The 144,179-nt window shown below is 43.6% G+C and overlaps 1 protein-coding gene across 1 annotated transcript; it reads left to right on the top strand.

The window, feature by feature from the left end:
• The first annotated feature begins 54,092 nt into the window (after positions 1–54,092).
• fgfr3 (fibroblast growth factor receptor 3) lies at positions 54,093–118,012 on the top strand. The gene is made up of 17 exons (XM_073483367.1): positions 54,093–54,240; positions 76,973–77,236; positions 81,169–81,222; positions 90,584–90,753; positions 100,387–100,510; positions 100,688–100,878; positions 106,978–107,122; positions 107,698–107,873; positions 111,010–111,158; positions 111,492–111,613; positions 112,342–112,452; positions 112,541–112,731; positions 113,060–113,182; positions 114,567–114,637; positions 116,783–116,920; positions 117,306–117,411; positions 117,848–118,012. The coding sequence occupies exons 1-17, from the start codon at positions 54,093–54,095 to the stop codon at positions 118,010–118,012; spliced, it is 2,448 nt and encodes an 815-aa protein (XP_073339468.1).
• The last annotated feature ends 26,167 nt before the right edge of the window (positions 118,013–144,179 follow it).

Raw genomic sequence — 144,179 nt, 5'->3', positions numbered from 1 at the left:
TTTTTACTCTTCAGTTCCTTCCCCAGGCCGGGACGCTGACAGGAGGCAGAAAACCGTTATCTTTCTGATGTGGAAGCCGTGGCATTCAGGGCACCACATTAATCACTGCTCGGGGAAAAAAAAGCTCTCCGCTTAACATAAACACCATCCTCCAGAAACAGAGCACAGACGCAGACACACACTTCAAGGCTGAGTGTACCAACACTCAGCCTTTGCTGTGTCAATCAGCAGCCTCGCTCCTTTTTTATTTTCATTTTAAACGTGGATTTTCAGGTATTTCTCTTATTTTCTTATGTTAGCACCTGGTTCAAGATCAACATGAGTGTAAACAAAAGAGACAAGTCAAGTATTTTAACCACAGTTTCTCCAGACGGACTATAAATGACTCAGGTATTTACTGTTTCCCGCTCACAATTTTGTCCTTGTCAAACCCAATTAATGTTTGGATCATCATGCAACGCTAAAACTCTCCACTATAACTCAGACTTGTGACATTTATTTGCACCTCCTGAATGCGAAGTGAGCATTTCTGCCTTTTGAGCTTTTTGGATACAGTATACTGCATAAGACTCATTGCTTTTTTTTGGTTCAGTTTCATTAAAAAAACAGCAGATTTGTCGAGATTATGGCCTAAATTTTTGTTTAAAACATTATCAGAGTGTAAAGAAATACAGTGCTGATGTTATGTCTTATGTATGTACTGCGTTGAAGAGATCTCTACTAAAGTTAGCATGCAAACCAGCTAGTCTTGGCCTGTCCTGTCTTATAATACCACTTCGGACTGCTACACAGTGTAGCAGCCTGATAGCCCCTCTAGTCTCAGCTATAAGATAGATGTATGCAAGCTGCAAGTTAGCTGAAGTCATGCAAGTTCTCGTAGCTTACAGTTTAATAAATAAACTAAATATACTCACAAAATGTCAAAGGAAATAAAACAAACAGACAAACCAGTACTGTTTTGGTAAATCACCTCTGTCTTGGTCAGAGTCGCTGTAAATCGCCTCCATACTCTATCCTGTGATCTGATTAACCTCCGACTGTGCTGGAGGCTGTTTTTTCATTCCCAGTCTGGTGTCCAGCATGTTCACTGGGGTGGGGGTGGGGGGCAGATGAGCCTGGTTGAGCTGAGCTTGCCTGGACCAAAACCTCAGATCCCGGGGCAGTCATAGGCAGGGTCCAATCAGCTAATGGTGCCACTGGCTTCACGTTGAATAGCTAGCAAAGTGCAGCAGTCATCAATTACTCTGGTTACCCCTATGGTTTTGGAGCTACCGCTGAATTCTGGCTACATTTTACAAATTACAACTTTCTAAATCCCACAATCTGCTCTTCAACATGTCTCACAAGATATGCACACTTATACAGTATACATGCATATGAGCTCAAGATACCGGCTCTAACATCCCAGCTGTGGATTACACAACTGATATTTTCTAATAAATCCTACAAGCGTTCAGCCAAATATTCCATTTCCCTGAAAAGAGCAGACATGATAGCAGAAGGTCAGAAGTGAATAATTTGTGAAAAGAAGCAACTGAAGGCAGAAAAGGTTGAAGGGTTTTGATATATTAGAGCACATAAAACAGGAAAACTGTTGGTGGGGAGGGCACAGACCCTGTGATTCAGGAAGACAGAGGTGACTTTCAGAATAAAAAGAAATCCTGTGTTATTAGTGAAGCAAGGCTACACAAGGAGCATTTACAGGCACTTTGAAAAGAGCCTCAGAGACCCTGCGACGAAAGGAAAACTAGCTGGAGACATGGAGGGATAAATATAACTTAGTGTGTGTGGCCTGTGGTGGATACTCTGCTGCAGCCTATAGGCCTCCTTCACTCATACAGAATAGACAGCTTTGACCTCACAAGGAGTCGCAGCGAGCAAAACGAGTCATAACGTTATCATCGCTCAGTTTTTTTACAAGAGGTAGGACAAGGTCTCAGTGCCACATTTGAAACGTATTAAACTGGATAAATAAACTGCTGAATAAATACCTGTGTTTGTCGCCTGTGTGACTCACCTTGAATGGTCCGTATTCAGCCGGTACACTGACAGAGCTCTCTTGTGCTCTCTTTAACCTCGACTCCCCCCACGTACACTCACCCTGTTGTGACCTTCACTGGTCGTAAACAGACGTGGAAAGTACCCAGATACAATCACGCCACGAGGAAAGTTTGGGTACATTTCTCTTCTGTTATTCATCCCCCAAGGATGTACATTAATGTGTGAATGAGTTGTTGGTTTTTGGCCTCTTTTAGCTCATAGTTTGGGTTTTACAGTGTATTTAAAGTACATTTCAAATAGCACCACTCATCAAACTGTGGTAAGCGACTGTGTCATGCAAGCAGTCTTTACTATACCCACTGAACACTGCCCAACATCTGACATACAAAGTTAGCAGCTAGCTGGTTAAGCTCGCAGCTAAATTTAGCAGCTAAGAAGACAGATATTTTTCTCAGGAGCTGACGGAGACCAAACCAGAATTAAAAGGAGAGCGTACTTTTGCGGGATTTGTAAGTAAGCAGCTAACCATAGCTAACACGTTAACCCAAACAAATTCATTACCCTGAAATGTTGATAGCTGTGCCACTATAAATATCTAATCTGAGCAGAGATTAGCACAGTATGCAGGTTTCTTAAACATGCAACCCCACTAAAAAAAGGGCGATCGGCTCCTTCTCAGTGCCAGTAAACAATTTTGCCTTTTTTTTTCTTTTTTTTTTTTTTTGCCCATTCCTCCGTCCAAGTCACGAACATGCCAGAAAGTAGGGAACAGTAGAAAGCAGCATGGAGGACAGGGACAATGTTATAGTTGTTACTTTCTTGGGCCTTCTTCAGTCTCTTTTAAATTCTTCTAAACCTGACTGATCGATGTTAAATCGTTGCTTGAATGGAGACGATACTTGCGTGCCAATGTCCGTCACATCAATGTGCATCGTGGCATTGCACCTGAAAAGAGACCAAAATTAGCATTTCTGCCCAGGTGTCATGTTTTTATCGCTTCCGATCGGAGCTGGAGCCCATAAACACAGATAAACCTGGGAGTGAATGCTGATTGTATCCTTCCCCATTGAAGACAAAAGCCAGGCGTCACAGGATATAATACTGATACTTAGAAAAGGACAAATAAGGTGTGCTTAATCCTTCTTTAAATTTGACATTTTCTTTATCACACAGACACGAGCAACTACCTAAATACGTAGACGATACTTCACTGTTTGCATCCAGATCAAGGTCATGACTTCTGCCGTGATGCATTCCTCTTCTCTTTCCCTCTCATAGAGCTTTCATCTTTTCAAATATCGGAGTTGTCAGTCATCCTCGCTGCCTGACAACTCTTTATACACTGATTTAAACAACTGTGACATAAAACAGTTTACCCAGCAAAGCTAAATTAGAGTCAGACGGAGATACGGAGATACATTTTTCATGACTTTGAGCGGACTCAGCTCGGAGTAATTTAGGTCATCCTGCATTAGAGTCTTTGTCAGCAGCTTTTCTCGGAGTAGCTGAGGTTTAGAAAGACGAGCGGCAGCTTTGATGCCTGATTGGCTTAAGGGTTCTTGAAGTGTGCGTCCAAGAAGAGAAAGTGTTTGACGTCAAGAGACTTATAATGCTGTAAAAACGACTATGTAATGGTTTCTTTCCACATCAGAGTGAGACACGGTGATGTGATTAGTGAGAAATGTTGATTATTCAAACTCTCACTCTGCATCTTCCTCTCACATAAGATTCATAGTCATTTGATTGCACTAATTATAAAGTGCAATCACATAGTAACAATAGCCACAGCTCAAATAGTGATCCGACAGATACTTCTATCTGTAACGCCATCACTTTACTCCAGCTGATTTGAGACATCGTGTTCGTTTACACTTCAATACTTTTTTGACACGATACTATCAGTCAGCTAATGTGCAAATGATTGTTATGCAAATGTAGGAAACAGTGTGCGCAGGGATGATATTTACCTTGACACACCGCTATCTAAAACAATAATCGTAAAAGGTAATCAGAGTCATAACTAAACTCAACAAATTGCCGTTATTATTAGGCTAGTACCAGTTCTGGTGTACCACTGCTCACAGTGTGGTTTGATACGTCCTCGTACCTAAACGACTAAACAGGCTGCAAAACTTGCAAAAAAACTTTATAGCAACATTCCTAAAACAACATGACCGCTGCAGCATATGAGCGAAAGGCTTCCTGGACCTTGTTTTTGTAACTCTAACCAACGTAGCAAAACTGCGACCATTGGGCATGTTGGTGTCGGTTAATTTGTTACAAAGTACACAACTTTAAGCTCCTAATTCCCAACTTGTCAAGTAATTTTGTTCCTATGTACGTAACTTAAGTTGTGTTATGTACATGACGTAAATTAAGTTAAAATAACTCACCGTTGCCTGGACACAAAAAGCGGTCTCTTGGGTGAAAGTGGGGTAACCTACTACTTCACCTGACTTCCTCCTTCGCTGCTGTCATAATTACTACGGCCACTAGAGGTCACATGCCTAATAATAAACATAAACATGGGTTGTAGTAAGCTGCTTGCACAGTCAACCTATGTGGTCGTTTTTCTTTCCATTTCATTGCTTTCAAATGTATTTAAACATGGAAACCGAGGCTGTATCGAGAGTTTCCACCAATGTCACACCACAACTTTAACTTTTCCACAGAGCTTCTCTCTATCGGCACACCAGGCTCTTATAAATTAGTCTGCGTGGCGTTCAGGGATGCTGCACTTTTTTGGGGGCAGATGTAATCAGCTCTCTCATGCCAGAGGAGATTGATGAATCCGGGGTAAAGGGAATGGATCAATTTCAAATGGTTAAAAAAAAGTGGCTCGACCTACATTTGCCCAAACCACGGTGCTAATCTCAATCTCATCCCTTCAGGGCGATACCTGCTGGGGTTGGTAGGTAGTTTGGAGAGAAATTAATGAGATAAGGGGAAACAGGTAAGCTTTACAACACAACATGTTCATTTATATACCTGTGGGAGTTGAAATGGGTGTGAATCCATACCAGTGACTCAAAGATTGCTTCAGCATGTTGAAACTTCTGGCTTTCAAAATGTGTTTTGGAAGAAACAGTCCCCCGCCCTTACAAAGTTTTGGACACGTAATCCGACAGCAATGCCACTCATGCGTCTGACTGGTGGTGATTTTTACCGGACCAATTATTGGCTTTAAAACGCAGATTAAAATATTAGTCAGGCAATGTTCTACTCAATTTGAACTGGATGAATTGGTTAAGAGGAAACAGGTGCTCCTCCTGTGCTGGATTTCAGTCGGGTGCCGTGCTTTAAAAAAGGCACGATAATGTGCTTGTTTCACATAGAAACTCAGGAAGAAGGTAATAATCACCACGTATCTTTAAAATTTGATATACAACAAATTAATTAACACATTTTTTAAATAATTTGGAAGAAATAGGCAAAAATATCAACTTTCTAACGTCAATCTACAACAATTCACCTCGAGTTAGATTCCTTTTCATGCCAGATCGTGCTGTTAAAGGCAGTATATGGTTATCATGTGGGTCGCCAGGGATCTTTAAATAAAATGTTCTGAAAGGGAATTAACTGGGTCCTCCTCTAATGTGTTCTTTCCTCTTCTTTGAGTACGTACAGATGCTGCTGCTACGGCGGCTTTGAACAGACTCTAGTTACTGTTCCTCTTTCTTTCTTTTCGCTCTCTCTCTCTCTAAGTTTTACTCTCTGGAAGCGCACTATATAATTTTCTCTAAGCCAGCCGAGTCTCTATTTTTTTCCAACCACTAATTAATTATAATTCAGCACAGTTTGATGCAGTCAGGCCAAAGGAATGCCGGAGCCTGCGAGTCGAGTTTGGAGGAGGAGGAGGCTGACGGAGAGAGGGATGGATGGATGGAGAAAGAGGGAAGGAGGGTGGGAGTCTGTGGTTTCTATCTCGCTCGCAGGCCCGGCCCATTGAAGGGATTTAATTACTTGTATGACCAAAGTCTCAGAGGCAGAGACACAACACACTGCTGACTGCAGAGGTGTGACCGATCACACCGCAGACAATTACTGAGGCTTGTCTAACCTCGAGCAGTTAATCGCTCCGGTCCTGCGTTGGTGTTTGGATAAATGAGAAGCGCAGAGGGACGAAAATGTCAAACGCAACAGGTCTGAGCACTGATAAAGCTGTGTGTCCTTCAAATATACTGGGGGGGGGGGGTGTTTTTGAAGCAGTACTGAGCTTTTTTGGGTGTCAAAAGGTGCCAATTTTGCATGCACATTGTAAAATATATCATCCAAAAACCATGTCCTATGAAATATCTGTACAGGGTAACCATTGTATGGGTGAGGTTATGGAGAGGTCGTGGAAATGGCAACTAAAACACTTGGTTACTTCGCCCCCTAGCTGTTCCAAGTGGTATTACTGTTGTTGTTCGTGACCGAGCGAAACGGCGACAACACAAGTTTCTTTAAATCAGTCATCATCCTCTTCCTGGGTGACTGTCCGCCCGGTGGCAGACAAAACTGTAAAGTGATAGCGAGGTTTAAAGGGCACCACTGTAAACGATGATGGTTTCATTATTCTATATACATTAAGTTGTGCAATCAACATTTACTTGATAATACACCGAAGCAGAAAACTTTGAACTGAGTATATGTCCCAGCTTATCTGAGATCGGGGTTAAAAACCATGAGGTGTCAAACCGTCCAATGTGAACATCATGTAACCGTCTCGGAGCAGATTGGAGCAAAGACTTGCCATGTAGACTTGAGCCTGACTCAAACACGACTTATGCCAGTTCCATCTGTGAATTAAAACGTGCACTCTAGGCCTTCATGCACAAGCTTTTTCTGCATGTGTGCATGTTTTTAGTGACCTTCTGATATATATCTTCATGGATTAGCAAGATTTCTAACTGCTCCTCCTGGATATGTGGTGAAAAAGGACATCTAATGATACTGGCCCATTTGAGGTTTTCTCTCCGTCAGAAATTAAAGAAATTATGGTAAACCTCATGATATTTTTACTGCCTTATGACATAGAAAGAAGCCTCAATGTCAGTGACAAACTCTGTTGACACCTCCTCGACTGCCCCGGGGGATCACAGCCTGATAAAACATCTCACCATGTTTCACTCGTGCAAACGTGAGCAATCTGTATCTAAAATGAGCCTTAGGTACTCTGATTGGAAAACTGTGACTGACTTCATTTACATAAGTGGTCTTAATGAGGTACTAAACTGAGGAAAGCTGTCGAGTTTTTTGCACATGGTGGTAATTAGCACGGTAGATTCAGCTTTAAATCCCCGTGAATGCTCTGGATGAAGGTGTCAGCCAATGGTTAAAACTTAAAAGATTTCATTTCATGCAAAAAAATTCCACCTTGTTCTGAAAACCATCGAGGATGCCAAAGAGTGCAATTTGCAGCCTTTGGGAGTTGCAGATGAAAAATAAAAAAAAAAGGCTTTTCAACAGCAAAGTTTTGTTGTGCTCCAGTGTTTACCACAAAACAAATGTCAACAGAAAGTTTTGAAATTACAAAGCAGTTTGATTTAAAGATGCATTAAACTCCACTCTGTCATTTCTGCTTTGAATCCTTCGCCGAAAAAAATACCACCCATTTCCCATGTTCGACATTTTTGCGGCGATTGCTACTTTCTTTGTTGGTGCAGTTAAAACAGCCTCAATAAAAATATCCTCATTGATTCAGCAGACGGGTTTCAGTCTCCAGTATCAGAGCTTACGTAGGTTCTGTGTGTGGGTGGTCCGGCTGCTTGTTCTGCAGGGGCGACGATGTCATCACGGCATCGAGTCCACAGACACACACATCACACACACACTAAGGGGCGGAAAGGTTAGGATGAGGGCGGGGGGGCTGATTTATGAGCACTTTCAATATGTTCCAGAGAAGTTTTCTGTCTAAGTTCGTCACAGTCCCACCACCGTCGCTGACTGTCGTGCATTCAAGCTTGACATTATTCATCTCCCTCTCGCTCTGTGTTCATGAGAAAAGAGGGAGCACCAAACCAGAGCTTAACCACGGGGCGCTTCGGTCGAAACGCCGCAGACTTTAAATTGAGCAGAAGATTCTGTTATGCAAATATTTTGTGATGCTGAAGCGAAGCTTTAATGAGAAGCTTGCAAGGTTTTTTTTTTTGCTTCGCCCGTCTGTGTGTGTCGTCCCCGAGGCCAAAAACAGAGTCGGGGAGGGACGGAGGAATCAGGGCGACTGCAGATGTGGCCGAGCATCCCCTTGTTGCATAGAGCTTGACTGGATAGATCAGGCAGTCACGCTTAAAATCAATATTTTCAAGCCGTCATTGGGATTTCTTACTGCCAAATACTTGATTATGCTGTGAGTCGGTGAGAGGAAGCTCCTGGAAAGAAAATCTCACAGATGTTGAACTTTTGAACTGTGCGCATCATGAAAATGGAACAGCCTGGTCTCATGACATTTGGTGAAATAAGTACAGTGTTTTTAAGATGCAAACAACAAAATCCCTGCAAGAGCAGAAAAGTTGGAGGAGGTGAAGGTGTGCAGATAACAAGACATTTACCTCTGAGTGACTCGGTGCATGAAAAGTTCATGGCAAGTTTTCCATTGGGGAGGAAAAGTTATACGATCGGGATTTACTGGATCAAATTAAAATAAGTTTCTAAAAGACGATGAATAAAAAGTTGTCACTTCTATGTAAAAATGGAAACAAAGAAACAAGTCCCATCACCGTAATGCTATTTCTCAGGCGATTGTGTCTTATAAGTGTAAACTAATTATTCAACTAAATAAGACGAATATACTTTTTAAAAAGATTTTGAGTTCTTGCAGCTTTTCCACAGATCCACTGAAGGCTGCACATTCTGTCTTCAACATGTTTTCATGCCACAACATATTGGTTAATCTTAAAACCGCAAATTAAATAAATCTGAATCAAATCAAGACAGACTGAAGAAATCCTGATGTCTCAGACATTTATGAGTGTTGTGTCATTTCTAATGAACTGGAAAAAAAAACAGATTCAGCTTGTTCTTGGTTAAATTACAAAAAAGCATTTGTGTTGCACTATTATGTCATTGTTTTCCATCCAAACAGATGTCTCTGGACACTAAATCACCAGATTTTTGTTTTTCATATCTTGTTCCATCTACAACTCTAATCTATTTTGTGAGCTGCTCCAGGGATGAATAAATAAAGTTTCACGACCGGCCAAGACCGTCTCAGGTGATAATTCACCTTCAGTCAGTCTGTGTGTGTCATCATTGCAAAATGAGGTCATGGAGACACCTTTTGTAGCGGAAACGGCTCCAGAACTCATTTTGAGTACTTTGTCAGATGTTTACACGTGTCTGTCTGTCTGTGGACAGAATTATGTCAGTGCGATAGTGTCGCAACAAGATATTGATTGATTGATGAACACACTTGTTGAGATCAGAATTAAGGTCAAAAATTTTTTCTTGATTATCGTGCAATAATTTATCTTCTTTCCTTTTTCAAGGTACAGACAATATATATTTTTTCTTATTTGAAATGGCTTTAAAATAAACAACTTGACAGCAGCCGTGTTCGTTGCACTCAGTCTGGTCTCCATCGTTCAGTGACCAGTCTGGCTCTTTTAATTCTACAGCAGGGCGGCTGTAACAGTGGGGTGACTCCAGTAAAGTGCAGCCAGTGTTTTGGTCGGAGGTTACGGTAAGAAGCTGTCCAGTTATAGCTCAACAAACCAGAATAACATGCTGCCCAAATACCCCCTCACACACACACACACACACACACACACATAGAAAACACATGGTTAGCATCCTGAATAACAGCTATATACTTTCACGCAAGAACCAAATGCAGCTTTTTTACTCGCCCATTTTGGGGAAACGGCAGCTGTGCCGTGGGCATCGTCACCGCAGGGCGGTTGTTTGCAGAGACCGGTTTTAGGTCTTGTTTGTGTCCCAGTCATCCCCTCTGAGGCCCCCGAGTGGAACAACTTGAGCTTCATCCTATTAGTGTTCAATCCCACAAAGCCTGGTCAGAGGAGCTCGACGCTGCATCGCTTCAAAATAAAAAACTGAGAGGGAGAAATCGACTTTGAAGTGATGGGTGGAGGCTCGTCTCAGTTTTTGGAGGTGAAGAAGAAGAATGTGGGTTCATTTTTAGCTTATTTGTCCTCAACTCAGAGACTTTAACTGTTACTCAGTGTTGACTGTCAGACAAAGAATCTGCACAGGATTATTTTAAGATTAAATTCACCAGCAAACTTCCGTTGCCCGACTGTAAAACAGGCAATAATACTGAGCTCTGTCGAGCGGGGCATTGAAGGGTAGACATTTGTTTCAGTCCGCACAGAGGACTTTATTTAAACATCTCTATTCACACACATGCACATTTCTGTGAATCACAAAACACACACAGGCCTCTGAGTCCTCCCTCTGTTTTTTTATTATTTTTATAGATATAAATACACACCCAGTTAGTCTGCAGTAAACCAGCTTTTATTGGGATATAAAACTTTTTTCCATCAACACCACGCAACTGCTGCTGCTGCTGCTGCACACAGGGGCATTTAGGAGGTTTATACTAAAATACCTCTCTGGCTCCAGAGGAATTTGTTCATCACAAATTCGCTGGAATCACAATCTTCTCATTGTTTTCCCCGACTCGCTCCCTCTGTGCTTAAACTCTCCTGGAGCTCTCACCTCACTTTACCTGCACAGATTACGTATTTAACCCCTCCGAGAAGCGTGTCCTTGAGGGAAAGAACTGGAAAACAGAAGCTTGGCAAAGGATCGAGGCGTATCAAATGCGCAGTGGCATCGCTGAAGGCAAAGGTGCGGCGACACAAGTGGTGGATTAGGACGTGCTATAAATAGATCCAATTATAACTCTGATTGCGAGAAGTGGATCACGTGGGAACATGCCCACTCCTCCCAACAGACGGCTGTACGGAGGTTTTCATTTTCCGAGAAACTGATCTACTGTAAGTCGTGACCTTCTTAACTGTCAAGGGTTGTGTTGACTGGCGTTAGATCAGAGCGGGTTAGATACTGAGCCAGTACAAACAGCTGGATCATGTCTTCAGTGGCTCTTTTATATGGTAGAAGAAAACCCTGATGATGTCTTTAGCACTTTTCACACAAAGACTCCGCATAATCGGCGCAAAGAAGCCTTGCCTTTTACGCCGCCTTTGTTTGTTCACACTGAACCAAGCAGCGCCGGCGTAAAGTCGCTCCAGTGTGCCATTTCATACAGCATGCCAGCCTTGCCGAACCAAAAGAGGCGTGGCGGTCCACGTCATGACGTTGAGATCTGTGGGGTCCGCCGACCATATCAATCATGTGATGCTTATAATGTGTTGTGATTGAGATCCTGACCCACAATGCACTGTGGAAAGTGACAAAGTTACGTTTTTTGCTCTAAATAATATAATAACATCATCACCATGAGTAAACAGAGGACCCCTGTCTCAGTCACGAGGAGGGATGCTGTTTTCCGGGACAAAGTTTACTGACGTCTCGGGCTGACCGTCGGCGCATGATTCCCGCCTTGAAAGGGCAGCGTGAATGGGGCTATTGTGACGTCCTCTGGCTTATCGTCGGGCTCGGAAACAAAAAAATGTATAATCCTGCTTTACAAAGAGAAACAGTTGAACCCTTTTTCCACGCACGTGCTGGCTTGGCTTGTACCTTACCTGCTTGACGGTGTGTCTTTAACTGATGACGCCCTTGTCTTAAGTCGATGACGTTTAAAAGGCAGCTACTTGCTTGAAAACTGGAGATGGGATGACATTATGGGTCAAGGAGAAGAGGACGCTTCCATTCACGCTTCCCTGAATGACGACAATGTAACTACAAGGTGGTCAGATGCACTTTGACGGAGATGGTCCATCCCGTGCGTGATGGAAAGTCAAATCAACGCAGCCTGGTTTGACTTGGTGCCAGTGGAAAAGTCCTAGTAGAGCCTTAAGCAATTACCAGTAAGGGAGGATCCAATGAAAAGATGCTATTGAGTTGGATTATAGGATTTAGTGTCATTTGATGACCCATACCAGGAACTACAAGTCAAGATAACTCAGCCTCTGCTGCAAGAATTTGAATCACCCTTTATAAATCTAAGGCTGATTTCCCACGTAGCTTGTTTGGTTTGGTTCAAATGAACTCCGATGTGTTTACACCAAACTTACATCCAATCATTTTAATTTATTTGTGCAAAACCAAACAGGTTTGTCATGCAGTTGGGTTCATTTTGCACTCGTTTTTTTTTGTATTTTACCAATGAACCAAGAGGAGTAAGGTTTTCCAAAACGCTGAGGAGTATATGAAAAGTTAAATCCCTTAATTCTAAACCAGGATGATCCCATTTGCATTATATTCGTAGCTGTAATGCCTGGCGTGTAAGTGGAGTAGGTGCCACCTCTCTCACACGGTGGATTAAAACACTTCAGCGGCTACTTAATGTAATGTAATGACCTGCAGTCGGTTGGTCATCACGAGCGCGTAATAACCAAAGAGATCAGGAGGTCGCTGCAGAGATGTGTCTAAAAACACACTGCCAACTGTTCATTATTCAGCAAAGTGGGTGTTTGTCCATTTTCCATCACACATCTTTCCAAAAAAATAAACTTCCATTCTTACGGTAGAAGTCGGCATCGCTAAAAAGGGTCAGAGTCCACGACAACAGCAACCCTCTGATCTCACAGGATAACAGCTAACACTCATGTTTCTACATTAATAGTGGACGATATTTTCTTGTACAAGTCTGAAGAGCTGTTTGTAGTCGACAGTACTATAGTGTTACCGCTGAATTGTACATTTGGCACCATTAGTGAGGATCTGCAACATGAGTCACACAGTGGGTGAATCATGTTTTGCCATTTCGAGGGATTATCTAAGACTGGTACATGAAAATGTTGTTTCTCGCTTCTTTTCTCCCTTTGTTTTGTTCCTTCGTTTGCTCCCCCTCCCCTTTTCTAGATTGTTTCTTTGTTCCCTCCCTTTCTGTACTCCATATCATCTCTTTCCCCTCTTCCTCACCTCCTCCTCCCTCCTTTCCCTCTCCTTCACCTCTCCCAAGTCCTCCTCCCCCCCTCTGGATGGGCTCGGCAGATATATTTTTTTGCGGTGCCAGACAGACATAATAAAAAATAAAACCGGAGGGGTGGAAAAGGAAAATCTATTAAAGGGACTTATTCACATCTAATGTTGCAAATATTGCTTCTGGGATCCCTGAATAACATCGTTAGAATCCCGGGAACAAAACATCAGCCAAAGACACAAAGTTTGGCAGGCGGGGAAAAAACAAGAGGAGGCATTTTTACTGCCGAGGCTCATCCACAGTTTGAATAAAGTCTGCTGTGTGTAATAAAAGGATGCAAACAGCTGATTCCTGAGTGGCAAAGTGGACTAATTATGTGTCTGGTGGCAGTTTTTTTTGTACTGCCGCTGAAAAAGAAAGCAGTTTAAATTGTGAAAATAGAAATAAGAACTATACGTCGGACGACACCCATCTCCAATCTCGGCCTTCATTTTTTCCTCACCTACACACCTGTAAAGTTTTGTGCCTGCAGCTACACAATGTGGGTTAGAGGCACAAAATAGTGGGGGAGGTGGTGGGGGAGCAATGGCCTCTTCCTTACCTTCCTTTCATCGCCTTAGCTCAGACCACACCCATCTTCAAACTCTGCCTTTATTTTGATCTCGACTACACTACGCTGAACTTTTGCGACTCCACCTCGCATCGCTGTGACGCTGAAGCGGTGACAGAATCTGTCGACAGGGAGACTGACACATGGCGTGTTTCCAGCAAGACTGTGAGGTTAAAATCAGACTGCAGGCAAATTACATTTGTTTCTCAAATCAGATCTTCAGACCGTCCGCAACGTTATTTGCAGGTGAGCCGGTCGGAGTCTCGTGTCCACACGTCGCCTACCTATCTGCATGAGTTACTGTGGTAACAACCTGGGCGTCAGCCACTACGTACACCAGTGACGCGGCAGTAACAGCATGCATTCTGCTCAGCTGCAGTGATGCACTTATGTGACTCTGGATATGACGTCATTGTTGCTGCATCGTGAGCGACACAACTTGCGCGGCCGAAGCCATCAGACTGAGATGCACTAGTAAAAAAAAAAAAAAAACTGATTTATGTATTTGCATTTCAAACCACCTTCTAATGTCTCGTGGATCTGAATCTGGATACACAGTGGAACAAGGCTGACGTGTACAGCCACGCTAGCAGCTCCGTCATACTGTATATCCTATAATTTATCCTGAGGGGGACATGAGAGTGTGTACAAATCTGTCCAACGGTTGTTGAGACATTTTACCCAGACTCCCCCTCACTTCCCCAGAGCCACACCGTGAGCACGGTTAAAAATAGACAACACATTATGATCACGGTGCCATCTTTTATCTATTGTATTCCCTTTGTCACTTTGTGTCTTGTTTTTGTCATTTAGATTTTCTTATTATTAATACAGCAGCTGTTTGTGAGCTCGCCATCTGCACGCCTTTTGTTGTTGTTATTGTTGTCATTTTATGATTTATTGAGTGGTGACATTTCATCATCATCCCCTGGGGGGTTTTCAGTACCGGTTACTCATTGAATATCTTTTTATGGTGCAGAGAATGGTTGTCACATATGGATCCACACCGTGTGTCTTCATGTTTGATTTCACCGTACAGTACGGCGTGTGAAGCCTGCACGCTCTTTGTATTCTCCCGGCTGTGTGAAGGCGGTGACGGTGCACACGGTGGCCAGCCGAGGTGACTGGATTTTAATTTGTCTCGCTCAGCCTGCTGTCTGGCAGCGTGTGTTAATCGCCTCGACGCCACTCTAATGGTTTAACAATAATAACGGACATGTTTAATAGAAATGAATTACCGTCATTATACAGCGAGGGCCCTGCCAATCCCAGAGACTCCGGGCACCGACTCAGCCGGAGGGGGGGTGAAGCAGCACAAAGCCGGAGAAGCTCACTTCTCACTTCTCGCCTCTGCAGTAAGGTGATAAGTGAAGGCTGTCAGAAGACTGGAGACAGGCAGCTGTCAGGTCGAAAACATGTAACTGTACGTCGCCGTAATCACCACTGCACTTTTTTACTCAACAGGCAACGAAAAGAAGAGTCGAAGAGTAAACAAAACACTTAAAGTCTGATTTGAAACATGCATTTAAAGATCTGCATACTTATACGAGCACTAGAGATTCATTTAAAAGTTCTGACACAGAAAGTCGCTTTTATTGCATGAACTGAGGTTGGGAAAACACCCTGGTAACTTATAAAAGGTTGCTTACGTAGGGAGACGAGGAGCGTTCAGTAAATTCAAACTATAGATGTACAAAGAAATAAATATTCAAAGAGATATAAGCAGAAATGTGGATTTCAGCAACAACACGGATGTCAAAAATAATTTAAAAAAACACAATTCTTTAGACTTTTTGCAGGTAAATGAGTCGGACAGCAGCGTGCTGCCTTCTTACGGATGGTTAACAATGACTGGAAACTCTCCAGCTCTTTTCCTCCAACAATCAGCGAGCAGACTCGTATGCTTGGTTGTTTATAGCGTGCCACCCCGCCAAGGAGGCATTGTTTTATTGTTGCTTTACACAATGTGAGTTGTTAAGCCTGAAAATGAACTCACATTGTATCAACAGCATCTGGTCTTGGTTCACTTTCTTGAAAATTGCCTCTAATGGGGAAGAATGTGTCTACCATTCGCAACCGACTGACTATCGCCGAAGAGCTTAAAATGTGTCTGCAGACAAGCGTCTTTTTAAAAAAGATGTATATACGTAATAAATGGAGACGAACGCGTCCTTTAGATTCCAGTTTCAACTTATCATTTTTAAATAAAAGCCTGTTTTATTGTCAGTTTGTGCTCGTGGTTGTTCTGTTTTCATTTGTTGACGTCTCACTTTGTAATAAAACTCTTCACGTCCGACACCCTACAGTGGCCAAAAACACGTCTGATATCTGAAAAACAAAAGGATCAACTTTCATATCTTTCCTACATTTATCATCTGAGATAAACTAAGATGATCTCAGCTGTGACGTGTTGTCAAACTCCCACCACATCTCAAAAATACAGCCTGATTCAGTCCCGTCACTCTCTGCTGCAGAGTCTGAGCCTCGTCTGATCTCATCAGGTTATATATGTGAGCAGGAGCCTATGCAGCCTCTTTAGGTAACAGGGCTGACTGACTTTATTTTTGTCATCTCTCAGGTATGTATCTAGGTTGTCGGAACAGGTTTGTGCTCTGCTGCTCCTCTCTGCTCAGCTCCTGGAGATTAATGAGCTGTCAGCGGCGAGGGAGGCATTAAAGACAGCCTTCCCCTGGTCAGAAAAGATAATTACTGTTGATCACTAGTGCTGTAAGAGTAATAAGTGTCAGCCTGTGTCTCTGCTCATCCATCTCTGCCTACCTGACTGCCAGCCTGCCAGTGTTTCTCTCTACTTGTTAAGCTGTCTACCATGTCGGGATGCATGCGGGGACGTTACTGGATCTGCCTCATTAAAATACATCATTTATGATTTCCCGTCATTTATGATTATGTGAAAACACAGGACACTGGAGTACGTGTACAAAAACCTTTCCACTGTTCGAGGAAACATGATCTTACAGTGTTAATTGTAAATATAGACACTTTGGTGTTTTGGGTGCAGACTTAGGCCTGGATCCGGGTGCAGACTCTGGCTTGGATTCGGGTTCAGGCTAAGCTTAGTTCAGGCTCATACAAAGACAGGTTCAGGTCCAGACAGAATCAGAATAACAGGTGAGACTCAAATGAAGACAAAGATTCAGGCTGAGACTCTGGTAAGATTATATTCAGGCAGGTTAAGGCTCAAGTTCAAATGGAGAGAGAGGATCAGGATCAGGCTTGTGAACAGATGAAGAGGCAATGTTTTTAAAAAAAAAAAAAAAAAAAAGTGGGTTTAGAGGCTGCCATAGGCATTGTTAGAAATCAAAACAGGCAAACACATCCAAAGGAATGATAGGAAATGAGTTTACAATGCACAATAACATCTCCAGTCTTCGACAGCTCTTGTATTTGGTAACTGGGTTATATAATAAGTTTGTCTATGGAGCGCTGCAGCTCTGCCGTTTATCAAAGCGGAGTTTGCACGAAAGCTTCAGAGAATCTGTCTCTGCTGAAGAGCTTAAACCTTCAGGAAGCCTTCAGTCACTCACACTTTGTTCACCATCTGAAGCTTCTCAGGAGAAAAACATGTTCTGCAACACGCCTGCTGCATTTTATCTGATGTAGAATAAGAGCTGTGTTCATTGCTGATCCATACTGTAAACTGCACAGCGACACCAGCTGCAGACAAACTGGTTGCTTACTGAACGTCATCTTTAGGACTGAAACATCATCTGTTCCCGTTCCCGAAGTGTTCAGGTTTGTTTAACGGTCAATGAAATACGGGCTGTTTCATTACAGGCAGTTCTTCACCGTCCTAGTTTGAGCTGCGGCTTTAAAACACTTTTTCCTCTCAGTCTTTTCATGTCTTTCCTCTCAGGTAACGTAAGCGTGTTTCCCGTTCGGCTCAGAAATATGAATGTAACAAGCACAAGAGAAAAAACACAGTGAAAGAGCTCATGTGGGAGCTGTCATGTATTCATTTTCTGAACAATTGAAATGTCAAGCCCGCACGTCAAAATGTGAAGTGATAAAAACTGCGTTTGAAAACACGAGTTTAGAGTTTTTTCTTGAGTCTTTCAGTACGTAATGCAAAAAACCTCTTTCATCTGTATGAATCTCTCTAATCTTCACACGTGCCTCAGCTTCAGTCTCCTCCAGCCTCCCCACACACATACAGGATCTTTACATTCAGCTCTGCTACATAAGAGCTGCTACTTTCCATATATTAGTCCCTATGAATCATAGCATTGACAGCGAAAAGGCTTCAGAGTAATGACGTCTCTTCATGTGGCTTCTTCAGAGCCGGCCCCTGCTGCACATACAGATGCAATTACTTCCAGGATGACACACTTTTTCATGTGGCGCGAGCCCCCACCCCCGGATTGATTTACTTCACCGCTCTTATTGGACTATTTGGGTGTTTGGGAAAAGGACAAGTTTTGTACATGCTCATGCAGACAAATGAAACCTTCATCATTCAGGGTCTCTGTGCACTTTGAGTGGAAACTGACTCTTCTAAAACTTTTCTAGCACCTCAGAAATGTAGTTTTTGTGCCAGAAAGCGCTGAAGGAAAGAAAATCCTCAAGGTGAGACTCTATCAAAAAAAAAAAGAAGAAATGTTTCGCTTCCTTCTGGGGGTTAAAATGTGAATCACAGTCACACAAAGCAGGCAGGGATGAAAATAATCCTGAATCAACACAATCTCACAGGATGCCGCTTTTACAAACATTTTACATGTCTATGCACTTTAAGCCTTTTGCATGTCATTTAACATTTTCCACATTTTATGATCTTTTCAACTGCGGGAAAGGATGAAGTCAGGTGACCTCATTGCCATGGTAACAATTATAAACACCTGGCTATGTAATTAAATGATCACAGTTTAGGTAAAGATCATGGGGTGGGTTGAAATAACTTCTTGTAAGTTACTACATGACGTTACGTACAAAATATTTAAGTTAAATACGTTAACTTACATATGTACGTTTAAACTGGTCAGTGTCTTTTGGTTTCACATTGGACAGGCTGGTCTCCTCCGTGAAAGTCCGTTGTTGGTTGTGATCCATCCACTCCAACCTCCTCAAAATGTGGACTGGATGAAAAACTTAATGCAGACACAATAAATGACACGCAAAAGGCAAAAAAAATGCCTTGATAACAGTTATTAATACATCATTTGGTGTGACATGAACAGGTACCTGACAGCTGAGAAAACAAAATAATACAGATGAGGTCCGCAGTGTGTCGAGTCCAGAACCAGACTGACCTGGGTGCCACTCCTCACCTCTCTTAACCCTTCACCAAAGGGGCATCTTCACACCCTGATTGGCTGTGAGGAGAACCCACCGAGCTGCCTTCACTCATTAATTAGGATCCAGTCTCCACAATCTGCAACAGGTGATCTGAATCCACTGCAATCAGTCCAGAGGGACCCTGAAACTCAGCTAAAACAAAAACAGATAGCAGGTACAACCAGGAGACTGGTGGCCGTGTTTGTCGCATACCTTACGTAACTTAAAGTCAGACACACACACACACACCTTCTTCATGTTCATATTTCCGGACAATCTTCCCAGTCTGCCACCTATCACCGAAAATGAATCGCATCAAACCTCCTCTGTGCAGCTGTAACAAGGTGGGAAGCGTTCTTGTTTACACTGAAGCATCCCATCAAATATCCTGTCAGGGTCTTAAGTGGACAACAGTTGAAATGACAGAGATCCAGAGTCGTCTACACGTTTTAATATAAGATCCAGGGACACTCACTTTTTCATTTCACTCTCTCCGTGACCTCACAGCATTTCTCTTGAACAGCAGGTCATCAGTTCAACACATGCCTCTGAAATTGGCTGCCGCCACCGTCCTGCATTATTAACTTTGCGGTTGGAAGCAATATGCCTCCTCGCCAGGAGAAGCCACGGCTGTGTGGGAGATCCTCAGCTGCTGGAGTCGTATACAAACATTAGTTAATTAAGGATGGCAGAGAAAGTGCAGTGTAATTAGTGACTGTGAGGGTGTGAGAGAGGCATACATGCAGCTACACCTCCAGGCCGACGAGGATGGGGGAAGATCTGAAGCTGCAGAGCTCCAGGAAGACACGGTTCCTCCAGAGCAATATTTGCTCCATATCGTTTGTCTTCCATAAATGCCAATATATGCTCTATGAATTAAACATTTTCCCCTCCCCTCACTTCTTTGTTTTGGCAATTAAATTAGTTTGAGCCCTGAAAATGAGGACTAATTACCGACACTTAATAATCTGAGCGCAGAATCAAAGAGTGCCGTGTTTATGAGCGTTGTTTGCCTGTCAACGGATAAGAAACAGAGGTTCGATTGATTTCCGATGACCTCGAGGCTCTTGAGCAACCTCAAATCTTTGAAGTCGATAAGAGTTCACCGGTGGAACCAGATATTTGAAGAGCCGATGCTGCTGCAGTGCCAGCCCACATGCATGTGCAGGCAACATATTTGGCCTCTTGAAATACTCCCAGAGAAATTAGTTGTCGCGGGGCGTTGCAGCCAAGAGACATGAGTATGCGTGGCTCACAGGGTGTAGTCTGGGTGTGTATATTAGTGGCGTAGACGTGCAGTTTCACTCTGCTTCAGTAAGGGTATATTGTTCGGGGGTTAAAAAAAGAACCAGCCGCTGCCGAAGGACATGGCGCCCCATCGTTTTCAAGTGCAACAAGCACAGACATGTGAAATATGTAATTACTAATGTCAATTCTCTTAACAGCAAGCGCTTTTATTTAAGTGTTTTCTGTCTAATGTGGGTCTGATGGGTGCTCAAAGTGGATGTAAAGGGGGTTTGGGGGATACCAGGATTTATAGCTGCAATTAAAAATATATGATCAGTGATGGGATTTGCTCACCTGAAAGGCCCCAACGCACCTAAACTGTGAGCCAACACCCTCGTCCTCGTTCGTCTTCACATTCAGACCTGTTTAATAAAACAATACTGTTAAATCTGATGCAATGTACTTGGGAATTAATCCACATCCACCCACTCACATCCAATATGACTGACTGCACACACGAACCTGTTAATGTAGTTCTGTACGAAAGGCTTTTATTTTTAAATCCTGGATTGATTACATAAGAATTGATCCATTCAAATCTGGATGAGGATTCTTTTATATACCGAAATCCTTCGCAAAGAAGAAAAATGCAGTTTTTGTGCCAAATATGCAAATAAATACATCATTTGCATACAGATACCGGCTCTTAATGTGCTCTGTGTGTGTCTGTCATTTGTAATAACAGAAAAATCAGATCTGCTTAATGTAACAGAAAGAAGACAAAGACTAGTTTGTCAAATTGCAACCTGTGAGCCAATGACGGCCATCTGTACCATCCAGCTACTGAACTTTAACTAAGTTTGGTGTTTGCTGGTCAAGGAATTTAACGTTAAACACCATTATGAGATGAATCACAAAACTAAGGTCAAGTTCATGGAGCGTGAAGGTCAAAGTGGGTGGTACCAGCCGTCCTACATCTTGGCAGGTACCTGACTCTGCCTAACTCAGGGCTGATCGCGAATGGACAAAGAGGTGGAGCTGAGGCAAGCCCAATCAAATCTGGTTCCCGAAACATGTCCACCTAGAGGGAAGCTAACAAGCTCACTGTCTTCACTAAGAAAAAGAGGCCAATTACACCTGGATAATTGGTGTTTATTCAACTTGTGCGAGTTTAACTCTGGATTGAACTGGATGTATTCACCCTAGAGTACCTTACTGTATATTAGCCATAAGCTAGCAAGCACCAGCAGACACCGAGGGTGCTTGTGTCTGTGTTTGTGTTCAGTTGAGACTCTGAGTGAAGTCAGCACTCACCAGAGTCCTTACCTTTCTGTTGCCCTCCACTGTCTTTCCTTCTTCCCATCTCTTCTTTGTACATCTGTGAGTGTTTTCTCAGTTTTAATGGCGGTAGTGTAGTTCCCATCAGGTGACCTCAGTAGGAGATAGAAGTTGGTCATATAAGGAACCATGTGCAAGAAATACAAACAGTAGCTGTGTTCATACATGTGAGGGTTTTGCTTTAAAGAGGATTTAGTCAGTGAATACTTCAAGGTCAAGACTGCTGCCTTTCAAAACAAAAATATTTTTACCTGATGTAGAAGGCCAGCAAACATCAGAGATCAGTCGGTGCTTATTTAGGAAATTCCTAAACTAAACTGAACTGAAGTCAGCATAACTAAACTCGGGGTGTGCAGAGAGTCTTGAAAACACCGGCGCTCCGTGTGCAGAAAGCCCATCAGAGGTTACCTCGCTCCACTGCTCCGTTAATTATTTCTCACCGCTGGTATTTCACACTTGCCGGGGGATGTCGGCGCAGGCCCGGCAGCCAGCAGCTGAGCCGGGGGATGATTGATATCTGTGGTTATTTCACTCTGTCCCCTCGCCCGAAGGCGTGGCTACACAATGAGCTTCTTCTTCTTCTTCTTCTTCTGCTGTCTCCCACGTGTGTTGCTGCAATTCTTCTCTGCTGAGCGCTCTGGCACACCTTGAATGCTGGGAGGGAAGGTGGATTGATGTGTGTTTGAGTGTGTGCTTGCATTATTCAGAGCCACACACACACACACACTGCAGGTGACCCAGCTGACACATACTCACAGTGTTATTGATTTTGCCTCTTAAGTCCACTTCAGTCATGAATAGAGGTGAAGAAGAGGAGGCTGGTTAAACAACAATTATTAACGCTTCAGCCAAAATGTGGTTCGGCACACTGGCTCCAACCCAACACGTGGCTCTCAGCCAACATTCGGATCATGTTCTTAATGTTTTGTCTCGCACAAAGCTGACAAGCGGCAGCCATGAAGGGAGAGTGAACTTACTCGTGTGCAAAGGAAACAGAAATTGTGATAAAAACCTGTGTGAGATTTGTTGTTGTAGCAGTTGTTGATGAATTCTGCGGTCTGAATACTGACAATAGAAGAAAGCTCTTGAGCCCTCCGTCAGCTGTTTCTGGCTAACAATCATGCCCTGCGCTGCAAGTATTGTCATGAAATGGTGGGAAAGGATCGGTAGAATCCAAGCAGATGATCTAATCTGAGAGAACAATCTGATAAGCAAAGCCAGATCATAAATCCTAAAGGGTGTGAAAGTGCAGAACAAAAGGGAGAAAAGTGGAGGGCTGGCATGTGTTAATGAAGTTCAAAAGATCGTGCAAAAACACAATAAAGCTGATGTTTGATAAAATGTGAGGAAAAAGCATATATTGTACCGTAAACTCTATATTTCAGGCCTCTTGCTCTCATAGTGTGCTACATCTTTGTTTTCATGCTAAGTGGCAAAAGCAGAGATTCAGCAGATATCAACATTTATCTACACTTAATTGAATCAAAAAGCTTTTAGAGGCTGCCAAAGGATCAAGAGACGATAAGAAATGTGGAGCAATGTGTTGTCGCTTTGTAACATCATCTAAACACTGAAACGTGATAAAAATCAAGAGATATTTTCATAAAAACTGTTTTCAGACAGTGTTGTTTTCATCACTTCTCTGCCAGGTCTGGTGCAGACCAATATAAAAAGCTATAGAGGGTTTGTTCCACCGCAGCGGCTTTAAGGAGGGTTACGTCACCACATAACCTCTATTGTATGTTGTGGCCTTGTAACGTATAAATTTAACTTTCCTGCAGACGCACCCTGCCTTTGTGATCGCTGCTCTACTAACCTGAGCCCTCGTCTGCAGAGTAAACCACAGCGCAGTGATCTGTGTTGTGAAGTGCTCGGGGCACGCAGATCCTGAGCAGGTTAGACAGGCAACGATTGTGACCACAAGGAGAACATCTGAGGGAGAAACACATCTTCTAAAACACAGCATAACATTCATACAAGACTTTTTGACTCAGTTGTCAGGGATACAGCAGGACACAGCCAACCTTAGCTAACATACAGTCACTGGTTTTAAGGTAAAACATGTATTTAAGACTCGGGGAATCGACTGAGGGAGGCCGGTGCATTTTAATGCTCATAAATTCAACATTTATGTGAGAATGAATGTCCCCTCTCTTCATTCAGATGTTACATTGACTTGCTTTAGTTTTTCTATCCTGGTCCTGACCCCAACAAAACCCGATTCAAACAAATGGGTCGTTATCAGGCTTAAGTAGAGCTACAGATGTCGAGCTGAGTATTTGAATCAGGTGTGTTGGTGCAAACACGAATCTCCACAAGAACCAAGCAGTGTACATACTGGCATCTGGCATCAAATATAGACTACTTCATTTTTCTCTGTTATGTTTGGGCATTGGTTTTCACCTGGGGCCCTTGAACATTGTAATGAGCATTTTAAAACTAAAATATGAATTGATTAATTAAAAAATGACCATAAAATTAGTTGCAGGCTTCTCAAAACCTTGTTAGAGTTCGTAGCTTACTGTATAAGTGTAGTATTTGTATTTAAAACCCGGATGTTTCTGAAAAGCAGCGTGCCCGCTCAGCACCCCCGCCTGGATGAATGGTGGGTAAACAAAGGTGGAGGAGAGGAAAGACAGGTTAAAGATGGAGTCCAGCTTCTGAACTAGCCGGGTCAGATCTCTGAACAGCAGTAGTCAATCGCTTCAGTAAATCCAGCAGGATTGAAACATAATACTTGAGGGCTTTAAAGGGGGGATGGACTGACTGACATTAACACCCCTTCCTCAAAGATCCTTTTTGTCTCGAGCGTTCAGCGGTGGACACAGCGGAGCTAACAGGCTGCTCCGAGCGCTTAGCCAAGCAGTTGTGAAAACACACGGGCCCCGGCGCCAGGGATCTCGCCGCGCTTTTTTGACCACAACCGAAGATCTCTGGCTGAGACCGAGGGGGCTCGGCGGGGGCAGCGGGGAGGCGAGAGAGTGAAGATGAGGGGGTGGAAATTGAGGAAGATTATTGTCCGAGGGCTTTAATCGGGTTTCTGAGGCGAGGCTCAACGCATTTAATGGGGGAGGTCTGCAGTCAAGTAATACTCGGACCGTCTGGAGCGGTGAACTCCTGTCAAAACAAGCTATCGTGAGAATGCAAGGCCCGGCTACTGGAGGGCAAAGGGGAGGAAACCACAATATCTCACTGAAGATTGACTTTAAAATGGTCAGTTTGAACCAGATAAATCATGCAGAGTAATTCTCAGCATAGTAATATGATCAATAGTACATAATATGCAAGTAAATAGGTGCAAAATAATGCATTACCTGTTGATTTTTAGTCCATTTGCAGCATCAAATTGCAGAAACAAAACAGGATTTGCTGCATTTCTTAAAATCATGGCAGATTTTAATGAGCTTTGGTTGGAAAAATAATATTTTTGATTAAAAAAATCACTTTTCTCATGAACTCACATGCATGCACATGTATCCCACGATTCTCCAGGATCCCTTTGTGTATCTTGATGCAGATCCACACCCAGACACTGATTTAAGAAAACTTTTCCCTCCTGTTATTAAAAAAAAGAAAGATTACAGGATGATGCTGCTCCGGTGGAGGTATGCACCTTTTTATTTTTCCCTCCTGATCGACCATGTACAGGCTTGTTAGCGTTGCCAGCTGCGTATATGAAATATTAGTTTACAGAATTAAATAAAGCCAAACTAACAGAGAGAAAGTGGCTTTTATATCAGAATTTGTTCTGTATCTAAAGCACTCTGCAGCCAGCGGTGTTCATGCTGAAGTGCTCTCAAAGCTCTTTCTATTACTGTGGGTTATTTGCGGTCTTCTATTTTGGATGCGACCTATTTAAGAGTGATGTGTGTGTTTATGCCGCCCTTTTCGCCCCCACAGAAACACTCAGGTTACTATGCTGCAGTAATTACGCTCCCCGCTTTTAGCTGTCATAACACAAAAATGTTTGGGCTCGGAGGAAAACGGCCGACGTTGTCACACCGAACAAAAAACCGCTAACCAGACATAGTAACCCGTGTTTAACTGCAGCGGCCCGGCTGGAGCTGCGATATAGCGGCGCTGACAGCAGGAGGGGAGCATGAAAGTGGGCAAACGTCCACTTGTGCCAGACAATAAAAGGAGGAGAAGATATATATTTATATATATATGGAGAGGGAGAAGATGGAGAGAGAGAGGAGGAGGGGTGGACTGACTGACTTTGAACTCGCTCTCAGAGATCTCTTTTGAACGTTGTTTATCACATTTTAGATTTTGAGAGGCAGACAAAGGCAGAGGAAGAGAGAGGCAGTCACACACAAGAGCAGATAAAGACGAGCAGACACCCAGACTGAAGGAGACAGATCCAGAGACAGAAGACAGAACCGCCAGGAGCAGCAGTTCTGATAAGTGCGAGAGCTCCCCGTCCAGCTGGATCCTCCTTCATCCAGCTTCATGAAGCCAGGTCCGCTGAGGTGTTATTACTCTGTCGGCGCAGACTGGGCTGTTTGCAGATGATGGATGATCCTCGGGACGTGTTGGTTCTGACCCAGAATCAGTGTTAGTCTCCCTCCTGTGCACAGTTACATCTTTAAATAAACCACGAATATGTAAATGCGGTGTTTGAGAAGCAGGTTTGGACAGAGAGAGATTGTTGTCTGTAATTATGACCTCCAACAACACATTTTCCTGGCACACCACCTCTTGTGGTTGTGTGTGTGCTACTGTGTGTCTCACCTGCCAACACTGAGCAGCTCTCTGAAGACACTGTTTCAACTGATTTCACTACTTACACCAGAAAGAACAACATTTTATTGAACAGTAAATGGCAACCATTGTAGGCAACTTCTTTGTTTGTCCGTGAAGAAACTCCCCAGACTCCCTTAAAAACTCACTTAATTTTGTGAGCTGTTGAGTCAGAACACACTTTATAAAGTTTGTGAAGCATCTTCTTTAGCAAGTCATAATATATTGGGCTTTCTTGATAATTCGGTGGTGGTGTGCGTGCGCTACAGGCCCTACAATGCAGAGACAAGTCAGCGATGATAGAGATTAATGAAAGTACATTAATATTGTTTGTACACCGTGATTTTTGTGCAAATAAACATGAGAAGTTAGTGAATTATTGAGCTTTAAAGGTGATTGTAGACACATTTTCCCCTCTCTTCCAGTTTTTATGCTAAGCTAAGCTAACCGTCAGCTGGCTCCAGCCTCATCTTGGACGGACAGACACGAGCGTGGCATCAACCTTCTCATGTAGCTGTTGTCAAGACCAACTGAATAAGCATTTTTCCCAAAATATCAAACTGTTGAGACTTTGTTTCAAATTTTAGGATCTCAGACACTCGGTATTTAATTTCCTGTGATTATGTGATTGTTTCTTTCTGCTTGACTTGAGTTAACAAATCTTATCAGATGGTTTTGAGTCGTCTCAACTCAAATACTTAACATGCAGGTGAAAGTGCGGTGAAAGAAAGAACAATCAGCAGAATACAGACACTACAAGTTTTAAGTACTCTATCTCAGTGAACTCAACACTCATTGTCTTAATGTTTCCTCCCTCTGTTCGAAACGCATTAAAGCCCAATTTCCCCCCTGTTAAAGGACCACCCTCTGCTGTTTCCAAGGTAACCGCCGACTGCCACCCCAGCGAACCTCATCCGCGATGCAACACAAACAGCCTTACGTGTTTTTTCTATGTTTATTTCCAATTAAGGTTACCCGCCATTGTTAATCACACCATTACCCCTCGGGACCGCTGAGAGTCGGAGATATTGATTTTGAGTATTATCATCATGATTGCTTTAATGAGACAGTTTTTATAATCAACTAATGAAGCTCACTCGTTTTGTTGAACTGAAATCAGCGCTCTAATAATTGGACTGCTTTGTTTCGTGGGCTGCTTTGTTCAAACAGTCAATCCAATAATGCCTTTATTTATCTGAAGCTATCTGATTTCCCAGATGTTTGCACTCGTCAAACGAAATCAGGTCATTTTGTGCACGAGTTGGGAAGTTTTTTCTCTGACATGATGCACAAACTTGTCTGTTTGTTTGTGTGGTGACTCAAGTGCATGCTGAGTGGGTGTTTTTGAAGGCAGCAGCTCGTCCTCCCGGGGGCACAAACACAGGTATTCAACACAAGAAGAATCTTAAGACTGTCACATATCCGGTCCGAGCGCCGAGCTGTTATCCAGCTCGGTTAAACACTGCATGTCTTAGATTCTTCACTTGCTGCCTCTGAGGTCTCTGATACAACCTGAAAACAAGTGAGTAGGAATGAGGCTGATTCTGTAAAGTGAGGCACTGTTACACAGACACTTGAGTAGAAAGGTTGTTTGTATATTTACAGTAACCTGACACTGTCTCATTACCACCAGAGAGGTTTTGTGTCATGTAAACAAGAGATTCATGGGTTCATGGTTTGGTTACTAAAAGCTGGCTCCATTTCACATCCACCTCAGTGTCAGTAAGTTAAAAAAAAAGTGGCTTATTCCATTTTTACACCAAAATTAACACCTAAATGCATTTTCCTTTCCCGTAGTCGAGGAGTTTGCTTTTGTTTAGTTGATTTTCCCCCTAGTGTTTCACGCTTGACGTCACAATACGTGGCGGAAAATGCAAACATGGAAACCAGAGACGGTTTAACAGTCGTTACTCTCCACTCAGCACCAACTGAGAAGTGTTGATCAGAGACGGATGGAAAAGTATTCATGCAACAACGTACAAAGTAGGAAACTTACTGTGTCCACCTGGTGAGTTTACATCGCAGCGGATCGGATCCGGAGCTGATCAACACCCATGACTACTGCAAGGTCATTTGATTCAGGAATGATTGTACTCTTTCCCACTGAGAAGCCAGGTGTTAGTGGGTGTCAGTGGGTTTTGTGTCCAGTGTGAAAAGGGGTATTATCACACTTAACATGGGAGTCGCCTCAATAAGCATTAACTTTATGCGAATGTGGGAAAAGTTTGCCTGAAGTTACAAAGTGATGAAAACTGAAAACAAAAAACTATTGCAGTAATAGGTCAGCAGGATATTTAAGCATGAATATCAGTGGGAGACAAGGTTATTATTTTGGACAATCAGATAGAAACTACAAAGGTTATTATTTTGGCAGAAAGTCATGCGTCATTTGTGTCAAAATGTTTGTTTCATACGTGTCATATCAACATTTCTACAGTCTGTGTCATCATGTTGCATGTGGCATTTCAACACTTGTAACATTGAAACCACTGGATATTTGTAACGAGACGTTGGGACAACTTCTAGCCTAACCAGAGCGTCAGCACCGCGTTGTGACAACATGAAGCATGAAACATGAAAAAAGTTGCAACATAAAGAAACATTTCAACATATCTGCAGAATGTACAAACATACATTGCCAACATTTATTCATATTCCTGTAACAAACAGTCAGATGTATTCCAGAGGTCCAAACCCTGGAGGCTTTTCACACAATCACTGATATCGAGGTTCAGGCCAACAACAAACCGTCCGAACGTATCACGACTGTATCAGCGCTGCTTTTTTATCTTCATCTGCAACATGCATTATGTATCACATTGATTCCCAGGCTTTGATGGTTGAACATAAAAGGTTATGTGTTACATAAATGCAGCACTAAAGCTGCTTTACAGGGGAAGTTGTCTTCTTATTGCTCCCTGCTGCTACGATCATTACACTGTACCATCACTACTGGGGTGAATCTTCACATGTGGTCCTTGGTTAACAAAAGAACAAAAACACCTTGCATCTTGCAGTGTACAGAAAGATCCGTCCCTTTATCCTGATAGGGTGTATTCTGGGTCGTCCAACAGTCAGTTCTGTAGTTTTTGTGTAATCCTGCTGACACACAGACACGTGAATCATAGTGTCCTTGGCAGAGGTAACAAGTTTGTTTCACTTATCTCTGCAGTACAAATCAACTTGGAGACGTCTGCCTGGAAGCTGTTGTTCTTGCTGTTGATTTGGTCTGACGGTGTTTCATTAACTACAAAAACACATAAGAACACAAAGAAGCTAAAATCTGTTATGGAAGCGCAGGTTTCAGTATCATCCACGATGTGATTCAGCGACATTAGTGAGCTCCTCGTGTCTGTACTTACCTGAGAAAAACTTTATCGATAGAGGAACTGAGGTGAAGTGTACGGTACCTCCCTCTGTGTGTGATTGACAGGTGAATAAAGGGCAGAAAGAGCACAGAGATTAGCTCGTAGCAACAAAGATGGAGACCAAACAAAACAAGAATAAAACACTGTGCCATGAACAGTTACCATGCACTTTGTGGTTGTGGCATCATTAATACATCAATAACATTACATATGCATGTATTCACAGGCCTTTAGATGTTTATTCATATGTTTTTTCATGTGTTGGGTGTCACTGTTTCTGTAATTTCCCAGCTCGTAGATATTTTATTCACATTTCTGAAGACAGGTTTGAGGAAAAAAGCTGCAGCCGACTCTGATCCGAGGTGGATCTTCTCCAAGTAATACTGGTAGTCCGGCGCTGCACACACTTTCCCACAAGTTAGCCCCATAAAGTGGAGAATGTGCCTAATCCCGTGCAGAGTTATGACATATGGTCAGTGGCTTAAGTGATCTGGGGCCATCTTAAGATGTAAGTGGAATGCTGCTCCCAAAGGGGAAGAGGGAAGGTAAATAAAGGAGACAATGCTGAGCAGATATGGGAAAATATTGACACGGCTGACCTCGCTGCTTAACTGATTAAGGGCGGTAACATCTCACAGCTGTTTACCTAACAGCTACCAGGGCGATGCCTGAAAATGTGAGCTCTGTTTCAACGTTATCTGCACATGTTTTATCTGAAGTTCATCATGCAATCACATAAATAAAGATGATCCAGGCAGAAGAAGGGTCATTGTCTTTGTGTAACCAGGGGTTTAATTTTAATTTGCTCCAAGTAGTTTGTTTTGTGTCTTCAGTTTTATTACGAGAAATACTTATTCAAGATGCTGCAGGCAGTTTGTTATTCCTCAGACAAAATGGCTCTACTCAACTCGTGACTTTGTTTTAAACTGCCCTGTCAGCGCTGATCTTAGGTGATCGTCACTGCGACACGACCAAAACACAGGAACAATGGAGGATATTGAAGGACTTGCTGTTTGTCGCAAAGCAAGGAGACAAACTTTAAATGCAATTCATTAAAAAGTTTATAAAACCCAATAAACATAATGTTAAAGCTATAGGATATGCTTCTCTTTGTAGAAACACAATGCACAATTCTTCTGTAGTTAACGTTTTAATTTTCAAGCATGCAAACATACAAACGACAAATAGGACAAACAGAGAAAAAAAACACCACAAACACTCAATATTTAACCACAAAATCCTAAAATAAGTGTGAAGAAACGGTTTTAAATCATGTTGTTATTCTCTGTTCTTTGTCCTTCTTCTATCCTTTGGTTTATTAAAGCATGACATTATCACATGATTCAAATCTTGAGCTCCTGCTGCCACGTCCCTCTGCAAATGTGCAGAGATAAAAACAGTATTTTTGCTTCAAAACTCGTTCAAAGCAGACGTGAAGACTCTGACAGACCACGGGGCGACTGCTTGTACTTTCCTGGCTGCTTGTTCTTCTGCACAGGCAATTCCAACAACTCAGAACATCTCGAGATAAAAAGCACTTTCAGGGCAATTCTCCTCAGATGGAGTCCACTCGTATGGTAATCGATATCATTCTCTCTTCTCTAGTCCTGAGACAAACTGATGAATGTTCAAACAGTGGGAGCATCTTCACATCTAATACGCTCCATCCTTTATGTGGAAAACAACCAGTGTTACGTATTTCATGTGTTTGTCTTCTGACCCCACAGCCCACATGATTACTGAGCTGATCGATACCGATCGATACTCAATAACTCCTCTGCTTGTTTTGTGGCTCGAGGAGAGGACTCTGAAGGACAAAGTACACTCCCAGAGGAAAACATGGGATAAGGAATATGGATTTTTACTAAACTATACAAAAAGAAATATGGATTAACGGCACGCACAAAAGGGCATTCAAGTGTTTTGAAAGAAGTTGGAGATTTTTTTCATTTCAGTGAAACAGCTGAATGTGAAAATACAAAGTAAAGGCAGAGAAACTGACTGTTCTTAGACCATCTCTCACAGTTTGAAGGCTACATGATATTATTTTTGAGGATTTTTGAAACTTTCAAAATAAGATTCTTTGATTTGAGAAACTTTAATACAAAAAAATCACCCAAAAAATATATTTAATTTCCCTTACAGCTCTTTTGAGTCACTATACTATGAATTTAATGTTATGTATGTTACAACCGATGGGGAAGTAACTTATAACAGCTACTGAAATTACTGTAATTAAGTCTTTTATTTTGGTGCTTGTACTTTTTTTTTTTCAAGTCTGTCTTTACTCGTACATGTATTACACCATGTAATCTACTTAGTTACTTTTAACATCATAATTGAGTTTGCATCTGCATTTTTGTAACCAATAAGGCTCTCCGATCAGAAGCAGGCCACCGAAAACAGACAAAAATGCCAAAAAGTAGTATTCTGAGTTGCGTCTGAGGTTTATTTGAGCATTTGAGTACTGCTTTATCTTTATATTGATCTTTTGTATGTACTTTATATTGTTGTGACATCGTAATTTCATCCTGTCACTGTCTTGAACAGCAGCACACTGACACTAAAGCTTCTTGACTAGTCAATAAAGAAATAATATCTTGCTCATTAACAATAATGAGCCTAATTAATTATTTATTCACATAATGTGATCCTTTGCACAGACATGACATAGATGTAGTGTTTACATAGATTATTTTCGTCTCTGTTCGTCCATTTGTAGTTTTGTGTCTCTTCTTTCATCCCTCGCCAGCCAACTGCACCTTAACTGTAAGCGAGCGCAGTAATGAGCCTGAACTGCACCTCAGCAGAGTTTAACCGGAGATGTGTCATCATCTGAATGAAGACAAATGATAAACAGTGACTCAAACAGCCCCGCAGCGTCGCCACCTTCCTCCTTGTTTCGTCTTCCTCCGGAGCTTCATCATGTGTGCTTGCTGCAGATGTGACTGCACAAAGATTATAAAAGAAGCAGCAGAGGGAAAGATTGAGGGGTTTGAACTCAGAAACTCAGCTGCACTGCGGTTTTAAAAGAGACGTCTCTTAATTGACAAGTTGCTCCTCCTCAGTGTCTCAGACTGTTTTCTCTGCTGGTCTGGGACTGATAACAAAACCCACTATTTAAAACACTCCACACACACACTTGGTTTCACTTGTCTGCACACAACATGTCACACAAGCATCAAGACATGCGATGCCCGTGCATGCGTACATGCATCTTATTAAGCAAGAAGCACACACACACTCATTCCACTCACTCACTTGCAGGGAGGGAGGAGTCAGCGCTAAAAGACTTGTAATTTGTGTTTTGCCAACAAAGGCTGGCTAATCCTGCAGAGGGCTTTGTTGCAGCTGCTATTGTGTGTTTGTGTGGTGTGTGTAAGTGAGAGAGAGAGGGGGAGAGAGGGTGAGGAAAGAAAATGCGAAGGAGAGCGAGAAAGAAAACACAAGGGAGAGAGTGTGAGGAAGAAAGAGAAAACTGAGCTTGATTGCTGTTGAGTCCTTTTTTTTTTAATCTGTGTGTGAGTCTGTGTGTGTGTGTCGCTCTTTGTCCCAGCTGTGTGTGCATATCTGTGGGGGGTGGGAGTGTGTATTCGTCGCCTCCCCCTCCTGCAGTTTTCTGCATGGCAGAGCTCATTTCAGCCCATCTCCCTCTCTCCTTCTTCCCGTGGCCACTCCTCCTCGGCCCGGCTCAGACCTCTGCCCCTCAGGCGGCCCGTGGTGCCGAAGGGGTCGCTGGGTCACGGGGGGACGGGAGGGGGAGGGCCGCCACGCTTGTTGGAGTCGTTTAGCTTAAGACGGAGATGATCTCTCTGATATCTGCCAGGGGGCCTCGGCCGAGTCGAAATAAAGTCACCAATGTGTGACAGGTGGAAAGAGAGCAAGCTAATAGCTTTGGAGCGGCGAGGGGGCTTTTCTCCTCCACCCCCCCCACCCATCCTGCCCCATTCACACACTTAAAGAAACCACTGAATCAGACTTACCTTCCAGTGACAAACAGAGAGGCAAACCAACGGGAGGCTAATCAGAATTAGGCAAATTCAGCTGTCACAAAGTGTCTCCTGAGGCGGGGGGGGGCACAGGTATCATGAGGCCGATCTGCCTTTTATGCTCTGTTTTCCACAAAACTTCATTTTGTCAGATCTTTCAGTAAGAATCCGCTGAGGGGCCTCGGCGTTCGATCCGGCGGCCTCGGGGAAGCAGCGTGCACATTTTGCTCTTTTCAGCGTAGAGGTGCTGAGCTGCTCTTGGCAAATTCCCTCCGTCTGGGAGCAGAGATCACAATCTGCATGTGGAGTTCAGTGTTTGTGCGCTGATGCCATGTGACAGAGCACGCAGGTGCAGCTGTGGACATGTGCGAGCACACAAACAGATGTGCAAAATGCGATTTCAACACTGTAGCACATTCACTACTGGGGGGCAGATCACAGTTGTGTTTATCACTTAGCTGTGATGTAGCAATAAACGGACATGTGGGTAGACTATGACCAATCAATGAACAGTGTTGCTCTGCTTGTCACTGTTTTAAACAGATGGTTTTTGTTTCTCGGTTGGACTCGGACCATATTTTTTTTTCTTTGACAAGAGACAGATACTTAAAATTTTGAACCCACAACCTTCAAACTAACTTCCTTCCCCAGCGATCTATCAGAGCCTCCTGAGGTGCATCAGTTGTAGCCCAACAAACAACTATAAGAGCCACAAAAACTCTTCAAAAACCAAAAATTTGAACTTTTGGGCTTTTATTGTGAAATGCCTGATTTCACAGCAGCTTTTCCAAAAAAAATCAGGCAAGCATGCCTCTATCACTTACTCACATATTTTTCTAACCCACCTTGATTTTTTCAGCACTTGTAAAAGATCTGGATGCATCTGGATTTTCTTGTCTGTTGTCCATTTCTCTGGCTGTGCTCTGCCACACCAATGTACAAAACAGTTTACCCCTGTTTTCGTGCAGAACATCCTGACTTGCCTTGCATAGTCCTCTAATTGTAATGTTTGTTGGTAAATGTGAGATGTGTTGCACGACAACAACCAGATGCAAGGAAGTGAGTTTGGCACATGCATGGCTCTTTTTTTTGCAGGGGGCTGTTCGCGGGAACTGGCAGGAAACTGCGTGCAAATTTGTAGGAAAGTTGCGATAATTGGCCAAAATTGCAAGGTCGTGCATAAATCACAGGGATTGGTTGAAGTTGTGGTCATTGCTGTGATTGTGACATCGCAACTTCCTGGAGGGACTGACAGATAATTAAATTCTGAATCATATACACAAGTAAATGATTAAATCATAAAAACATATGTAGGCATTAAAAACGAAATGATTGGATTCTCGATTGGACTTTAATGCAGACAAATGTTCTTGTACAAGAGACAAAGACAAAGATATGTAGTGCAAACAAGCACATCATGCTATGGAGGTCTGAATTAAGACTAACCAACCACAAAAAAGTGAAACAAAGAATAAAAAAAACCTCCAACATTTAAAAAAACGACTCACACGGAGCACTTGCCAAACAGTGTGATGGGAAACGTTTACGATCAGTTGTGTAACATCTCAGCACAGCCAGCTTCCATCAGGTATTTCTCTGCCTTCATGTGACAGGTTGGGGCCAGCTGACGTGAGGCGATGATTGATAAACGCTGTGACATACCTGCTGTCTGCCAACAACACTCCCTCAGAGGCCTGCTGAGAGCAGGAACGCAGGTGAAACCACCTCTCAGCGCTCCTCTTCTATACACATCCATACACCAGGCTGTTCGTGCATACGCAGAAGATTTACGGTCTTTATGCACACAAGAGGCTCTGATTTCATGTGTGCCTTCCTTTGTTTACACATCAGTGACAGAAGACGATCTGTAACACCCAGCATCTGCTGAACAAATTACCTCAACCGAGTCCCTCAGGTGGTGAACGAGACTTCGAGACAGTCTCATAAAGTCTTGTTACGTTTTAAAAACCGGTTCACATATCGGCACAGAAAAGAAATAAAGTTTTACTCTCACAACAATCGTTGCCAGATTGTAAAGTTTAAAACATATTGACATTTTTAAAATGTCAGTTCAGTTTCACTATAGCAACCCTAATCACCAGAATAAGAGCTGACAATGTGCATTTCTTCAAGTTTCTTTGTTTTAATCTTCAACTTCATGTTAGGACACAAAAAACACTTGGTTAGGTTTAGGAAAAGATCATATCTTGGCTCACGATACCTGGTTCTGTCACCACAAGCACAGCTGGAAATTGTCCCAACGTCGTGTGAAGAATATCCAGAGGTTTTATCAAACAGTGGCCTCTGTCTTGGCAGCTGTCTTGCCGCTATCATCCCCTCGTCCTCCAAAAGTGAAAGTCAGTTCATACACATGTAATCTGAACGTGACAGTGGACGAGGAGGATGTGCAGGCAGCACTGAAAAGAGGAAACTTCTGCTCATATATTGTGATTCAAAGACGAATGACACGACGTATATGTATTCTGAAGCTCATTCCTGGCTCCCTGACCCGTCTGCGACTAAACCAGATATTTAGCCTGCTAGATATCTTCGCCGACGTCTGCAACATGTCCGTGAGTTCCTGGATGGCGTCTTTGAACAATTCGCATTGATCTGCTTCTGATCTGGGGCTCGGACAAATGACCACGCTGTTGGTTTCTGAGAAGGACTTAAGTTACACAAAAGAGTTTCGAAACTAGAAACCTGAAGATCTTTTCTCTTACTTCTTTATTGTTAATTCTCCTGTGATAAATCCCATTACAATGATGGTGCCAGGGGATTAACAGAGCCACCGCAGACTCGTCCCTTTCTATTATTGTGAAGAACCTTTCCTGGCAACAGCTACGTTTGCTAGAAAAACCTTTTCTGTTGTGCAGGAGTTGCTGGAGTTACCAGGTGGAGGCACGAGCTGTTTGCACGTGCACAACACTGAATGCTGTATTTTTTTAGTATGTGTTGAAATTCCACGTAGTTTTCTGCTTCAAGTTCCCAGTTTGTCCCTTGAAAACAGGAACCTTTGTAAGCAATATTCTCAGGTTGTGTCCTACTTTTCTTTTGTATTTTCACCTGGATTGTTTGCTTTGGGTTCAGTGAACGGTGATGAAGAAGGTCAAGTGAGAAGAGAACAACAAACAGTAGCAGGAAAACAAGTGGTACAACATTTATTCAGTCACAGTTTGTGTGTCTGTGTGTGTTTCAGTTTAAACAGCGATTAAGGAATTAGCCCAGAACAAAACACTTGTCATGCACGCCTGCCTGACGGCGCTCAATCAACGAGGCCTTGTGTCACTTTGCTGCGGACGAGATAACATCCAGCTTGATTGGCAGATTGTAAATCACCTCGCCGTGAAGTCACTCATCGAGGCGCTCTGTGTGCTGCTTTCACCCGGGCTTCACAAAAACAGGTCGGACTGGCCGCGTGAGTCTCTCCTCCAGCTCTCCTCCCACGCCCGCTCGCAATCCAGCGGACGAGCCCGGCAGATCTGTGCTGCGGAAAAATGAGGAACCCGGGGCAGAGATCCGCCTCTCCGCCCTCCCACACACTCATTAAAAACAGCCACATGCAGCAGAGAGACAAAGAGAGGAAAAATATCTCGCTCTTGTCAGATGAAGGTACATGTAATGTGTTCATGTGATAACAACTGGCAGCAGTTGAAAGGGCACCACTGCATTCAGCCAGTAACCAGGATCATTTCCTTTTTTAACCCCTCTTACATCACCGCACACGAGCCCCGCCCATCCCCCCACCTGTTTGATCACCTCTGCGCTACACTGCCGAAGCTGTGTTGGCGCTGACCTGCACACACACACTCATACAGATGCATATTCTCTCTGAAACTCATCTCCTCTCTTGACTCCATCTTTTCTTTCAAGCCCCTCGGTTGTAGCGGCGGCTTTTTGATGTTGGTAAGACACTGAAGGAGTGGTGATGAAAAAAATAAGAGGCTAAAAATAGCCTTTGGATGAGAAAGCGGGCAGAAAATAGCCTTTCATCTGCCTTTGCAGCACGCCCTCCTCCTCGCTGCCTTCTTCCCTGACGGAGAAGGAAATCCTGAGCTGAAAACACGCATGATAATTGATTAATCAGCGCAGGATGAAGCAGGGAACAGGTCAGGTGTTGCTACTTCTACTTCTGCTCTTTTTTTATCAATGACATCAATCTGAAAGTAGTAAAGTCTGTATGGTACATTGCACTTCTATGCCTTTTATCTGCTAGACGTCCTTCTATTGGATCGTTCTGAGGCTAGAAAGCAAATCTATCACATTTACTGCAAAAATGTTACTTATAGCTAACATTTAAGTGGTTTGAAATGAAGTCAACCAGGTGTGAAAGTGAATTAAGTCAAGTTTCGGTCACTTTGCATGCAGTGGCAGTTGTTTAAACGGTTGCTTTTTGGCTTTGTTAGCCACCAAATCTCAGCCTGACTCACTGCCCACACCTTAGATGTAATCAGCTATTCAAACAGCTCTGGTGGTTTTGTTGGTTTTTTTTTTACCACATCTGTTTCGAGCAGTTGGAGTTCAAACAAAGCGTGGATGAGATTGAAGCAGGTGTAGAGGTCTTGTAAGTCGAGTTACAGAAACTCAAACCCTTGCTAAATAGCATTAGCATATACAATATAGTTATCAATGTGGAAAAACATTACCTGCTCCTGACAGTGACGCCTGAAATCGGTGAGGCAGATTCGTTAACTTCTGACTGATCAGGGCAGAGCATAACATGACAAGAAGTGACAGTAGCATCTGTTATATCGGGACTATAAAGTATATTTCATTTAAAAGGACGGTTCTGAAGGCTTTTCTCGTTGGAAAAGATGTTTCGCTCTTCTCTCGACTTCTTCTCTCGAGTTTGATTTATCAGTCGGCTCCGTTGGTGGTCGTGCTCTCCTACTGTTGATCTGATTGGCTGAATTTAGCCTGTGATAGACAGATGGTTCATCCAATCACCTGCCAAGTATTTTATGAAAGCGCCTGCCCTTTTCCAAACAGTTTCTCGGGGAAGCGTGTCCAACATCGATTATATATCATCGTCTGTGTGAGTTAGATTTTTTCTTTCCCCTTCATGAATGTGTATTTCCCAAGGATCAGCATGTTCTCTGCTGGGTTGTCACAGCACAGAACAGCAGACTCGAGCTGTGTTTGCGTTGGATTCTGGTCTTATTTTGGAAAACATTTTCCACCCTGTCGGTGTGGAAATGGACCGTGTGCTTCTTCCACTGCGGATTCCTCCCGTCTATTATTTGCTAATCGTTGGTGCGAAATTGCAAAAAAAGAAACCCTCACTCTTCGACTGTGAGGGACTGACACCAAACCTGACGATTACCATTTTACTCCGCTAAAATATGTCACCATGACACAGACTCACTCAGAGTTGGAGTAAAAATACATTTCCAAGCTGCTGATGATTTCCCGACTCCACATAATACTTCTTCTTCTCTTTAATGCCACTTCCTCGCAGCTTATCTTCCTCACCGCGGGGCCTCCACCTATCTGCTCCAATCCTCTGTCACTGTATCAGCGGTAGCCCCAGGTGAACGCACCACCCAGCTGCCTGCGTGTCATTACCAATGTAGCCTTTATGTAGTGCGATCGGAGATAAGCCGTTAGATAAACCTCAGACGCTCTGATAATGTGAGACTGTGCGAGCAGCAGCTGACCCAGTGAAGAGGCGGAGGGACAGCTGAGTTTGTGTAACCTCATCAGAGAACAGCATGTATACTGTTTTGGCTCTGCGTCGGCTCACCGCTGTGCTCAATGTATGTTTGTGTAGTGAAATGTATAGTCTGCTGTCTGCTGTGTGTCCTGGACCGTCCTCTGGAACCGAACACCAAGTCCTGCTGTCACAGATCGGTGATGGAAGAAAAGATGAAATGAGTCGCTTTGGTTAAAGTAACATTAACGCAAAAAATACTACAAAATGTGCTCATGCAGGCTGTTCAAAGTAGTATATCTACACAAAACTTACACAAATCAGTTAAAGAAGGAAAGGAAGATGAACAGATGAAAGAAAGGTAAAGAAAAGTATGGAGGAGTGTCGTGGTTTGGGTGTTTTGTTTTGTTGATTTCCTGTTTTATTTTGTAGCTGTGTCACCAACTTCCTGCTCACCTGTGCTTCCATTGTTCTGTTTCCCTCGTGTGATCCTGGTTTCTTCTGGCTCGTCCTCAGACTTTGTAAAACTTTTGTATTCTCCTTTGCCTGCCCTTTTTTCATTGTTTGCACTTTTGGATTTTGGACAATCGGCTCATTAAAGCTCGCTTTTTGTTACACTACCTGCCTTTCTGTGACAGGTAGTGTAACAGAGAGAAGAAATATAAAGGACAGAAGCAGAGAAGGAAGTAAAGAAGAAAGAATATCAGGAAGGAAGAAAGGAAGGAAGGAAGGAAGAAAAGAGATGGACAGACGAAAGAAAGGTAAAGGAGGAAAGAAATAAGGAATGAGGGAAGGATAAAAGAAAACGGAGAGGAAAGAAGAGACGTTGGTAGGACAGGAGGCAGGAAATAAGGAAAAGGAGAATAGAAGAAACAAAGAGGAGAGAGGAGGAAAGAAATGAGGAAGGATGAGAGGAGATGCTTAAGGAAGCAAATAAAATGGGAACAAGCAGAGCAGGAAGAAAACGAGGAATTAAAAAAGGGAAGAAGGATGGATATAAGGAAGGAAGGAAGGAAGGATGGAGGTAAAGGAAAGAAGGAAGGAAATAACAAATGATGGACATGATGAAGTAAATTAAATTAAATAAGAAAAAAAGAAAGAAAGATGGTAGAAAAGAGAGATAAAGAAAGAAAGTTATGAGTTTATAAACTCACATGCCGTGATCTATTGTAGACAGACTGTGAGTGGTGAGCGAGAAAGAAAGAAAAAACTACATTTCGCTGTAATCCCGGCCCGGATCAGTGTCTCCAACATCTCCACCTTGATTCAATAAAGTTCAATAAAGCCTTTTTTTTCTTCTTTTCACACTGTCTGGCTGGCAGCGAGGCAGTCGGCCAACTCCTCCAGCCTCCCTACAGCTGATACGCAGCAGGCTGAGCTTCACATTTTTTTACTTGTATTTTTTTTCTTCTTACCCCGTGCTTCTTGCCAAACACTCGCAGCTGCCTATTTAACCAAGATATCACTTGACGTTCAGGTCGAACGATTAGATAACGCTGCTCTGTTTGATCAGTCTGGAGTGTTTAAGTCTGCGCTGGAATAAAAGAAAAGTTGCATGAGAAGAGAAAACTAGCAAAAAATGTTGCCTCTTTTATCTGATTCTGCTGTTTTTCTACAGATCTTTCTTTTTTTTGGCTGCCGTGCAAACACAGTCAGACACTCTCAAAGCCAGACGTTTTGTTTGACTTTGTCTGAGAGTTTAGTTTAAATATAAATGCATATGTGTGGCGTAGTGCTTCTGTTGTTTATCCCCTGTAAACAGCAGATTTTCTCCGAGGGGGAAGGCACATCGGCTGGAAAATAAGAGAGCAGCTTTTTGACTCCTCGAATCTTTTTGGGTGAGTGCGAACGCAAACACAGCTGAGGGCTTGTTTTGTTTGCTCTGTTGACTCTCAGTTTTACACCTCAGCTCATAATCAGAGCAGAAGGGAGGTAAAGCCGAAAGCTGGAGACGGAGGCAGGACGGAGCGTGCCAAGGCCCCCGGACGTAGAACAACCGGCCTCTGTGTGCTGGGACAACACAGACAAGATTTAGCATCGCAGCGCCCTTTGTGCCAAACTGGCTTTGAATAGCGGCAAATAATCTTTAACGAACTTCTTTTAATTTACTTGGAGGAGCACATCGATGGGTTTTTACCACGGGGACGATTCAAAGCCTCAAATGCAAAGTTTTTAGAAAGGGAACATTCACAACGGGCTTCTTTGTCATATAACGTAAAAAGTCACAGGACTCCCTTTGGAAATCTTGTTTAGGTTTGCCTTCATGGGACAAACATTATATAGCTTGTGAAACACTTTGCACAGCCTACACTTGATTGTATGCATCTTTTGATGAATTCTGCATTAAAATATACACCTGAAAAATCATCATCTTGCCATAAAGAAGCTAAATGTTGACTGATTTTACTATGGACATGAGTTATTGTTCAACTTTGTCTCCGAGGACGCATGTCTTTTGCTTTTGGGCCAAACTAGTTTTGAATAGCGGCAAAAAAATCTTTAATTAACTTCTTTTAATTTATGTGGAGGACCACATTAGTGGGTTTTCGCTGCATCAGGACGATTTAAATCCTCAAGTTAGACGGAAAAAAACAACAACCAAACCCCCTTTAGAAATCTTGCCATTTAATTTTGCCTTAATAGGGAGAAACTTTGCATGACTTGTGTAACTCTTTCTACAGCCTATTCTTAGCTGTAAGCCACTTTTCATCTATTCTGCATTAAAATAAACAAAGTTTCGCTCCTAACTTTCCTCTCAGCCACTGTTCCTCGCCCTCCTTCCTTGCATTTTGCAGTTTGTCCTGATATGTTATCACCTCTTGTGATTACTGTGTTTATTATTTAATATTTAATATGAAAAAATCTGTTGCAAAGTGTATCTCGAGTCAAGCACCTGCATACTCCACTTCAAATGTACGCAAACAGCCTCTAATTTGGTAGATAATAGCCACTGAATTACCCAGAATGCAATGAGACATTACTATAAACACATTAAACTATGACTTAATTATCTGTCGTTTTACTGACGTGGCTTCCTGTTTCTATCATATATGATGATACATTTTGAGATTCTGGTTAGTTTAAAGGTCAAATACAGAAAAGTATAAAAACTTTTGTTGTACACAGGCTGAATGTTCACTTTTCTCACTGATCAATAGCTCTCTGAGAGTGATATTGATTTTCTAATCTAACGCTCAGCGAGAAAGTGAAGAAGCATATTTTCCAAGATGTTGAACTTTTTTCTTTTATGATACAAAAAGTTTGTGTTATAGACATCAGTTTGTGGTACGCTACACCCTGATGCTGCCTTTTCTGTGGAGACTTTCAGGGACACTTACCAGTGCTGTTGAAAATTCAGAACAAAAAAAACCATCAGGCCCAGTCCAAACAGGGTCCTTTTGAAAGGCCACTGCACTGGTTATTACAAATGATTCAACATGGATGGTTTCATGTCCATTAAAGTGTCACCTAAACACCATCCATGCAGAAAATTAACGTTGACTTTTGCTTCCAGAAGCCCCGGCGCTCGAAATGACTCCTGAAATGTTGCAGTTCTGTTGATAAATGCCGTGCTGGCATTGCGGATGGAGGCCCAGTAGGTCCAAACTTCACCCTGAGGAGGTAATGAGTAATGAAAATCAAGTCTCTTAATGAATCCCCAGTTATTATGAATTTGGATCTGGATTTCCAATATCCAACCCAATCTCCAGGTATCATGAGTCCTATGTGAATACCAGCTCACATTAATTACATACAGTCAGTTTGTTCTGACCCACAGTCCCCTCACAGGAGCCCAGTCTTACTCTGAGAGTTGTAGCACAGTGATCCAGTTGTGCCTGAGTGATTTACTCTCTCCGTCTTCAGATGTATTTCTCTGAGCAAACACCCAGGAGCTCGGAGTCAAGCTGTCAAACTGTTTTGCGCCTTCACCAACAAGCCCTCCTCTCTCACAGCGAGGAAACCGTCAGGACCGCAGCGCGAAAATGACTCGCAGCTCGGTGGTCTTCGGCACAAGTGTAATGGGAGCGACTGTGCCGAGCGAGGCAGACTGGGGCTCACTTATCTCAACCTCTCCTCCAAAAGGCTCCCATTACTGAGGCCATTACACCCAGCAGAGTCGGAGAGAGACAACACAAACAGTGTGCTGGAACCCCGCGGAGGCTCACCTCACATGGCAGCTTCAAAGCTGCAGATCTCACATCGTTTTGAGGTGTGGGTGCTCATCGCAATCTGTGGTTACACGGGAGTCGCTGCACGCGCTCTCTGATCGACTGCATCTCGGCAATGCACGCATCAAATGCTGGTGGAGATGCTTATGTGAATAAATACACTGGAAAAAAACGTCCCTACCACAAACAAACAAAATATTCTTTAATGTGGAAAAGATGTGCAGGTATCAGGCTGAAATATCTGCTGCTGAGGTAAACAAAAAAATCAGTTTAACAGCTGTTGTTGTTTGGTGTATTCCTTCATGCTTGCCAGACAAATCAATAAAGTCAAAGTAAATGGCTATTCACTAGAAAACACATATTTTCTGTCTTGTTTATCATCTGATTACAGTTTATAATGAAACGACAGCACTGAATTTTACGGTTATTTCCTTCTGTAAATTAATTGTTATGGTCTTGTTAGTCTTTTTATTTATCGTCCTCGGGGTCTGAACAGTGCATCATTCATGACAGCAAAGTTTCAGACAAATCTAATAAGTTTAATTGAATCACAGAGCTTTTGTGGCAAATTTGTGCCTTTAAAAACCATCTTGACAGCGCTCACCTCGGAGGGCTAAAGAGTCCACGAGGAACAAATGATGGCACCAAGCATTCAGTAGCACCTTCCAACCAAGCGGCGACCTCCAAGCCAACATCGAAAGTGCAGAATGGCAATGTGGCTCCTCAACATAAAGACCTGTCCACTCGCGGCCCGTCATCCCTGGCTACGCATGTCTTTCAGTCCTGGGCAGCTCTGCTAAAGATGGATTGTCCCTCGAAGCCTTCTTGTTTCAACCAGTAAAGATACAGCTCCAATGTATCGTATCGTTAAGGAACTAATTGTGAATCCCAAGTTAAACCATATTTGTCTCATTTGTTTGCCGAGCAGGACGATGATTTACTTCACCTGAGGGGGCACAAAAAGGTTCAGTGACGATGTAAGACGATTAGAAATGAACGAGCAGTTCACACATCGGTGCAGCTCAGCAGCGACTCATTAAGAAGTGCTCAGCTTATCAATTCACACACATTTATGAACTAATTATTAATAATATCAGTGGTGTAGTTCACTTTACTCCACTATCTTACATTTATTTGACGACTTTAGCTACTAATTACTTTGCAGATTGAGTTTAATAATACTAAAAGTGATCAACGACTAAATAATGATGTCATGTTAAAGATTTAGATAAACTTCAGGGGAAATTCACAAGCTACCGTGCAGATAAACTAGCAAAGTAGTTAGACCACCTTTACCAGCTGCGATATCAAAGCGATGAACACATTAATCCAAGTATTTTTTTATGCAAATACTTTTGAACTCTTTCTTAAGTACAAGCTCTGAGTACTTGAGGATGAGGATTATATTACAGAAAGTCCTCAGAGGTATTCAGGAGGTATTTTCTGGCTGTTCATCAACCCTTTAGTGTTCTGTTCACCCTGTTGACCTCAAGTGTTCCCAGCTCTCCAGTACTTCACACAAAAAAGCAAAGATTAATGAAGTCCGAATGAATGAATACAAATGTTGTTTTTTTCCTTCTTATCTCTCCCATTAATCATCTCTCAACCCCTCCGATTCATCCCCGTGACCCATCAGAGGAGGACCCGCCTCCCCGTGATGGGAACCACTGTCCTACAGTATGTTTGTGTGTGTGACAGCAGCGAGAGACGAGCTGCGACAGTTGTTGTGTATCTGGGTCAGCGGCACGGAGCATCCAGTCGAGTGTGAAGTGAACCCGGTGATCAGCTCCCTCCCTTTTGTGCTGCATCTTTGTCCGGCCACAGTCACTCGTGTTAATGATTAGTCCTGCTGCCTTTGTCCACCTCTCACAACTCACAAAGCCAGTGCGAGTCAATTGGCCGCTGCCCACACGGGCGATGTGCAACACGCCACCCGGCCCGCAGAGAAAAACAGTCGACGCTGCCAGCTTCGACTTCGAGGGGGGTTATCAGTGAAAATATGCGACCCTGATAACGACGGTCCAAATACACAGGAGAGCGTTTTGTTCTAATAAATCTGGATGTTTCTGCCTTTGGATCATCGCAGACTGAACTCTGAGGCTTTTCTCCTCGTTGTTGTTTAATCTTTAACTCCATTTTAAATGAAAAGGGCCTCACCTTTCATCTCCTGCTGATCTGGTCCTCAGGGGATGAGGAATGTGTGTGTGAGAGAGCGAGAGAGAGGGAGTGTGTGTGTGTGTGTGTTCATTAGAAGTTGTTGCGGGGGTTGCAGGGAGGAGTTTTGTTTTTCCTACTAACACGTGTTTGTGTGTGTGTGTGTGTGTGTGTGTGTGTGTGTGTGTGTGTGTGTGTGTGTGTGTGTGTGTGAGGAGGTCATCTGGTCAGTGTGCCCATCAGTACTCGAGCTGTCTGACTGAGCATTCTCACCATCTGTATGACCTCTCCTCCTGACCGGCTGGCTTTTGTTCCCGAGCTCTCCCTCCCTCCCACCGACCCGTTCTCACAGAGCGCTGCAGTCCAAAAGAGGTCGCCGAGCCCCGGCCTTCGTCATCACTCTGCTCCTTCTTCTTCTTCTTCTCTCACTTTAATGAGAGCGGCTCGGTTGTTTATTCGTTTGACTTTCCCACGAGCTCTGAAGCAGCGTCACCTGTTGGGAGTCGGATACTTTTGAAGGGATTTCTGATAAGAGCTGAGCTTTGAAGAAATCTCTTTTGTCTGGTGTCAAAGTATTTAAAAAGCACAGTGTGCCATGTCAAAATAAAAGACGTAGTTTAACGATGTCGCAAAGAAGCGTGGGATCATGGGAGTTGTTGTCTTCATTGTAAAGTTACAAATCTATCTGCCGTGACTGAGGCAGAAATCAGGTTCAAAGACGAGGTGACGTATTCAAGTTTTATGTTTAGTCACGTCTCTTGACGTCCTTCTTCACTCTACGAAGTATCATCTAATGTTTCTCCAGATGTTTTACCAGATGAAACGCAACGATACCTCGGGGAATATCACCAATTTCTCTGGGTTTGAACTTTGTCGGAATAATTTCGGATAATGTAAGCTCAATAAAATGTCTGACAAAAGACATTTTAATGCAGAAATGTTGCATATTATATCTTTAATTTACTTCACGTCAATACTGCAAAACATGAAAACTTCCAAGGGGAGCTAAATACTGTTTTATAGGTATTGTAAATCAAGTTTATTGTCATTATCATTCAGTTTTTAGCCATTTAGTTGATTAAATACAATAGAGAACTTGTTTTTTTATTCTAATTAGACTGAAGCCGGGCGTAAAGGGAGTCCGAGGCAAGAGAGGAGGAAGAAAACAGTCACGTGCTGGTCTGGAGCTAAACTCTCACTTGACACGACTTCCAACATGTGAACTACTTTACTGAAAACTGACAGATGATTAACTGATTAATCAAAAAGTTCAGGTGGTTCCCAAGAAGCTGAGACTCCCCACAAGGTTCGCAAGGTGAGCCTAAGGAGTTGCATGATGACTACCCGGGAAGGAAATAAGAAAATCTAAATTCTGCAGCACAAAGTCAGGTTTTGCCTGTGAAATAATGAATATGTTTATCCCACCGCTCAGTCTAAGAAGAGCTCTTAAACATAGACAAGGGGTCTCAAGTGAAAGTGGCTGCATGTTAAGGGGTCATGAACAGATTGAAGTTGAAAAAGCACTGGTTTGGTTTATAAAAGGCCAAGCTGATGTACTTGTTTGTCAGACTAACCGTCCAAAATCCCCAAAAAACTCAATTTACAACGACATTAAACAAATAAATCTCACTGATTGTCCTCCTTTGTCTGTTATTTACGAGGTGTTGACGCAGATCGTCACAGATCCTGGTGAAGAGCTCACCTCCGCTGGACAAACACAGATGGACGACGGGGACGGCGGCACACTCCGTCCAGTCACTTAGCAGAGGGCCGCTCCGCTTTATGGCGCCATAAAGCCGCCCTTCTGAAAACACAGTTTAAGAGATGACAGTAATTGGCGTGCTGTTTAGAGTGCTATCACCTCCGTCCTGACAGCAGTAATTAGCCCAGAGGCTGCACTATATGGAGGATTAAATGGGTGGTTAATGGTAATTTACTGTTCACTCAGCACACTTTAGGGGCCGACTGGTCAAACATTGGTGTGAGCCGGTTGCAGACGTCTAATGACTGAGAGGTAATTCGGCTTGAAATATGACAATTTTACACTTTAACAGGGTTTAATGTGTGATGGTTAGCAAAAAGAGATGGTTACAGTGAAATGGCAATAAAATAAAAGATGTTTGGTCCAATTCTCAAGAGTCACAAGTCATTTTTTCCAAACTTTATTAACTGGATCCATTATCTTTTTATTCTATTCTGAAATGTCACACGCAGAGTTTTTATTAGATTTTCCAATTTTCCTTCTTGTCAGCCACCAAAAACCAAAGTAATTATTTCACAGACAGAGATTTTACAGATACAGAGAGGCGCGTCAGTGTGCAACAAACAGATTTATTAGAAAATACTGGTAACTTATTTTAATTATGTGAGGACAGAAGCAGGAGCGCCACATGAAAATACTTCAAAAACCAGCTCAGACACACAAACACACATATTATCTCTAATCCCTGACATGTTCCAGGGCCCCTGAGCAGCTCCGGCCCCCCGATACTGCAGGATTTTATCCCCTCCTGGCGCTCCTGGAGATAACTTCTCCAGACAGTCTGTCCACCAAGAACCTCCTCCAGGTCCCCTTGTGGTCCTCAAACCACCTCATTGGCCACCACTGGTCTGTCGAGTATTCAGAAATCACTTCTAGACTCATACAGCTGCTCTGGGATCTGTGATATCGCCTGATTGAGTTTTATCTGAACGAAAGTTGGAGGAGAGGTGGGAGGCGCTTTGGTCGGAGCCTCCCTCGCCGCCTCCAGCGGGTCCCGGAGGGGCGGCGCGCCGAAATCTGATCTCCCTCCCCCCGCTGCTGCTGTTTGTCCCGGCGGCGCGCAGCCCGGCGGAGGCAAAGCAGCCAGGAGGCATCCCGGACCGAGGTGGTACTGGAGAGAGAGGAGAGGAGCGTCAAGTCTGCAACACACACGCACACACACAGAGTGAAACACGTGTGACTGCTCAGCCTTCAAAATAAAAGCATTTTTGGGTCGCTGCGTGGCAGATTGATGGCTTCATTAAGATCCAGCTGAATTACTTGTAGCACAACCGACCCTTTTTTTTAACATACTCATGTCATTACTGTCATGTTTCTTATGTGGCTTTTAAAATCATTATTTCTGAGCAGATTTTAAAACAAGAATTGCACATTTTTAATAAAATACCTTCTGACAAGCTACGAAAACATGGAAGAAAATGAAATAGAGGTTTTAGAATAAATGCAATCATGCAAAATAAAGAATATATTACTACAAATGTGTTTTATTTAACTTAATAACATGCTAAATACAAATGTTCATTCTTTATTATTTAAAAACAGCAAAACCTCTTGAAATTTTAGAATAAGACTTTTACAAGATGTAAGAAATCGTTTTAAGTTTCTGTAAAATGTTATTTATATTTACTGCACATTCCACTTTAAGTGTATTTAGCATTATTTAAACACTTTATTGAAAAATAGAACAGTTTACAAACACACAAAACAAATGTAAGCGAAAATAAAGCTACATGAAGAACATCGAACAACGATTATACAAATAAATATATGTGCAAAACATGAAATAAGATAAAACTTAAATACATGAGGGGGCATATGTAGCATTTGATTCAAGCCTTCTGTGAAAGCATTGCGTCACTGCTCCGTCCCTTGACATTTTATTCTGAAGGTCCAAACAGGAAGTGCTCCTGCCCCCGCAGCCTCTCCGTCTTGACTCCAGCAGCGTGCAGCTCGTACTTCACAGGCAGCCGGCGGAGGAGAGCCACCAGTCCGAGTTGGTTGATCCGAGGCGACGAAACGCACCGACTGGCATCCAGAGGAGCGGACCGAGGAGTCACCAGCGTCCAGTCCAGCCTCCTCCTCATCCTCCTCCACACCGCGACAGGATGAACGGATTCTGGAGGTTTGGACACTTTGGACCGCAGCAGCGCGCAGCGGAGAACAGGATTTAGTGGAAGTGAAGTTGGGTTTTCGCAGCGGCGGTGCTGCCCGAGCTCGAGGACTCTCGCTGTCAAGTCGTGAGGGGGATTTCTGACTTTTTTTTTCTTTCCACTGTCGCCAAACTGCTCGCAGAGGCTCGAGGACGCACGGATTCTAACGTAGTTTTGTGGGTTTTTGGGAAGTTTAAAGGAGAATTACGGCTGTTTTTGCTTCTTCTGAATGCTTGGAGAAATCTGAAAGGCTGATATTTACTATCACAACGGGATACTTTCATATTAGGTAAGTATCCTATTATTATTATTATTATTATTATTATTATTATTATTATTATTATTATTATTGACGAACAACTGCAGCCTCTGTGCTGTGAGATAAATCGCTTCACTTCCTTGTAATCAGACAGGTTGAGCTCTCTCTCTCTCTCTCCTGTCTCTCGGCGTTAAGTATCCGTGTTGCGCTTAAGAGTGTGTGTGTGTGACGCGTGGAAGAGCAGGACCAGCCCCACGGCCGTGCCAGCGCACAGGTGCCGCAGAGGGGAACGGCTCCTCGGTCTGTGCGCAATCGGCGCGTCCCGGCCGGTTGTCAGCGGCGGAGGGGAAGCTCGGACTCTTCCTGCGCGTATTTTTTGGAGAAAGCGCGCAGAGGTTTCTGTTTCTCGGCTTATTAATGCTGGCTGTTTCATGCGTGTGGCGCATGAAATTACGCACGCTGCGGGGTCTGAAAAAGGCATTTTTCACTGGAGCTGGCGATTGGATTCACTTGAAATCAACTTGCTTAAGAATCTTCCACGTCCAGTTTTAAAATATTGACACTTTGGTTTCCAGAAAATTCCTGAAATGAGTCGAAATATGTGGAAACCCAGTGGTGGAATTTTTAAGAAAAAGCATGAATAATGAGATTACGCACGGTTATCTGTGGGTGAGAATGCCCGTTAGATGCTTTCTAATCTGAGTTTGGTTTCCATTTTTCATCAATCAAACGTTGCCATGCATAATTCCACCACCAGAAAGTAATATATTGACTTTCATCGCCATCCCATCCTCGTTAGGGCGAACACGCCTTTTCTCCTCGCTGCAACAGTGACGTCTTCTCTGCTTAGGAGCAGAAATATGAATTACGCATCAGCCTCTCTGACAGCGCCGCGCTCCCTAATGCCTCTCATCATCTCTGAAGTTTCTCCAGAAAGCAGCAGATTTTCTCTCTCTCTCTCTGCGTCCCTCTCTCTCCTCCTTTGAATGAACTAGCTGTGCGGCTCTCTCTCCCCTCAGCAGCAGATCAGTCATTCCCCTCTTCAAACACGCGCGCTTCAATGGGATTCAGATGGTGAGTTTTTTTGGCCACTCAGCTCGGCTCTGACTCCCCCACCGCCGCGTCAAGTCATAAGCGGAGAAAATTCCCGATTATAGCATCCTCTGAGAGGAGGAGGGGGTCTGAGTGTTAAATTTCGGAGCCCATAAAACAAGTGCGCGCGATAATAGTCGGGCTAATGCTGCAAATTAATTGTATCTATTGACCCGAGAAATCACCAGTTTGCTGCGTTTTTCAATCAGAGCGCACACTCGCTTCCAAATGAGACGCTGATTGCCTCTTTTCATTACCGAAATTGGCCTGAGACCATCCCTCTGCGCGGAGTTTGGGGTGCCTTTTTCTCTCTTACTCTTTCAGACAGGGTATAATGGTGCATTAATTGGCTCCAACTTGTCTAATTTGAGAAGAAAAGCGTGTCTATTTCACGCGCAAACACCAATTCACTCACCAATTCACTCACTTATTCCTGTAATAAAAAACCTGAGGGGCTGCAGCAGTGACCTTGTGTGGCCTCTGCCACTCTTATATTAACTTCATTCTGCTGTATTCTTGGTATTTTGCAGCTTTACAGCACGGTTTTTCCTTCAGAACTCACACTGCGCCTGTATCAATCAAGAGTGTTTAAAGTGGCACTACAGTATTTAATGGCGTTCCCTTTTCCCATAGCTTCACTATAACATCCCTGTAAGTGCTTATAATGTGTCTGAGGCAGTTAAAACAGCGTTTATATCGACCTCTTGAAGCTTTATAACATTTTAATTTCCCCTGGTGTGAGAGTTATCTGCGTCTTAAGCACTTAATCCACCTATTTTTCTCCAGTCTATCAACCTAAAGTGCCCTTTTGTATCCTCTGTGTCATGCATGAGGACAGGTTTTGTGTTCTCGTACACGTGCAGACGGTGTAGGACGCATGACAGTCCTCCAGTGTGAGTGTCTGAGTCCACAGCCTGCAGCGCTTCACACCTGGAGTCACACTGGCAGCTTTAAAAAAGCAGAGCTCTCTCACTCTCTTCGGCCCAGCTGATCAATATCTCCTCTCACCTGAGGCTTTGAAAAGGGGGTGCTGTGGTGTGATGAAGGCCAGTGAGGAGACAGACAAGGCGAGGAGAAGATCACCCGTCTGCCCTCCGCCCGGCTGCTGTTTGCACTTGTGCTCTCTCCCCCCCCCCCCCCCAAAAAAACCCTCTAATCCCCCTCTTCCCAAAATGACAAAGTCGATCCGGCCCGGCTGTTGATTCTGCGGCTTAATTATTAAAGATTACTGACACTCCGGGAGAGGTGTGATGAGCATGTGACCGCCTCACATTGATCCTCGCTGAGCGGAGCGGGGATGACAGGGATTTGAACCCCGGTTAAAGCGTTTTTTCTGCCTCCGAGCTGTTACAATGTGAAGATAGTTCTGCATGATTAATGTTCATGTATTATTCAGCGCCCGTGCTTGTGTTTCCCTTTCATGCTTAAAGAAAATATTAGCATGAAAACACTTTTGAGGCTTTGAACTCTTCGAGATCCTCCTTTCTCTTCTTCTCTTGCTTCTCAGGGTTGTTAAAAGAAATCAAAGTGTTTCTAGTCGGCTGTGAGGAGTTCATTTTCAGCGTGTCCACTGTGGGGTAAAAAGTTTCATCACTTAATGTTTCAAAAAAAAGAGAGATTATGTAAGGTTAGTATTTTGTCGAGGAAGGGCATTTATTACCTTCTGCTCTTACACGGCATTTAAATTGATTTAGTTTCACGCTGTTGCAACACTCAAGCACTCACGTTGTACGCTCCTGTCACCACAATAGTCTGTAACCTGTATCAGTTTTCCAAGTTTCTCCTCACGTATCGCATGTCCAAACAGATCTGCGCAACCCGAATCGTGAAGCGCCCCGTAAAACGCAGGGATTTCTTCCCTTTTTTCATTCGTCTGCGGTGCCAGAGAAAACAAAAAGTTCCCAAAATCGGAGAGAGAGAGGCCTGCAATCAGCTACCTCCGCAAGGCCTTATCGTGCTGTGTAAACAAACCGCAGCAGCATGTAGGCGTCTGGTGTTGTGAGGAGGTGAGGATGGGCCTGGAGAGGAGGACGAGGAGGAGGAGGAGGAGGAGGAGGAGGAGAGCGTATAGAGAACATAAAAGGCTGCAGTATGGTGAAGCATGAAAGGTGCAGTGGCAGTGTTTAGATTAGACTCTCTCCGTCAGTGTGTGTGTGTGTGTGTGTGTGTCTATCTATCCATGTGTGTCTTGTGAAGTCTCCCCCGCCAGTTGGTGTTTTCTGTGCCGAGGAGCGATAATGTGCAAACAGAGCCCGGGCTGCAGCTTGTGCTGAGCAAGGAGTGGGTCGCAGGTCCTCAGGAGAGAAAGAAAAACAGTACTGTTAAGACTTGAGACAACACAACCTTTCTCCTGAGTGTGTGTGTGTGTGTGTACAATACACCTCTGTGAGCCCTCTCGGTGGTGTTTGAGTGTGTGTTCGACCCAACCTGTGCGTGTGTTTTTTTGTCAGGGTGGACGTCTCACCGCCAAGGCTATTCTGAAGCTGGACAGTTTAAACTAACAGTGTGTGTGTGTGTGTGTGTGTGTGTGTGTGTGTGTGTGTGTGTGTATGTGGGGGGGCTCTGTGCTTTGCTTTTCTGGGCACCTCTCTCTGAGCTTTCTCCGCGAAACCTCGCCACATTCCAGCTTCTCCCTGCTTAAGCAAACAGAGAGCAGAGGCACTCCGCCGTCGCTCGCCGTAGCCGTCACGCTCCCTCCTCCTCCTCCTCCTCCTCCTGCGAGCCGTCGGGCACGTCGGGCAACTGATACTGTAGACGTCGGCATTCCTCATCCTGCGGGAAGACTAGTGAATCCGTGTCAATCGGTTGCTGAAGCATGCAGAAAAAGAGTCTCGTGGAAGGAATGACGGGCTGCTCAGGTCACCTCTTTAACTAATCAGGCTGCAGGAAAGTTAATTGATTAGTTAATGAACTCAGAGTCTAGGCTGCTAAAGGTTTTCCTCAGCTGTACCAATATTTGAGCTCCTATCCACCCATCTTAGCGATCAGGTGCTCTTGAGAAAGTTTCTGAGAAAAACTGCGAAGATGGATTTCCACCCTAATCCTTGAAATCTGTGCGGAATGTCAGTTCAGAATATGGGAGCCGGCGTGCCGACCCCAGGGCGCTCCTGTCTACTTATTTTTCATATCCCAGAGTGTGTCGATTGTGTGTCCTGATTGCATGTTCTGCGTCTGCCGTTGTCCTCACGTGTGCTGCTGCTGCTGTTGTTGTTTTCAGGTCAGTGTCGGGGAGTTGTTGGATACTTTCTGGCGGCGTCAGAGGCCGCCCTTCTGCTGGACAGCATGCGAACGGAGGATGTCGCGTGAGTCGGAGTCGGGCCTCGCTGCTCTGCGTCTCACCTCGTCGTCCAGAGGAATGACGGCTCTGTGGTGCTCACTCTGGCTTTCCTTCCTCCTGCCTCTCTGCGTCGCGCCGGCCAGGCTGCCCACCGCTCAGCCCACAGGTAGGACGCATGACTAAACCTCGTACATGCTGCCGATTCCACTGCTGAGACAACACGGCCAATAGTCTGCAGGGAAATCTGATGAAGTCATGAGAAAACTCCTGCAATATCCACCATCACACACAAAATCTGAGGGAAAGTGTTCATGAAGGCATCATTACGCTGCCAGGATAAGAATAAAACACACAAAGACACCTAAAGGATTGCAGAGTTGCATAATGTTTTATTGACCACATGTTTGTGTAGGTCGTTGTCAGTGGAGAAGACTTACATTTTTAGTCATTTATCAAGCATAAATGCCAAATATGGACTGGTTCCTGCCTCTGAAATGTAAAGATTTGCTGCTTTTCCTGAGTAGAAAGTGTCCATGAAGGCATCATGGCTGTTATGGGATAAGAATAACACGTACAAAGAAACTTGAAGGTTGCACAGTGTTCTTGTTGGTTGTTGCTCGTGGTGAAAGCATCATTATTTATCATTCAACAAGCAAAAATGGCAAATATTGATTAGTTGCTGCTTGTGAAAGGTGAGAAGTGTTCTTGAAGGCAACGTGGCTGTTATACTACGAGGATAAGAAAAATAACAATCAAAGAAACTTGAAGTTTTACAGAGTTGCACATTTTTTTATTGACCGAATGTTCGTGCAGGGTGTTGTCGGCGGTGAAAACATGAGTTTCAGTCAATCTTGTGTCATTTATCAAGCAAAAATACACATAATTGGTTTGGCATGGCTATTATGGGATAAGAATAAAACAAAGAAACTTGAAGGATTACAGAGTCGCATATTTTTTTAGTGACAGCATGTTCTGGTCGGTTGTTGTTGTTAGTGGTGAAAACATTAGTCATTTGTCATCAATCAAGCACAAATGTTGAGTTAGATTTGCTGTTTTGTCTGTTTTATATCACTGTGGATGAATATCTTCTGGTTTTGGACAGAAGTGGCGTTTCTTTGATCACACATGAGGTGAGAAAAGGAAAAAAGCGACACTTTTCTCGCTGCACAACAACAAAAACTCAGCTCGGAGGATAAACCGAGATAAAAAGAAGGCTGAAAGGCTGCAAGACAGACAGTGTTTATGTTTCAATTGTCTCTCGCTTCGTTCTCCACGCTAACATGACATCTGCTTAGAAGCATGTTCAGTTTTTCTGTGTGTTCATCACTTCAAATAGAGGCCTTTCAAAAGGAACATTTATTGTTTATATGAATGTGGCGGAGCCTCTTTTTTTTTTTTTTTTTTTTTACGAGAAGGATTTAATTGGACTCTTCTTGGTCTGCTGAGCTTAGCGCGATTTTGTTCCCTCTTTGTTCTGGAGGCAGAGAAATACCCAAAGATCAATCCAAAGTAAACGTCGACTGTGTTTGCTTTAATCTCTCCATATTGCGCAAAAAAGAAAACTAACACAGCAGAGTAATCTTTTTCTGAGGCGTGAGCCAAGTGTTGTTTTTTTCCTCCTCTCTCCCCCTCCCTGCCCTTTTTTTTTTCTTTTTATGTGAGAGTTTTTTTTAAACGAGTCTTTGACACACTTTACATGCTAAAGTGGATTGAGAAAGACGAGGGTGCTGTCTGGAGACGATCCAGCGTCTTATGCAAGTCGAGATATCCTCCATGCGTGTTTGCAAGAGCATGGACAGTACAGTGAACTCGTGCATGTGCGTAGTTAATATCTCCAGAACAGCTGAGGTTAGACCGGAGACTTGAGACATGGAGACAGTGTTTTACTGGTGTACCTGAAGACTTTTGACCTGGAAGACGCCATGAACAAGAAAAGTAGAGCTTGTATGTTTCAGCTTTAGGCCTCTGCATTGAAAGAATTTCAGCTCAACTATGCAAAAAAAGTGTGATTAGCTCAGCGGTGGAGGGAAAACGTTCAGAAGTGATGACATGAACTTTCCCCAAAAGATTTAAAAACAGCTCTGGTCCGACAGCTCCTCTACCTGTGGTGTGAATTCCTCTGCAGAGATCCCTCTCCTCTGCCCTCCCTCATGTAAAACACCAACGTTACAATGAACGTGTTATGATTCTGTCCGCCTGATTGCCTTCCCTGCTGGGAGCCATCACAGACGATCAGGCTTGGCATCATCCAAAAAGGCAGAGTGTGTTTTTTTTTAAGCCCCCTCCGGGCGGCGGGTGTTCAGGCTGTGATCTTCATCGTAACCTGCACGGCGCGAAAAAACACGGCCAGATACAGCCGGGGCACGTAGCTCCCGAGGAGGATAGTGTTTCAAGTTGCTAATGTTTGTCATGTTCAGGTGTGATGATTCATCTGATGTGAAGTGGATGACGGGTCAGGTGAGACTGTTCAACTCTATCGGAGACGTTTCCTGGTGAGATGAAGGTTGTTTCTGCTCAGTTTGATGCTGAAAATCTGATTTCAAAAGCAGTTTAGACTCATTTATTGTCCTTTTTCATCCGTGTCGTCCACCTTTTATGTGATAGAAGTCTCTAACCCTGCATTTAGAAGGTTTTGTCCTTGGTATGCCTCATTTTACTCAATTGAAAAAGATGTTTCTTTTGCCCAAGGAGAGCATTTCTCAGTTTGAGTGAAAAATTGATTCCAGCTTCTTAAATGTGAATATTTTCTGGTTTCTTTCCTCCTCTGTGACAGTAAAGTGAATATCTTTGTGTTGTGGACATTTGAAGACGTCATCTGGGCGACATTTTTCACCATTTTGTGACATTTTATAAACAAAATAAGAAAATAATTGACAGATTAATCGACAATGACAGAATTGTAGTTGCAGCCGGAGAGAGCGAAGAGGTCAAAGTCAAATAAACACATTACCTGTTGCCCTTAACGATGCAAAAATACTCAAAATGAGACGAAAATGACAAAAATTGGAGCTAATAAAAGCTTTTATGTCTTCAGTTTTCAGGATTTTCTTGTGTTGAGGCCACTTGTAGGATTTCACATTAATAAATATCCAAGATCAATTGCCCTCCAGCTAAAAGAGTACCAGGATTTTCTCCTGATAAAACAGAAAAAATGATCCTTGGCAGTTAATTATCTTCTTAAGCTTTAACCTCCATGATCCACAGTCTCCTGTTGCACTGTTTCTATACATGAAGGAGGTGACGTAGCTCACATGCAGCGGCCTTTGCGCCTGGTAGGCATCTCCGGTCTCGTCTCCCCCGCGGCCCGCTGGCCTCCAGCTTCGTTCCCCACATCCACAGATGGACGAGCAGTAGGGATAAAATGACAGTCGTTTACTGGCAGATGGCACGATTTCCCCTCAGCCGCCTCCGCCGCAGCGCTGGGCTGCAAAGTTGTGACATAGGTTTGTGTTTTCTGTGTGATTGTGTGTGTGGATTAATGTGTGAGGGTCAGGGATGAGCCGGCGCTGAGGACAAATATGCCCTTGAAAGTTTGCAGCACGCCCATAAATATAAATTACAGTAATTGTGCTGCAATTTGGAACGCCTTGTTAATATTTCAAACTTGTTTACTTGTTTTCGTGGAGCTGTCACGGATTTAAAATATGAATGTGACCACGTAGGCCTCCGTAGGTTTGTTTTCAGGAAGAAAAATGAGCTTTCTATCAAAGAAAAACCACATTTATTAATCAGAAAAGACGTTTACCCCCCTGGTCTTTATTTATGCATGTGTCACATAAGGAGACACCCTATTCTGTGTGTGAATGTGTGTGTGTGAGGTGTAAATCCTTGTTTCCATTAAATCCAGTGTAATGTTGTCTCAGAGCGCCGCGTTGTTTATTTCTCCAAAGCCTGGTGGCATTTCCAAATGTTTCCAAGTTGACACGACGTGAGAGACTGATGACAAAGAGCAGAGGCTGTGCGTGTGTGTGTGTGTCTGTGTGTGTGTGTGTGTGTGTGTGTGTGTGTGTGTGTTATTCTTCTCCCCTCTGTATTTACTGACCACACACACTCCCCGCCGGTGCCCCCGTGGAGCTCAGTTAAAATATGTGGCTCCTCTGCTCTGACGTTTTTCTGTGAAACAGGCAGACACATAAACTCAACACATTCAGTTTTGCCATTGCTTCTGAGTGTGTGTGTGTGTGTGTGTGTGTGTGTGTGTGTGTGTGTGTGTGTGTGTGTGTGTGTGTGTGTGTGTGTGTGTGTGTGTGACAGAGCAGGCCTACGTGGAGTCTGCAGTTAAGTGAATGTTATGTCTGTACGAGCAGAGGCGGATTATGAAAGAGAGGCAGTAAAAGAAGATGAAAAGACAGAAACATTAAAATTAAAGGATAGCGGAGAGTGTGTGTGTGTGTGTGTGTGTGTGTGTGTGAGAGAGAGAGAGAGAGAGAGAGAGAGAGTGTGTGTGTGTGTGTGTGTGTGAGTGTGAGTGTGAGAGAGAGAGAGAGAGACAGACAGTGTGGGTGTGTGGTCAGTGTGTCCTTCAACCAGAGAAGAAAGAAAATCTGTCTGTTGTTTTTAGAGACAGAAAACGACAGTGTGTGTGTCACTGTTTGTGTGTGTGTGGGTGGGTTGTAGGGATGGTGTGTGAGGTCTCTGACCCCCCTGCCTCCCCCCCTGGCAAGGACTGTAAATGTCAGCAGGGGTTGTTTGGGTCGTTAGCAGACTCGTTAAAACCACGCCATGCGCTGATTTACGCCGAGGCTCGACAATTCACACACACAAACACACACACACACACACAAACACACACACACAGTGTCACTTCACTCTCTCCCTCCTTGTTTCTTCTTCTTCTGCCATATTTCATCTGTCTCCACCACCACTCTCTCCTCTCTGTCTTCCCCCAGCACACACACTTGTCTTTTTGAAAACCTCTCCTGTGCTCTGGAAGTCTTTGATAGTGGCAGCGTTGTCCTAAAGGCAGTGTGTGTGTGAGTGTGTGAGTGTGTGTATGTGTGTGTGTGTGTGTGTGTGTGTGTGTGTGTGTGTGTGTGTGTGTGTGTGTGTGTGTAGTCCAGAATATAGTGCGTTCAGCCTGCAGCTTCAGTTCAAAACTTCAGTGAAAACACGCTGCGTTTTACAGCCGTCTGTGGGCTCAAGAAAAGATTTCAGAGTATAGAAGATGGCCTCATTCCTTCTAATGGAAACACTTTGAATTCATGTTTCATGGTTTGTTTGTCAGTCTTCTCTTCTTGTCCCCCCAAATGACACTTCTGTTCACTCCAGTCCACCAGAGAGCTCCTCTGGTCTTCTTAATAGCTCTCCTTGATAAGTCCATGAACCCTTCCGGTCAACACGAGTCCCCTCCAAGTGCACTTCGGGCCTTCTAGTCGACGCAAGTGTCTGTCGAGTCCATCCAAGTGCCCTCATAGTCAGCCACGGCCAACCACGTCAGCTGAAACTCGACTCTGTCAAGTTCGTAGCAAACTAGTTTCTTTGCACAAGTGTGGAAACTAATTTAAGGACTTATTTCAGCTCACATCTCCCTCAATTTGTGTTTTAGTTGAGAACGCTCAACATCTGTCCGATGATACCCCGGACACTTTTTGGAAAGCAGGAGTTTCTGTGTGCAGCCAAATCAGATCAAGAGTTTTGTAACCAGATGGATGCTGAGACAGAACAAAACTGCACCGTGTTCCTCGTCCTAATTCAGTTATGCAACGAGCAGAGAGGAATGCAATAGTCGCTTATTGCTCCTTTAAAGAAAGCAGACGCCATCACCTGAGCTGCAGGATGGATTAAGTCTGCATCGGCAGACTAGAGACGTGTGGACGCTAAAAGTTATGTGTTGTAAAACAAAATAGTACGGATGAAGCCCGAGACTGCGATATGACAAAGACAGTGTAGGTCGCTCAAACCACTTCTACGCGTTTGCGAGCATTAACGTCAGAAGATAAAGAACAGCATGTTGGTCATAAACACCAGTGGGCACTTTCCCACCTGCACACAGTTATGCCTCTCCTAAAGTTCAATGTGTTTTCACTCCTGAAGCGATACCGCAGCTGTGCCTCTCCAGCGTGCATTTACAGAAAGGTTATTCGAGTATCTCGAGTATGATGGTGGTGTAATTTTGTGCGGGGCACTCCAACATCACTACCCTTAAATCATCCTATTATGTAAATGGCCAGTGCTCCGTGTGTGGGCTTTTTACACGACACCCTGAAAATTGGGCCGTTTATTGCAGAAAAGTCACTCCGAGCTGGTTTTTTTTCTCTTCTTCCACAGCAACACTTTCAGCTCCCTGAGTCTCTGTGCGAACGTTCTTTTCCCTGGAAACGTTATCAAGAAATCTTTTTGGCAAGTTTGGGAAGCGCGCGGGCCAAAATAGTGCGAGCTTTGGAGAATGACGATTCGTTTTAACAATGGCTGTTCTATCCTCAGTCCATCAGGCACTTAATCCAGCAGACACTTTAGACACTTGGTTGGATGGGAATTAAACACTGAACACAGCTCAGAGTCCCGTTTAGCAAAGGATCAGAGTGGGACGCTCCTCCTGGACTCCTGTAAGACGATCCGACCGGATTCACAACAAAATAATGTGAAGTAAATTATGCACATTCAGAAATCTGTGAGGAAATTCTACTTCGTGTTGTCTCATCTTTCTAAGAAACATTATGCATTAGGCAGATTTTCATTAAGCGGAGTGTTGCTGTCTAGACGCAGTCCTTTTCCAAGGATAACACGCAGCCGAGCACGAGTTCAAAAAGCCAAATATTATTAAAAGGTTTTCATATCAGGGCACAGACTGAAGTGAAAATGGTCGGCTTTAATCAGACTCAATTGTGAAACAAAATGTGTCTCATCTTTCAGGAACCACGGCTGAGAATTAAACTTCAGTACTTTCTTGGTACAGACTAAAATTCAATATGTCTGTCGGACTGAATATTGCAACCTGGACTGAAAGAACCAAAAACCTGGGATTAAATGTCAGGTCGGATTTGTAATGTTATTAATTTTAAACTATTTCATTTCATCACAGCATTTGCACAACTGCTTGTGATTAGAAAAATGTAACATATGAGAACATATAACTTTCTTTCAGTACCATATATGGATTTTTGTGCAGATGGTAGTTGATGTGGAAAACTTGTAGTCCAATAAAATCTCTGCTTTTTGCTCAGTTTTGTTCTCCACCGACTCCTGAGGACAATATGTCTCTTTAGCTGCTAAATGCTCTGTAATGCTAGCTGGTTGCTAACTTTGCTTATCTGCCTAGAGCTTGAGATAAAAGTGTTTTGAGTGAAGCAAACAGGGAAGTTGCAGGTCGTTAAACCAAATCCATGAGCAGAAAGATGCTAAAATGCTCCATAAAGCTAATGGGAACTGCAAAATTAGGTGATATTTATCTTAACAAAAATGTATGTAGTCTTTATAATGTGAATAAGCAACTTATTAAGGAATTAACCTTGATATGAAGCGTTACCAGACTTGAGGATCGTGGCAGCTTCAGCAGCAGTCAGGTGCTGGTGCTGCAACCCAAGTGTTGTATTTGTGAGACCTCTCAGGTATTCATGGCTTCATTTATTGATTGAATCTGAAAGTAGTTTGAGAAAGTTTGATATATTCTCTGTCATCCTCCTCCTCAGTAGTCACAGAGTGTAAAAAAATCCTCCCAGAGGTCCTCAGACGTTCACAGGTTTAGGTTAAACGTACAGCGAGGCGAGCCTTTAGCGTGTATGGAAAAAATTAGCAGACAGCTGTAGATCAGTAGGTCATTGTCAGCCGGCGGCCTTCGTACGAACCTTGTCTGCAGGCCACAGCTATGTATGTATTAATACACCTCATTAATGCCCTTTGAAACCCTCCCTGCATGTCACTCGATGAATTATGGATGAAAATACAGACCTGTCTGTGAGTTCTGCTCACGTCTAACCTCGGCCACCTTCTCCGCACTGGGAATTTCTCTGACATCATGTGACAGTCACACATACTTATTTTAAGCCTGATATCTTTACAGATATCTAACTATTTACATTTTATCTCTTTTTCAAATCTTAATGCATTTTCAGAGCCCCCTTTGAGCCGCCCGTGATGTCTTTGGCGGCACGTATACACACACCTGTACACGTCCTCTGCTGTACCTCTGGCTGCGGTTCAGGGCGATTCTTATCCCGCCGGCTGACAGCGGCGTTGACATACGGCAGGTTTTTAATTACAAAGCTCCCCTTAAGGAAATTGTTGAGATACTTAACAGATAAGCTAGACATTGAGGGGAACAAAGAGGCTCGTTGTGTCGTATCAGGAGGACTGTTTTTGGAGGGCGCGCAGGAAGGGGAGGGGGAGAGGGTTAGTCAGCTGGAGCTGCAGTCAATCTGACAAAATATTATTGTGCTGTGAAGTGACTGGTTGATGGTGTTTTATTGAAAGTTACATGTCTCCTTTCATCCGTCACTTTCTCTCTCTCTCTCTCTCTCTTTCCTCTCTCTCTCCGGCTGACACCTGGATTTATGGCTTCCATTGGTATAATTGCATAATTTTAACTGAATCATTGTGATGGATGGTGATTGCGAAAACAGAGCCAATGTTCACTTGTCCTCATGCATGTGTAAACATGTCTGTGTGTGTGTGTGTGTGTGTGTCTTGAGCCAACCCCATTGGAAGAGTGTATTTTGTTGCTGGCAGAGGCAAACAGATGGCAGGTTGTGTTGCCGAGCTGTAAGGAGTCCAACACACACACACTCACATGCACACACACAAAGGCAGAGAGAGAGAGAGAGAGACAATCCGGGCTTGATGTGTCCCACCCATCGCTCAGCCCCTCTGCACCCCAACTGTCTCCTCGCAGACACACAAACAGTCTGTATTCGATGTCACTCGTGTGTTTTCTCTACTGTTTTCCTGTTTTTTCTCCTCAGACGAACACTTTCACACCGCATGAAAAAAAAAAACAACACACACAGCCCGGTTTATTTAAATGAGACCACAGAGCCTTGATGCAGAGAGGGTGTGAACACAGAGGGCTCCAGTAATAAAACACAGGGTTGTCTGGCAGGAATAAAAAAAGTCAACTTTCACCTCAATGCAAGGCAGCGCCATCTGGCAAAGCGCTATGATGGCTGATTTCAACTGTTTACCTGCCGATTAGTGTGACAAAAGTAAAAAATGATCACTGTGACAAGTTTCTACAGTTGTGAAATGCTGTCTCACAGTGTCACAAGCGAGGAATCGACTGATGTGGTTACGAAAACGAGATACATTTGCAGTAAAAATGTGGAAATCTTAGTGTCAAAATTCAGAATAATGAGATCCATATCGAATTGTACTCACTTATAGATACCAGCTACCTAAATACACCTGATTTCCATAAAGATCCATCGTTACTCCCTGAGAAATTAACAAAAATGTTGAAAAACGCTGAAAGAAAGTGAGCAAAGATTCCCTTTTTCCAGATCCGCACCAGAAGTTAATGGGGTCTATTCTGGGCTGAGACCCGTCCTCCATCCAAGTGTTGTGGAAATCTGTTCAGTAATTTTTGTGTAGTCCTGCTGACAAACCAACAAACAATACAACACTCTGTCTCGATCCCTCTGTGCAGTGTTTAGGCATTTTTATTAGCTTTTAAACTCATGGATCTGTTCATGAAGCTGGACTTCATGGACCGTCCACTAATGCAATCTTCACTCTGAATTCCCACTTATTGTGCAGCTACATTCTTTGCATGAACGGTCCAGTTAATATTATCAAATTTCCTCTAATTATCAATTATCTTTCACGCTCGTGCACATGCATACCCCTGCACATTTACTAGCATACACACTTATTTTGTCTTCCTTTATTTCTCTTCATCCTAACGTACATTTCCTTGATCTCCTCCTAGAAAAGGCCAGCTCCTTCTACCCTTCTTTAGTAAACTGTATTAAAATCACATGTCGGACATTAAATATTTAATATTTAAACTAATCTCTGACGCTCTCTCTCCCTCTCTGACCACTAACCAGAAGCAGGGCTGTCCTGTCTGGCTCTGCTGCACCCCATTTACATTTCTGTGAATGGAAACAGGGAGCCAACAGGCAGCGTTCGATGTGTGTGTGTGTGGGGGAGAGAGAGAGGCAGGGAGTGTGTAGGAGTGTGTGTTTCCCTCCTTTGCTCGTGAGTGTGTCTCTTTCATCTTCTTCCTCCCTCTGTCTTCCTCCTCCTGCCTCCCTTGTGGTCGCACATCTGCTCGCTCCGACTCTTCCTCCACCTCATCCATCCATCCATCCGTCCCTCCTCGTCTTCTTTGTGTCTGCCAGGACAAATTCAGATGAGCTTTATTAGCTTGACCATAATTAAGCACAGTATTGCCAGAGCGTCTGTAGAATAATTCCCTTCCTCCTCCCTCAGCCGGTTGATCCATCATCTGTACTAACCTCCTTCGTTAAAAAGACGGTCTCTCTACTTGCACCCTCACCTCAACATGCGCTTCTGTTTAAAGCCCCCCCACATCCAGGGCAGCTGACACATCTAATATTGAAACCAAAACTCGGCTTCCATCCCTCCCACGTCTCCCCCCCCCTCCTCACCTCCTCGCTCCCCTTCGTGTTATTTTGCCAGGAGAGCTAAAATAATAAACCCTTGTACCGTCTGCAGAGCGTAATGGAAGTTCCCTCTCTCTCTCTCTCCCCCCTGGAAAGAAGAGAAAGAGCGAGCGAGAGACCTCGGTGTTGTGCAGTGACAGCCGAGCCGAGTCGAGGTTTGGTTCTTGAGAACAACCCAGGACTGATTTTCTTTTTTTTTCACAGTTCACATGAAATGTTATTTTTAGTGCGGTGTATCTGGTAATTTGCTGCATTTTTTCCTCGTGTGACAACTTTCTCCTCGTCGCTGGCTCAGCGTGCGGCGATATATCTTCTGTGAATCACTGCGAACGTCAGAATCGGAAAACATTTGATTACTTTTAACCTCGTAATGCTCTCAGTTCATCCAGGAAAGAGCTTTCCTTTCCTTTTTAAAGCATCACTCCGTAGTAGACTTCCTAAAGGGGTCGTGGTCATTTTAACCTCTCATCCAACTCCATTACCGATGAGAAGAAGCTGCAGTGACACTGATGAAATGGTTGAACTCCTCTTTCAGTAGCTTCACCCTGCTGATGCGCCGGCCTCTAACTGACAGAAACTATCAAACCAGACATCCACGACTAAGAGCTCAGACACATCTGATGAAGATGTAGCACAACAAGAGCTAAGAGCTGGAAAAAATAACTCTACAGCAAGAGTTTTTGTTGGCTGAGATGTTTGCAGGGCTCGTTGCTCATTTGTATGGAGCATTTATACAATAAAAAAACAGTATCAGTTATACAATGACCAGAAATGTAAAAATATCTGTGATTCCAACTTGTTAAATGTGAGCGTTTGCTGATTTTCTCTCATTTATATAATTGTAAATTAAATAGTTTTGAGTTTGCGATTGTTGTTTGACAAAACAAGCCGTGATTTTTCACAAATTTCCGTCATTTTATTGACTGAAGGATCCATCCAGGAATAGAAATTATCCAAAATCAGTGTTTTTTTAATCTGATTACCGATAAAATACATTTAAAATGTGCTAATTGCAATGTAATCTGCAAAGTAACTAATAACTGAAGTTTTCATATAAATCTAGTGGTTAAAAAATACAATATTTGCCACTAAAATGTGGTGGAGTGGAAGTATAAAGTAGCAGAAAATGGAAATACTCTTGTAACCTCAGAGGTTTACATCAGTACAGTACTTGAGTAAATGTACTTAGTTACATTTCATCACTGCATATAACTGAAGTGTCCTCAGGTGAGTTGCAGCAGCTCTCTCCTGCAGCAGATACAATAAAAACAATAAAAACATCTATTATGATCAGGCGATCGATTGATAATCGGTCTCGAACCGTCAGCCAACGAGCTGCTTTCTCCGCAGCAGTTGGGAGTCAAGTACGAGCGTTTTGCTCAGTGGCACGTTGGCGCCGGCTGAATAGCAGAGCGACTGAACATTTTCATGTGCGAGGCTCTATACTGTTGCATTGTGCTGCTTTAGGGAAACTCCACTGACTCTTTAATGAATGGCAGAGCGGGACTGTAGGCGCAGTCACCCTGGTTACTGAAGTGGTTACCATGGATACGTTGGGCTGTCCGGGTACCTGCGGGGCACGGCTAACTAGTTAGCAATGCTAACGCTGTCTCCTGAGATACATTAGCATTGCAAATGTCTTTGACCACTGACGGTGGAATATAAAATTTGAAGTTAATTGGAGTTATTTCATGTTGACTCTGCTTCTTCTTCTCTGGTCGACGCTGCAGCGCTCAGGCCGTGTTAGTATAGATGTCTGCTATAGATGTCTCAGGACAACTGTGCTCCAGTTGTTCCTCCTTTCTCCCCCGACAGAGGCTCCTGTCTGTGGCCTGTTTGTGCTGTAAGTGAAGGCAGATCCTGGAGGGAAAGCAGGAGGAGGGAGGGATGATGGGATTAGAGGCTTTCCTGCTCGCGTCCTGCTCTCGTAAGCAAACACACTTAACACACCAGTCGTGCGTTCGCTGTGTTCAGACCCAGGGGAGTCTATTACTGCTGACAACAATATCATTTCTGCTCTCTCTTCTTCAAGACAGAGTCCATGAAAGAAATTTGTGTGGTGGTTGGTTGTTCAGTAGCCGGTAGGGCCGCTACGCGACAGGAAGCAGCTCAGGAAGTGTTTGAGGGTGCTGCCGGTGATCAGAAGCACATGGCAGCTCGAGACCAACAGCAGGTTTCACGTAGAGAGGAAACAACCGGGCGGAGAGAGACGGACCCACGCGGTCCCACCGCACTAATAAACAGCATCGTAAACAGAGCAGTAAACGCTTTTATGTCCTGCTGATCCCAACCTGGACGCACACACAACCCCTGCCGCCGCCGTCAGACCCTCATCGGATCAAACAGTTTGTAAATTCATGCTGGAAGTTTGGGAAAACCTGCAGAAAAGCTTTTCCTTTGTGTTGCTTGACTGATTATTTAACAAATGAATGCACAACGCTGCTCTCTAGGTTTTGCAGAACAGGCCCGGCTTTAGTCTTTTTTTTGTATGTAAGTGTGTGTAGGTGTTTGTGTGTGTTCAAGCCTGAAAGAGACCAGGCTGCCTTTACATTGATACACTCCATGACACTGATGTCTTTGTCACTATCACCATCCCACCACGTTTTTTTGTGGGGGCAAGTCATCCCAGCTGGAGAGTATCAAAAGTTGTGTGTCACTGTGTGTGTGTGTGTGTCAGTGTGTGGGGGTACACTTGCCACGCTGAGAGGTCGGGGCAGGGGTCGGGGTCAGCAGAGGTCAAAGTTTAACGTTTCAATCAGGCGTCTCCAGCGTGCTGCGTCAGTGTGTTCAGGGATGGTTTCCATCAGCTGTTTCTTGTCATTCAGACTTTGAACTTTTAGAAACACTCGATCATTTATATCCTCGATGTTCCCCTCAAAATAATCAGATGTTTAACTATGAATTTGTGCAAATATTCTTTATTGTTCTGGTTTTATTATGCCATTGCTTGCAGAGTAAGACTTTAAAATCCCCAGATTAGCCAAAAACACACATTCCCATCTAGTTCCCTAATTGGATTTCCAGGAAATTAACTATATATATCAAATCTCAGCCTACAGAGGACCAAAAACATGAAAATTAATCAATCTGAGGTACTAAATTAATACCACTTCCTCCCGTTTTTCACCTGAACCTGCTGCTGCCACACCGTCATAGATCGATTCATCAGAAAACACCCGTTTAGGAAGATTTCTGGATGTCAGTCGCCTCCTTTTGTTCTTTGGTTCTGTACTTCTTCACATCTAGGACAAACTTTGTTCTGCTCCTGCCCCGTTTGTCTGATCACCTCCCTGATTCAGCAGGGCTCTCAGGATACAGCAGTGCTGACCGAGCATCAGTCTGCGTGTGAAGCCATGTGGCCTTAAATCAATACACCGCACAGCTGACTCTTAAAATATCTCCTCTGCTGTCTTTTGTTCGAGGCAAAATTAAGTCAAAAGAAGCTTTGACGTCCAGATTCTGCAGATCCGAAAAGCCGCCTTATAATCGGATTGGTTCCTCCATGTTTGTGAGGGACGTGTAATTATGTTGTATAGTAGCCCCACACACACTTCGCAGACATCCTGGCTTTTGTGGGGCCGAGCTTCTTACACTTGTCTGTTGAATTGAAACTAGGCCAGTTCGTCTTTGGAATGACAATTACCATGGACCAAACCCAGGCCTCTATTCTGAGGCTGGAGGGATGGAGGGCAGGTGGGGGGGGTGGTGGGGGTGATGATGCTGGGTGTGAAAAGGAGCAAAGACGATTGGACGCTGCCAAGATGCTCTGGACGTACAGTAGCTTCCGATGCTCATTAGCGCAGCCGAGCGGAGGGCGATGCACCGAGGGGGGATGAGGAGGAGGAGGAGGCAGGGAGGGGAGGGTGAGGCTGGCACAGGCCGGGGCGGGATGTTTAGAGGCAACGTCTATCCTTAACTTGATTTTAGAGGCTCTTTTGATAAAGTGCGGCTCAGCTCGGAGAAGAATAGAGGCAACAAGCTGGGGGAAACCCCCCCCTCCACTCCCGCCCTCTCCCCTCTTTTCTCCTCTCCACCTTGATCTCCGCCGAGCCATCCCTCTTTTCTCTCCATCTCCTCCTGGCAGGCTTCTCCGCAACGGTGTGAGGTTGTCAGGCTGGCCCAGATTAAGGGCATTGTCCGAAGGTATTTACATCCGGCCAAACCATATTAAACAGAGATTAGGGGGTGAAAAAAGAAGAAAAAAAACGAAAGGGGGGGGTTGAAAAAGAAGAGGGAGCTTTTTTCCCGGACGAGCAGGATTTACAAGTGACATAGCTGTGAAATGGAGGAAGAGAAATGTGCTCTTTATGGAGAGAGGAGGGGAGTTGGGTGATGTGGTGGAGGTGGTGCTGGTGCTGGTGCTGGTAGATCCTGTTTGAAGGTCATGTGATGCTGGCTTGTGTGAGGGGGTGTTGAGTGTGCCAAACGGTTGGCAGCCGGTCCGGTTTTTCTAGCATAGGAAGCAGAAGTAAAAAAGAATCTGTTGGCGGGACGCAGCGAGCAGACGGGCTGCTGTGGAGGACATCACGCTCTGAACCAGCCTTCAAATATCATCTCTTATTAATGCAACGTAGCTTTTATTTATTTGTTTTTTGGGGGCTTTTTCCATTTTGGTTTAGGAAATGCTGCTATGCTAGCTAGAGAACAATTCATGCTACCAATAGGCTACATTTTAAAATCAACCGTCATTCTGTTATTGGCACTTGTTGCTCGGCGAAAGTTGCGAAACCTCATTTTTAAACCCAGTCGTGATCGTCTCACCGCTCGTACTTGTTGCACCATGTTGGTTTTGTTGTTGCAACGTCGCCGTGCTTCCAGATCTCAGCATTAGCCTACTAATTGCAATTAGCAATCATGGCCATAACCGAGAAAATAAGCTGTGATAAACTGGACTAATCTTTAAGGTCAGCATGCTTTTCACTGCAGAAATACACACAGATGAACTTAAACCCAACATGTGTGCAGACGTACTGTAAGTGATCACAGAAATGTGGAACGTATTTGCTCTGAAAGAGTCCAGTCGTTTTCAGTAGTGGAAGCGAACAGCTAATTACCTGCAATAAAAAAGGCCATTTATCGGCGGATTGTTTGCCGCTGGTGAGGCAGCAGCACATGTTGGAAACATGGTCCTGTTGTATTATTAGCTCAGCGTTAGTGAGGAGGGAGGAGGACAAAAGGGAAGCTTGATAAAGATGAATGTCTGCCTGTCTCCATCTGGAATCCATCACTTTCAAAAGCAGGTTTAAGTGCAGATATGGTTTTAAAAAGGTATGTGTAGCTGCTTTTTCTGCCCGACTCAGTAAAAGTACCCGTTAAGCTCCCCTGAAGAAAGAGAGTCTTGTAATCTTTCTTACTGTTTATGATCCTTCTTCTCGCCGGCCTGTTCGAACCTGCGGGGAAACGTCTTTATGCAAAGCAGCCCCCGGCCGAAAAAAACAAAGAAGACGTCATTGTGAAACAGCGTCGTAAATCAGTCTGGAGAGCCTGTGGGAAGTTTAGAGGATACCAAATTGGCAAAAAGTTCTTTCTGAGGATATCTAGTGTAATTGAAGACCCACAGGTTTCAGCACAGCAGAGATGAAACTCCTCCAGAGCAGAAAATGAATTCATCAAACTGCACAGACACAGTGATGTCGTGATTAGGTTGTTTACTGACGCCCAGAAAATCCTCTCCTCGCTGAATTGTAAAGAGGGACATGCGTCAGGAAATGTAAGGATGGAGTCTGGATTCACAGCCGACTCGTTGTAACTTTAACGTGGAGTTGATTTTTCCATTTTCACCTGCTGTGAACTCAAAACCTTCGTGTCAAACGCTTAGGCAGTGATGTCAATTTCTCTTGGGAAAATTGCTCTTGAAGAAGAAGAAACCATAATTGTCTCTTCATCTGACTGCCAACCAGTCCGTCTGTCCGTCTGTATGTCTGTCTGTCTGTCTGTCTGTGTGTCTGTCTGTCTGTCTGTCTGTCTCTTGCTCTTCAGGAAATATCTGTAAATGATAATTTATTACAACTTGGCTCTTGTTTGTGTTAGCTTTGGCAGTCATTCCTGTTGGTGATAAAAGGCCTGAGATCCTAAGTCTGACAGGTTTTACACAAACTCCCAGATTAGACAAATGTATTAAATAATTACAACAAAGTGAAACGATAACAATGTTATCCAAATGTCCAGGTTGAACACTGTTGCTAAATTCAATATGCTCACGTGTTTTCCTGCTACAGTCATGATCGGTCTCGTACGACCATTAGCTGAAAGTAGCTCGATATTGCCTTGTAGCTGATGTTAGTGAGTGAGTTTGCCAGCGTGCCATCCTCCCCTGATACATTTGACAGATTATTTCATATAAATAACTGCAAGAGTTCATTAGAAAATAATAAAACTGTTGCAATATTGAGAAATCCTTAAAAGCCTATCACTTTCACTTTCTCCTTGGAGCTCCTCGGCTTTTTTTCGCTGCCAAATTGAAGTTAAATCAGTTAGCAACGTTTAAAAAAAGTCCTCCTCAAGAACCCTACTTAATAAAGCAAACATGTCACTGATATGAATGTAACAGCTCGATCAGTCGCCTACAGACGTCCAGACGGTGTTGTAAAGGAGTAAAAGTCTTCTTAACGCCCCTTTAAGATAAATGTGCGACTAAAAAACGTCATCCATGTTCCCTCCTGCGACCTGATACGACAGCAGCCGTGGCGCCTGGTCCACGCTCCTCAGCCGATCCCTCACTCGGTCCGTCGGTGTGTGTCGGAGTGTGTGTGTTAGAAAGGCTGCCCACATAAAGAGGCCTTTTTATCCCCAGGGCCACAGCCTGCCCGCCGGCCCCTGGAGAAGTTTGTAGAGGATAAATAAACCTCTTCAGACGCAGAAAGAAAAAGATGGAGTCTGTGCGCGGCGCGTTTTAACGGACGCAGTATCTCAAAGAGAGACTTTATATTATTCTGAAGGGCTATTTGTTATGATATTGAGCCGAGAGGGTAGGAAGGGCCGGGAGGGCAGGGGCCTCCTGATTTATGGAGTGACCGTCCAGCCTGTACTGCACTCACACACATACACACACACACACACACACACACACACACACACACACGCACACACAGCTCCTCGCTTACAATCACAGATACACACACACATATCAGAACCCACATTTACACACACACACACACACTCAAAGAGTACATATCACACATTGCTTCCAGCTGGCTCCAGGTTCCGGCTACAGCGCTCCCACCCCCTCACACACACACACACACACACACACACACCATCACACACACACTCCAGGCAGCCGATAGCTGACACATGCCGGCACCGGACGAGAGAACAGCGGGAACGTCTAGATGTTGATATGAGGGCCGGACGGCAACCAGAACGCCGCAGCTGAGCTCTCTCATGTATCTGCTTCGTCAGAATCACTTCGGGTCTGATTTATTCATGAGCTGCTTTTATATCAAACAGGTTCGTCAGAGAACAAAGAGATTTAAACCAGCCAAGCCTTTGAATTAGTGCTTTTAATCACACACACACACACACACACACAGCAGAGTATGTGCAGGAATTTCTCTCTCTGACATCAGTGCAGTTGAAGTGGGACACAGTCGTCTCCTGCTCGATGCTATATTTGCTGGACCGCTACGACAACAAAAGAGGCCGTTTGTCATTTTTGTCATCGTGCAGATTCTTCTCTGACCGCAGCCACGTCAACAATGTCAACAACATCTTTTTATTTGTTTGTTTGTTCAATAGCTGCTTTTGGCGATATCACTTCTCTCAGAATGTAGGACAGACTTTCTCCTGTGATGGTCTAAATGTTCATTCCTGACATGTAAATGCTCAAATTTATAGATAATTGACATCAGTAGAAAATGTTAGAGGCTGACGACTTGGTGCCATCCTTTAGGAAACCATTTCTAGTGCTGTGTGACTTGTTTTGATATGCAAAGCTGTTGTTTGACTCGTTTTGGGAGCTTCAACTGTAGCTTGAGCGTCAGAAATATTGAAAGAAGTCCAGATGCCAGCTCCTGATCATGAGGTGTGTCTACATGCACCGTACTGATGCCGTACACGTGTCGTTGCACGCTGGAATTACTCGAAACAATTAATCAATTATCAAAATAGTTGGCGACAAAGTGCAGCTCAAGATTCTGGGTTGCTTTAAAGGGTTTCTGTGGTCAAAATATGGACCTAATTCCAGTCTTTCCAGGACTGACGTTCATTATCCCTCACTGTCAGATGCTCAGAACCACAAGAGACGGACTGGCCCAGTTTGATTCCAGCCCTCCTCTCGGTTGCAGCTTTGGGTTTTTTTAACCTTTGCTCACATGCTGAGGAAGGTGACCGAGTAACGCACAGTTTAACAGTCCTCCAGCAGCTGGACACACAGCGGCTAGAATTTTCTTTTCAGGAATTTAAAAACGCTCACTTACTAATTACGATCCCTCTCTTTGCATATTTCTCCGTGACACATTTACATGACCAGATTTCAAAGAACTGTCCTCCTGTCAGTGTGATCAAACCCGTGACTGTACATTACAGGACGTTCGCTTGAAAAGCTCCAACACGGCAGCTACGCTCTCTGCTGAAGCTCAGTGGTTTGCTCGATCTGTCCTGAAAGGTTGTGCAGCGGCACAAAGTGAAGCCTTTCAAACCAAATCCACTTTTATTCAAAGCAGCTTTTTTCCCCCGTCTTTCTCCACGTCCAAATCTGCATTTCAAAGTGTAGGATCTGAAGCAGGAGCAGATATTTTGTCATTGACGGTGACCACAGAAAGAGGCTTTGCTCTTTTGTGTGACACCTGAGAAATTGAGTTTTTTTTAAATGTATGAGGGGTATATCTTTTGTTTTGTTTTGTTCTCTCAGTAAATAGCATTTGTTGAGCCTCTGGCAGTGTAAACATCCAGGCGGTGCACGAACGGCTCCTCCTATCTATTTTCCTCAGGATCAAAGCCAAAGTATTCCTTTTATAACAGCATCATACAAACGCATTGCTTTGCACTGCTATTAACAAACCCTAATTAAATAAACTGTAATGTCTAATCCATATTCCCCACACACACAGGCTGCAATGTGCTTTAAATACATGTATAATGTAGAGAACAATAACTGCACTTTGAAGGAATAAAGTAAGTGTGTCCTTAATTAAACTGAAATTGCTTTATTTTCGGTGCAACATACATTTTGAAAGTATCCAACTGAAAAACCGACACCGACTGCCCCGTAGGTCTTTGCTGGACAGCTGGGAGATGTGTTAGCGGCTAGTTTGCTATGTTCAACGAACTCTCTTAGCATTTTTAGTCGAATAAATACATAAACTCAAAAGCAGAAGCAAAACAGAATGTACATCTGTCCAAAAAGGCTACCCAGCGCAACAGTTGCTCCTTACTGCTGTAGATGTGTGCTTGCTGGCTTAGCTTGGCTCAGGGGCTGTGTGCTTTGTGCTATCATTAGCCGCTAAAGGTAGTATGTTGCTGCTGCAGTAGGTCTTTTTTTTGGGCTCAAGGGCTGCTTGCTTTGTGCTAATGTTAGCCCCTAAAGGTTTGTGTTGTTGCCACCGTGGCTCTGATCTTCGGCTCAGGGGCCGTGTGCTTTGTGCTAACATTAGCTGGGCTATTAGGTGGTTAGCACTCACCACTATCAAGCTAGTATGTTAGTACTTGGAAATTTTGGCTGCACTTCATTCTTGTACGACTAGCTTTTTCATAGCTTTAGCGATATATCTCCCTCACTTTGTGGAAGATTTCAGTCATGCACAGTGATCTGTCAGTTAATTTGATTTTTTGATTACTGTTAGGATGTTAAGAATAACTTTTAAATCCTACCTTTAAAGAGTCATCTTGCCCAAACTACCTGCAAAAAGGATAATAGAAATATCTCGAAACTTTAGCACATAAAACAGAAACTACCTGCCTGGTTAGACACCATTAAGTGTAAGTGAGAAAATATGTTTTTGTAATGGAGGGGAACTAACCCTTTAAGCCAGAAATATGCGCCTAATACAAAGAAACAGTCAGTCAGTCGACGGTGCTGCTGCTGCTCATTCACAGCTGCCAGAGGAGGTTTGTGCTCGAGCGCCGAGGCTCCATAAAGCTGAAGTGAGCTATGAGTCTCTGGAGATTATTATATCTACCCCATAAAGCCCAATTCCTCATGTTTAAGACCTGAAGATATTCTAAGACTGATTTTCTCCTTTTCTTTCACAGAGGTCATGAGTAATACGCGAAAGTAGCGAGCCCCCATTCATGCCGGGGCTGGATTTATGCTCCGTGCACCGTCGCCTCGGTGTTTTTCTTCTCCTGAATGGGCCTTTTTGCTTTAGAAGAAAAAAAAAAAAGTGCTGTAAATATTGTTGTCAGAGCCAGAGGCTGCGCAGAGAGCTGCACAGCGTATTACTTGACTTAACATCTCCAGTAGTTTTTAATGGGCGTAATAAAACAGAGAAAACAATTCACAACTCATCCATTCAGTTCACTTCTTTTTAAGACCTGCAGTACAGAGAGGAGAAAATCTTTTAGCATGTCTGAAGTGTTCGAGGCTGAGATGAAACAGGCAGAAGAGAAAGACATTTTGACTGGTTCATATGTGTTTTCACTGCACACATACTCAAGTGCTGCACTTGAATACAAATTTGAGCTACTGGTCCTGTTTTTACAGACTATACTACAGTATATTTCTGAGGAAAGATGTGATTTTTACTGCTACATTTATCTAATTGCTGATAGACTTTACTTTGCATGCTCAGGTTTTATATCCAAGATGAGATAAGCTCTTAAGATATTTTAAGAATATCTGATTTAGTGATTTAGAGGTCAGAAATGTTTCGACGTCCAGGCTACAAAATCTAACAAATCTTTGCTTAACTGGATTAACTTAGTTCTTCGGTTTGTTTGTACTTCTGTCGTCTTCACTGGACAGTCAAGAGACAGATCTTTAATGTTTTAGAAGTATTGATTGGACTCTTGGTCACACTACCTACTTGTAAAGAAGGAGTACGTCTCTGTTGTGGTTTTACTACCTTCACTTAAAAGCGTCGAGCGCTCCCTCTGCCTCTGTAGTTTGACTTTGGATTACTGTCGATCTGCCGACAGACGCACGTGTTTCAAAGGAGCTCTGGCGGCGTTACCTGCTGCTTCTCCCACATAAACAGCACCCCTGTCTGTCTGCCTTCGTCTCCTTGGCTCGCGCTTGTCCGCACGAGCAGCTTGCCTCACTTTGAAAGAGCCCCATCTATAATTTAGAGCACCTATTATGCATTCCCCGTGAAGATTGTCTCGTCTGGGCCCGCTCCTGATTTCAACCTTGCCTCTCAACTCCAATTTCCTAATCTCGGTTCGAGGCTGTCTTGCGTTCAAGTCCAGAGGCCGCTGCCCTTTTCCGCGGGTCAACAGCGGGTGTGTTTGCCGTCATAAATCTCTCTCTTAACACACCTCATTCAGTTCGTTCCCATGGGGTGGGTGGGTATGCGTTTGTGTGTGCAAACAAGTGTGTGTTGTGTGCTCTGTTGCCCCGAGCAGCTCATTGAAAGACTTTCACAGCGCTTGTTTGTTATGTGAAATATGCATGCGTGTCTGTTTGTGCACATCGTGGCGTTCCCTCACAGTGTGCATGAGATCGTCTTTTTTGTCCCTGACGGCGATGATGTGTAATTGAGGTTTGGATGAGACGACACCTCCGATGGGAGGACGAGATGGATACACAAGGGCTCCCACTGTTTATTTATCCAGACGTGTCCCTCCATCTTCAGCTGAGGCCGGCATCCTTAGCGAAGCTTGTAAACATGTTGATTTTTCCCTGGCTCGGACCGGGCTGGCACACGGAGCTCCTGGAGTAAATGAGCTGGTGTTTGACAGGGAAGCTTGAAGAGGAGGAGGAGGAGGAGAGGAGGAGGGGGGAGGTTCATTTCCACACAGCCATGATCTGTCTCCGTCTTCATGCTGGAATAAAAAGTTGCACTTTTCTGACTTCCAGAGGCAGATTAGCTGATAGCTCGCCAGCGGTTAATTCAGCATCACTGCCTCTTTGTTTAAGAAGGATGGGGGGATCTTTTCTTAGACTAAGAAAACTCTATGACTGAGTCTGGCTCTTAATTACGTTGTGGAATAAGGAAGAAGGTGTTTACACAAAATCTTAAACCCTTTATTATTACCAGGGAGGAGAAAAGTTACTCTTACAGGTAGAAAACCTGCCTCGTGTTCCCTCAGCATTGTGTCCTGATGTTAGCGAGCTGCTACCAGCTATCTTTGAGTTCAAGTGTCGTCTTGTCGTCCTCATATTTCCAACAACTTGCATTAAGTACTCAATTTATAGTAATGTTGTATTAAAAACGATCTTCTGTGTCTTCTCTTCTGCAGACTCTGTGTCCAGCGAGACAGCCTTCCTGGAGGACTATGTTCTGGGCATGGGGGACACCCTGGAAATGTCTTGTGACCTGGAAGACCACTTGGAGCCCGTCGTCTGGTTCAAAGACGGCGCCGGGCTGGTGCCTGGCAACCGGACGCGGCTGGGCCAGAGGATGCTGCGAATAATCAACGTGTCGTACGAGGACTCGGGCGTCTACTCGTGCCGGCTCGCCCACAGCAACACGCTGCTCAGCAACTACACCATCCGGGTGACAGGTGAGAGCAAACCCTGACCAAGACGATCGGTGTTTCCCAAAGCTCCGAGACGATGTCCTCAAATGTCTTGTTTTGTCCACAACACAAAGATATTCAGTTTACTGTCAGAGAAACCAGAAAATATTCATATTCAAAGGGTAAAAAGTTAGATCAAGCCTTTTGTGGCTCCAGAGGAAGCTGCATGAAATCTAATAATCTAATCTAATTGCCTCCAGTGGCGACGTTGCATAACTTGTTGACACATAATTGATTCATCGTTGCAGCTCCATTATTTTTGCTTTATAATTATGGATATCTGGTTACTTTTACCACTAAAAGTCCTTCAAATTAAATCATCTGTGAGAGAAAACAGGCACAAACTTGACCTGTTTACTTAACAATCTACACTAATGCCATAACTTGGGTTTTAAGTGGTCTCTAGCCAATAAAGTTGGTCAACTTTAGAGATTTCCAACAAAAAATTAACTTTTTCTTCTTCTTCTTCTCCCTTACAAAATCATTTCTCATGAAAAAGTCTTCACATGGATATTTATCTATATTATCTCTAATAAAATACAAAACCAAGGACACGCTAATTGTTAAAGATACTTGAGTCAGCAGCAGAGCTCCAATGCAAACAGACACTCTGGCTGCACCGTGTAGAGCTCTCTCCGAAAAAGTCAACCTGCTTCGGCTTTTTTTCTGTCTTTCCGTTTGACAGACAACCGAGAATCAAAAGTATTTTCTGTGAATAAACACAGTGGAGCACTTACAGCCGCGACGTCTCGACATGACAGCTTTTCATAACGGCTGGAAGGGGAAAAAAAGCAGTGAAAACTTAAAGCTCAGGAGCAAAAAGGTCTATTATTTTTCTCCTCCTGTTCGGTTTCAGCTCCTGGATAGCTGCCTGCCAAAGCTGCACACACACACACACACACTTACACACACACTTACACACAGAACCGCACCGGCCCAGACTTCCACCGGCCAAGTTTCACACAGATTTCCCTCCTGATGCACAGTCAAAGGTGGAATTCATTATCGTATGAGGGGGATGAGTAAAGTCTTAAACAAGTGTGTGATGCAAACAGAGCTCTGATAGGAATTCAGGAGGGTGTGTGTGTGTGTGTGTGTGTGTGTGTGTGTGTGTGTGTGTGTGTGTGTGTGTGTGTGTGTGTGTGTCGGGGTGGGGGGGGTCAGGAGGCAGCGAGCAGTAGCTTTAAAGACTGGCGGCTCCCCCCCCCCCCCGTAAAACTCATGGACACCAGCTGAGCCTGTTATTGACAACTAATTAGAAAGCAATTAGCTCGAAACATTTCATCATTGAAAACAGATGGGGTGGCAAGAAATGAGAGAGTTCGCTCCCTCTCAACTCACCCCCCACCTCCTCAAACACACACACACACACACACACACACACACGCACAGACATTGATGCATGTGTTTGGCTGCAAGCCGGGCGAGAAAATGGCCTTTTTTCAGAGCTGATCAGAGGTGGACAGCTTCTCCTCCTGGACTCACAGATCATCTCCAGACTGCCGGAGGACACATGCAAACACTCTCCCCACATCACTGATTCAAAATGAAGAAAACATCCATCTTTTCCAAGTCATGTTCTGCTTTAAAACTCGCCCATCGAGGTGGAATAACTGCATTTGCTTCCATCTCGGGAGAGAAAACATTCATCGCAGCCCGTTGTCAAGACATTTCAAATCATTTTAAAGCTCAGTACATGTTTGAATTACTCTGTGAATCAGACTTTTTGACAGTATGTGGCGGCAATATCCTGTTCTCCTCCCTCCACTCTAAACACAGACTCTCAGCTCCATCTAAAGCACACATGGACTATTGTGTTTTTCCTCAAATATTTGAGTAAGGTGTCAGATATTTAGCAGCGGTATCAGATTTAGCACCTGGACGGCGTCCAGACGGCTCGTACTGTACACACACACCCGCTACACATGTCAGAACCGAGAGGCTGTAATGTGAGGGGGATGAAAGAAGTTATTAGCAACATGAAATGTATGAAAATTGTGTTTAAAGGTTTTATAAATGCAACATGAATATCTGGAGGGTGATCAGAGGACTTCTTGTAGACCAGAACTAGTGAAATATGTTGGTTATAGATCAGTTTTAACAAAAACAAACAGTATGATAATTGTTTCCAAATTTACTGAGACTCATTAAACTGTCTTCGGCATCAGTCGACACTTGATCAGAGGATCCATTGTTTCAAGTTGAGTCTTGTTTTCTACCATCCTTACTTTTGTTGGAGCAGCAGACTGCAAAAAATGAAATAAAGTAAAGATTGTGATGATTTAAGACTTCAACTGTACCCTCTTGCAATCAGGACATTTTTATTGCATTTGTCTGTTTCCATATCCAAGAAATGTTTTCTTAAGCTAATACGATAAATCTGGAGTTGTTGGAAACGTATCTGATCGTCTTGATTGACTGATGGACTCTAGATAGTGATGTTTCATATTTATGAATGAAGTTATTCGCAGAAACAGACGGTAACAAGCTGAACTGTAAAAGTTGTAATCTTACCCAAATCAGATCTTGTTAACTTTTGCCATGTTCGATGTGCTGCGGCACCTGGAAATCAGATGGATGGTGGATTTTTGGTTCTTGGACTGAAATATCTCAACAACTTAAACTTAATTTATGACTGATTACCTGCAAAACGAAAACCATTCCCACCTGCCTCAACTGTCATCAGCATGCTTAGCATTTAGCTCGAGTGCAGCCTTACAGAGTTGCTGGCGTTGCTGTAGACTCCCAGGGTGCATTAGGGCGAGGCTGGTCAAAGTAGTAGTAGCGTGCATGGCGGGAAGATAAACTTTCCTATCGATATAATACAAAACATGTGAGTGACAGCGATGACAATGTAAGAGATAATGAGACATGCTAACAATACTAACTGCAACAGTTGCTAGCCTACATTTAGCTAGGACTGCACGTCGTCCAGCCCAGTCTGAGTGACGCTACTTCTCTCTGGTGTCATTAGCTTCAGTAATCACTCACTGACAGTCGCCTCAATCCAGACTGTAATGTGAGTAAAATGAGCTCCTCGCCGCTGAGCTGCTGCACCGCGTTAGCAGAGCGGAGTCGAATAATAGCAACTACAACCTGCTAGTCAGGAGTTTCAGGAGCAGTTTGAGCTCAGCGCGGTTGTTGAGGTAACAGCTGGCTCTCATTAACCAGACCTGCGGAGCTGAACCAGAACACGCCAAGGTCACATCGAAAAATAATTACAACAACGCCGCCGTGAAAATGTGTGATACGGCGAATCTAAACAGTCCTATCTGCTGCTGGAGAATAATTAGGGCCTAGATGTCGCCTGACACGCTAACTGTTAGCAAGAGTTAGTGTGTGTTGCACAGATAGAGTTGTTGTTGTAGGCTGTGTGTGTGTGTGTGTGTGTGTGTGTGTGTGTGTGTGTGTGTGTGTGTGTGTGTGTGTGTGTGTGTGTGTGTGTGCACGTGGCAGCACTAATGACCCTCTCATTTTTAACATCTGTGGAAATGTTTTGGTTGCAATATGCGAGCGAGCCGCCACGCTACAGAGAACTGTGGACTCATTCATGAGTTTCTTCAATGAGCAGAGTCGGTTTCAATATGCATTCATGCACATGCCAGCGTGTGTGTGTGTGTGTGTGTGTGTCTGTGTGTGTACATTTGTCTAATCGTGTTTGCGAACACACACCATTTAAGCTGCACCGGGCGTTTAACATGCACAGAATTCCAGCTTTGTGTTGTTTTTTCTCTCTTTATTTGTCGTGCATGAAATAATTAACTCGACAGGCTTTCCAAATGTGATTTCAGTGTTTATCTGATGGTCAACAGTTCAAGTGGTTTAAACAATAAAGACACTGTATTCAAATGAAGAAGTCGTCCAGATGAATGGCTGCAGATTTACTAACTCCACTACGTTTGTGTTTCCTTTCTTAGATTCTCTGTCGTCTGGTGATGATGAAGATTATGACGAAGATCCAGAAGATGCAGGTAATGGAAATGGTGAATTCTCAATTACTACTTTTTGACTACCATTATTTTTTTGTTTGGTGTCAATAACTCAATATCTTAGAGCCTTTTCTGCTTAAAGAGCGCACGATGAACAACCTTGTATGAAACTAGCATCCTTTCAAAGCCTTAATTTCAGCTTTTTGTTGACTATTCTTTCAAAATTCAACACTTCTGAGCAGAGATCAAAGCGTCGGGAGTCTCACCACTTAAACATGAAGCATTCATGTGTTCTCACCTCAAAAATACAACCTGACTTCCATTAAGGCGGCGTGAACTGCGTCGTTAAGCTTAATGTGCAGCACCTGCCTCGCGCTGCTGCGTGAAGCTGGGAGTGAAGCTGCTGTGAATGTGTTTATAGTAACGAAGGTAAAACTTCTACTACAGCTTTGTTTCCCCTTTGATTGCAGAAAGATTCACGGCTAAGGCAACAAAACGATGCAAGCTGCAAGTGGATCGATTCACTGAACTAATCACAACCGTTTCGTTAGTCCGGGTTATGATGACAAAGGCAAAACAGTTACATGCAGGAGCGCCCAAACTTTTTCCCTTTGTGGGCCAAGAATGAAACTTAATGATGGGCCACGGGCAAAAACAGGCACTTATTTATATTGTGTTGTCAAGATTGACTGACTTCCTGTGCAGAGTGTCAGCCCGGCTGCCTCTGGTGTTGCTGCTGTAACCCTGAATTATTAGCAAACTTAATCACATGATGACAAGCGAGAGCAAAGTCTTTACTTCGGCCCGTTTGTGGAACAGAAATGTTTTCTTCAATTTGTTGATGTCAACAGTTAATCTGCGTTTCAGTGTTTGGACTCATTTCACTCGTCGCTGTGATGAAAGATTCTGTCTGCAGGAGCAGCAGGATTGCTTAGAAAGGAGCTTTTTATTGGCAATTACGTGACTTTTATTGGATTTATGCGACTGATTAGCAGTTTTCTATCTGTAATTGGAATTGTACGGCTCTCATAAGCGCTCACTGTCTCGCTGTGCTCACATTTAAAGCTTCTCCCCAGAGCACCAAACTCAACGCCACTATCGCACAGATCAAAAGCCGCTGCTTCTCCGGCGGGTAACATCCCCTCTCCCAGCGCTCTGTGGCGATGTGAGCTGTTTTGGCATTCGCAGAGGAGTTCAGGTGCAGGTGAACAAAGAGCGATGAGGGATGGCTTCTGCCAGCTGCGTGCGCTTAACACGCTCTGTTCTGTCAGCTAGCATCACTCCGGGGAGACGGAAAGCGTCTCCGCCCCCTCGGCGAGCTCTCGACCAGCCAGACGCCACGCTGTGCTGCTTTTGTTGTGAGCGTACGACGGGAGAAGGTGAGGCGCAAACAGTCGGAGAGAGACGACAGAAGGAGGAAGAGATGATGGGATACACATGAAGCGAGGGAGACAGTAGAGAGTCAGGAGCTGAGGATCCTACAGAAAGGGAGTTGAATGGAGAGATTACAGTTACCAAGGGTTACATACTGTTCAAAGAGTGCTACCACAAGTACTCTGGTGCATTGGTTTTTAGCTAGATGCACCTAATGAACTGGCAACTGAGTGTATTCATATCCTGACACCTCTTTCTACCATCAAAATAAACCAAAAGAGCCCAAAAAATGCATAAAAAATAGTTTTTAGTGAGGAAAAGGTTATTTCCACTTAAGTGTTTAAGCTTTCTGTTGATGCAGAAGGTGTGAAAAGTTCACGGGAGCTTCTGCTTTTTCCATCTCGCTGTAAGAAAGAAGAAATCTGTATGTTAATGAGGCAGTTGTTGCTGATGACAGCATGCAGACGGAGCGCCGACAGCGACAAAAACAAGGAACAACTGTTAGTAAAGCTGCAGCTTGGAAAAACAAGAGTACAGTCCAGCTGCGGATCAATAATCACCTCATCATTTATCTGATAACTCTTATTTTATGACTTCAAAATGAACAATAATGGTTATTATTGAAACACAGGAATGTCTGTATGACTTTCAGCATTTAATCCCTGCATTCTGCTCGTTTGTATATTGCAGGATTAAAAATGTAATCTAGCTTTATATTCATACAGCACTCCCTTTTTTTTCCTTAAGGCATTTAGCTGATGCTCTTATCTGAGAGAGAGATTACAGAAGAAAAGCAGCAGAATAAGCCGGAGAGTAACTCTGCAGAAAGCTTCCTGTTGCTGTCTTTGTGCTGTGGATAAGCTTAACACCTGCACTGTAAAAACCTGAATGTGTTTGAATGCGGCGCTGAAAAGCCTCGAGTGTTTTCTAAACGGGCCGAAGTGGCAGCGGCAGCTTACAGGAGACATCCTGAATGCCGGTAAATAGCCTCAGACTGCCAGACTTAATCTCTGGATGTAAGTCTACCTCATGACATACGAGGCTCCGATTTCCTGGCCAAAAGGAGAGGGATTAGCCCAGAAACGTTAAACCCCTATCGCTGCTTAATGTCCGCTAAGCCACCGCTAATTAGCCGGGCTGTAGCAGGAAGGAAGCCATGTGACGAGCCACACAGCCAGACGGAGAGTCCCCGTCGGTGAGCGGAAAGAGCGTCCACGTCCACACGCAGAGAGGACGATAACAGAGAGATGTGGAGATGGTGAAAGAGTCGGGGCCGTTAATGAGGGAGAGGGGAGGGAAAACATTTGCTGATTGACGGCGAGACGGAGAAGATGGCAGAGAAGAGAAGATGTGAGGAGTTGAGTCACTCCGAGCTGCTGTAGCAGCCAGCTGACTGACAGACAGACAGACAGACAGACAGGCTGCTGCAGTCATGAGCTCATTCTCCACCAGCCTCCAGGACTCTCTCAGCTGTCTCCCAAGGCCTTCTGGGAAAAGGCAGAGAAGATAGGCGCCTGCCCAGCAGCCACAATTATTCCTGTGGCGACCAACGCTGCACACAAACTTTTATTATTATCGACCAGTTTGTACGAGTGACACCAGATTTGTGTCTGTCACCGCAGCGTCTTTCCAGTTTTACACTCAGATCTCAGGCCTCGCCGTCCACACGTACACGGATACTTCTGAAAACTGGGTTTGACCATAAAAAAGACGAGTTTTTAGCACCGTTTCAGAAATATTATCCATCCAACACACCTGAAAACACATATGAACACTATGAACAATCTTAACTTTCGCTTACTTTTACTTTTAGTCTCTGTTATACATGTTCAGGGTACCAGGGCGAGAGAGAGAGATGTGAGATATCTCAAAAACCTGTTACAGACACAAAAAGAGTCTCTGAGTATCTCCATCCATGCAAAAAGGTCAATTTCAAGTGACCTAAAATGCAGTTTGGTGTGTGTACAAAAGGCCAAAACGCATAGAAACCATAGGTTTTTAGAAATATCCGTGTACGTGTGTGTGTGTGTGTGTGCTAAATGCAGAAATATCATATTATGTTGCCAAGAAAGGTAAAGAAAATCATCTTTTCATTGCAAATAATTGTAAACAGAAATATTAACACAAAATTCCTTGAATCAAGGTTGCATCATCTTGAAATTTTGGAAAGAAACAGCGGTGAAAGTGTTGCACACTGAGTGAGTAACATCATCAGGTTTGAGAGATGCAGTCGTAATGGAAAATATTTCACTGGTTTGGACCAAATGTCCGGAACTTCCTCCCCCTTGACCACTCAGAATATGTTTCAAAATGAGAAAACCTCACTCTTAAAAGATGCAACGACTTTCAACACCGTGCAGATCTGACAGAGTAAATAAAAGGTCAGAGATAGAGCCGTGACCGCCCTCACACGATGAGTTATTAAAGTGGCTACTTTTTGCAGTGTGGAAAGCGGTGCACACACTCAGAGGCTGTGTGTAGTGAAAGGCCAGTGTGTGTGTGTGTGTGTGTGTGTGTGTTGGGGGGGGGGAGGAATGTTAACAGAGCCTAATCTGTGCTGTGCTGTGCTCCTGAGCTATGCAGCCTCCTTGTTTACCCTGGCAGGAGAGCAGAGAGCCGGACGCCGGGCCACGCTACGCTGCTCCGCGGCCGCCATTCCTCCGACTCTGTTTGCCTTGAGTCCCTGCAGGCCCTCCGGGGCAGCGTGCCTTCAAAGAGCCCCAGTGTAATCTGTAATGAAATCTGCCTGTGTGCTCGCAGGCGTCAGCGAGGGCAAATTATACAATTACACAATTAGACCTCCCCTCCTCCTCCTCCTCCTCCTCCTCCTTTTCCCCAGATCGGTGTCTGAGCGCTGAAGGGCCTTGTGCCGTGGCGATCGGCACCGCAGTGTGTCCTGCTCCGGCTAATTGCTGTTGCGCCGAAGTCGGGCCGACACACAGCCACAGTCACGCTCCTCTGACCCGCAACACGGAGCCGGGAGTCAGAGGGAAAAGTGAACAGAGAGCTGCGGGGGTTGTGTGTAGGAGTGTGACGGCGATGCTCAGTCCAAATACAAAGAAAAGTGTAATCACACTCGGCACTCAGACGGTGCGTACCCCTGCCAAGGCTGCACAGTCGTCTAAACGTGTTATTTTAGTGATAGAAAGTATTTAGAGCATTTTAATCTGCATCTGGATCTGCATCAAAATACACACAGTGGCAGACAATCATTGGATTCATGCGCCAGTTTTCCTTCCTTTGAGTAAGAGCAGTGAGTAGTTCATGAGAAAATATCGAAAACCTTTTAAAATAACAGAAAGCAACAAGAAAATAAATCATTAGGGAAACTCCTGGATCGCCACCAAAACGTAATCACGTCTTCTCTCGGCCGAACTTTCCACCAAATCACATTGAAATTTGTCACAATTTTAAGACTAAAGTGGGTGAAAATATCAAACTCTGAAGCAGATACTGATGTGATCTTGTCCAAACTTTGAAAGGGAAAAAAAAGGAAAATCTAAGCGATATTTAAGCAGCAGCAGATGTTGTAAAGTGTGAAGAACGTTTGCTTGAAAACCTAAAATATATAACCTGATTTGTGTATTCGCTGTCAACCCATTTGTACAACTCGGTGAATCCAAACCTGGCAGTAATCCTCAGTAAATGCATCTTATGAATATGTGAGTTCCTGCACAGACTCCTCCTGCTGACCGACCTCTCCCTGCTGGCGCTCAGCAGATTTCTGTTATCGAATGTAAGCCAAACAAACAGCAACAACAGGAGAGTATTTTTAGGCTCCCCTCCTCACTTAACCTCCGCAGCTGACAGGTGTAACCAAGAGAAGATGTTATGGTAAACCACTTTCCACTACAGTGCCTGCATATCCGTGCAGGGCAGGGTTATCTGCAGACCCCCCCCAGTCCCTGTGGGGGTTTGAGGGGTATCTGCCACGGTCTCCCCTCCACCCTCCTCCACCCTCCACCTCCCGCTCCCCTCTGCTGAGGAAATACCATCCAGCCAATTAGACACGGGATGGGATTCCTGCGTGTTGCTGAGCATACAGAGCAAAGACGCCACTGTAAATCAAACACAGGCTGAAATACAAATATCGACTTCTGTTTCTGGATTTGAAAGAGGCTGAATTTTTTAACTTTAAGTGTCTGTATCAGTTTCGTTTGTCTCATTTTTAGAGAATAAGAAAGAAAAATCTTGGCTGTGTACTTTTTTACTACAATACTGACCAAAATAAAGGAAATCCCCACTTCATTAAATAATAATTACCTATTTTCATTTGGTATAAACGTCTTGTTTACTTCGAATTTTCTATTTCTTAAAGAAATCAAAGAAAATAAAGGTGAAATTTTCATTATATCAAAGTTTCGATTGTGGTTTCTCTTCGTCTTTGATTACCTGAAGCGTATTATGAGCTATGCATCCATGACAGGATGTTGTTTACTGTTAAAAGGAGCAGTTCACCCAAATATGGAAATTCAGCATTCTCCTAAACAAGCGAACTAGCCGGGTTTTAAAACGGAAACAACAGAAAAAAACTAATAAAATGGCGAAGACGTGTTTTACACCCTCACCGGACGTGGTCGGCAGCTAGCAGTGGAGATTTGTCCTCCATAATGTAAATAAATAACATAAATAAGTCTTTTCAAATCAACCTTTGCACGGTGGTGAGTAGATAATGACTGAATTATTACTTTTGGCCAATAAATTGTGTATTTCTGGACACAATAAACCATCTTTACCAGAAAAACCAGATAAAGAAGACGTCACAGCACCGCCCACTCAGTGTGATTGACAGGCGATCTCGTGCAGAAACATAGCAGATAGCACTTCGGCGCTAAAGGTCGGCGAGTAAACCCAGTGTGTTTTTGGGACAACACCATGGAGACGAGACGGGAACCCCGGCTCTACAGAATCCACACATGCGTCTATTTTGGGTTTAAAAAACGTCATTGTGGCTGAAGGATCAGCAGCAGCAGGAGGAGGAGGAGGAGGAGGAGGAGGAAGGTGTTTTCAGGCCCAGATGAGTTCAGGAGCAGCAGCAGCAGCAGGAGGAGGAGGAGGAGGAGGAGGAGGAGGAGGAGGAGGAGGAGGAGGAGGAGGAGGGAGGGAGGACCACACATCAGGAAAGAGACTGTTTAAAAACTCAGTGTGTGTTTCTCTTTGACCGAGTGTGTGTGTGGCTGATTACGATGCCAAGAAAACAATGTGTTCAGACTCCTTGGAGGGTTGTCCCGCGCTGCGCCGACTGTCGCTCCAAATACGCCGAGACGGAGGAGACACGGAGTGGAGAGAAGTAATGAAATCTAACAGATATTTCCCTTTTAAGGTGGAGGCGGTTTGTGTGCGCCGTTTGCACGTGGAGAGCGTTTGTCTTAGCGAGCTGGGGAGTCTCTAACTCGAGCAGGGAGCTGTTCAGCCGCTCCATTAGAGTCCGTAAACACACACAAACACACACCGAGGTCTAAAGCCTGTTCAATACAGTGAAGTAACGCTCTGTTTGTTTGCTTTATAAGAAGAAGCGTCTTTAATCACTGAACTTCTCTCTCTCAGTCTGGTTGTAATTACTCTGTGAAGCCGGAGCCAGAGTTTGATGGCGGCAGCCAAAGAAGATGTGTGTCAGAAATGTATCAGAAGAGCCCAGACGTGATTATAAACAGACTCACAAACACATGAGGTGGATTAGAGACAATCACAGACAGGTGATGCTTTAATGGCGACACCTCTCTGATTGACTGATCACATCTCTTAAGTTGTCCCGATGACATGAAAAGCTGCTCGTGTCATGACGCACCAGGCCGAAGGTCAATGTCAGGGCTGTCGGTTAGCGTCTGTGGCTCTATTTTTAGCAGAGCGTCCCACATCATTAGCACTAGTCGGCCCTTTTTCGGCGGCTTTCAGCAAGTTGAGTCTTTGGTGGAGCCCGTTGGCGAGACAAATCACTCATTTGCGAATAAGTGCAAAGAGAAGTGGAAAAAGAAAGGGGAAAGCCTCTTGAGCCTGTCGCTGTAGTTTTGATGATTTCACCCTTTCTTGTGTCAGAAATAGCTTTAAAAACACGTTGTGTATCTGCAGTCATGAGTCCTCCGGTTTCCCCTTCTTGAATGACGATTACAGACTACGAGCCGCCTCGTGGTTTGGAAAGTTATTACAGAATATAGGCAGCTAGTTGGCCGTCAGCTGGAGTCTTTGTGGTGCATTCAAGTGCGACTGTATGGCCAAGCAAAGGCATCATGAAGGCGATGCAACAGTGGCAGCCAGTGTTGTGAAAAGTAGCCAAAAGTAGGTGAGCAAAGTGAAGAAATAGTGGTAAATTACTATTTTGGTAAAAGTAAAAGTCACCCATACAAATAGTATCTGATATTAAATGTGCTTAAGTATCAACAGTACAAGTACAAGTAAAAGTAAATAATAGATAAAAGATATGTATAGTAAGTATTTACACTTCTAAATTGTAGTTGAGTGGAAGTATAAAGTAGCAGAAAATGGAAATACTCAAGTAAAGTACCTCAGAATTGTACTAAGTACAGTACTTGAGTAAATTTACTTAGTTACCTTCCATGACTGGTCACAGTTAGTTCTTTGATGTCGTTTTCGTGTGTTGGCCTGAAGACCTGAGAGACTTTTAGCATTTAGACTCAGAGGAACAAACAGCGACACCTCTCTGATTCACCTCAGCTGTCTGTTGTCTATCGATTATCTTCACTCAATGATTAAGTCTATAAAAAGTCCAAAAATGACAAAAGAAATCAGAATTTGTGGAGCGCAAAGTCCAGAACCCAAAAGCTCCTCATGTAATGCCATAAACTGCAAAGAAAAGCAGCAAATCTTCAAATTTATAAAGCTGGAACCAGCAAATATTTGACATTTTTAACTTAAAAAATGATCAAATCAAAATAGTCTACAACTTTTCTTCTTTCAATCGACTGATCGACTAATCATTGCAACAAGCCCACGTGTTGTGTTGCTCGAGGGTGAAGCCTGAGTCCGATGGCACTCACGCTAACACACACACACAAGCGCAGACATTGAGATGGTAATTAGCTCCTCTCTCTCCTCCTGCATTTAGAAAGTAAAAGAGACATCTGATGACCGGTCAGCCACCTCCCCTGCCTTTGTCCTCACACACACACACACACACACAGACGTATAAAGAAAGTGAGTGAGCCATGCCTCAGTGCTCTCCCCCTCCACACCCACACAGCCTGAACAATAGGTCTCTCTGACTCGCTCCACTGTCTTTGTCCGCCGTCTTCTCAATACAACTCAATAAATCGCCCTGACAGGTTTCCAAACTCTCAGGATCGGACGATTCAAATGAACTCCGGCATTGTTATCGAAGGGGGGGAGAAGATGATGAGCGTTGTTTGGCCCTCGTGACGCTTCACGCACCCATTTTATGTCCTTTCAACATCCGTCAAACAGTGTTTTACACCGTTAACTGTATCTCCCAGGACGGAGCGGTTTGGGCTTGACACTGGAGAGAGATGTGTGCAGGTACTGTGTGTTGTTTACCAGAGCGGTGAGGGAAGACCTCCAGGGAAACCACAACCACACATCTGCTCTGGCAAACTACATAACTCGTACAAGATGGACCAATTTGAAGACAGGGCAGAAGAGCAGATCTCCCCATCTGTGCAATATTCTAGCAATTACAAAAACATGGTACAATGAAATCCTGCAGGGTCTTCCCAAAAAAATTTCTGTGATCTATGAACACAGCAGAAAAATGGACAAATCAGAGATCAGAAAGGTAAAGAAAAGTGGTACATCACAGCAGAACAGGTCAGATTCAAGTCACAAACATGAGGACTTGAGATCCAAATCATAAAAAACCTAAACATATAGTTTACTTGCACTGATTTTAAAGAAATGGAGACTTGACTTGGATGTCTCGAATAACTCGATACTTGAGAGTTATACTAGAGACCCTTCAGCGCTGCATATAACTATCCATTAAATGTCATATCTTAATAGAGTGTATGTTTTGTTTCCCACGACTGACGCAGCATCCTGTTTTGTGTTTCACCAACAGAAGCTCCATATTGGACCAGACCCGACCGGATGGACAAGAAGCTCTTGGCCGTTCCCGCCGCCAACACCGTCAAGTTCCGCTGTGCGGCGGCCGGGAACCCGATGCCGACCATCCACTGGCTGAAGAATGGCAAAGAGTTCAAGGGAGAGCAGAGGATGGGAGGCATCAAGGTGAGAGCCTTTCAAACGTGTTATCAAATAAAGATTAAAGATTCAAATCCCGCCTGGAGGAGGCGATGCTCTGCTCCTCCTTCAGCTCTCCATCAAAGTGCCTTTTAGCAAGGCATTTTAATCCCACTGGGGCTGCTGTGTGTCCGTCAGTAGATCAGTGTGAGCGTTGCGATGCTCCCTGGTGTGAATTTTCTATAACTGGAAGAGTGTGAAGAAGAGTGTTGAAAGTGCGCTCATGCTCGGTGAATCTTCTCACGGTAAATAAAGGTCGGGGAAAGTCACCTCAGGGTCGGACGCCCCCCAGCAGGACTCGGGGGCCGCTCTAAGCCGATCGGAAATAAATTTAGAGGGTCGTGCTGCTGTGCTGAAAACCGAACGGTCCACAGATACAGTACGTGCTCGCGTGATAGCTCAGCGTTGACAGTAATGCAGTGCAGCAAACAGCTGTTGTGCTCAGTTTTGTCATCGGATTCACTCTAAACACTGAGCGCTCATGTGGAATGGCACTGCTTAAAGTAACAGGGCTTTGGTTTACTTTTGTGTTTCCTTTAACGGCCCCGGAGCTGTAGGATTAAAAGACAAACTCGGTGTGTTAAGGACATCGGAATTCAAACAGTCAAAACGTGTGTTTTGGTTCAAAATAAACTCAAAACTTCATGACGTCTAAATACGAAGATTTTTGCCCCCGAGATGTAAATTCCTCCTCCTCTCCACCCCTTTCTGTCCTCAGCCTGTCTTCAGAAAGTTCAGTTTCACTGCAAAACCTTGGTGACACTCAGTCTTTATGATAGTGGACAGTTGACGAGGCGCTTTGTTGCTTTAAAACTGACTTCGTTCTGACGTTTTCAAACCTTAAGTTTGCTAACAAAGTGTATTTAACAGTTTTATTGCTCATGAATTAAACGTTATTTCTTCTGTCAAACATCAGGCTACATAATATCATCATGCTGAATAAATATAGCAGAAATTGCAATCTGTAATGAAGACAATTAGCAGAAAAGGAGGCGGTTGTTTTGTTTTCTGTGGCATCTTCTGACTGGAGCAGAGTAAACATGTGTCGGGCTGCTGGAGAGGCAGTGAGAGACGCTCTCTCCCCAGTGGAGGCTCTGGCATTTAAAGAGTTAAATGTAATGAGATCCTGCAGCTATTAACAGTTTACAAAGATCTCCAACATCTGCTCCCAGCAGACCAACAGCAGTTGTCTCCCTCCCTCTGTCCCCACTCTCACACACACACACACACACACACACCTGTCACCAGGCCTCAGGCTCCCCGACAGCAACTCTTAGCGTCTTCGGCGTGCATGATAAAGTTTGTGGTTAGCGTTTTTTTAAGCAGTTTTAATCCCAAACTGACCGGTTGGAGCACTTTATATTTAATCCGTCGGTTCACCGGATCTCTGAGTTCTCCCCTGAATCCCCTTGTGTCCTTGATTTCTGTAAAACGACTCACCAACGGCGAGTTAAAGAGCACAATAGACATGTTTTTACGGCGACTCAAGATCTTAATGTCAGTCTAATCAGTGTAATGTCTCACGGTAGACTGGACCTGCAGTGCTTACCGCTTAGTTTATCTCCCTCTGCAGCCATTTTGTGCACTCCACCTCTCTAACACGCGCTCCTATGGGATGTTAAATGTATAATTAGAGAGATGTATAGCTGACTATCCATAGTAAGCTTTTACAGTGTACGTGAGGTCCACTTGGCCTTGTACTGTATTGTGTAAGTGTGAGCTGTGACACTATAAGTTGTCAACAAGCCACCAAGACTAATTCCTGGACATTTTCCGCTCCGTGTAGCTCTGACGGGTCGAGCTTGGCACCAACCTTTATGCTGTGGGTGTAGTTCACACCGTGGCCACCCAAGTATAGGCACTCGGGGTGTTGTAAAAGTGTTTAAGATAAGTGTCCGACCCGGGGCATGTTATATTTTTATATTTCAGTGACTTCTACGACTTCAGCTGTCTTTATTTTGGTTTTTAATCGAGCGAGGGTCAAAGTGAATCACCTTATGTTGCCATGCATGGCTGACCCTTTTAATACACGTTCATTTAACTAGGCTTTAGACAACATGAAGACTTTATGTATTTCTCTGGGATTAGGCTCTAATAGAGACGTTAAGAGGTGATTGAGGCCTCATTAAGACATTTCTCTCGTTCCTCTAACCATCCTCCCTCCCTCCAGTCGAGCTCTGTGAATTCCCACCAGCCAAATTGCGTGTAACTTCTGTCCGTATTAGGATTTCAGTACATAATTTGACTGATATTATCTCTTTATCTGGAACAAGTGCAGCTCTACAGCTGGTTTAATCACATAAAAGAGAAAAGGTAGTTGAACACAACTCCAGTGTCTTTAAGTTTGAGTAATGTAGTCAGATGGAGATGTAGAAATCAAGGTGGCAGTTATCGAGTCGTTCACTCTCGTGTGTCTTTATCACACGTCCCTCCCTCCGTCCTGTCCCGGAGCTGTTTTAAAATCCAGTTAGCCGATCACCATGTGGCCGCTGTTGGCCTTGAGGGAAGGCGAGCAGAGAGGTCAGCCCTCAATATAATCAGGGTGCTGGGTGACAGACAAGCCTGTGACATGGCCCGGCTTCAGAGGGGTCAGAGGTAACAGCTTCACCCCGTCCTAAATTCAAAGCCTCTGGTGATGCCACCACCAGCGTGCACACTGCAAAAGATCACTCACAGTTTGACAGTTAAAGCGTCCACGATGCTCTGGAAAGATATTTGCACTGCAGATCAAGTCACATTATCTGCAATTAGGTTGAGTGATGTGTCTGATTCCTTTATATTGTCACCTAATTTTTAACATGGTTATCCTTCAGATGCTCATTTTTCCTCCTGCCACTTGTTCATTTCTGTTTGCATTTCCCAGCGATCGCCTGTCAGTCGAACACTAGGAGAAACACACCGTTTCTCTTGTATCTGTCTTTTCAGTCTGGGCCCTTTTTTGTCCACATTAGTCACTTAAAGACAAAAAACATGGGAAAACACAGAAAGTTAACCTATGTGTTGTTCAGTAGATGATGTTTAGTGTCAAGCAAAACTGAAAAGAAGGCAGAAATCCATGCGTTTTGGTCACTTGTACTCACTTCATTACGGTGTTTCAGTCATTTAACCTTCATTAGTAAAGATTCAGTCATCAATATTGATCATATCGATCAGTCAGTGGGGGAAAACACCATTTGGCCACCATTGACCATGTCCAGTTGTTCCACACTGACAAAAAACAGCTTGAAAAAGAGTATTTTCATTATTTTAGGCTGTTAAGAAAAACGTTTTATAAACCGGCTGAAGAATGAATCGTCTTTGTTTGGACGGACACCTCACAGACACAAAGAAACGGTCTGCTGTCAGGGGAGACATTTTTTGCAGTGCATTGAGTCTCACCGTGTCACAGACCTCATCACCCCACCTCACATCTGCCTGTGATGAGTTCATCCAGCAGGGTCAGGGGTAGACGGGTGGTGTGCTGTGTGTGGGGGGGCAGCCTGAGTCCTGACAGCCTGACAATGGCCTCCTAAAGTCTCTATTCCCTCCAAGGTGAAGCCGTCTTCCTCCTGCCTCCGTATTGAAATGACACCATCATTTTTGATTTGACAGCCGTGGTTAATTCACGCTGAATGAATCGAGCCCGTGTCTGATTTTTAAGGTTTGGACGGGTGATGGGATGATGTTGTCGCACGCCTCCCGAGGCTGTGACTGACTGCTAACCGATCCGTGCTGATGAGCACAATGGAGTAGTCTCCACTCAGCGGTACCTACCAGTGAGTTTGTCATTTAGTCTGAGTGCCTTCAGATCTGCAGCGTGTGACAGAGAAGTTACCGACTGAACGGACCATTAAGGTCCATTACCCGCCTACGAAAATACCTCCTGTCTTCACTCAGGAGTGGCTGAAAGTGGCTTTTCCTGGAGGATGCACCGTGTTCTCCTTTGTTCCTTTAAAGACAGCCATTTTAACAAGTAGTCTCATCTTCTATACAAGCCTGAGATTACATTTATTTATGTAAAATATGAAGACATACATAGTCTCATCATGTTCATGTTCATGTGGATGTGACGACAGCTCACAGGCACATCGGCTCTCCTGTTCCCAACATACTGAACATCAGCCGAGTTTGTGTAATGAGAAACGTTTGATGACGCTGGATTAGATGGACACTAAACTGTCAGTATAATCAAGGTTTAATGACATTTATCAACCTTTTCTTAATAAAGTTGTGGTGGTTTGATGTCATTCTGTTGGGTTTATTTTCTTTTCAGAGATCCTTTATTGATTTGTTTGGGAAGAGGGTTCACGCGGGACAGATTTGAGAAACTGAACTTTGTAAATCACTCAATTTCTATCTTTGTTTTTGCTTATTGTTGAATTGTTGAAGTGTGGTTTGATTTCTTTATTTTTATTACACCATAATCTTTTAAAAGCCACCAGGATTTTTTATTTTTCATGTAAACTTTATTTAACCAGGAAGGGAGGAGATCGAGGGCCAAGAGAGCACACCATTACAGAGTTACCGAAACTATACAGAAGAGCAAATCAAAATGGGATAAAGTCGAGCTGCTTTTGTGAAAATAACAACCAATCTTTTCAAAGAATTTGATGTAAATGTCAGCTGTCAGGCCACAAAACCAACAATCTGTTTGTCTTCATAAATCCAGATGTAATAGACTAAAAGCGATGTCGTCAGTGCTGAAATAAATAATAAAAGAAGTGAGATTGTGACCTTAAACTCATAAGTCACATTGAATCGTGAATTAAGGGATTCGTGACACCCCTAATATCAGATATTAGTACTTCATTTGTATTTTCTTTTTGTCCTTTGGTTCATTTATAATAATGTTAGAAAGAGCAAAAGATATTAAAAACAAGATAAATGAAGATATAACTATTGAAACTGAGCGGGTACATATATGAAAATACATAATTACACACCGCTGCTGCTTTTAAGAGGATAATTTCTCACATGCCTCTCATGGCAGGAGCGTGTTTCTGGGGGCACATGCTGACTATTTTTGGTTTTCGGAGTAACACGAAACTGAAGTGTAGAGAGTAACACTTAACTCTGATTTACAGCAGAGTCTCCACCAAATAAATGATCCATCAACAACTTCAGCCCAAAAGTCTTAATATTAGCAGTGCGATTAAAAGCTCAAATCAGACAAATCAAAGCCCTGCAGACCCAAAACAGCTGAACATCTTCTCAGTACATTCACTCTGGAGGCTGCTCAGACATTCACTTCTACCTTACGAGCACTTTGTAAGTCTATTGAGATGCGACACAGAGAACTAAACGCTGCGTTTGTTGAAACTAAATGAAACGGTAAATAGGATGTGTGGCTCATTTGTAAAATGGAAAGTAAAAATTCCAGCAGGGCGACGTGCCGGAGCATTGTCGAGCCTTCCCAGACAACTGTGGCGCTCAGAGCCGGCTCCCATTATGGAGGGAGCAGGGCCCGAAGGTCAAAGGTCACCCCTCTATTGAGCCATCACATGGAGGTGGGGAGAGATGGGCGTGTCGGCAGCCTATTGAGCCGGCCTGAGCCTTCGACAGCCAAAGCCAATGCTGTTGTATGGTGCCACATATGGCGGAAAGGGATTTTATTGTGTTCATGCTAAACTGCGGCGGCACAAGCGAGACAAAAGTTGACAAAGTAATTATTGTGTTTCATTCCGTCCAGGTCGCTCGGCGCTTAACTGATTTTTCAATCCCTGTTTTGACAGGTTTCCAAAAGGCCGCGCTCTTAAACTGCCTCCACACTGTTACTTTTAAGACCTTAAGCACTTTAAATCCGTGTTTTTCCGATCCAGATTTTTAACACAGCCTGGATTGTGAGTCTCTGTAGGCCGCGTAGGAATTCCTACACTTTGCAAGATTATTTTTGGACTCCTTTTAATTTTAGACCCGCCACGGTCGTTCGCCTTTTCTCCCCTGTCGCTTTACCCAAACACACCACTGATATCAAAAGACGGATTATCCTATTTATGGTTTTCTAACCCATTTCTTCTCGACTTTGAACCCTCATACTTTCAATTTTACAGTCCTCTCCTTCGATGTTGATGCAGCGGCGTGTAGAGCCAAACTCAGTCAACAGACCCACAAACTTCGCCCAGCTTTTAATAGTGAGCCCTGAGGGCTGCTCCTATCTGTTTCCGCTTTCTCTGTGGGTCAAATTAGACGGTAGCACAGATCCGGGCCACTGGTCCGCTCTGACACAGTCATAAATTCTGGTAACTGGCCCCGCTGGTTCTGACAGGGCTATTTTGCAAGGTGAAGACGGAGGGTTTTGGACTATAAAGGGAGCAGAGCTTCCTGTGTTTTCTCAGACAACTGCTCCGCTGCAAAAAATGTCTGTATCTTTATGAGGCATTTAGGCGAAGCGTGAATTCTTGTTTTTGATTCAAATAAGCGAAGAAGTTTGAGGCGACTTCACTGTTTTCTCACGGCGGGGTCTGAAAGAAGAGCAAATATCTTCAAATAAGGCAGATAACTTTATTCGTTTCAAGATATTTTATGCAATTCAACCTCCTTTCTTTCGCCTCAATGCAAAGACTGTGTACGATTTCAGCAGTCTCACTTTTTGCAGTGTATAAGCTCCCCGTCCATTCCCATGGCTTGTGCCCTTCTGTAGGTCCACAGCCAAGAGCCCTAAAACCTTTAAAGCCTCGTATGACTCGAACGTAAGCTCCTTAATAATTTAATTCTGTTTGGAATCTGGCGTGATTGGAATGGATGGGATTATCACGTTTGGGGACTAATGCTGCAGGTTCAACAGGGGTTAGCCAGTGTAACATGGTAATAAAAGCAAGTGGCATGTATGGGGGGGAGTAATTAAATAGCCAAGGGGAAAGAAAGGGGAGAATTAAAGTGTAAATGTCACTCAGAGTTGTTAATTACCGCACAATTATTAACTTTGGGAGGTTCAGTCTAAGTGTTGTTGCTCTCGTAAAGATATCCGCACTTTAAGGAGCTGCAGCTGAGGTGGCAGTAAAAGTCCAATATTTGATTTTTAAAGCAAGACTGTGACTTTATTTATGGGATATTGGTTAGTCGATAATGTTATAACATAGTGTAACAGCAGCAGAATTAGAATTAAAGTGTTTCAGGTTTTAATTTGTAAGTCCAAACTTAAAAGTTACTTAAAATAAATAAAAGTCGGCAAGTATTAGACTCAAAGCATCAAGAACTAAGCCTTTATTTTGAAGGTTTGCTCTCTTGAAACTTCCAAAACAATTTGTGATTTGTGAAATAATCAAATGTGTTGAAACAAAACTGGACAAAAAAAATCTGCCGGGTTATAAATCTTTTATGTCCATGCCGTCAGATGAAGTTAAAGGATTATGCACGACTCCAAAGACTTTTTTGTCAAACGTTTGTGTTTTATTGAGCTGAAACTAAGCTGAGATCATAATTGTTTGAAGCTGAATGTAAAATCAGAATCTGTACAGTAACTAAAGCTGTCAGGTAACTGTAGTGGGGTCAAAAGTACAGAGGACGAGGGTTCCCACGGGTCTTTGAATCCTTGAAAGGTTGAGGGGATAAAATCATGGCCTTAAAAGTTTGTGACAACGGACATAAATAGACACGGGTCATTGAAAAGGCTTGACATCATACAGCGGAGACCATATCTTCCAATATCTTCATATTTGGTTTGATGATGATAGTGTGCACTCGAGCTGGCGTGGACAGAACCTGATGTTGGAGTGGGTAATCGAGCCTGACGTGTTGATCTTCTGATGGTGCGATCACTCGGTACGATCCATGCACCGTGTTTCTCCGTGTCCTTAGAAACCATTCACACTTTAACTTACTTTGTGAATCCTCAAACATCATGATTATTTCTGCAACTTTGGGTTTTTTACAACAACAGAATCAGCATTGTAAAAGTAATTAACCTTGATCCATGTCTCAAACTGTGCTGGGTCTGGGGATTGGGCCTGGAAAGGTCCTTGATGTTTAAGAAGGAGTATGAACCCTGTAGTATAAAAGTACACACTAGTACTTAAAAGCTACTTCTGAGATGAAATCAGATCTTCTCTTGAAATGAAGACCATAACTCCGATCACAGCCTCGCTCTGTTTCTGTTGGTGGTCTTGGCCTCTTCTGAGCGTCGACTCCAGCTCGTATTTTACCACCTTTTAGCTTCCCTCCTCATGCGTCGCTGACTTTTTTTTCTTCTCCCCCTTCTCCCCTCCTCCTCTCTGGGCCTCGGCGACCGCAGCAGAAGGCGTCACTCATCTGCTCATGAGAGCAGCCATTGACTCCAGTTTGACTCCTCGGCTCTGAGAGGGGGGTAGACGGGGTGGAGCCAGCCAGCTCTGAAAAACCATTTGCCAGCGTCGAGCCTGGTCTATGTTACCATGCAACTGCAAAAAGCACACACAGGCATAATATTTACACTGTTACATTATTTTCCGCGTGCGCCTCCAAGAGAGAGAGAGAGTCGTGGAGTGTGTACTGTAAGACAGAGGAGGAGGAGGAGGAGGATATCTCCAAATATATACGTTCTGTGAATGGCTGGCCGCTCACCTAAACGCGTGGGGTGAAACGTTTGTGAAAACACGAAGCCCCTCTCTGGGTCGGCACATTTTCCTACGCAGGTGATGTGAAGTGTTCCACCCTGAAAAGCCTCTTTGTTGACATCGCTCACTCCCGTCTTTAGCCAACTCTGACCCCTCTCTCGGAGGTGTTTCGCTCCACGCTTGTCGCACAGCGGCGCATGTTTCCACTTAAGCTGCGGAGGTCATCCCCGTTGGCCCGTGGAGACTCTGCCCGTCGATGCGTAGCAGGTTCTCTGTTCTCGCCTCGCTGTGCCGCTGAGCAGCTCCCGAAATCTGTCGAGTTAGTATCTGTCTGCCGCTGCCATCATCACACGCACCTGGTTTGAATTACTACGCAAAATTTACCCTTCGACTCTCCGGGGATGGATTGCTCTTGACTGGCACAGTGGAACCAATTTCAGAGGTGCAAAAAAAAATGTCTGTCTTCTCACACTGCTGCAGGATTCGTTTAAGAGAGCGCTCCCGTATGAAATGACTGCTCAAACCTTCTGGGCTTTGTTTAACATTGTTTAATTTATTAAGCGATCATGCATCTTGAGAATCATTAAGCATGTCCTGTCACATTTCTTCTGCGTCCAAACATTTCTATTAAACATAAGCCAAAGCCTGCACCGGACACCGAATCCAGATTTTCTGCTAATCACTTCTGTTCCGCATCAAACGAGTGCGCAATTAAATGAAAGGTGGTCAAAGCTGTATTACCATTTGAAATGTTGGTTCAAAGGGGTTTTCACCTCAGTAAACACGCGCCGCACACAGCACACCACTGTTTACCGACCTGCATGGCCGCTCTGTGATGTTTTGTACCAAAGGATATCAAAGGAGGGAGTGAGGGAAGAGATCTGACGCCGGGGGAGGATGGTTCGCTCCGGACAGAGCGCCCGTTTGAGGATTTGTGTCGTGTTTTGCTTCCAGAATGTCCTGTACAGGATGATGTATAAAGTCCTGATACATACACATAAACTGGACCTGATTCTGTTTGTTATCATGAGTAGAAATGTGACACCAAACTCCCTCTGAGATTTCTTAAAAGCAGAATCTTGACTCTTCTCTGCTCCTTCTCCTCCTTCAGCTGAGACACCAGCAGTGGAGTCTGGTGATGGAGAGCGCCGTGCCATCCGACCGGGGGAACTACACCTGCGTGGTGCAGAACAAGTACGGCGCCATCACCCACACCTACCAGCTGGATGTGCTAGGTAAACAAGCCGGAAACATTTACTCTCTCTCACACTGCTTCTGTGTAAACAACGAATAAATTATCATGCACAAGTGGTTTAAAAACCCACGAGAGATGTTTAAGTGTACCTACATCTGCATCTCCTGCAGCGCATCCTTTCCCGTGCATGACTCCTCTAATGACTTTCCCCTCGCAGAGCGCTCCCCTCACAGGCCCATCCTCCAGGCGGGCCTGCCAGCCAATCAGACGGTGGTGCTCGGCAGCGACGTGGAGTTCCACTGTAAGGTCTACAGCGACGCCCAGCCGCACATCCAGTGGCTGAAGCACATCGAGGTCAACGGCAGCCGCTACGGTCCCGACGGCGTTCCCTACGTCAACATCCTGAAGGTGGGTCTGCAGCCCGACGCTCTAATGAGTCTCGCCTGCCTGGAGTCGATTCAGCGTATGATAATTTCACTCATAATGAATCTCTCCTAAATGTCTCGCTTAATGAGTTTCTACAGTAGGTGGGTCTGCACGGCCCACGGGCTCTTTTCACTGCAGCGTATAATTGACGAGCCCCTTCCTCGAACGCTACACCTTCATTACGGAGAAGAAAAGCTTCACCTGCACTTTTTCATTCTGCAGCATATAGAAATGTGCTCTCATTAACCAAACAGTGAATCACATTGTAGGTTTCTGTTCTAATATGTGACACCTGGGGCCAAATGTATAAAACCCATGTATGTCTGCTTCCACACATCTCAGTCATCCTGAAATTTTACCGCTGACCATCAGCACGATTGTTCGAGCTTAAATGATGGGATTCCACCATGATTACATTGTTTGAGTCGTGATGTGACGGATCGACAGTCGCCGCAATGAGAAGAGATTCCTCGCTGGATGAAATCAATATTTGTGGAGCGTCACTGAAAAACAAGAAGATTACTGAGCTTCTTCTCACTCTCGTTCTCGTTGCACGCTGTGTTCTCCATCAAAAATCTCTACATGAAGGAGAAAACACAAGCTGATCCCATCAGTTATGGTATGTCCATACATCTGATGTGGACGTTTTTTTCCCTGAACTTTTTTTTGGGGGATTTTCAGATAAATAACAGTCAACATGGAACATCTTGAGCTTCATTTTGACACTCTGCGAGATAAGAGAAAGACAAAACAGAAACTAAATTATACAACAAAAGTACAAATCCTCCTTCAAGGTCAGATTTTAGACTTTTATTTGCTACACTTGAGGTCCAACTTTGATAAAAACCTACATCGATGATGCATCTTGTTGCTGATGTACCCGACTCCTATCTCCAGGTGTTCCTTGTGGATTTAAGACTGATCTCACTCACTCAGATGTTTTGTGAGATAAATGTTAAATAAACAGTGTCAGATTGTCTTAAGACTGTTTGCTGGAGGTGTCGTCTCCTCCCCAGACAGTGCTGGTGTCAAAGAATAGAGTAGAAAGCATTCCTCACCGACGAGGACAACACCCTGATCCCGCTGTGAGGCGTGTTTTTTTTTTTTTATTTGGAATAAAGAAAGGAAGACTCCCATCGCAAAAACCCAAGAAGGCCTTTTTGCTTTCTTATTTGGCCTCTCCCTCTTCTTTTTTTCTGCCTCTAGAGAGAGCGAGGGAATAAAACAAACATCTGGTTTGGACTAAGTTAACTGCCGTGGTGGCGGCAACGCAGGGAGAGAGACGGGCTCTGTTAACCGCCGCTGCCGTCAGATGTGCTGCGTCGCGTGGTTTGAGGAGGAGGAGGAGAGAGGAAAAGAGGGAAGAGGCACCCAAAAAAGCCATGGAAAAAATGAGTGGAGGAACACAAGGAAGGGCAAAGTCAGCAGGGAGAGAGAGAATGTGTGACAGAGCGGTGGGTAAAGATGGAGGGCGAGAGACTCGGAGAATGAGTGGGAGGGGAAGGCAAGAAAGAAAAGTGGTGAAACTGAAACAGGAGAAGAGAGACAGAAATTACGAGAAAGAGAAGGAGACAGGAAAAATCTGTAGCACTTCGGGCTTCATCTCTTCCTCTTAGTTCGAGCAGTAAGTTGAAAAATAATGATCTGAAGGCAGGAGAGCGTCCTCAGGCTCTCACCTCTGCAGCTTGCTGCATCAATGATGGATTATTTTGCAGCTGAAGTCTTAATTAATATCCTTCGTGAGGGACGCTCATCACCTCAGCTTCTCACCAGTGGATCCTGTAATCCTGTAGTTTTATAATCATCATTAGATCAGAAAAATAATATTTTTATACTTTGTTGGCATGAAAGTTAGAATGAAGGGGAAACTGATGGTCTGATGCAACACATGAAACATACATCTTGACACAGTAGACAAACATGTTAAAGGATTCATAGTGCCGCTAATCAGGACTGAAGAGTGAATAAACAATAAATAAACACTAAATTGAATAGCTATCTACATAAAATTGTGTAAATTGTGAAAATGAAAGGAACATAATAACTTTAAGGAGTAGAATGAAATACTTGTTTTTACAATACTGTGTTTCTCAATAAAAATCTGTCCCACTATCTCACCAAAATGTTACTTTGTCTGATATAAAGTGTAATGAGATGTTTGGAAGAAAGATAAGACAAATATACTTTTTATATTTGTCTAAAACTTGGTATAATTGTCGAGAAGTGGTGCTGACATAATTTCCAAAATTATCTGCAGCAGGAAATATTGAAGATTAAAGCAGGAAAAAAATAAGGGCGCATCAAAATTAATTTAATCTAATTTCCTAGTTAAATCTTTCACTAATAATTATGTTTTTAAAAAATTATGGCAAAACCTTTCCACACCTGTAGATCGACAGGTGCTAAGGGTCGACAAAAATCAGAACAAAAAACTGCAGCACATTTAATTTAATAACAATTCGGTACGCAGACCTTCATCAGGTCTTTTTTTACAGGACAAAAAGATAGATTATGTTAAATAGGTTGGTTGACCTACATGAAAAAGTGATGGGACGTGTCCCCAGTGTAAATGACACCTATGGTGTTAGCATAAAGAGGAAACAGCTAGCCTGGTTGTGTCTAAAGGTAACAAAATATCAGCTCACTAATAAAATGTGGAACTATTCCTTTAAAATTGGCTCATTCAGAGTAATTCGTGATTGGTTTAATGGCCCAAAACAGCCATTAAGTGTTTTGTCTTTGTGCACACCAAGTGATAATTAAATACAAATGAATACAGACATATTAAAGACGTCTATTCGATATCTTTGTTTATTTTGACGTGAGAGAACATGACTCAAACATGAGAGTTTATGTCAAACTTCACACATTTAAGTAACGTATGAGAAGGAGGTGGAAGAGGGAGGAAGATAGGGAGATGAAGGAGGGAGAGACGTGGAGGAGGGAGGGGAGAAAGAGGAGGAGAAAGACAGAGGCCAACAGAAAGAAAGAGGGAGGCGGGAGAGAAGCCTGTCAGCCCAGACCGCGGCTCCACGCTCTATTTTCGACTACCACATAATTGAAACAGTATTTACCGAGATGTGTGTGTTCGTGTGTGTGTGTTCGTGTGTGTGTGTGTCTCTCCGGCCCACCACAGTTCATTCAGACTCTGCGACATCTCATGTGTGGCGTATATACTGTAGGACTTAAATACAGCTGCGGTGGTGGGAGGAGGGGGTCATGCAACATTTTTTTTTTTTGAGAAATGCCTGAATCGCTCTTTTGATGCCTGGAAAAAGAGTTAACGATGAGCGACTCACCCCGGCGTGGGGGGAGGGATGTAGGGAGGGAGGGAGGCGTCTGGAGCCGAGCCCTGGATGTTCATTAAGCAACCATAAAACATGATATGTTTTCTTCTTTATGTGCTTTGCCCGTTTAATTATTCATCAGCAGTTTTCTCTGCTGGGGGAGCCCGTCACAAGCAATGTGTGTGTGTGTGTGTGTGTGTGTGTGTGTGTGTGTGTGTGTGTGTGTGTGTGTGTGTGTGTGTGTGTGTGTGTGAGTGTGTTTATGTATGCAGCACACACACTTTGAGGAGATTGACATACAGTAATGCCTTTAATCTACTAATAAACAGCTTGTGTCACTATGCAGTGTACGTGTGTGATTGTGGTTTTTACAGGTTTGACGTCGTAATGCTTTTAATCTCACAAAACAGACAGCCTGCTTCACTATGTATGTGCAGTGTGTGTGTGTGTGTGTGTGTGTGTGTGTGTGTCGAGGTTTCCATGTAAATTAGCAGTACTTGAACGTCTACAGTACGTCAAAGCATACAGCTACCCCTGCCATTAGCAGTTTAGCTACCGTCCAAAGCAAAAAAAACAACCGTAAGAACCCCAATTTGATTTTGGCTTTCACTCAATGGAGAGCGGGCACTCTCCATTGAGTGAAAGCCCGTTCACTCCTGATTTACCTCGGTTTCTATCAATCTCCCTCTTAACCTTTTGGTCTGCCATTTTTCCAGCCAAATGGCAGACCAAATAGGAGAGTAGTTGATTTGTTAAAACCCAGACATTTTTTCCCTGTTTTTCCCCCGAAAATTTCACAAAACAAAACAAAAAAACACCCAATGAACCGACCGGGGCATAAAATTCGAGGTCTGAACAGAACCTTGGACATGCCCTTATTCAGGTTGGATGAAATGCTTGATTAAAGCAAAAGAAAGCTCACGTCTGAAATGTTTCAACTTCAATTTACAAGTTTCACCACAACAAAACGCAATAAATAACTAATAAAAGTATAAAAATAAGAAAGTATTTCACCTGCTTGCAGTGAATTTGACTGTGTGTGTGTTCTCTATATGTGTTAACTGTAAAGGCCTCACTGTGCCTCTCAACTCTCCCTTCACAGAGTGTTGTCAGTAACCACACTGAGGCCCACAGTAAGTTGAAAGTGTCCAACGTGACAGACAACGATGCCGGGAAGTATTGGTGTCGCGCCTCGAACTTTTTAGGCAAGTCGGAAAACGCTTTCTGGCTTAAGGTGCACGATCCAGGTAAATCCTGAGCGACGGACCGCCATTCACCACCTCCGATCCTCTGCTGTCTCCTCCTTTCTGCAGGGCTCCTCTTGGTGATTGGTTCACTCTGGCTTCCTAATAGGACAAACACATAAAAAACACACACACAAACACATTTGTCTGCTGGGAAAGCTCACATTCTGTTAGCGACTTGCAATCATCCATTTTAACGCCCGGTGCCTTTTTTGTCTTCCTACACCGATCAATAACAAACACAATAACACACCTTTAATTACTGCAGTGACTTCAAACGCCTCGACCTCGCTTCCCCACAAACCCCCTTTACAGACAAACACGTAAACACACATACATATATATAAAAGCCCATGTAAAGCCCCCCGCCGACCAAACCATGCCTCACACACACACACACCAAACCGGTATTGATTTCCCTCGGAGTGCACTCTCCAGCTGTATTAATGTGCTTTTATATGAAAGCATGCAGCAGGACTCTGATTCATGACTCGGTCTGGATGTCACTGTTCATTACCGAGGCCTCGGGAACGAGAATCCCACACCCCCAACCCCCCCTGCCAAGCCACATCAGACAGTGGGTTTGAAACGGACTCCTCCACAGGTCATCACACCAATCATTAGTCAAAGGGGGGAAAAGCCACAACTGCGGTAATTCACTTTTATGAGTGATTTCAAGGTTATTTATAGGTAACTATGAATCTTAATGGTACTGCAAAGTAGGTTTGCTCAGCTGAGACAATCAGAAATGTGGAGATCTTATTATATATTGTGTGTCATCAGAAAACAACGGTAAAAGATCTTTACAAATCATGAATTTAAATTTATTTGCAAAAAGCAAGGGACCGAGAATAGATCCCTGAGGCACACCTGAAAGAAAAACGTCAAAAAGATCCAAAGATGCAAGAGTCTTTCTGTCAAATATACACCTGATAAGATGTTTTAAGAGTCCACATTGATGTTTTGGTGGAAATACTCCACCGAGGCACCATCATTCCTGCAGCGGTGAAGGGATTTGCTTTGCTTTGGCGTCAGGTAAACTTTACGCTGGTTTAATTTAAACTCGTGTTGCAGCAGCAACCGAGAGAAACCTCCAACCCTGAACCCCAAAATGCTGGATTCTCAAAAATCTAACAAAATCTGACATTGCACTAAGAATATTTTCACCAGTTTTTGATACAATTCAAAGGAAAGTGTTCAGACCCTATCACTTGTTTTCAGACTTGGTAAGAGGCTAAAAATCCTTGATAAGGAGGATATATTTGCAGTGTGAGAAGTTTCAGGGTTGTTATGTGTTTTTAGATTAAACCAGCCCAGTTTTTATCGCAGCGTGGTGAAGGTGAAGGAGCTGCTTGGGTGATTTCAGGTGTTGGTGGCGGTGCTGTCAGCAGCAGAAAAACAGCCCTGCTGACTCCTTCAGATCCTCTCACTCCTGTCCTCTCCTCCAGGGTGTTTTTTTGGTGTTTCCTCTAAGAAGCTTTGGGCTCACGATATCTCTTCTCTCTCTCTCTCTGTTTCTTTCCATCTTATCCCCCTCTCATCCTCCACAGACGGCTGGTATTAACACTACAGATAAGGAGCTAGAGGTTCTCTTCTTGACCAATGTGTCTTTTGAGGATGCGGGCGAGTACACTTGTCTGGCAGGGAACTCTATCGGCTATGCTTACCACTCTGCCTGGCTGACGGTGCTTCCAGGTATATTCCTCTTCTCTCTCTCTGGGTCTTTGGACTCTTGTCCTGATTTTCTTCCACTTCAAATGTTATAAACTATGATTGCCGCTTCCATGTTTTGCTCTGTAGCACAATCCTCGACGCTCATCTTCAAACCTAATTATCGTACATTATCGCAGATCGTTTCTTGTTAACACGAGCAGTAAGTGAGTCATTGCCCCTTTAATTGAACAAACAGAACGTGCCGACCCGCCTCCATTGAAAGACGCCTTTTTTAATCAGAGCAGATCGTCTGTATAAATGTCTCAAGGCTACGAGGCAATTTAAAGACACTCGTGTTAGGTGTTGAACACAATAATTACCTCCCTGCGGAGAGGCAGATCACAGGTGCAATTACCTGCTGCAGGATAAAACCATGTTCTGATCTGTTCCTGTTTTGATTTATAGATGTTATTACATCGAAAACTGCTTCCAAGAATCTGCTGGGATGGGACGTGCTACTGAGCAAAGCTATATTTCTTCTTGATTGTTAAGAAAATATACTTTTGGTGAGTCTTAGTGACTGACTTTACATGTTTCTGACGGTCCTCCTCCCAAAGCAGTGAGCCCGGAGAAGGAGGACTACTACGCCGACATCCTCATCTACGTGACGGGCTGCGTGCTCTTCATCCTCGCCGTGATCATCGTCGTGCTTTGCCGCATGAGGATGACGACGCAGAAGACGCTGCCGACGCCGCCCGTGCAAAAGCTGTCAAAGTTCCCCCTCAAGAGACAGGTAACAGAAAGTAGATACAAGATTCGTATAAACACTTTCCCCTCTTTTTCTCTCTCCCTGTCTTCTTAGCTTAGCTCGTAGCATCCGTATAATAACTTTGGTCCAACGTGATGCACCATGAGGGCCTTTTTTCCCACAAAGTTGGCTTCATCAGGACGTTTAGAGACATTACAGGTTGTTGTGAGTCCTGGTATTCCTGGAACACCTTTTAATTTCCAGCCTGTATTCCAGACACAGAAAGAGTCGGGACAAATCATAAATTATCTTTAAAAAATCGAGACATATCAAGAACTTGTTTGACACATTTATTGCATCATTTTTTTTTTTTTTGCTGTTTTTTCCAGCAGAAATTTCAGACTCTTTTAAAAAACAACCTCAAGGAAGAAGTCAAATAATAAGTGAAGGAAGCACCCTGAAGTAGTTACGGAGAGTCGTGGAAAAATAGTGTAATTCTTTCAGCGTCGGTGCCACGATGAGAAACCTGCAGAAGGACTTCTACTTCTTGCAATATCTGTCTGTTACTCTCAAAGAAGAACAGGACTCCTGCACGCAAAGAGTATAAATAAATAGAGGCGGTTATTGTATGTCTATCTGTCGCGGATCTCTTTCCGTCCTGCTGTTTTGATGACGCTGTGCGGACGCTGGAAGGCATCACACTGGTGACATGTGTTCACATTTATCTTGGAGGCGATTCAGCTCGGGGATATTTATGCCCTCCTGTGACTGTCAGTGTTAGTTTTAGATTTCACTCTCGGTGTAACGCACACTCGCCCCTCAACTGTTTGGAGAGAAACATAAAGTGGAGCAGCTGCATCGCCGCCGCCTGCAGTCTGCAGAGCTCCTCACGTCATCCTGTCTCAAGACGATGCCTCGGTCGAGTCCGAATTCAAATCCAAGAGTAAAGTTCAAACAGGATACGGACGGGACGAGATGAGTCCTGCAAACTGTGCAATGCATAGTTGGAGTTTCAACCTCATTCTGTAAAACCACCACCCGACTAAAGTCCTGTTATCTGGATAATTAAAAAGTTTGCCTGCTCTAAAGTCATAAAGGCTCATTAGGTGGCATTTTCCTGCCCTGGGCAAGCGACAAATCCTCAGTGATTAGCCCTGAAAACAGTTAATACTCTATAAAGTCTGAAGGATTACAGGAGTAGTTTGACACAACAAAATATCTTTATTTGCTTAGATTATCATTTATAGACTTAAACATAAGTCTGTCATATAGAAGAGATCATTTACGTGGTAGTAAGCGTGTTTTTGGGGAAAGCTTTCCGAGGGGTTGCTCTCTTTAGACCATCAGGGGGAAAATACAGTTGAGTCAACATCCATCAGAACGACGACCAGGACGAGTCTGAGTCAAAACAGGGCCGAGAATCAGACGTGTCCAAGAAGGGAAAAAGGCTTTCTGAAGACCAGCCAGAGTACAGGCTTTCCCTCTCTGCGCTAATTAGTTTGCCCTCAGCCTCGTCTTCTCCTCTATTCTGCTTTACCCTCACGAAAAAATCCTCTATCTGAGCTCCTGAGCTTCTATTTCGTTTCTTATTACTTCTCTGTCTCATATAATCTTCAGAAAAACATCAGCCGGTGTAGTTTGGCTCTCCGTCTTTAGGTTTTCTTGCAATATTGGTGACCCAGCTTGTGATCTTGTGATTGTGGATGTAAGGATGATCTGAATGCAGATGAGTTTGTCATCATCCAGCCCCGCCTCACTCTGCTGGACGGCCACTGTGCGCAGGACGCAGCAGCTGTGTGCCGTTTCTGTGCGAGCTCCAGCTTTCCAGCTTCATAATTGAAGGGTTGAGCTCCTCAAAATGCAAAAAGATGCTTTTTTTTTTTAGAAAAGAAAACTCTGACTTGCAAGCTCTTGGAAAGCAACACTTTTAAAACCAATTTTGATGTGTTTGTTTGTGCTTGTTACATAAAAGCGGTCTTGTTCGGTTGTTTCAGGTATGGACGCTCTAATTGTAGCCTCTAAATCTTCTCTGTTCCGCTACCTTCATATAAATGCTCTTATAAGGTAGTGCAGGGAAAGATCTTATTGCATTTTTCTATAATCTTTGCTTAGTTTCTGTAAAGCTAATCTCCCGGTTCTCTCCTTTCTTTTTCATAACTCTGAGTAAATCTCCCATAAACCCCTGGCATGTTCTATCAGATATTACTTTTCATGCCTCTGAAATTGTGTTCGGGGCTTTTTTTTTTTAAGCTTCACAGCGTTTTTCTCATTTTCCTCCAGTCACGAAGTTGAGGAGGGAAGTCTGGTAAGTGGACATGTTTGTTTGAGGACCCCACCTGAAGGAGGCCGAGCTGGCAGACTCCGACACAAACAGATTCATCAAAAAGCAGGGCCGGAGCCATCAGCTCCCCCCCAGCAGTCAGATAAATGGTGGGAGGACGTCGGAGCCCGCCGGCTCGGTGGCAGGTCCGCCGGTCTGGGAATGGAGCTCACTGATGGATCGAGACGTCCATCTCGCCTCGCCACTCGCTCGCCCACCTCTGCGTCCTCCTTCATTTGTCTTTGTTACCTCCTGCTTCCTCCTGTGCACAGCCACAGGCCTGCTGTTTGTAAAAGTCAGAAGTCAGGATGTTTTTCAGAGAAAGTCGGAGCTGCTGAAAAGAGCTCGTCGGTCCTGAGATGTGGGATGTTTGTAGTCTGAAGAATCTCGACAAGTTATTTCATCATTTATTCAGTTGTTAAGGTTGTTTTACATCAAGAAAACCAACACAAGGTTTTCTTCCTACACAGTCATTCTCAGCATCTTAGCAGGAAATATTTGTTTTAATTATATTTACCTGTTTCATTTGCTGACCTTAATGTTATTTACATTTAATATCAAATAGACTTTTAAATTCCAGCAATGACATGAAATTAATTTAGTTTCTTTAAAGCAACTCCAGCAGCTGAACCCACATTTGAGTCAGGTGAAGTTTCCACAAAACATTTCTGGAGCGTCGCAGCAAAACAGCGTTTCATTTTTGGGTGAACTGTTCCTTTAAACCATTAAACTGAACTCCGGTCAAAGATAAGATCCTTTCAAGAGTAAGATATTCTCCGTCTCTTCCCTCTGTCTTCCTGTCTTAACACGCATCATGTCCCCGTCTTCAGAGACTATAACAGTCTGTTTTTTGCACCCAAGCAGGTGTCCTTGGATTCCAACTCCTCCATGAACTCCAACACCCCGCTGGTCCGGATCGCCCGGCTGTCCTCCAGCGACGGACCGATGCTCGCCAACGTCTCGGAGCTGGAGCTGCCCTCCGACCCCAAATGGGAGTTTCCTCGCACACGGTGAGAAAAACACAGAAAAATACGTCTCCAGCTCCACATTCATCACTGCTGTTTGAACGCCTGTCAGGAGGGAAACATGGCGGCCTTTTTCACGCTGCCAGGCAACATATTTCAGGATTGACAGACACTGTGTTGTTGTCCTTGTGGCGTTACGTGCTGTGAAAACATGCGAGCCGTCAATACATCAAGGTCACCGTGACACCTTCCTCCATGCTTATTCTGCTTGGCAGTCAAATGAGTCTCGTTCAACACTGCAGAGAGAAATTAAACGCACCGCTCAGCAGTGCTTGTTGCAGAAATCGAAGGTCTGAGATGGTGTTGCTTTTGTTTCAGGCTCACTCTGGGTAAACCTCTGGGCGAGGGCTGCTTCGGGCAGGTGGTGATGGCCGAGGCCGTCGGCATCGACAAGGAGAAGCCCAACAAGCCGCTCACTGTTGCTGTGAAAATGCTGAAAGGTGAGTGATAGTTGTATTTCCGCTTCAGGAACTCATCCATTATCTCCTCACACCCGTGCCGATGTAAAGTCGGGTAAAGTTTCGTAGTCCACAAAACATTTCTAGGGTTTTACAGTAAAACATCATCGTAGCTGGAGACTTGTTTATTATAAATGACTTCATTCAGCTCATCCAGGTTCTGGAGAAGCCACAAGGTCCCAAATTGATTTGAAAAGACGTTTTTTTAAGCTGAAATCTTCACTGTAGCCGTTCAGCTACAAGCATTAGCTGTCTGAAGTGGTAAAATTAGTCAAAAGTGTAAATAACCCGACTCTTTGGAGGGAACTGATCCTTTAATTGATTAACCAATTGAAAGAAAATTCAATTTACAAACAAAAATGTCAAACATTTGCTGGTTCCAGCTTCTTAAATGTGAAGATTTGCTGCTTTTCTTTGTCATTGATGACAGTAAATGCAGAGTCTTTGGGTTTTGGACTGTTATTACCGCAGCTACTGCAGAATCTAACTCGCTGATTTCCCCCTGGATGGTCTCCTTTGCTTTTGTAGGTCATAAAGAGACCACAGTATTAAAGTGAGACCAGTTAAAAGCTCCTTGTTGTACTGAAATCAGTGAATCTTATAAAATAATTGGCAGATTAATGAATAATGAAAATATTTTTGTCCTTTGCAACAATAACATCCTCCATTATTTCTTCTGATCTGGCTTCTTCCTCTTGTGTTCGTCCCAGACGACGCCACAGATAAGGATCTGTCAGACCTGGTGTCGGAGATGGAGATGATGAAGATGATCGGAAAACACAAAAACATTATCAACCTGCTGGGAGCGTGCACGCAGGACGGTGAGGCCGCAGCTCGTTACGGAGACGATGATTAACATGATGATTAACTATGTTCTGAAAGTGACTCTGAGCTGTGTGCTGCATGCAGGTCCTCTGTACGTCCTGGTGGAGTACGCCTCCAAAGGCAACCTGAGGGAGTACCTGCGGGCACGTCGGCCGCCCGGCATGGACTACTCCTTCGACACCTGTAAAATCCCCGACGAGCAGCTCACCTTCAAAGACCTGGTGTCCTGCGCCTACCAGGTCGCCCGAGGCATGGAGTACCTCGCCTCGCAGAAGGTCAGCCGCCATGACGCCGTGTCGCTAATTCTGTGTGTCGTTTGATTGAGCTGTGTGCATGTTGTGGAGGAATTTAGTTGCCTTCAGCTTCGACTTACTACACTTTAAATCAGTTTTAAGGTTAGCTGATGGTTCAGAGTACGTTTCAGAGGTAAAATGAGGTTCTAGGGTTGAAATAAAGGCCAGAATTCACCATGTTAGTGCAGGTAATTAAGTCCGACAGCGGTAAATGAAAGTTGTCAGCCTACAGTGCGTCTGTGTTGCATGACTGAGAGCGTGTACGTGTCTCTGCGACGTGTGTTTGATGCCTTTGTTCTTCTTCCCTCAGTGCATCCACAGAGACCTGGCAGCCAGAAACGTCCTTGTGACGGAGGACAACGTTATGAAGATCGCCGACTTCGGTCTCGCCAGAGACGTGCACAATATAGACTACTACAAAAAGACCACGAACGTGAGTCTCATTCCATCGTGATGAATAGTATCGGCTTATCATTTTAGGTTTTTACATGCATGACGGGATGCTGAGTGTGAGAGCAGGATCGTTTCACCTTGCATTGAATATTTTACAGCTCTTAAAAGGAAAACACTCTTAATTTGAGACACAATCACCTAAGAAGTTGGATTTTAGTGAATTTCAGTTTCCATTACAAGCAAGAAACAGCTTCTTTTTACCTGTTTTTGAAGTAGAAACTCTTGATAAGTGTGATAAAAGATTCTTGTAGGCCAGTTTAAGATGTTTCCCTGCTCCAGCACACCTGATTCAAATGATCAGCTCGTCATCTGCAGCTCTACTGAAGCCTGATAACGACCCAGTCATTAGAATCAGGTGTGCTGGAACAGAGAAACCTTTAAAACATGCAGACCAGGACTGAAAAACACTGTTCTCGGCAGTAAAATGAAACTATGTGAAAGAACACTGTGATACAGATTTTATAACAATGCGTGGATGATTATGATCTTTCAGAAGTCTTAAAGAATCAAACTTCAGTCGTATGGATTTGATGCTCCAGCAGGCAGAGTTCAGTCTGCCAAGAACAAAGAGAACAAAGTGCTGCATGGTAGACAACTGGACGTGTTTCAGTTTCTTGAAGACGTTTTCAATAAAGTGAAACACGTCCAGTTGTCTACGATACAGCACGTAGAATAACAATGAGCTGGATGACTGAGAACCTTCATCAACAGTATCCAACATCCAGTATGATGAATCCCCCCCTTTGAATCTTTAATAGATTAGATTAATAGATAGATTATAGATGTAACAATTAAGGGGAGACACTACAGGATAAAATCGTTCATGCTCTGGTCAATTTTGAAATTTTAGGCCATTTTACTTCCATAGCTTGGACAGGAAATGTCCAAAAAACATATTTGTGTTTTTATTTTAATTCAGATTTCTTTTAAAAAAACATTTAAATGTACATTTGTGGGGATATTTGTTAAAAATATTACCATACTCACGATTTTTGGTCTACACACACCAAACTTCTTTATTCTGAATGGTTTTACAGAGGGAGAGGGAGTTCACAGCCAGATTTAAAGAACATTTTATGCATAAAAACATGGCAAAATTGGATTTTTTTATGGCTTTTTGAACAGTAGTTTCGGATTTATGCAATGTCTTAATGTAAGTAATCAACTGGGGAAGTTTAATGTTGATATATATTAGACTATAATACAAATCTGTACTGTGCTGGTCTGAACTTCACGGTGTGAGGACAGTGATGGCGGGACGAGGACGATCTCTGTGTGTGTTTGGGTTCATGTTTTTGCCGTCTGCTCTGTACAGAATGGTTCTGCTGACCGCTGCGGTTCTGTTGTGTCTTCTATTGTTGCAGGGTCGTCTGCCCGTGAAATGGATGGCTCCGGAGGCTCTGTTCGACCGGGTCTACACGCACCAGAGCGATGTGTGAGTTTGCACAAACCGACCGTCGCATGCCAACCGTCCACTCATGTGGAGCTGCTGTACACCGGAGGAATCCGGGTGTTGAAATATCGTGACTGAGCGCGTTAGCATCAAAAGCTGGAGTTTGTGTGTGTGAATATGGAATCATGGCGTTCCCTCTCCCGCTCGCCGTCATCTGCGCCGGCTCGATAATCCCGAGCTTCTTGTGTATCAGCGGCTCCGCATTCCTCGCCGCGTTTGTTCTTTAATCTCCATCAGATACAGAGAGAGAGAGAGACACGACGGAGATCTTACTGTTGTTTTATCAGCGTAAATCCAACAGAAGGAGATAAAGAGGGTCAGTGGATTTATCACAAGGTGTTTCCCGTCGGGGAGCTTTTCCACAACAACTCAAAGGAATCAGACGAACGCCGCCTTTTACGACCTCTGATTGCTCCCGCGTTGGCTGCGATCAGGGAGAAGAAAGGCGAGTTTAGGCGAGGGGGGGGGGTCACAGAGTCAATCTGTTTTGTAGTTGCTGAACCCCTCCAACTAAACTGCCTCCCCCTTCTGTCGGCTTCAGCCAGACGCTGTGTCCCCAGCACAGCCATCCAAGCCAAACACGGGCCCCTGTCAACACTGGCTCGCCGTGTGATTACACCAGACTGGGAACGGGCAGAGAGGAGAATCAGCCTGTTCTGTTATTTCAGCAGGTCTGGATTACAGAGTCAATCCTCCCGCCAAACCTCCTCCTCCGCCTCCTCCGCCTCCTCCTCCCTTCATACAGTAGTCGCTCTGCAGCCAGTTTACTCTCACACACCCCGGGGGGACTCTGACTTTTGACCCCTTGATGGTTTTTTTTTACTGAAATATGTTACGCTGGAACAGACGGCGAACAATTAAAACACGTTCAGACTAATCTGTCACACGCTTTCACGGTCAGACAACAAGAAAAAAGGAGCAAATTTAAGGAAACTTTAGCGTGCAGCAGCTCACACGGCACATTTGGCGTCACAGTTCTCGCAGCTTTCCAAACGGTTACAGCCTCTGAAAGCAGAACTGGCAGCGAGAACAGTCCAGGAGCCATGTTTTTTTGCAGGATTTTTACAGGGTTGTTTCACACAGACAAACAGGAATTTGCATCATCGCGTTGTGATTCAAAGTGACAGCTTCTACCAGTAAAAAACAATAAAATCCATTCGCTGGGGTTAGGCTATTCAGTGCAGAAACAAACCCCCTTAATTCTCCCGCCAGTGAGTTTTAACCCCCACTGCCAATAATCGTGGAGGTGAGGATTTTATTTTGAAAAGCTTCAGATGTGTCACTCTATAAAATCAGCAGGGGGAAAAAGCTCAGTGCACCTTGAGAGCGACACACTGACGTGCTAAAAGCTGCACAAGTGGATAAGGTGCTCGCCAAAAAACGAGAGCTTCTGGCGTTGATTCATTCACAGAAATGATTTAAAGGATAGAAAACCTCAACAGTAAATCAATTATTTGATCAGCGTCCAGCAGAACAAAAGACCTTCAGGCTTGAAGGAAAGATTTACTATCATACAGGATAGATCTACATGATTAAAACCTTGTACAGCTCACGTAATTTTGTGATACATTTCATTTTCTTGAAACACAGTTAAGAAATCAGATGTTTTTTTACTGTTCTGGTGACTAAAATGCATAAAAATCCAGTTATTTCTTCACATAGATGCAAATCCAGATCCTGTAAAAGCAGTTAATACCACAAAGCAGTTTTTTGTAACATTTCCCACATGATGATCGACATCATCACGTCGTTTTAAATCTCTTTTATTTGGTTATAAAGGCTCGATCCGATCACACAGCCTGTTAAACATCTTTATTCACCTCTGTATCCATTAACAAAGCAAAAGCATGCCCTCTGTTTCTAAATCTCCACTGAGTTTGAGTCTTCACTCATCTCCTCTCTTGCCTCGAGGGCCGAGTTGTTGATTTTTACAATTATTGACCGACTGTCCGAACAATAAGAAAGTCAAATTGATTCTTAAATTGGGTGCAGAAAACATTACTGAAGATCAATATCCTCCTCCCCCCACCAGATTCACTGGGGAACACAAGCATCTTTCTGAACCTTCAGGCTATAAGTGCTGTTTGACCTCTAATCTGTATTCACTGTGTGTTTGTGTGTGTTCAGGTGGTCCTATGGGGTGTTGTTGTGGGAGATCTTCACCCTGGGCGGCTCGCCGTACCCGGGGATCCCAGTCGAGGAACTGTTTAAGCTGCTGAAGGAGGGACATCGGATGGACAAACCCGCCAACTGCACACATGAACTGTAGGTGTTTTTATGAGTCGTTGTTCAGTTTGAGCAGCTCAGTGCAGATAAACCTGATCAGTATCGGAATAGGAAAGACGGAGACGACACCACAGCTGGAGGTTTATGCACTTTCTCCTCATGTCTGTGGTTGTGGAGGACCTCCGTTACTGTAAGCTGTGGCGTCTTCTTGCAGCTGGAAACACAAAAAAAAGAAAGTGAAAACTGGTCTGCGCCTTTTACTTTTCTTTAACCTTAATTACAGACCGTCAGCACGCAGCTGCAGATCAAGCAGACCAATAGGATTTACTAGAAAACAGTCCGTCTAACATCTGAGGATGTGTTTCTAAATGTATATGTGGGTTTTGATGGCTGAGTGACTGAACCGTGTCGTGACTGTTTTCAGGTACATGATCATGAGGGAGTGCTGGCACGCGGTGCCGTCGCAGAGACCGACCTTCAGACAGCTGGTAGAAGATCACGACCGGGTTTTATCAATGACCTCCACCGACGTAAGTCTCCACGCACAGCTGCTGCTCGCCGATAACACGGAAACACAACGAAGAACGCAAAACGTTACCTTTAGTTTCACCTTGGATATCTGTCGCTTTTTACTGATAACGTGGAAAGTTATATTTCCATTTCTTTTGTCGAGGTATCAGAACAAGTAGAACAATTCAGAAAAGGACATCGCTTTACTGTAATGCAGTCTCATAACCAGGACATTTATGTCATATCATGATATAACAACATCCAAAATCTGAGACACTATATAGTCTCATATCACATTAAACTATAAAACACAATGATTTTACAGGAAACCTTAAAATCTGATTATAAAACAGTCTTTTTAAACCTGTTCTGCAGAAATTAACATACTAAAAATACAGTCTTCACTGTCTAACCTCTGATAAACGTGTCGATGACCTCCGACCTCTCCTCTGACAGGAGTACCTGGACCTGGCGGTGCCCTTCGAGCAGTACTCGCCCACCTGTCAGGACTCCAACAGCACCTGCTCCTCAGGAGACGACTCGGTTTTCGCCCACGACCCGCTGCCTGACGAGCCCTGTCTTCCCAAACAGCTCCCCAGTAACGGGGTGATTAGGACATAAAATCTGAGCTGAGGAGAGGGGGGTTGGACTTTAACCTCCTCTCGCAAGTTTGTGACTGAACACGAACAACCTACTCAGTGACTTTAAGCTCCTCAAGATATGGAAATGAAAACTCTGCATGCAATACTTCCACAGTGCTTCAGCTCTTCGATTCGTCTTAAAACTCGAAATCCTCTTCGACCGAGTTTTCCTCCTCCTCCTCCTCCTCCTCCTCCTCCTCCTGCTACCCAAGAGACTCTCGAAAACATTGAAGGATTATTTTTTGCCGTTGAACCATGTTTGTGTTCGTCTTTTCAGAAATGAAATTATATTTTTGTACTCGGGCCAGTCTTTTGTTACGGACAATCTGTGGAGGTGAAACCATTCCGTGCCTACTGGGATAAAAAAAACAACCTCCTGAGACTGAAAGAAAAAGACTAAAAAAAGGATATAAGAGGAGGGAATGAAGGGCATTGGTCAGTGACTGGTTGGCGATCCAGTAGGCGAGGACCTCAGATTTTTATCCTCTTGTCTGCACGGAGCCCGTCGATCGCGACGAAACTTTCACGATCAAATCCGTCAACATACCAGCAAAGCCAGAATCAACTTCGATGATGGGACTTGTTCTTCCGTAGACTTTCAATAACTCGTTGCAGCTCGCAGAGAGGACTACACAAACATAAAAAAAGTGTTTCTCATGAATTTGTACGCCCATCGACACGTTTTAGCATCCCGGAAAAACCCAAGTTTTGTGATAATCATGGCACAAATTCCTCATTAAAATGTGAGGCGAAGTTTCAGGGCCATTCAGCAATTAATACACTTAAAGTTTGGAGGCTTTTTTTTTTTTTTTTTATGTATCTAGAAAAATGATTTATTGTAAATATATAAATGCAAATATGTATCATATTGCTGTCCACAGCCATGTACTTAAAAGACAAAAAATTACGTTTTGTTAAAGTATTGTTTTTAGGATGGAAGCAATCTAGAAGACACTGTCATGAAAGTGTAAATCATTTAATCATTTAAAGTGATACAGAAAAGGTTTATTTGAATAATTAACGTGTATATTTGTAAAGATATTTATAGACTTAACATGTGGTTCTTAAGTTTGAAAGGTCTAGTTTAGGATTTTAGTACTGTACGCAAAGATTTTTATTTCTTTTTGTTTTTGTAACTTATTTTACAAACAGAACTGCGACGTTATTTTTCACAACTGGCAGACTCCTCTGGTTTATGATCCATCGTTTTTTTTTTTTGTTTGTTTGTTTACAGTTTTTAAAAATTAAGAATGTATGACAGACGGGAAGATGATTTTTTTTTGAGAGCGAGTCCGATTCGACATCCAGACGAGGACTCATGCGAACTGAAGGTTCCTGCAAAAAGGAAGCCGGATGTTTTTACTGCTGAGTTCAAAATCTGGTTTGAAAAGTTGACGTTTTTGCAATATCAAAGCAACGATTTAACTCTTGCTGGGCAAGAAAAAGGCAGCGCTTGGAAAAAATGTATCAGAGAGGCCTTTTTTAGTAGAACTGAAGTACTTAAAGACATATTGAACAACAACAACAAGAGAATAGCTGTGAATCATAAGAAGCCTTCAGAAAAACTCGTTAAAGGAAGAATCCTCTGACTGATGACGTTTCACTGTTCAGTCTGTGATGTTCAATAAACTCCAGGATGGATTAATGTCAAATTACCTGTATCGAATATTCGCTTTCAAACATTTTGCTTGCGTAAAATACATCCAATATAGTGCTACTGTACCCCAAATCCCACAATGCAGTGCTTCCCCTTCTACTCCTGAGATTTGCAAATTAGTGTTCATGCAAAACGGCAACTGTCAGCGGAGATGTTAATGATAAATTGACTTAGAATTGTCAACAAGAGCCATTTCAGACACAACAGCAGTGATACTACATTTCCCAGAATGCAATGAAAGCTATCAGGTAGCGTGCGTAAACTTGTGGCATTGAGAAAAATGTGAAAACATGCATCAAAACAAGCGTTTTTTAAGAGCAAATTAACAAACAAGAACAGAAAAGTTGACATTGCATTGCTTTACCTGAGATTGTTCTGCATTTTAGCTGCATTGCATTTTGGGATTTTGAGTCCAGTAACAGTGGGATACGTTTATATTCCTCTTTAACACTGGATTTCCTTCCCGTTCCCAAAACAACATGACCGGCGTACCAAACCTTAGTTGAAGACAAACAGCGGTCTCCTGAGTTTTCTCACCCGACTTCCTCCTTTGCTGCTGTAATAATTACTGCTGCCACTAGAGGTCGCCACCGAACAATAACCGTAAATATCGTATCGTAACAACCTGCTTCTCAGTCGACCTCTCTGGTTGTTTCTGACGAGGACCGGCTGTTTCTTCATACATTTGTTGAGCGTCAATGGCGCTAGTGTAGTTCTAGCTCAAATTATAGAAAAGTAACAGAAACACAAAGTATATGACGATTATCTGAACAGTGTTACAGCATTTCTAGGCGGATTTTGTCTTTTTAAAGGTCTCTCTGAAGGCTTCAAACCCTTATATTGTAACATAAAGGTCACAGGGTCGATGCTAACAAGCTGCGTGCGGTGTCGAAGTGCCCTTGCGCAAGACACTCATGTACAGACACATCAGCTTGAAGGCACAAACGTAAAGCTGCCAATGTCCTTTTGTGCTCGAGTGTTACTAAAAAAAACCTGCCCAGTCGTTTGAGATTTCATCGCTGCTCTATAGTATTAATACTGAAATGAAGGCATGCTGTGAGACCGACGGATCACGCAGCAATATATATACAGTATATATGTCGGTTTGTTAAAGGAGACTCTGAAGTCTGTGGTGGATCCTTCTGCAAGCTTAAAAAAGAAAAAAGTGCCAAATTAGTCTTAAAAGTCTATTTCACCGAGTTCACCAGATCTCTGAACCAAATACTGCACTGTCGAATGTAGGCGGGCGGGAGGTCACGTGTGCAGCGAAGGATCGTGGAGATCGCCAAAAACGGATATCTCCATTTTCCTTTCACGCAGTCGTCCCCTCCAGCCGACCCCCCCCAAATAAAAAAAGCAAGGGTTGAAATGTTTACAGAGTCTGTTTTTAGCAAAGTCACAAAAAGGGAAAGAGACGTTCAAGTGGCATTGAAGGGTTCAGAAACACGATTCACTCGCTGCTAAATGGAAAACGGTGGTAACACTTTACTGTGCAATGGCCTTATTCCAGTGTGTGAGCTGAGTTTATGTAGAGAAATGTGATGTATTTACCCAACACGACTGTCAGTACTTAATGAAATCTCCACAATATTTAAAGTACTTAAAAAGAGTGATAATTTGTATTTAATTGTGTTGCTACACTGGGAGATTTTTGTGTTTTTTCAGCACCAAATTATTTACTGTCATCGGTTTAAGCACAGAAACAAGGTCTTTGTAAAGTGAAAGGTTACACACACTTATTGTTATTTCTGTTTTTTAGTGCAGTTTTTGCAGTTTTTTGGCCCCGAATCTATGAAGTGCCTGGAATAATTTAGCGAAACAACAAAAAGGAGATAAATTGAATGATCATGTTTTGAATGTATAATTGCAAAAAAAAAAACAAAAAAAAATACATAAAAATAAATAAGAGCAGTTCTCACTAAAAGCAGGCTATGTACATATTAGCCAGATTACTTTTTTTTTGTTTTTCAAGTGAACAAGACAGACAAAAAGGCACTTGTGTAGAGTTGGATGGATCTAATGAAACGGATGGTGTTTTGTTTTATTTATTCTTCCATGCTGGGTAAAAGCTTTCCCTATGGTGAGAGTATTTTTATTCATAGCTATCTGCTTTTCAGTGTTGTTTTTCATTAAAGAGCCAGAAAATGATGATGATGATGATGTAGAGTAGTCATTTTACTAGAAACTGATGGCCCCCATCAGGCTTTGCTCCTGGCTTAATTTATCCTTTATTTTATTTTATTCGGATGCCCTCCCTGGCCTGTTTCATACTGACGGCCTCTGTCTGTTCAATCACTTTTACAGAGTGTGCGTTGTTTTTAACATCTGTCTTGTTTATGGCAACGAAAGTGAAGCAATATCTGTGATAGGACTAAAGAAATGTCCCGCTGATTAGCGCAGTCAGCAAGAAGTGAAGTGGCACACAGCTCATGGAAACAATTAAGATGCTTAAAAAACTTTTAATGCCACATTGCTGCAATTTGCATGGAAGTAGGACTCCATCTCTGAGTCATAGCAAAGTCAAATCTGAGCACAAAGACTTAATAAACATATGTTTTTGAATGTAAATAAATCGCCTAAGAAATCAGAGAAAAATACAATTCAGAACTTGCCTTAGATTTCTCACGATTTTAAGTTTTTTCAGAATCAAAGAAAAACCAAAATATTTTTTTGGACATACATGGGTACATTGCAAACAGGAGCTAATAATAGCTAATTCGGCATGCTTTTAATTGTGCTAATGCTACGGCATTTTCACGTTGCAACTGTTTTCTTCGAGGCGAGCATCGCTAACAGACAAGCTATCAATTAGCTTACTCTGCTTAGCTTAGCCCATACAGCGTTGGCTTTACCATACAACTAGTGAACTGTCCATTTAAGGCTAACTACCTCCCACTCAGAGAGAGGAAGCTAATTAGCCAAGCTACCTAGCATTCGCAGGATTCCCACTAAAACTGGAGATTAATACATTTAATTTGACAACACAGATAAAATGTGGTATTCATGATGATGTTCCTTTTGAATTATGACGCTGCTTAAACCAATACAAAAGATAATAAATCTTGAGTTTCAGTGTCCCAAAATAATCAGTTTAAAATGCTTTTCCATCAAATCTTTGGGCAAACACTGAATAATAATGTGAAACAGTATTTGTGTCTGCAGTTTATCATCAGCTCTGATGCAAAAAACTATCAGTATTGGCCTTGAAAAAGCCTGAGACAGATGTGTGTTGCTCAACAGACAGATGTTAAAAAAACAACAAATTCCTCACAGTGTGTTTTTCTTTGCTATGAATGATAAACAGCCGCGGCCTCAGCAGGGAGGGACTCTTACTGTATGTACAGTCACACATCGGCCTTTAACCACCTGTCGTCTCCACTCTGACTGACTTATTTATTCTCTTTTATGTTCGACATAAAGAAAAAAAAAATCAGGATTGAAGATGAAGCTGGGAGGAGAGGCCTGTTGTCTCACCTTTCCTTCCAGACATATCAAAAAAACAACCCACTCATTTTTTGTTTTATTTCATTTTTTATTTCCCAGGTTGGAATGGTTTTAGTTTTTCACACAGCTTCTCCTCTGTTTTTCCATTTTCCTCCTGCAGCTCTAACCCCGACCACGTTAGTCCAGATTAATTTATAGTTTGCTTTTTTTTTTTTTTGCTGATGTACATGAGTAGAGTTTTATGTAGCTGTGTGAGCTATTTTGTACTGAATATTAGGAGAGGAAACGACTTTCATATACAGTTTATTCTCTTTTCCGTTACGTTTTTGCATTCCACATCAGGTTTTCTACAACAATAGAGACAAAATCATGTTTGTCGTTTGTTTTTTTCAACCCCCACATAATTTATTTTTCCTCCCTCTGTACTCATGTTTCTAACATAGAAAGGTGGAACTAACCATTTGGCATTATGTGATTTTTTTTTTATTTTTAATTCATAGCTTGTTTGTTGCGATGTACCTGTTTTGATCATGATGAATCCTCTGTAACATTCCACCACAACATCCCCTCTGGGCAAACATCTCCCACTGGGGAGGAGAAAAAAAACACAATTTCACAACTCTCTCTCTATGTCTCTCTCTCTCTCTCTCTCTCTCTCTCTCTCTGTGCCTGACAAACTATGCTGTCAAAAAAGGTTTTCAATAAACATGTTATAATAGCGTTCTGCTGTCATCGCCGTGTCTGTCACCGAGAGCGTATATTTGGGGAGGAAAAAAAACAAAAACGGGTCCCGTGGCTACAAAACAAGTCAAACAGAAACCCAGACAGACTTTGTGATTCATGGCGAACAAATCAGAAAGTTTAGATGTTTATGTAAATGAAATGAAACCAAAAAAACACGGCAGGAACACACACACGTCAGCGACTTTGTTTGCAGAGTGTCTCGGTTTGTTTTGTCTGAGCTCTTTGTTGGTGCAGTCGCAGATATCAGGGGCTTGTTTTCCTTTCGGCACAAACTCGGTTACACTGAGCGCAAACAAGCTCTGGACGTGGACTAAAGGATTGGACGGATTACAACTCAGACTTGACATGAAGTCGAGTCCCCCAGTTCATCCTCTTGGGACCATTAATGTCCAGACAAAATTTCACGGCAATCCATCCAATAGTTGTTGAGACATTTCGGTCTGGAGCAAAGTGTCTGACTAACCGTCACTCAAACAGACCAAACGCTACACGAGCATGGCTAAAAATAACCTCCGCTCAAAGGTTTACTTACATGCTTTCAGAGCTTTCACCTGCATGTCACTGTCTTTAACAAACACTGTTGTTTCAGGTGTCCTCCTCAATAAAAGGTGGTCATAGAAGGGAGTGTGGAAGTGTGTACATCTCATTCATCTAAATGCGTTCATTTAATAGCAGGAAAATGAAAATGTGGCTGCAGTTTATCTTTAACAAAGACGCTAGCAAAGAAACACAGCACATAAAATAAGCTAGGCAGAAACGTCAGATAGTTTGGACCTCTGTGTTTAACGTTACAACTTTAAACTTTACAGTTACCGCTGAAAATGACGACAGAAATAAACAAGTTTGCCGATTTCACATTTTTCTAGAACGCATTCATCCTCTGTTGTTCGCGTTACGTCACGCTGATTTGATCTATATCTTAAATAAAGTCTGTGATCGGGGTCATGAAGTCACCACTAGTCTACCTGGCAACAAGCAGAGACTCAATTCTCTCTGCCACGAAATGCGTAATACGTAACCTCCAACTTGTCATTTTTTACCCTTTTGAAACGGACAAAATAAACGAGATATAACGTGTTAATTAGTGAGCTCTCAAGGTGTTGGGAGGTAAAACTCGGAGGGAGCCAGGCTTGCTGACGTCCCTGCATCCTGCGTTAAATAAAGAAGCAGCATTACAGGCCGTCTGCATGCAAACTGGTTATTGCAGTGAATGTAAACACATTATCAGATTTCTTACTATAATCTGATTTCTTAATCTAAACCGATTACTTGTGTGCATGTGAGCATTTTAAGGATTGTTTTTGAGATAGTATTGAAACTCCAATTACATAAAGACACGCATAAAGGATGCACTGAAGGAAAAGTAAACTGAACGCAGGCGTCAGTAAACGAGCTATAAATCTAAATCAAAGCCGTATTCTCCTTTAAATTGCAGCAGGAAATGCAGGCGGCACAGATTTCTGCCCCCAGTTCCTGTTGATTCTGTCACACAGTGAACAAATTAGCCTCTCATAGCATCTTAACTGCTCTTTAATCACGGAAAGTCTTTGCCCCTCCGTCTTTGTTTGCTGAGTACAGTTCCACGCCCTCCCTCGCCGCCTCGCTGGCTGCGGCTCAGTAAACCGGCTGGTAGGAGGGGAAGGAGCGGGCAGGCAGGCAGGCAGAGGAGAACGGGGTGTTTTTTGGAGAAGGGGGGTACTGAAGCCACTCGGCCCGGGTGGGAGGGCAAAGCTGGACAGTGACAGAGGGAGAGAGAGGGGTCTATGTATTCAGGCTTTTGGCCCTCAGCCCGTCTCAAGTGCGTCCTGAGGGGAACATCCTGCCCCTCGTTGGAACTTCCTCGGCCGGCTGAAGTGGCCCATTCACGGAGGTCTTGTGAGGGGGGCTTGTTTTCGCTGCTAAATGGATGTTTCTGTTTCAGAGGTGTTTGCGCTGGTGGACGCTTTCCATTCCTCCCCCTCCTCCTCCTCCTCGTCCTCCTCCTCCTCCTCCTCGCTCCTTCCCAGTCCCACTTTTTCTGCTTCCCCCCAATTCCTGCTCCCCACTCCCCTTCTCTCTGCTAACCATTGGCTGTCGGTCATCAAGCCCTCGCTGCCTCTTCAGGCTGCTGTGCGACCTTTAAACCACCTCTCACCCGGCCTACCGGAGCAGGAGGAGCTGGAGAAGGTGTAGCTACGCATTTATGAAAAAGTGATGACGACACAGACGGCAAACTTTATAAAACTCTTCGTAGAAAAGGACAAAACACAGTGAGGCTGATTCATCAACTTGCTGCATTTCTTTATCCTTTAAAAATGTAAAAAATGCCAGATATTTAAATAAAAAATGAGAAACAAACTAAATTAATGGCTGAATTAAGGCCACCTCCCTCCAAAATGACATTGTACCCTTCAAGAACATGCAAACATAATTAAAACTTGCGTTAATTATCCTTTACGACGCTCCTTTTGTGTCTGGCTACCAATTATCAGACAAATGCAACAACAGCACAGGACACTGGGCTACAAGTTCGGACAGTCGCCCACCAAAAGACCTCCACCCACTCTGTTCAGGATGTGGGTTCATGGAGATAGCCTGGATTTTACTGTAGTAATAATACAACAAATTCATGCAGAGTAGCTTGCTAGTCGTCCTGCTGGCCCTGGCCGCCGGTTACATGAGCTTTGCCTCTGAGGTTGGAGGGGCCCTCTGGGAGCCAGTACTTTCTTTAAGTACCATTGCTGTGTACTGACATAAAGACCCTGTAAGAAATCACACAATTACAGATGCTAATGGTACATAAGTTAGCCAGGAACATTCGTCAGTGAACTGTAAAAAGTTCTGACAGCTAAATTCAACAAAGATTTCAGAAAGTAAAACAGGAAAGTGGGCAGGACAAGTATTAATTAACTGTCCTTCCAATGAAAAGAAAGTTATCTGTGGGTACGAGCATCCTGCGCTCATGAACCGGAGAGGAAAAACACAAAGCTGCAAGTGACCCAGGAGTCCAGGAGTTTTTTCTTGAAGATTCTCATGACTCCAGACAAACCGAGCTGAGAGGCCTCACCCGAGCTGAAAAGCCATTTTTATCCCCGTCTGGCTTCATGTGCTGCCAAGAAGCACTTTAATTGTTTCCCATTCAGTCGAAAGCCACAAAGCGTCAAGCGTTCCAGTATACACAAACTATCACCCTTTTTTCTGCACACAACTGAAAATAATTGCAAGCTCCAGCTTTTAAAAGCGCAGCCTTGTGTGTTCTGCACAGTTTGAAGTTATTTTGGTGAGTCAACAGTCGGAGGGAAAAATCAAAGATGGCTGCTGAGCGGCCGGACTGTTTGTCTCATCGGGAGGTTTCGGTGTCTTTAGTTACAGCGCCATTGTGCTAATGTGGTCGTAACACTGTGTGTGTGTGTGAGTAGCTCCAAGTGTGTGTTTTAATGTGTGTCGGTCAGTACTGTGCATCTATTTGTGTGTGAGAATGTGTATACGCGTGAGAGTGTGTGTATGTGTGTGTTGGGTTCCTGAAACTGGACCTTGGTATGTTGTCACTGTAAGTGTGCCAAATCAGCGATTAACTGCGCTCCCTGTGAGACAGGCGTGTAGCCGAGTGACGTCCAGGAACAGGTGCGTGTAAAACAATCCGGTTTTCAGCGCTCCTTGGAGAACTCGGGTCCCACTGAGCTGCAGGAATAGACCCGATGATGGTTTAGGGACCAACATAGGTTTGTTTGCTGCTTAGGTTGTGGATGCCTCTCTGACAGCAGGGTTTCTTCTCAGGTGTCGGTCAGAGAGGCAACAATTGGTTTCCAATGTTTTTATTCTTAATCATTGCTATTACTCAAAACAAAGCAGACAAACTGGGAAAACACAGGGTACTGTTCTGCAAATAAATTAAGTTTAGCTGCTGTGTATTTCTGAGGACAATAAGAAAAGAAATAAGAGAAAAGTGCACACACAAAAGACTAAATTCTCTAAAATCTAAAGCAAAAATCTGTTGAAATTCGTCTCACTGAGCACTTTTTGCTTTGCCAAAATGATCTGTCCACCTGACAGGTGTCCGTTGGGGCGGGTCACAATAAAATGCTACTCTTAAAATGCAGCCCAAAGCTCAAAAATGGAGGGAAGGCTAGCTAACTGAACTAACTGAGCTAGCTAACGTTAACGCTCAGCTGAGGAGGACACCATGAGTGTTGGATGTCCTGAGCATGAGCCTCTCCTCCACCAGTAGATGCACGCTTCCTTCTCCGGGATGATAAGGTGGGCGGTTGAATCCTTGGAAATCGACTTTGCTGTTGAGTTTTTCAAATTTTCTTGGTGCTTTGAGATTCACAAGCCGAGTCCCATCTAATTCCACTTTATTAAAGAGAAGGCAGACATCTCTACAGCTGGTATCTCCAAAACTCAGCAGCTCAGACAAAAACTTTCTAGATGGATGAAAAGCACGACAGGTAGGAGAAAAAGCTGTATTTTTGATTTTGGGCTGAGCTGTCACTTCCAGCGAGTAAAACAGAATAACAAGGACATAAATGCATAATCATATTTCAAGGCAGTGTTCCCGTCTTGCCTTGTGTTCACAGCGGTTTACCACCGCAACTGATTTCACAGCGTTTGTGTTTCTGGACACCACAAGTAGCACATAAAACTGTTTGACGCTGCAGCCAAAGGCAGCACACTGTGTAACTGCTGGACACATCTTCAAAACATCAGCGTTTGGACCTAACCCTGACTGTAAAAATCAGTTTCACACCATCTGCAACAGTACTGTGCAGGCTGTTTCCTGTTTTAAACCAGGATCCAACAATACTATTCTTGGAAAACAGGTGGACGAGGATTCAACAGGCAAATATGACATTTACATTTGAATATTTACATATATTACATATTCATAAGATTTCAGCCCATGGACACCTACAACACCTATAGTCATCAATGGTGGAGCAGGTATGGATGAAGTGATTTATGACCACTAGAGGGCAGAAAAACTCAAAACAAACCTTTATTAGAGCTGAAGAGTAAAGTCCAAAACAACATCCTCATTATCATCCCACTGAAATCATGATTGTGTCTGAATGCTGTTTCTGGGAGTCTGTTTCTCTCCTTTTAACTCCGGTTTGGTCTCCACCTGAGGAATATATCTGGGTCTTTAGCTGCCAGATGTTCCACTTTCTTCACCAGGTCGTCGCTAACTGTGTGTTATCAGGGCTTGTATGCTATAAATGGCTAACTTTGTTTTGTTTTTTTCAAGCTATGTTAAACTGAAACTCAACCATATAGTCTGCGGGCGACTGGAGAACCAAAGCAATGTCTAAAGCCAGCGTGGAGGGGCAGCCCGCCCTTTGGACATCCAGCCTGTCCACTCTCTCTAGCCAAGACACACTCTGGTAGCAAAGACTGGCTTCGGAGGAGAAGTAAAAACCAAGAAGAGCAGCAGTCGGCCAGTCAAGAGGAACTGCAACAGCTGAAGAGGTTGATGTGTTTACTGGGGCAACTACAGGTCATTGTGGTCTGCGTCGCTGCGATGTGCAGTTACATTTCTGGGGAGGTGCATGTCAGGCTAGACTGTAGGCTACGGTGTAGGGTGTTAAGTGGTCGTTCTTGTCAAATGTGTGGTTTCGGAAAATTACAAAGACTGACGTACACATCCCCCCAAGGTATTTGGGTGATTGTCAGATCACTTTACTCGAAGCATCGTGACCCCCTCGAGTAGCAAACCCCACCCATCTCGTAACCAGTGTTGCCTAAAACAAGCCCCATAAGTTATTAAAAGAGTCCTGTTTGACCTCAGGGTGTGCTGCAGCAGGGTGGCTGCTCCCTTTCTCTCCTTGGTCGTCCTCCTTGGAGAGATTAGGAATACCATCGGCGGCCAGGACTCCCTCTGCCATTCCCATTTATGGAACATCTGTTCCATCTCCCTGGCCTTGTCTCTAATTGCTGGATTAGAGGGTGACGGGAGGGCCCTGGTTGTTGAGAGTCGTCTCTGAGCTGTTTTGACATGTTCACCCATGATGTGCGATCATGAGGGAAAAATGTTGGTGTAGGTCATGGTGCTGTATCTCAGCGTTCAATAGCACTTTGCAGGAAGATTCAAGGCAGAGGAGGGCAGGGCGTGTTTACGATTCCCTCTGGTCGTTTTAACTTAGTGATTTACAGAGAGAAAAGGTCATGCAAACCAATCATAACTCCTGCTGTGCTCCTACGAGTGCATGACATTTCCATCTATAGTATTGCTTCAACATATACTATTTTCATGCATTGAATTACATGTTTGCAGTTAAGACGACTGGTTTTGAGGCTTTATGTTTTGGTTACAGCTTACAGTATTGGAGCACAGCACCCTGCAACAGATACAATGAATATTCATATAATTGTGGGATAATTATGAATTATACAGTTGCTGTTAATAACCAAATATTTAAAATTGCTGTTTAAGATATGGAAGCGAGATAGAACACAAACACTGGAGGCGAGAGAAAACAAACCATCAGCTGTCCAATTATATGAATAAATTAATATTAATACAAAAACAGTGTGGGCTGTTACAAAACAATAGATCAATAGATAAAATCTTGTATTCTTTTCCCTTTGTTTTCCCTCGGTGCAGCAGCTACACCGTAGCTCCATGGGAAATTACTGGATAATGAGAATCTTGTTCTTTTTCCACTCAGACACAATCTCACGTAGATACATCCTCGCCTCTAATTAAGGCATAAAATGTTTGTTGTATTCACGTTTATGTAAGTTTACAGAAAGAAATACGACTTTCAGAGTTTTCAGCTAACAGATGGTTTTTACACAGAACCGTCGGAAAAGTCGTCCTTGTTTGAAAAAGGACATGCACTTCAAAAAATACTCGGCAGAAGATTGGTTCATTTGGAGAAAGCCAGTCGTGAGGAGGGTGAAGACATATTTTCCATCAAGAAAAAGCCTTCAGTGACATTTTTTTGCCCTTCTTTCAATGAAATATACTCTCCAGTTCTGATATAACTGATGCTGCAGGAGCAGCTACTCTAATCTCTCAAGGAGCCACCATTGTTGTATTCAAATGAACAGTGGCTTCTTATTCTTCTTCTTGGTCGCTGCCAGTAGTTCATCAGAGGATACTATGCGCTTGTTGGCGAACAATGTCGTTGGAAGTGAACAGGAGCCAGACAGGAAGTCAGACAAATGATTGCAGGACGTTTTGAAGACGCTTGGAGGACGTTACAATACCCGACCGAGGAAACTGATTTCGGCTGCTTGTATCTGCAATCTTCCGGTCACCACCCAGAGCTCGTAACCATAGATGAGGGCTGTAACGTAGAGCAACTGGTTAAGCTTTGCCCTCCGGCTCAGCTCCCTCTTAACCACGACAGTCCGCTGTATCAACCTACATTACTGCTGACACTGCACCAAGCCGAGCACTCAATGTTCCACTGTTTTCTGGGAACCACGGCTTCAATAAAAGAAAAGGTGTTTAAAGTAGTTACTACAAAAAGGAGAATAATGAGGGCTAATTTCACCTCCAGGGGCCTCTGTGAATTAATCACTCCTTGCTCCTGAAATACAACATACCGGCTATAGTGATATATTTCTGTGAATTAAAAAAAAAGATTTGTTATTCAGTTAATGGTAAAATAGCTTTCAGCACTGACCTGTGTGCCAGTAATCAGATAAATCCCTCCTGAAAGCAGTGTTGGCTGTAATAATGTCCCAACATGAGGCATCGGACTTCAAACAGACAGTCTGAAAAACAAAAACAACAGGCCGAGTGCACTCGCAGGTCGATGGGTAGATAAGTAAGGAACATTTAAGCTGCACTTTGACTGGAAAAGAATGTGATTTTGTCTCGTTGCAATGCTTCATAAATGGAGCGAGACTCAAAGCCATCATTGTTTAGTTTATTAGCCATGAAATTAGGAGTCATTAAGGAGGAGGGAGGGAAAATGGTTCCACATGCGAGAAAACTGTCGTCCGTCTCACGTTCAAGGTAAACAACAAAGAAAGACAGCCCTCTCACTTTCTCTGTCGTGCCCCGGCTCTTTTATTTTTATAACCTGGAGGCAGTCGCCCCACCGAGAGTACAAATCTCCCTTTCACCAGACGGCTGAGCTGGAAAGTCGCATCAATGACAAACTTAACAACACACACCACCGACAATACATCTCTCTTTTTCACACCCTCACTTTCACATTTTTGTTTGACCTTGCAGAGTGTACTGATCGCACACACACACACACACACACACTCAAACACACTTCCTCCTCCTTTTTTGTCAGCCAGAAATGAACATGACTGATGACACCGAGGTAACACAATGCTACCGATGTGGAATTTAAAGCGGGCCTGTGAAACTTAGCTGCTACCGTCAAGACAGTGCTCATGCACAGAGGAGTCGGGGCACGCCACGCCGGACAAAAAGGTGTGAACAGGAAGTTCACGGCTGCAGCAGACGGAACGGAAGGTATTTTAGCAGAAGGCTGACGCGCGATGACGTCATCGGGTTAAAATCGCAGGACCTTGGCGTTGTTGGCTGTCATGTGGGATACATTTTTGACACAAAATGAAAAGGTGAAAACTGGAAAAGGAGACAGACATCACAGTTTCCTTTTCTTTGTGACAGAGTAGGTGAAAGACATTACCAGAGTAAGCAAACCATGAGGAAGACTTAGAAGAAAAGCAAGAAGAAGAAGGAGCAGAAACAGATGATTACACAAATTAAACGTTTGCCTCATCAGGCCTCAGCGCGGGTCTTATAAACACACACAAGTAGATAAAATAAATAAACTAAGAACAACAGAAACATTTCTAAATTCGGACATACGTAATATGATGATGTACTAAAGTGCACACTGCTGCTACGAGTGCTTGTGCGTCAGAGTTCAAGTCACGGACAGTCTCAGGATCGGCGCTGCTCCTGAGGCGAGATGTCCTACTGTCCTAAAATTGTGACCCAACAACGATATCGACTCACTGAGCAGAACATATAAGTCAAAATGAAGAAAAACTATTTCACAACTTCCCTCGTGAAAGTTTTGACTGTCAAAATGTGACTTACTGTTAAGTATTTTCTATTTTTTAATATGCTTAACTTCTCCTGGTGGAGGCGGCCTCCATACTGAGCCGCACACATCCAAATTAAACCTGACTGATTATTCGACGGAGGGCATCTGTTCAGCCAAATCAGATATCATCCTGCAAACAGATCAATAACAAGAACCGGATGAAAACATCACCCCCTGCAGTTCCCACATTGCTGCCATCAGCCTGTATCCTGTAAGGATGATGAAACACACTTATTTATGCTGCAAAATAACAGCACAGCTCATGTATTTTTCAACAGTTCGGCTCAATTTGTCCAGCTTTTTTTGCAAGTTTGCAAATCAGCATCTCTTCCTTCTAGTTCTTGACTTTATAAACTTTACTGTCGTGTGCTGAACATGCAGCAGAAACCTTGACCGATCAGGTCGCTGCTTTTCATGCACATTCAATGGATCAGATTCTGCTTTTATCCAGTACTGTACTTCACTTGAGTACTGTTGGTTTATATAACCAGAGATGCAAAAAGTCAGTCACGGCTGAAGATGCTGAGAGGTCAGTCTTTATAATGATGTAAATGGCATACAAATTTCATGTTTTTATATTAATTTGAATGGCAAGGATGGCATATATATATAATAGTTATTCACAATTTACAACAATTTGAGAATGTTTTGCACTAAAGCAGGTACAGCAGGTACGCTCAACAACATCAAGGAGATGAAGAGGCAGAAAAAAAAACCAGACTCCCTTATAAAATCACTCAAGTTTGAGAGTTGTCGAGTAAGAGAAGCTTTATAAACTTTCTGAAACGCTGTCAAAGACAAAATTCTTAATTATTTGGGCCTTCTTGTGAATTCGGCATACGTTACACATTAAATCCTTTCTTTCTTTGTGTAAAAAACATTATTTATGTTACAACAATTAGGCAACCGAGCAGTTTAAAGTAGTCGAAACCAGCTCCACCTTTACTAGCTGCAGTATATCCAGTGATACGTTGTTCAGGAATGGGTCATTTTGTGCCACAAGTACATTTACTTTTTGCTATTTTAAGAAAATGCGTTTTAAGTATTAGGTTTGAGTACCACCACAGTAGGAGAGAAAGATTCCCACAGAGTTCCAGTCAGAGCCATAACATTCATATCACGGGTGTCCTTGTGCACATGAATACCAAGAAAAGAAAAAAAAAAAGACAAAACGTAAAAGCTCAGTTGTAGACAGAGGAGCTCAAAGGGTTTTGTGGGGTTTACCTTGCCCTGTCCTTTCTCTAGTTGAGGTTAGTTAGGTTAATACAGAGAGCAGAACATGAAGCTTATCTCTTTGACTTTCACAAAGCCATTGAGAGTAGCTCTGCTTGAGCTTTCAGTTTTTCCATTGCATCAGTTTAATACTGAATGACTCCATAAACGCTTTGTTGTGGTGATACTGGAGTACAAACTCAAAAGACTGAAAGTCATTTGTTAACAGGTTGACAAATGTCAAAAAAAACTTTATCCAAAGGGACTTGAAATGAGATTTTTGTTGTTGTTGATGTTCATGTTTGTTAAGTTGTTTGCTAATCTTAAAATAATATATCTACTCATACTTAACGAGCACAAGTAGAAGCTAGTAGTAGCTTGCTAACGTTAGCACTGTTTGCATGTTGCTAAAATTAGCTTAGGATGCTAATTCATAACTTAATTCTGTCAAAATAACCAAAAAACATATTTTATTGTATTCACCTAATTACCTGAGCTAAGCTACAATATTTATCCTGATTTGTTTAGACGGTCTAAGCCTCGAAATTGCTGTTAGCTAGCTGTGGTCATTACGACATTTAAATAGGAAGAAGGAGAAGAAGAAGAAGACTTCGCACGAGGTGTCATGGGGACAAGGAATACGTTAGATAGCCTAGAAAATAATTGCATTTTCAGTTATTAGCGTTGTTAAAAATGTCCGTGGGAGTCTGAATGAGAACTGGAACAGAAGTCAGAAGTTCTGGCGTCACTTTGTTTCCTGCTCCGGTGCTACTGGCCTGTTGCTTGCCACTTTTTCTTGCCTGACTGGTTATGAAAGCAGCGCGCTTATTGTTCACTTAAATGTGCAAAATGGTCACAAGGTTTTGCTCCTAAAGCGATATAATGAGGCCTAATATACTCCACCTGATGAGATGATTCTTATACTTTAAATTCAGGTTAAGTAATGAAGCCATTTAAAACATTTCCAGCTCCTGCAGCACAGCGGCCGCCCATCCAGGGAGCACTAAAGAGCAAGATTATGTCATCTTAATGTAGCAGGCTTATTATTAAAAGTGGCCAGGACCAGAATACATAACACATATTTTAACAGCGCAGGAACCAAACAAAACACAATAACAGAAATCACTCCCAGACCCGGTACAGTCGACCTGTGCTGCGGCGAAAAAAACAAGTCCAGATCCAACCTGCTACTGGTCATACTTAAAGTATTATTCAGGTTAAGCTGCCAGACCTTCACATGAACCTTTGATACTGTGGGATTGAGTTTCCCCTCTTGTCAAAAAAAGTTAATAGAATATTCCTGTCTGCTCTGCGAGTCTGCTCCATAAAATATATGAAAGGGTTGGGCTCCGCTCCCCCCAGTGACTGAGGCTTCCTTTAATGGCCTACAGGGAAAATAAATGAGGATTCCCATGGCAGCGGTGATTGTAGCTGCTGCTCGCTTTGCCATGCTGTTTTATTGACATCCAAATCTACCGACGCCCCATGATTAAATTACGAGCTTAGCAAGGTTATTCAGAGTTATGACATTTATACGCATTGATCAGAACCAGGCTGCTTCTGTGCATGTGAATGAAATATCCCTCGGAGGATGTGTCTCGGCGTTTAGATGTTTTGTTTACCGTCTATCTGAAGAATTATTTACCGAGAAAAGGTCCTTTGTTTGTCCCCGACACTAAAAATTGATAACGCTCGAGTAACCGGGTTAAAGACTGAACACTGTGTGCATGTAAGCATAGCTGCTGTCTCCTGTGCTGTCAGCGTGTGATGGATGAGCTGTGAGGGAGATTAAACGCTCCTCGGTGTGCAGTGACAGGTGAGTCCGGCAGGCTCTGTACTCCACGTTGCATTTCTATCTCCAAACGGCACGAGGCCCCTCTGTCAAGAGCCCGGCACTACAAAGCCCCTTCAGGTCTCCATTGTTCTCTGGAATCAATACGGAGTTACAGTGTTAGAAAGCACCGCGAGCAGCGTTCGGGGAGCTCAATTAAAATGATGGTAAGATGGAGTGTATCACGGTAGAGTGATCATATTATAAATAATGCAATACCGCCATGAAAACATGCACAAACATGAATGAAAAGGCAGTAAAATCATATGTAAACATATACAGGTGTCACAATATATGAGCATTTAAATGCACAATATGTAATTTCTAAGGGTCCAGTCAGCTCTGGAGGAGGGAGTCGGGTGCAGAGCCGGATCTTCAGGAGGAATAAACACCCAGAGTCACATCAGATTCTGATCCGGAGCTCAGAGATGACTTTTTACCTTTTAGGATTAAAAAGTGGATTCATCTTCACTCCTGTTTATCAACCCGACTGCAGCAGTGATCCGCGGAGGTGACCTCCATTGTCAGGTGTTTACTTCATGAACGTTGCAGAGAGGAGAGGGGAAGAAGAAGAAGAGAGAACGGGAGTCTCCGGTGAGTGCTGAGTTCAGTGATTGGCCTCATTTCAAACATCTCTTTGTTACAGCTGATGTAACCAGGAAAACCAAGAATCTGGATGACTGAACGGTCGAACGTGGAAATAAATTCAGCTCCTCGTCTGCCTGCCAGACTACAGACTGCTGCTCGAGCTGCCGTTTTAAATATTTGTACGGTGAGACCACTGGATTACGAGACATCGGGACAATTTCCAACTGTGTTTGTACAAGAGAACCATTATGGCCAAAACATTATGTTTTTTCCGAACCCTAACCAAGTGGTTTTTGTGTTGAAACCTAACCAGACCATTAGCACAGAAGAATCAGCATAAGGAAACAAAAAGTTTCAACATATCCGTGGTTTTGCAAAAAAATGTACATTGCCAATATTTACTCTGGCGATTGGGTTGTGTTCATGGACGTTATGGTTCTGTGAAATGGGGCGCTGCCATGTTGAAACGGGAACTGTTGCCACAGAGTTGGAAGCACAGTGTTGTCTGAAATATCATTGTTTGTTTTAGCAGTAAGTAATCTACCTTAATTGGAACTAAGCGGCCCGTTTATAAGAAACCCAGACCAAAAGTTCACAGAGCTCTTACGACAGGAGCGTCCACATACTTCTGACCATATTGTGTACGTTCTTGATTCTCGTTTTTGCTCCGTTGTATACAAAAGATTACATAAATCACATAATCTGCCCCTCTCATTCCTTGGTTTTGTAGATTCAAAGACCTGCAGTGGTATTGTGATTATATATCGGGAGTATTTAGGGAGGTTTTACATACTTTACCTCCTTCATTGCATGTCAAAGCAGAGCGAAATAAACTCAACGTATCTTCTATATGTATATATCATATCAAGACATCAGTCTGCAGGAGTCTCATCTTAGTTTGAAGTGGTGAGGAAGTATTCTCGAGCGTCCTCGTCTTTGCAACGTGACAAAGCAAACAAAACCAAAGAAAGGGTTTTTCTTTTGTTACGTTTTCTCTTCAGTATCACAGGCCGCAGCTGCTGTAAACATATGATTACACCCTCTCATATGTACATTTATAGTCTGCATGTTGGGAATGTTTATCACACTTCCTGTCATCCTCGCACGGCAAAATAAAAGCACCCAAAATCCTTGCTTCTTTTTCTCAAAAACAACCCTCGACTTGTGGTTTATTCCCCCGTCCTACATATCGTGTAAATACTGTCTAGTGTTACATGCACTCGCTGTTTTCCTACAACATGAGCCCCCCAAAAAAAGCATATAAATGTCATACTTCTTTTTCTGTAAACAACAGAGCCGGCAACAACTGCGGTGTGTATAATGACACAGTATATACAGAGTTATTATAAGCTCACAGTCATGTGTACATTTACAGCGTGGTTTTCTAGGTGTATTTAGAGCAGAGCAAAATAAAATCTTGCTGTTTTCTTTGTGCTTTAACAACAAAGGCTGTGTGTAGTTTACAGCCCAACCCACATGCAGTACACCATAAATACATTACAGTAATATATACGGCTGAATCGAGGCAGTAACCAGCAGTAACTGTGTTCCAGTTCAAGATGGAAACTGGTGGGAGGCCAGTAACGTCTGCACTGCCACCAGTAAAGGTCGAGGTGTCCTTGAGCGAGCCACAGTGACCTCTGACCCCTCTTATAAATTCTTATAACTAGGAGCAATATTTCGACACAGTTCACAGCTGGGTAGTAAAGACGAGCGCTCGAGCGTCGCAGACGTCTCCTACGTTGCCCATTTTTTCTTCAGCAGCAGCCTCCCCTGTTGAAAGAAACCGCAGGCTGTGGTTTTTCAGTATAATTACACACTGTAGTATGTACATTGTGTAATTATAGTATCACATGCAGCCCGTACTGTACAGTCGCTGTGTGTTTTCCTACATCGCGCCAAAGAAGAGCCAAACAAAATCAGGAGAAATCGTCCTGCTCTCTTCTTTTCAGACGAGAGGCCACGTCTGTGGCTCCAAGCATAGTTTCTATATGGTGTAACTGCAGTGTTACACACATACTGTATATACAGATACACTGTGTCTGTTTGATAGACACGAGTCTCATGTTTCTGACCTTTTTCTCTCAGAAACAGAGGCTGCATCTGATTAGGATAATTATATAGTAGATCCATGCATCCATCCATCTGTTTATCCGCTTCAAGGTCACTGAAGGCTGCAGCCAGAACGTATATTTAATGTGTAATTATGGTTCAGTGCCGTCACAAAGAAGAAAGACAGTGATATGATTGCTTTGTTTTCTTTTGCTATACGGCACACGCTGTACGGCACAGGCAGTTTTATATTTGTCATGTGTAACTGATTGTTTTATAAACGATGTTTGCCCCTTGATATTTGTATTATATCAAGTAGTACTTCTTTCAGGTAATCCGTCGCCCAACCATCCATCCTTCTGTCCTTTTCTCCTGAGCCGGGATATCTCATGAGCAGTCTTGAAGGTACCTCAGAGTACTCAGATTACTTTTTTGTTGTAACGAGAAACGTAACTTGTTCCTTTTGCAATTCAAGTAAGAGCGTGTGCACTAGAGACTTCCACCGACCGAGCCGGCTAACATGAACAGGGGTAAAATAATGTAAGCGTGCAGCTCTGCTAGACTTTCCCAAATGTTTTTTGACTAAATGGCTCCAGTGAACGAGTTATTTCGCGGCGATTGTGACGCTCAAAGTAATCCACCATTACCGTCCGTCCATTTCAGCAAGAACTACACTCTGGACCTTGACATTAAAGTCTTCACTACATATATTATCTGAGTCAGATGTGGGTGGAACATTTTCTCTGCACATTGTATCAGAATCTGAGTCTAAAGAAAAGAAAAATGTGATTTTTTCTCCCCCACATCGTGTCAGAGAAGAAGCCAAACGCAGAAATCACAGAAATGTAGCTTCCACTCCACAGTGACCGTCAGCCAGCGGGTTTATTGTGCTGTGACACCGAGCTCAGCCAGCCAACTAAGCAGCCCACACACACACATACACATCCTCCACCAGCAGCACCACCGCTGGCTCTGGACCGGCTTGTTTGGGGCTGGAAGCGGGGCAGCCCGGCAGCTTCGGGCCGGGGACGAGTCAAAGGAGCTCGACGGGAGGACCGCCAGCTCTGGCCGCCGCTGTCCCTCTCCAAGACAACTGTTGACGGGGGCAGAGGGGCCCAACTGGGCCGGGGCCGGGCACGCTCAATAGTTCCCATTGACAAGGCACTTCCTGGAGGCAGCAGTGCACAGAGACATAAGTAGAGAAGAAGAAGATGACGGGAGGAGAGGAGAGGAAGAGGACGGGAAGAACATGGAGAATGGGGAGAGGAGAGGGATGTCAAAGCAGACAAAGAGGGAGAAGCTGGAAGAGGAGAAGAAGGAGATCAGAGCTAAGGCAAGAAGGATGAGGAGGACATGGAGAAGAGAGGAGAAGAGGTAAGATAAGAGGTAGGACGAGATAAAAGACGACAAGACCGAAGGAGGAATTTTTAGGTGAGGACACAAAAAGAAAAGAGAGAGAGAAGAGGAGGAGGATGGATGGAGGAAGCACATTAGCATGCTAACATCAGCAAATTAGCACCAAACACAAGGTACAGACGCTGACGGGAACGTCGATCAAGTCGTAAACCACAGTGTCGGACATTTTGATGATGGTGCAGGCCGAAAAGTCAGAGGATTAAAATTGAAGGGAACAAGGTAATTTTTTTGTACCAAAGTCCGAAGTGATCTGTACACCATGTCGTTGAGATATATTTCACTCTGAACCAAAGTGCTGGATCACACAGGAGGAGCAGAAATGAGAAAAAGAAGAAGCAGAAGAAGCGTGAAGAGAAGAAGAAAGGCTGAGATGACAGAAGAAGTATTGGTTGGAAAAAGAGGTGAAGTTGGACGAGGAGGAGATGAAAGCAGACAGAAGGAAAAGAGATGAGAAGGAGAAAAGGAATAAAATGAAGTGAAGAGACGTTGGAGGGTTTGAGAAATTCAGTGCAGACAATGTACAACACACACACACACACACTTCTTCTTCTTCTTCTGCTTCTTCTTCTTCTTTCGACTGTGAACAATTATCACATCTGGGCCGATCTCCCTGACGTCCTCGCTCCTGTATCAACAAACATGCACCACCTGCTCAACCTTTTCATCTGACCGGAGACGACGGGGTCACCATTAACGTCGGCATCTGGAACTTTAAACTCCCTTTTTTCGCTTAACTGATGGAGAAAATCTGTGTGCAAGACGTACAAACAAGTCAGAGTTTGTTTTCCCTGGTCTTGTTTATCTGCGGCTGCTCTAACAGAAGAGTGAACGCACCAAATGTTGTTTTTCTCTGTTGCATCATTCTGTAATTTGTTTCTCTTACAAAATGTGTTTCCCTTGGCAATTTGTGTTTTATTTGAAATTCATGTCTGGGAAGAGAATAATATACTTCTGGATTGTTTTTCTATCCCTGGCTATACAAACACTTGAACTTGTTTCAAATCATGTGGGAAGGATTACAAAACTGGCAGCTGGGACAAAGTAAAGGCTACAGACGACAGTCAGTCAACTCAGACAAAAACATTTCTTGAGGACAAGAGTCTTGGCGTGAAACAAGCAAGGACAAGGACACGTTTTCAGTGAAAAGAGACAGCAATTTGAGTGTATCTGCAGTTTTCATGCTCCCTGCAAAACACAGCCATTTGCAAGAAACACACCTACAAGTGTAAAATACAAGGTACGAGACGTGTTCGATGATGATTGGAAAGAAAACCCTTTAACAGTTGCTTTAGGCTGATAACTGCAACACAAACTATTCTGTGTGATGTTGTTTTGGACTAAAAAGCTTTGCTTTGTCAACCCGACCGACAGAATAAGTGTTGGCAGCGCACCTTTCAACAAACCACGGGCGTGTTGAAACCTTATGTTTCATCACGTCCACGATCGACTTTCAGTTTTAATGTTGTGAAACCTCTGTGATTCTGGTCTGGTTCAGGTTTAAAGCACAAAAAACACTTGGCTAGGGTCCAGAAAAGATCCCGATGTCCTGTTCAAAATATCCAGACTCTGGGTCAACAGGAGCGTCTGATAATGATGCAAACTGAGAGGAATTTGAATTGAAATGACCAAATAATGTAAGGTTAGTTTATTTATGAATGCATGCATAAATAAAACAAAAATACCCACATTTATAAAGGATTTGCAGCTAAATTTCAGTTTTTGAAGGTTATATCACGTGCCGAAGTCACGCGACGCCAAGAATCACACTTATTGTCGTGTGGATGCCTGTTTCTTCTGCACCTTAATGTTAATTTCGGTGTCATGGCCGCCAACTCAGCACAGAAAAAGTACTAAAAAAGATGAAAATCACAATAAATCTGATCATATTGACAACATGTGAAAGGGAAGCCAGTTTACAGGAGCAGCTCTACAATGTTTCAGTTACCGGTGTTGGTGAGCGTGCAACGTGACTTCACAGGCTTATATTTCATTTGTTTTTTGACAAACTGCGACTTTCTGCAGATGAACAAACGTGTATTAAATTGACAAACATCATATCTGTAACTCAATTTAGTAAACCAGAGTTAGCTTAAGCTTCATCTGCCATGCTGAGTTATGCACAAACGGTGTATCAACAGGCAAATTTGAAAAAAAGGCAGCTGTATTAAAAAAAACACACACAAAGCAGATTTGCAAACGTCGGAGCAGATTCTGCTGCAGCTGCACACCTGCCTCTCATCAGCTGATCATCTCTGACCGGCTGCCTGCTCAGCTGCTCCTCGTTGGCTCATCAGAGGGCATAAAGGCAGCTCCTCTTCACCGAGCCTCGTCAAGATTGCCTTCGACATCTTTAGTTGCTTCATCTGTTATCTGACTGCGAGCCTGCTGTTTTTAACCCGCACGGTGAAAGCGCTCGATATCTGTGGCTGCTGTGTACTCACAAGACATAATAGTTAACAACAACATCAACAAAACCCCGAATAAAGACAAATCTAGATTAACTTGACATGTGACGTCCAAAACAAGCAGCGCGGGAAGCCAAAGCAATCAACGCTCAGCAGACAAAATAAAGTCATAAATAAAACACAAAGTGAAGAGACAAAAAATGTCTCCAAGTTTAGATTAAAAACAGTAAAAATACGACTGGTCCAAACCTTATAAATCCTGCATGTTTGCCGCACAGAGTTATGACGGCTTGTTAATGGGATGAATAATGTGCTGAAAGTCACAGCCTGAGTGTTCGAGCTTGTTGCTCCAACATTTAATCACTCCGAGGGTGAAATGCAGAAGGGGTTTGTGGGTGTTTTTCAGTAGGTGCCTGCTCCAGTGAAAGGCCCGCTCCATATCTTCCCCACTGTTTGGACTGAATTGCTTTTTGAATAATTCCATGCCTGATTTCTTATGGCTGTTAGCGCCTTGCTGTTCATCTCTATGAAAGGGAAAGAGAAAGGGGAGAGACGAGGGAGGGGAGGGGAGGGTGAAACACTCTGGTCGCAAACCCAGTTAGCCCCAGCGCTAAACCTGTCCACGCCGCAGCCCGCTAACACAGCTCTCTGTCTTCAGTGCGGTAAAACGATCCCCATCCCCCGAGGTAATAAAAACCTCCTCGCTAAGCAGAACACCGGGTTAGTTTTCAGGGTGTGTGTGGAGGAAGAAGAAGAAGAAGAGGAGGAGGGGGGAGAAAAAAAAATCTGAATAAAAGCGAAGTGGAGGAGAGAGAGAGAGACGAAGAGGAGCTGTTGCCTAGCAACCGTCCAGCCTGACAGGTGCTTTGTAGTGATGGGATGTTGAGTTCATCCAGTTGTTTGTTTGTATTTTTTACCCACTTTACTTCCTTTTGGTGCTCAAAAGACATCCAGTGTTCTCAGAAAAGCAGCGTCTTTGTCTCAAAGTCAAGGACTGCGATGACTTTTTTTATTTTTTTTTTCAGATGATATGAAATATAACGGCTTTTAATTTCCCTCATGGGGAAAAACACCTGATATCACCTTATTTATAATAGTTAGATAGACAGTCTACTTTGTCCCTTTGTACTTCTGTTTCAGTCTCCAACAACTCAAAAGGAAAATATCTGGTTATTAAGCTGCTAAATGTTCCAACATGCTTGATTTTGTTTTTGGCTTTTTACCTTTTTTGTACATTTTGGATGTTTTTTTTATGTATGTATGAAATTAAAAATAATTAAGAGGTGGACTGTTGTTGAGCCTGAGCTGCCTGAGTGTTAAAATGAACCAAAACCATGAAGTTACGGGCTGTAAAACCAGAACAATGCTCTGAAAGACCCAAAATGTTCTGAGGTCAATTCTCTGGTGTTGTCCAACTCAATCGCCAGGTCAAACGTTGGCAATTTTGATTTCTGCAAACCACAAATATGTTCAACTTTTAACTTTTCTTTATCCTCAGTTTTTCAATCTTATGTTGTGACTCTGTGCTCTGGTTGGGTTTAGGAACAAAACCCACTCGGTTAGGGTTTAGAAAAGATCGTGTGTTTGCTTAAAATACCTGGAAAACACGTCTGGAAAACGTCCAAATGTCTCTTGAACAACATCTACTGCCTCCACTGACCCCTCCGTTGCTGAAATGTTGATATAGTCTGTCCCTACATGGTGCCAACTCACATGCTTCCTGTGGGTTTGACTAATTTTCACTATTCAAGATAGAAATTAAGAAAACTCTTGAATTT

This window comes from Pagrus major, chromosome 16, assembly GCF_040436345.1.
Source record: "Pagrus major chromosome 16, Pma_NU_1.0".
Taxonomy (NCBI): Eukaryota; Metazoa; Chordata; class Actinopteri; order Spariformes; family Sparidae; genus Pagrus; species Pagrus major.
The sequence above is the reverse complement of the archived record's forward strand: the minus strand, read 5'-3'. Positions and strand labels throughout refer to the sequence as shown.

Bases quoted from the DNA above. Each gene is read 5' to 3' on its own strand.
- fgfr3 (XM_073483367.1), top strand. From the start codon at position 54,093: ATGTCGCGTGAGTCGGAGTCGGGCCTCGCTGCTCTGCGTCTCACCTCG. The intron at 77,237-81,168 runs GTGAGAGCAAAC...TTCCTTTCTTAG, and splicing joins CTACACCATCCGGGTGACAG to ATTCTCTGTCGTCTGGTGAT. The intron at 107,874-111,009 runs GTAACAGAAAGT...TTTGCACCCAAG, and splicing joins AGTTCCCCCTCAAGAGACAG to CAGGTGTCCTTGGATTCCAA.